General features: G+C 36.4%; 1 long non-coding RNA gene across 1 annotated transcript; it reads left to right on the top strand.

Annotated features, from left to right (window-relative positions):
• Positions 1-44,301: 44,301 nt before the first annotated feature.
• Positions 44,302-129,039, top strand: LOC144375190 (uncharacterized). Its single transcript, XR_013434676.1, has 5 exons — positions 44,302-44,379; positions 48,755-48,982; positions 87,999-88,134; positions 90,040-90,083; positions 127,768-129,039. It is a non-coding gene; the product is annotated as an uncharacterized LOC144375190 (long non-coding RNA).
• Positions 129,040-144,179: the final 15,140 nt, after the last annotated feature.

Here is a 144,179-nt window from a genome sequence, read left to right as displayed (position 1 = left end):
TTTCTGGAATAAGCTGCACATTATCATTCTCTATAGTCACCCTAAGGTGCACTTATTTCTCCTAACTGTAACTTAGTACTTTGATCAGCTTCCCCTATCTTTTCCTCTTTCTTACTCTCCCTGGCCCAAAAACTATTCTTAAAAGAACACTATTTCTTCAAAATGTTCTTCAGAATTAGTTTTTGGGTTCAAAGGAGTTTGGAGAATATTTAATGCTAAACTTTTAGAGTAACAAATTGATCTTTCTCTAAGGCCTGATAGATTTAAAAATATATATTATCATAAAATCAATATGGGCTCATTCTGGGAGTGGAGGTTCAAAAACACCAACAAACCAACTCCCAAAGGAGATCTGATCAAGCTGTTGTTAGAAGACCTCAGTGTTTTCCGGGTTGCCACATTTCACTGAAAATAGAAAACCGCTGGGAAGCTCCACACCAGGCTCTTTCTGTTGCCCACATAGACCCTGCTATGGTTTGGCTGCTGTGACACTAATCATTGATGTGTTGGGAGGCCGGCCCCCAGGAGGGTAGTCTTGGGAGGTGGTGTGGAACCTTTATGAGGTAGGGTTTAGTGAAATGTCTTTAGATAAACTGAGGGTGCTGTCCTCAAGGGGGCTTAAGATAGTTCTTGTGGGACTCCCTTGGTAGTTCTGGAGGGGGGTCTCAAACTGAGACCCCCTCAATCTGGTTTCCTGTTCAAAATGTGACTTTTCTGCCCCACATTTCTCCATTTTACCATCTGCTATGAGGCCTTCAGGGTACTATGCTGTTTGTTTGCTTCCACAGACCTGTTTGATAAATAAATCTTTTCTCTTTTTTGCTGTCTGAGGTATTTTGTTATAGCAGTAAATAAATAGACAAATATAAACCCAAATAGTTAGGTTAATAACTTGGACTTTGGAGTCAGTTATCCAGGAGAAAATCCTAGTTCTTCCACTTGCTATTAGACTTTAGGTAAGTTAAAAGATACTTAACCTCTGTGTAACTGAGTTTACTTATTTCCCAAATTGGGAAAATAGCAATGCCAACTTTATGCAGTGTACATTCAATGAAATAGTATGTGACTTTTTAAATTTAACATATTAATATCTCTCTTTGATAGTATATTTAGACTTTTTGATAGTTGTATAGAATTTACTTTTATAACATTACAGTTTAGTGATTATTGAAATATAATTTAAAGTAGAAATAGGTCTTGGAAAATTGAAAAGCACAAAAAAAGATTGCTAAATTGACTACATTCATATTAACATTTATGAGCAAAAATGAACCTCATGAACAATGTTAGAAGACACATAGAAAACTAAGTAGAAAATTGTTATTCACAGAAAAATACCCAACGTCTTTAAAGTATAAAGAATTTTTTTTTCTGATAAATGAACCTAATAGAAAAATGAATGAAGACTAAGTACTTCTGAAACACACACACACACACACACACATATTGTCAATTTGCAAATGAGAACCATGAGACAGACATTATATTTTTTCCCATAAAATTGGCAAATATTAAAAGAATATTAGTTAATATGAAGTTATTAAGAATGTATAAGAAAATGGGAATATTAATGTACTATTTGTAAGTGTAAGGTGGTATAATTTTTGTTGGATTGCAAAGTGTGGATTTGAATTAACCTTTTAAAAAGTATATGCCCTACTCACCAATTCCACTAAGACTCTCCTGATCTATTTTATGCTTGTGCATATGCACAAAGACGTACACATTAGCATCTTGCAGCAGATTTCTTCTTATCTGCAAAGAATACACAAGGCATTGAAAAGTTGAGACCCTGTCTCAAAATAAAAATTATAAAGGGCTGGGGATGTAGCTCCGTAGTTAAGCACTTCTGGGTTTAATTCCTGGTCCCTCCCGCCAAAAAAAAAAAAAAAGTAACATCCATTCAATATCCAGTTAGACACAGTAGAATGACTATTGTTTACCTATTAAAATGCCTATTATGTATTTTATGAAGAACTAGAAGAGAAGAGTTTGAAGTCCTCAAACATAAAGAAATAAAGGTATGGAAATGCTAATTATCCTAATTTGGCCGTTACACATTGTATCCATATATTGAATTATTAGTGTTTCCCATAAAAATAAGAGTAACACAGTATAACAATGCATAGGAAATAGAATTCTGTAAAACAAGCTGTAGAAAATGTTGCCTTGTAACAATTTTCAGCCATTACCTGTGAGGCTTTAAGAAATATAAATAGGAAAGTACTCAAAGACCAGAGGAGTCCTGTCTTGAGGCACAAAATTGTGGGTCTTTGGTTCTTATGGAAGTTCTGCTCCTGGAGGAAGAGAAGGGGAATTATTTCTTTCTTTTTTTAAACCTGGTAGAAGGAGGGTTAACTTAAAATTTACATGAAAAAACCATGGGAAGTTCTCCTTCCCTACAGGATGTAGAAACTGGCAAGACCACAGGCCTCCAACCCTAAAGGAAAAGAAAAGCCACATGCTTTCACAAGTTCTAGCTTTTTCTGAGTCCATCCATGAGCTGAGATCTCATAGCAACTAGGTAGACTGAATTCCTAGTTACAAAGTCCTTCCAAGGAAAGACAGACAAACAAATTGTTTCACTCTGGGCATTGCATGGTAGGAAGAGTCTACCACAAAACTATGTAGAGAGAAAATAGCTATAGAGAAATGCAAATCAAAACCACTCTAAGATTTCATCTCACTCCAGTCAGAATGGCAGTTATTATGAAGACAAACAACAATAAGTATTGGTGAGGATGTGGGGGAAAAGGTACACTCTTACATTGCTGGTGGGACTGCAAATTGGTGCAGCCAATATGGAAAGCAGTATGGAGATTTCTTGGAAAATTGGGAATGGAATCACCATTCGATCCAGCTCTCTCTCTTCTCAGTCTATAGCCACATCATTTTTTATAGCAGCACAATTCACAATAGCTAAACTGTGGAACCAACCTAGATGCCCTTCAATAGATGAATGAATTAAAAAAATGTGGCATATATACACAATGGAATATTACTCAGCAATAAAAGAGAATAAAATCATTTGCAGGTAAAGCGATGGAGTTAGAGAAGATAATGCTAAGTGAAGTCAGCCAATCCCCAAAAAACAAATGCCAAATGTTTTCTTTGATATAAGGAGGCTGATTCATAGTGGGATAGGGAGAGGGAGCATGGGAGGAATAGACAAACTCTAGATAGGGCAGAGGGGAAGGGAGGAGGAATAGGGTTAGAAATGATGGTGGAATGGACATTATTATCCAAAGTACATGTATGAAGACATGAATTGGTGTAAATATAGTTTGTATACAATCAGAGATATGAAAACTGTGCTCTATATGTGTAATAAGAATTGTAATGCATTCCACTGTCATATATAAATTTTAAAAAAATAAAAAAAATTAAACTAAGAATTAGAAAAAAAAGAAAGAAAATAGCTAAATCATACAGACCATGTGTGGACTGGTGTGGCAGTATAAAACTCCTGGGTGCCAGACACACAGGGCATCTGCTGTCACTCACCAGCTCTTTTCCACAGACTTTCTTGAAAGACGGGACAGGGCAGGTGGGAAGCCAGGTGCCCCTTGGTTGCGCAGGGGCAGCAATCTCGGTATTTACTATGTGGCTCATCCAGGAAGCTGCTGGTGGAGGGATGGAAGTTGTCTGTCCAGTTCACCAGGGCTGATATCCATTTCTTTTGTGGATAGGTAAGGTAGCCTCATTTTCTAGATCTGGGAGATGGGACTATGGGACATTCTCTCCTGTCTTTGGAGAGAAAGGTAAACACAGGAAATGGCCCACCTGCTGCACCTGGGGAATTACGCCCTTTTTTGACCCATCCTGAGCTCAGGTAACCAGCAGCAGCAGTGACAGAGATGAGAGATCTGTTCTGTGCTGCAGGCAGGAGGGACTGGTGAAGGCTGAGGGTGGGACAGGCACACTAAGAAAACCCCTTGCACCGGAAGGTCACACCAAGTCCAGGTTATTTAGGATTCATGTAGCACTGACAGTAACTCAGCATCCCAAATCCCCAATTCTCTTCAACTCATCCAGTAGACTGGTTCCATCCTAATATCCCACCCCCCTGTCTCACTCTAGTCAGAATGGCAGTTATTATGAAGACAAACAAAAATAAGTGTTGGCGAGGATGTGGGGAGAAAGGTACACTGGAAACAAGAGTAAAGGGGAAAAATAAGTGTGGTGGTGGGGAGGCAAGGGGATCTTCCTAGATATTGTCATGGGATCTAAGAATTTAAGATGAATTTTATTAAATTATATTCTTGGTTAATAATTCTTCATGTACTTTGGATAATAATGATCATCACATTCCACCATCATTTCTAACTCCATTCTCCCTCTCTTCCCCTCCACTCTATCTAGAGTTCCTCTATTCCTCCCATGCTCCCTCTCCCTATCCCACTATGAATCAGCCTCCTTATAACCTTAAATCCCACCCACCTCATCCTGTAGGGATGAGGCCAAGAAAGATGATTTCAACTGAAACCCAGTTGGAAACAAGAGTAAAGGGGGAAAATATGTGTGGTGGTGGGGAGGCAAGGGGCTCTTCCTGGGTATTGCCTTGGGATCTAAGAATTTAAGATGATTTTTATTAAATTATGTTCTTGGTTAATAATTCTATTTTGGTGTTATTTCTGGATTTCTTGAAGCTGTCAGTTTCTGGAGTTGTTAACACCTTAAAGGGTGGCATCAGATGATGACCCAGTGCATAGCATTCCTGATACGTGACGGGGAGGAGGTGCAAGTTTTCACGGTGTCAACAACTTTGGGGGTTCCTCAAGAAAACAGAACCCAGAAGAATGAGTTGCACATGGGAAGCATCTGCTAACTTTAACCTCTAATCTTTGCTGTGACTGAAGGCCACATGAATAAAGGCTGTTTTTTTTTTTTTTTTTGTATGTGTGCCAAATTTATATCATTTTTCCTTGGGATTTTTATTCTTCAAATAAGTCTGCTCTACACAGAGGATGTGCTTACAGCTTTTTGTTACAGTCATTTTTCTTTACTAAGACTGTTCCAGAACCTGTGACTATTTCTGCCATTGTTTCCCCTAAATGCGTGGCAGGCGGCAAGAAATCACTCATTTTATGAATGATGAAACAAAGGCTTGAAGGAGGTTGTGAATATTTCATGTTAAAGAGGGATAGGAGAAAACCAACTCTAATGCATTGTCTTTGACTAAACTATGAGGCTGCTCAATTTTTTATCTTAGTGACTTATCATTTTTTCCATGGGTCAATGACTACTTGCAGAAAAGAGTAAATCTATATTCGTTCAAGGAAAAGATCTGATCTGAATACCAGAATACCACGGGTACATGTTGAGATATGGGTCTCCTGTTTATAGTTGATATTTCCACATTAAGATGAAACAGCTGCCATTTCAAAACTGCAGCCCTCGAGCAAAGCCCCACGGCATTATAAAAAAGCAGATACTCCTGCCACTTTCCAGCTGTCAGCCTCGCCACTCACCTTTCTTCTGACATTTTATTATAGGTATTTTGACCAGAATTTCATATTGTGGAAGCAGGAGAGGGATCCATCTGTCCTTTGTCACAAAACCCCCCATGTTGATTAGGAAGCTGGAGAAAAATCAGAACAGAAGCTTGGTGTCTGGAGAATATGATTTTGCCTCAAAAGGATCAAAGTCTATGATCTCCACAGGCAGTGTGGGGTAGTGGTTAGGCTTAGTGAGCTGGACAGATCTAGCAATAATACTTTGACCACATTATGAGTAACAGGGATCCTCAGTTTCTCATATTCAAAACTGGAGCAATATATACATCTTACTGAATTTTGGGAAGGGTTACCTGTGATGTAATGGTTTATATATTTGGCATAATTCTTGGGTCAAGTGAAATAAAGAACTGAATTGGTCCTGGGCATCAAGGTTAGACATATCCACCAGGTAATTAATGGTATTTTGCAGCAGGGGATGGCAGGAAAGGGCCAACTGCAGTGGGAAGGATGAAAGCCAATGTTGTCTAGGAAGCCTGGTGGCAGGAGTTCCATCAGCCACAGAGACAACTAGAAGGAGAAGATGAGCCCAGACAGATGGTAGTCAGGAGCATTAGAGTTAGATATGGAGATGGTGGTAAGAAGAAGGCAGAGTGCTCCAATTTTGTGGGAAGGAGAACAGAGGGACTATTTAGCACCCATCCCCCTATTCCCATGGTACGTGAAAAAGAATCAGCTTCAATCACTGGGGACTGAGATAGAATCCAGGCTGAACTAGAAAACTTGAAGTCCCTCATTAGGTGAAGAGAGGTCAGGAGAGATAGCCTGAGGGATTCCAATGACTCCTACAGGTTGTAAGGATGAGATGAAGTTGTGCAGAGAAACCAGCAGGTATTGAGGACTTTGACCCAGCACTTCAGTTTCTGAATAATATTGTTTCCTCCCATGTCAGAAACTAGTAGTTTTCAGACTCTCTGTTTCATTTATATTGCTGAAATTAAATTTTCCTTTGGGTATAGACACTTTCCCCACATGGCCAATGGGTGGGTAGTAATTGGTGGGCTCTGCATAATTTTTTGAGTCCCCATTTCAAATGTATCTCTTCTTTTTCAGATCTTTTCTAAAAGTCCAGGAGATGCACTCTCTGCTCTCATTTTGCATATGCATGTGGCTGGCCATAATTTAGGCTCTTGTTTCTCACTTCAAATACAGTGATATGGTTTTTGCAGATTTTAAATATGGCGGTTATCCGGATAAGTATGTTTAAAATTTTCAAAACACATCCAAATATCTTAGTCAAGAGAATGTAGTTCTTTTTGAAAGATAAAAAGCTGATGAATCATGTATGTATCTTATGGTTGCCATAATAGGTATACTAATGTTTACATCAAATCTCAAAGGAGAACAAATAGCTTACCTAATGGCGTGTAACAAAGAATCTCCCAGTGTGAAATACAATAGGAATTGTTAGTTTGTACTGCAGGGTACCTGGGGAAAATGGTTTTTGAGTTATTTGGGTGAGCTGATCTGTTATTTTTTAAATAACAGGAGAATAGATTTAAATTTAACATGTTTTTACCAACCTACAAAATTTTATTTTGTAGATGTAAAGCCTCAGTAATGAAAATATGTTCTGACATATTTATAATCTTCAGTCACAATAGATCAATCGTGGTTATGTGTTATGTGTATGTGTGTATACACACACATACACACACACACACACACACACACACACACACACATATATATATATACACTATATGTTTGCATTATATGTGTTTTACACAGGCAATCAATGTATTTGGAAAAGGGAGTATTGTTCACCTGATTTAACAATTTTTAAAAACAGTTTTCTAGTTTTATTGAGATATAATTGAGTTATGAAAAATTATATATATTCAATTTGTACAAAATGATAATTTGCTATGTATATGCATTATGAAATGATGTCCACAATTATGTGAATTATCATATGCATCACTTACTGATTAGATCATTTAATTGACTTAGATGGTGAATATTTATTTCTAAACTCTACATCTATTAAAATCACCACTTCAGATTTGAAAACATAAAGTTTGAAAATTCTGTAAGACTTGTGGATTCATTTGACTCTGAATGCGGCTGATTTATCTCTTCACGCCACATGTTTTAAAAGGCCCAAATTAGGGAATATTAAAGAGAAAAAAATATTACTTTTACTTCCTTTCAAGTGAGGGTACATGATCCAAGGATTAGCCTCAGTGCTGTTTGGCTGGGCTTACACAACAGTGTCTCCACCCCTTTATTAATGGCTTCAGGAAAAGAAACTGTGGCATCCACTTGTCATTTGTTTCTGTTTTGGTATTCACTGATGAGCACATGGGTGTGAGCTGCTGGTCCTCATTTGAAATGGTACTTCACATGCATGTTCCTTAATTTTTTATTATAATTTGATTTAGTAAGAACTATAGCTGTGAGTGGAACCCAAAGTTTGGCTATTTGGTGAGTTCCGAAGAGACAATATAATAGGGTTCTGTCTCCCCAGAGCTCCCTCGCTGCTTTTCAGTCCTGGAATTTTGGGGTGAGAAAGCCCTCCCAGAGGCACTGCTGACTGATTGAGGAATGCTCTCAGTGCCTGATTGCAGACACAACCCAACTTCCCCTCCCAGGAAAGAATTCTAGTACTAACCTTATAACTTTTCATCAAGTTGGTAAAGGGCTTGGCATTTTGGAGGATAATCTTTGGCACAAGCCTATAATGTTCTCTGAGTTTTAAAAGGTTAAAATAATTTTTACTAAGGGATGTCCTGGGGTCATTCTTCTGGATCAGTTTGTCCAGTCATTACATGTTCTTTCAAAATGAAGCTCCAAATATTATTTCATTTCAGGAAAATATTTTTGAACGACAACACTTAAATATAAATTGGGAATCTCTCCTCTCCCCAACACACACATATTCCATCTGTCCTCCCTTCTTCCCTTCCTTTACTTTTTGAAGCCACTGGAAGAGGTCGGCTCTCTCATCGTACCCCAGGTATCCTGTGCAATAGATGTCCTCCATGGGTTTCTGAAGGCATAGACTCTTCTCACCCAATTTTGAATACTATTGATTTTCTTCATAAACTACTAGGGCAGCCTACATTCTAGAGATGGTATATTGATCTACCTTGGTATAATTATTCTGCCTACAATGATCTACACCAGTTCTAATTTTGCTTTATATTCATTGCACCTTCATGACAGGGGATACATAGGGCACCTGAGACTCAGCTATAAAGCTATTGATTAAAATTATTTAATATCATCTCTATAATCATTATTCTGTGACAGAGTCATCCTTCTTGAACATCTCTTCCTAAAAGACCTAAGATCTTGCAGAACTGGATCCAGCTGCTGCACTTTTCCACATCTCCCATGGTGCTCTAGGTGTTAGCACATCACTCCTAGCCAGTGGTGTTCTGGAAGATGTTTAACAACTGGCCCTCTGGGGGGAACATCAAACCAAAACATACCGGCAAAAATCCCTCATTTATAGCATTTTCCAATTTTTTGGTGTCAATGCTTTCACTATAGTCATTTCAAGTATCAGTGTGGTGTCTTGCAATATGGGGCAAAGAAAAGATCCTCACAAGTGGCTTTTGGGAGTAGGTGTGAATTGGCTCCAGCAGACCACTGCTCCTAGCCTAACATCTTCACTTTTAACCTCTACTTTCCTGCTTTAAATGCTGGGAAACTGTGAAGTGATTCTAACTCAGTTCCTCTAGGTCCAACTCTAGGAAAATGGCTGCTGGAGTGGATGAAACTGTCTTTTCCCATGGTCACTAGGTGGTGGCATATATATGTGCAATATTACAGAGCAGAAACTTAGCTAAATACTTTTCCCCAGTGATTGTCAGCAACATGAAGCTGACATGATTAACCAATCTTTGTGGCTAGTCTAATCCAGTGGTGCTCAGTGAAGTATACTTTTGCCACCCAGAGAACAATTGGAATGACTGGAGACATGATCATCACAACTGGAGAGATGAAGGTATGATATCTAGGGGGTAGAGGCCAGAGAATCTGCAGAAATCCTATGATGCATAAGGTAGTCCCCACGAAAAGAATTATCTGACTCCTTGTGCTAACAGTATTGAGATTGAAAAACCCTGGTCTAGTTAGATCCAGGCATGCCATAAATGGGATACACTGCAGTAGAAGATTTGGAATCTTCTACTATGTACCCCACTTTAGGGACATTTAAACCAGATATTTCCAGTTCTATTACATATTGCCATGGAATGCTGGCAAAATTTCACTCATGGAAATATTTCCAGTACCAATGTGTAGCACATCCTGATTCGGTTCTCTCACCATTGTTACTTGAACCTCTGCCTATTTTTGAACCCTCCAGAACCAGTGGTGGTGCCTGAAGAACCATATTAGGCTTTTCCACCCTTCACTGGACAGTCACCAGGGGCAGCCTGACCACCGAGTGGGTGATATACTGAGCAAGATAGCTCCCTGTGCAAGTGTTTGGGTTTTTTTTAATATTAAATGATTTAGGAATCTCACATTACAAAAATAAAATGACCTTAGCTAGTTTATGTTATTAGCATCGATCCTCTGGAAAACAGAACCTCAAGCAAAGATGAGCGTGCTCATGTTCTATTGGGAAATGACAGCTCAGGGCATTGGAATTGTGGAAAAGAGGGACATGAGGCTGGGAAAGGTGTAAAGAAAGCCATGAGATGCTGCTGTGAATCCCTTCACCAGGTGCTGCCTCAAAATCTACCACCAAAGACCCAGCTGACTGCTATGATGAGTGCTCACACTAATGGGGGACTTCTCTAGAATATTTCCACAGAAGGGATAAAATAAAAAGCAAAAAAAAAAAAAGAAATTTATCTGTCTAGTTCCTCTGTCTTCTGTTTCCTATTATTGTGGTTCACCCCTGAGAAAGCTAACTAGCCCTCAGCTAATCACCTTATGCCATGTCGGGATGCAGGCTTCCATCCTGTCACCCCTGTTTTCTTTGTTCTCCCTGATAAACTTTGTGGTGATAAAACAGTCGTACTATTAATTAATTAACTAGAAGAAGGTGGTGCTAGAGGCCTGTTCCAACTGTAGCTTGGTATTTTTCTGTGATCCCTAGATGTTTTAGTACCTACATTAAAGACAATCCATCAGAGTCAACTCTCAGGCAAATTGAAAATTAATTAATTTTAAATTTTTTCTATTAACAGGAAAACCACAGTCTGTGTACTTGTGTGAAAAATACTCTGTACTTTTTAAATGTGTTCTTGTGTCTACTGAGTCTTCTGAGAATTCCTTCTACTCACATGTGGTGGTGTCACCATTTGGCGGAGAACAATGGCAAAAAGGTGAAGTGATTAGTCCTTTGGATGATTATGGGTCTTGGCTTGTACCTGTTTTCCTGATGCTAGATTCCGGTTTCCTCTCTTCATACATGTCCACGTTTTGGCAATAAGTCAGTGGCCTTACCTCTCTGGGGCTGGATGCCAACCTCCTAACTTCCAGCTACATTCCAAGAAATGAGATGCGGGTGCTTTTTTGGGTGATGTCCTGAGTCTGCTTAGTATTCACTAGGGTGGAATTCCTTCACATAGTTTTGTTTTCCATGGGAGATTTTGCATTGTTTTTGCCCCGTTGCCCTGTAATAACAAATGCCTTGGTGGGCAATTTCATAAACACACTAAAACTGTGAGACTGGTAACCAAGAGATTCAGATCACATTGTTCAACATTGAATTCATTAAGTTAAAAATAGTGAACACATACATACAATTTAATTCGATGTGGAATTTGTTATAAAGAGTGAGAACTAGGCTTATTACTCTTGCTCATAGCTTTATCTCCAGTAACTAGCTCAGGGCCTGATCTAGTTTAGACTAGGCACTCAACAGACATTTGTTAAACGATTGAATGAGGAAATGAATGACTGCAATGATTTGCTAGAGATTTAATATACAATCATTTTTGGTATAGATTATTCACAATGAGATGCAAAAGAATTACTGAGTAAATTAAGGGACGAATGGAATAATTTGGTGAATTATTAGGAAGTCTGATAATTTGGTGGGAGTGACTGATAGTACAACACTTTACTCTTTGCTGAGTAAAGTCATAAATGTCATAATGACCTTGTAGTCGATTGCTTTTCCTTTCCTTATTATATCATATCTAGTTAAAATACAGCTGTAGTTTGATGTGTTATTAGGAATAAGTGCCCTTATGAGAGTTGCTGATGAGTGGTTTTAGAGCCATATCTCCATGCTAAAAATGTGCTTGAGATTGTGCAAAACAGATTTTCCAGAAGTTTTCCATAGCGCTTCCTCTACATGTCCCACTTGATACTTTTCCTTATTAAACTTATTTGCAAAACTTGGCTGCTATCTCTTTGGCAAAGCATATGACTGTTCGGATTCTGTGAATGCAGCCACACATTTTAATATAGATAACTTTGATGGAGAAGTGTATAGTTTCTGTAGAAATCTGTACTTAAGCTTTGTTAGACAACAACAACAAAAATGCTGGATGTGTGTTGGGGTAACACCAGTCAGTGCTTGGGAAGGTTTGTTGTTCCTGGCAGTGAGATAAGAAGGACTTCAAAGAATATGATAATTTAGGCAAGGAGAAGGAAAACCGACCATTTTCTTGTCTCCAATTTTTCGATGAGGATCCTTTGGTTTCATTGGAAGTGAAGGGATATGTTCATAAAACATCTGAAGAAGTCCATCTGCATAGTAGGAACACACCTACCCTGTATGTGTCCTCCCCACTTGGAGACATTGTATAGCCCTGCATATTGTTCCAAGCCTATTGTCATGGAGGATATGTGAGGAATAAAATGTCCAAACCCTCTCCATTGAGTCCTCCAAATTCTTCCTTTGAAATTGGTAAACAATATGCTGGGACTTTTACAGCCGGGACTGAACAATATTTCTAACATTTGCACTTCTCTTTACACTTTCTATTAAAAAAATAAAGTCAGAAACCTACCTATTATTTTATTTACCTATTTTATTATTCTTAAAATAAGCCTAGGAATGAATTATGTGTTCAATTCCATAGTGTATTAGTCATGGGCCATTGAATATCCTCCTAATTGGTCTGACTGCCTTTTATATCTGTCTCTTTTAATCTTTTTTTCATATTTTCACTAGAGGTAGTGGCTTTTACTGAAACACACAGCTTCATGAATAAATCAGAAATCCCTTAAAAAGGTATTTAAGTATCTATACTTTCTGGCCTGATACAATTTCCAGCTATCGTCATTATTAACCTCACTTATTCCTTCGCTAGGCTTATTCATACTTTATCACTTGTTCCACCCAAAACACACACGGTTCATTTCTTTCTGCATAAATTCATACTTCTAAGAATGCTTTCTGATTCATGTTTCCTTTGAATCTCAAAGCTCGTGGAGAGACCAAGTCTTGGCTTTCCATTGAAAAAAAGATACACTGTAGTAAGGGTAGGAGAGAAAGAAGATCCAGCGAAAGGGTCTTATAGGCTGCCAGGGTTCCACTAGCACTAGATACTGTTGGGTTGTGATTGAAAATGAAGAGACCAACCCCAAATGTATCTTGGCTGAATCTGCTGTTAGAAAGCGTGGACAGGGTCTATATGTAACCATGGTGGAAACTTAGTATAGTGGGCTAAAATGTGGCCCTAAAATATGTCCACTTTCCAAAGACAATGTGAAGATTGTGTCAAGGTTCTTTTTAGATAGAGGAGGCCACAAGCCAAGGAATATAGGTAGCCAGTGGAGGCTGGGGAATGCAAGGAAAAGCATATCTCTCAAGCTCAAAAAGCCACCTGCGTAGCTATACCTCAAGCCCTTTGAGAATATGTTGGTCTTCTTGCCTCCAGAAATGTAAGAGAGTACATTCATGTTGTTTAAAACTCCAATTTTATGATAATTTGTCCCAATGGGAACAGAAAACTAGCATATTTTGGTCAGGATGGTAATGGTGTCTATACCGTTCTCAAACAAAACATGTTTGAAACATAGCTAATGAAAAATGAAATGAAAAAATGTTTAATATCATTGGCCACAAGAGAAATGCACATGAAAACTTCAATAAGATACCATCTCACCTCAGTTAGAATGGTTTAATTTGTTAATCTGACTGGTAAACTTGATTCGATTAGGAATTTTCTAAGATTAACAGGCTTCTGAGTGTGTCAATGAAGGTAGGTCTAAGAATGATTGGCATGTGGGATAAAGAACTGAAGTGGAGCCCCTCCCTAAGTGTGGTCAGTAACATCCAATAGGTTGGATGGAATAAAAGTTGGAAGAAAAAGAAGCAGTAGCAGATGCAAGCTCAATTCTTCTTGGTTCTTTATTGCTGCTGCGATTGTTTGAGGACATTAGATTCTGGCTCCTTCATTCTTTCAAAGTAGACTCCACCAATGATTCTCTAGGGATTTTCCAGAAGCCTTTAGTCCAAGACTTGGGTAGCATCATTGATCCCTCTTATTTTAAGGCTTTAGCATCTTGAACTGGGCAGCCACTTGTTCCTCTAGCTCTCCAACCTGCAAATGGCCATTGTGGAGCTCTTCTCCAGCTTCTGGTCATGTAAGCCAATATAAAATATATATATATATATATATATATATATATATATATATATATATATATATATATATATATATCTCCTGTTGTTTCTGTTTCTTTAGGAAAGCCTGACTAATACACATGGCTGTTTAAAAAATTATACATTGGTAAGGATGTGCAGAAAAAAGAAGTTATTCAGTGTTAGTGGGAATATAAATTAAGAGATTCATTATGGGGAGCATTATAGGGTTTCCTCATGAAATAGAAAAGGAAGGAATCCTTCCAAACTCATTCTATGAAGTTAGTATTATCCCGATACCAAAACAAGACAGAGACACATCAAGGAAAGAAAATTTCAGAGCAATATCCCCAATGAACATTGATGCAAAAATCCTCAATAAAATTCTGGAAAATTGCATATAAAAATACTTAAAAAATAGTTCACCATGATCAAATGGGGTTCATTCCAGGAATGCAATGTTAGTTCAATATATGGGAATCAATAAAGATAATTCATCACATCAAAAGACTTAAAGAATCATATGATTACATCAATTGATGCAAAGAAAGCATTTGACAACATACAGCACCTTTTCATGTTCCACACACTAGGAAAACTAGGAATAGTAGGAAAATACCTCAACATTGTCAATCTATCTATGCTAAGCCCCAGGCCAACATCATTCTAAATGGAGAAAAATTGGAAGCATTTCCTCTAAAACTGGAGCAAGACAGGGATGCCCCCTTTCACCACTTCTATTGAACATAGTCCTCAAAACTGTAGCTAGTGCAGTTAGACAGATGAAATAAATTAAAGGGATATGGATAGGAAAAGAAGAACTCAAAATATTATTATTTGCTGGCAACATGATTCTATACTTAGAGGATCCAAAAACTCCACCAGAAAACTTCTAGAATTAATTAATGAATTCATAAAAGTAGCAGGTTATAAAATCAATACATAAATCAAAGGCATTTTGATATATCAGTGATGAATCCTCTGAAAGAGAAACTAGGAAAACTACCCCATTCACAATAGCCTCAAAACCAACAAAATACTTGGGAATCAACTTAATGAAAGAGGTGAAAGTCTTCTACAATGAAAACTACAGAATGCTAAAGAAAGAAATTGAAGAAGACCTTAGAAGATGGAAAGATCTCCCTTGTTCTTGGATAGGCAGAATTAATATTGTCAAAATGACCATACTACCAAAAGCACTATGCAGATTTAATGCAATTCCAATCAAAATCCCAATGACATTTCTCATAGAAATAGAAAAAGCAGTCATGAAATTTATCTGGAAAAATAAGAGAACCACAGTGGCTAAAGCAATCTTTAGCAAGAAGAGTGATTGAGGAGGAATCACAATACTAGACCTTAAACTATACTACAGAGCAATAGTAACAAAAACGGCATGGTATTGACGCCAAAATAGACAAGTAGACCAATGGTACAGAATAGAAGACACAGAGGCAAACTCACATAAATATAATTATCTTATATTAGACAAAGGCACTAAAAACATACATTGGAGAAAAGATAGTCTCATCAACAAATGGCGCTGGTAAACTGGAAATCCATATGCAAAAAATGAAATTGAACCCCTATCTCTCACCATGCACAAAATTCAACTCAAAGTGTATCAAGGACTTAGGAATTAGATCAGAGATCCTGCACCTAATAGAGGGAAAAGTAGGCCTAAATCTTCATCATGTCAGATTAGGCCCTGACTTCCTTAACAAGACTCTGAATATTCAAGAAATAAAATCAAGAATCAATAAATGGGATGGACTCAAACTAAAAAGCTTCTTCTCAGCAAAAGAAACAATGAATGAGGTGAATAGAGAGCCTGCATTCGGGAGCAAATTTTTGCCACAGGCATGTCAGATAGAGCACTAAACTCCAGGACATATAAAGAACTCAAAAAACTTAACACCAAAAAACTCAAACAACCCAATAAATAAATGGGCTAAGGAGCTGAACATATACTTCTCAGAAGAAGATATACTTTTGATCAACAAATACATGAAAAAATGTGCAATATCTCCAATAATTAAAGAAATGCAAATCAAAACTACTCTAATATTTCATCTCACATCAGTCAGAATGGAAGTTATTAAGACTACAGACAACAGTAAATGTTGGGGAGGATGTTGGGGGAAAGGCACACTCACATATTGCTGGTGGGATTGCAAATTGGTGCAGCCAATCTGGAAAGCAGTATGGAGGTTCCTTAGAAAACTTGGAATGGAACCACCATTTGACCCAGCTGTCCCACTCTTGGGTCAATACCTGAAGGACTTAAAATCAGCATATTACAGTAATGCAGTCACATCAATGTTTATAGCAGCTCAATTCACAATAGCTAAACTGTGGAAGCAACCCAGATGCCCTTCAATAAATGAACAGATAAAGAAACTGTGGTATATATACACAATGGAACATTACTCAGCATTACAAAAGAATAAACGTATGGCATCTGCAGGTAAATAGAGTTGGAGCATATCATGCTAAGCCAAATAAACTAATCCCTCCCAAACCAAAAGCCCAATGTTCTCTCTCTTATGAGTGGATACTGATCCATAATGGAAGAGGGGGTGCATGGGAAAAATAGAGAAATTTGATGGGGCTTAGGGGAGGGAAGGTTGGGGAGTGGGCATGGGGGCAGGAAAGATGGTAGAATGAGATGGATATTATTACCCTAGGTACATGTATGACTGCCCATATGGTGTGATGCTACATCATGTACAATCAGAGAAATGAAAAGTTGTGCTGCAATTGTGTACAATGAATCAAAATTCATTTTGCTGTCATATAGACCTAATTAAAATAAATAAATTAATTAAAAAAAGAATGAAGTGGAAATAGAGATATATATTCTGTTCTATGTTTATACTTAAAGAAACAGTAAAATCTTCCTCAGTGGGAAAAAACCCCAAAAAGTATAAATAGATGTACCATATGGTCCAACTCTCTCACTTCTGGGTATATATATAGCCAAAGTGTTCTCTCTCTCTCTCTCTCTTTCTCTCTCTCTCTCTCTCTCTCTCAATGTATATCTATCTATCGATGTATCTCTTTATATATGTTGAGGTCAGCACACCAAAGAGATACCTGCTCATGCATGGTTATTGTGGAAATGTTCACAATATCTAAGATGTGGAAGCAGCCTAAGTATTCATCAGTGGATGACTGGATAAAGAAAATGTGAGATATGTGCACAGTGGAGTATTATTCAGTCATAAAGAAGAATGAATTCAGTCTTTTGCAGCAAAGTGGATCGAACTGGAGGACATTGAGTGAAATCAGAATGATAAGTACCACATGATCTCTCTTCAATGTGGAAGCACGAAAGGTCAAGCTGAATTCAGAATAGCAATTAATAGACTGCAAAGGTGGTTTTTTTTTAAATTTTTTTTTCACATCCCCAGCCCTTTTTTATGTTTATTTTGAAGCAGGGTCTCACTGAGTTCTTAGGGCCTTGCTAAGTTGCTGAACTTGTTTTGTGGGCAGAGGGTGGAGAAAGGGAGGTTAGATTTGATCAATGCATGCTGTGAGCTTGTGTGTAAACATCGCACTGAACCCCATGAATACATACAATTAAGGCACGTCAGTCAAAAGCAAAGATGTAAAAACGAAATGGCATCTACAGTGAAGGCAATATCCTATACTAGCAAGATGTTGAAGAGAAAGTTCTTTTTTTTTTTTTGAATGATAAACTCCTCACCACTCAAAGGTTGACTATTGTTCTCTCTTTCCTTTGTCTTAGAATTAAGGGCCATAGATGACTTTGAGAAGACAGTCATCACAGCTGTCCTTGCAACAAACAGCAGCTTCTCATTGAGTTCCTAAAGTCCCACCACAGGCTGGCTCCTAAGATAATGTTGCCACTGTTTTAAAAAGAGGAAATGAGACTTGTGGAAGCAAAGTAACATGACAAGGTCTTAGCCAATAAAAAGCAATGCATGGGTCCTTACCATTTTTTACACATAAAATTCTTATGTCTTGGGCTGGGGATGTGGCTCAAGCAGTAGCGTGCTCGCCTGGCATGTGCGGGGCGCTGGGTTTGATCCTCAGCACCACGTAAAAAAACGAAAACTAAACAAAAATAAATATTAAAAAATTCTCTCTCTCCTCTCTATAAAAATAAATTCTTATGTCTTTACAACTGTGCTGGTTTTAAAATAATCTGTGAAGACAATTTGTTATATATATTTTTCTTCTGAAGACATGGAGAGGTCTATAAGAGATGAGTGTCCGATCTACTTACTCATCACCCTGTGTTCCCCTAGCACCCTGGCAGGTATCTGAGGCCAGGGATCTGGGTGGGTGAGCTCCACTTTCCCCCTTCACCAGTAAGTAGACTTGCTCCATGGCCTAGACACAGCACCTGCTGTTTCCCAGTGCTGGATGGGCCAGCTCAGCTGTGCCCTCCTTCCAATATGTTACCCTTGGACTTTCTCTCCAAGAATTCTAGATGGCAAAATGGTAGCAGATCCTTGTAACCACCTTGGGCCTGTGGTGATAAAAGAGTCTTCCTGCAGTATTGAGGCCCAAGGAGCTGGCGAATTAGGCCAGTTCTGCAGGGAACATTCAGAGAAGCCTATTTGGAACTCTAGATTCTGATTTCTAAACAGTATGAATGGGGAGCAGAACACTGATGTTGTGAGGAGAGTTGTTGCAGAAGTTCAATGGATGAGCTTATTTGAATTATTAAATAGAAGATGTTTAAAGCAGCAAGGGACCTTGAGGGTCCTTTTGCCCATGCAGGCACTGACCTGGGCAAGTTGCAAGTTCTATGGTGGCTTCAGGTACAAGTGGCCCTCAGCTTGGCATCCTGATCCCAGCCACTGCTATTCCCAAAGGGCCCTGATTCATGCTGAGACTTTGTCTTGGAGAAGCTGCACCTTTTCAGATTCATGAGGAGATTAGGAAGACATTCACAGAGAGCAGGTTAAACCCTCAGGTTCCTGAAGTACCTGTGAAATGGATCTCTCAAGAAGTCACAAGTTTGGACACTCAGGAAGGGACTCCTCTCTGGGGCAGCCTTGTACATTTATTTATCATCATCTGTGCATTTATGTGTCCCTAAGAAGGGCATGTTCATTATTTCATGTTCTACTTCTAAAAGAATATCATCTCTTACACCTATGTCATGCTTTGAAATTGAAGTGGATTTAAATATACAAAACTAATAATAATCACTATGATGTATAGGGGCTTCATTGAATATGGCAAGCATTGTACTCAGTGCTATCTGTATATTATCTAGTGCAACTCTCAAAACAGTGACATAGATACTGTTTTTTTTTTTAATAGAAGAGGAACATGAGATTCAGTTAAAGCCAGGCATGTGACAGATCATTTGCTTAGGATAATGTGACAAAGACTTGGCAAAGGTAGATGTGAACGTGAATTTCCAGTTACTAAGTGCTTTGCTTTTGTTTTCATTGCTAAATAAACTCAAATGTGTCCTAGGGAGAAAAATTGAAGGAAAAATATGGGTTCTGGTTTTGGAAAATTAAGATTGGATATCAGATCTGATGTTCCCTAGGTAGAGACCTGAGCAAGTTGATTTTTCTTTCTGAGTCCCAGTCTGTTAATCTGTTAAAATATGAATAAGTATAGCACCTCTTCAAAAGGTCATTGGAAGGATAAATCCCATATGGCATTTAAAGTGCTTGGAACACAGTAAGTGAATGCTTCCACTATACTATTCTCGTTTTTATTCTTATTTATATCTGAGGACAACTTTGAGTCTAACTCAAGGTGAAATAAATACATTTAGGGATTACTCAAAAGGGGCCTGGAAAAGTTGTTTCATATTTTCAAATCGCTTAAAATAATTTATTAGGTTTTGTTGTCTTTTTCAACAGCTGTGGGCTTGCTTACATGCTCTCTCAAAAACAGAACTAGATCACACTCAGGGATAAGGTAAACGTTTATACCTCTCTTCTCTTGTCCAATTCATTTAAGAATTGCAATTTTCAGTTGGAAAGTTTGGGAAAAGCTTCTAAGATGTGAATTATAAATAGTGGCAGCCCAAGATGCAGAATACTTATATTGGTTAGACTAAGACTTGCCAAGGAAGTTGTGAATAAAAATGTAGAAGTGATGTTTTAAGTAAAATGTCCAACTGCTTTTGAAGGATATTGAAATACATGGATGCTTGGGAATTTCCGAGACAACTAGTTAAGCTTTCAAAAATGAAGGTTTGTTGTCTTCTGAGAAAATGTAATGTGTTATCATTCTAAATCAACTGGAAAAATAAAAAAGGAGAGAAAAGTGTGTCTGCTGTGTGTGTGAGTACACCTGTACATGCATACATATTAGGATAACAAATTCAGTCTCATGAACAGGGATGTGTAAAGCAATTTAATATTTATTTCTTTGTAACTGTCCTAATTTTCTGCATGAGCTCTCTTCTACTCTCTCACACCAATGGCTGGGAAGGAAAGGTAAAGAGAAGGAATAACTATCCTTATTTCAACACCGTAGATTCTTTTATTTACAATAGTTTAACCTGTCATTTTTTTTAAAAGAAAATTATCCTCTGCTTAGATGGCTTAAGTATATGATCATTGTTGCATTTGTTCTTTTCTCCTAGTAGCGTGGAGAGGGGTCATTTAAACGTCATGACTTTGTGGTGATGGAAGAAGTGGGTTCCTTGGAGCTACCCAGTGTCTCCTGGATCATTTTATGTCACTGATTTGGAATGAATAACCAAGGTGGATCACTTTTCAGTGACTTGTGGCATGGTTGATCCCAGCTGGGTTTTTGAGGAACTTTGATGACATTATCCACTCTGGCCAATAGTCATAGTTTGCCTCTGGTTTCAAATTCCCCACCTTTTGTGGGGTATCTTTGTTTGAACCTAGCCTTCTTTTAGGCTACAAGTACTACCATGTAGGTCTTTGGTACCTCCACACCCCTTCAGAATCAGGGACACAGCTGGGTCTCAGGTTGTGGGAACCAGGAGTGCTACCTTGGTCCCCCTTGTCTGTCACACCCTGAGTTCTTACTGAATTTCCAATGGCTGCATGAAGGTCATATCTGGGAGACTCAGGGCCTCCTACAAACACGTCATATAAGCCCAGCTGCTGGTGTCACACTTTTTAGACTTCCCCATAAATTTGTCTGGATATATTTAAGTGACTACCACTGTCTTAGTGTTTCAGATTGCTATAATAAAATACCAAAGTCTGAAAGGCTTATAAACAATAAAAAATTGTTTCTCATGGTTCTATAGTATGAGATATTCAAGATCAAGGGGCCAGCAGATGCTGTATTTGTGAAGGCTCGCTTCCTGGTCCATAGAGGGCTGTATTTTCACTATGTCCTTCACATAGCAGAAGGGCAAGGGGCTCTCTGAGTTCTCTCTAATCAGGGTACTAATTACTATTCATAAAGACCCCATCCTCTTGGCCTAATCACTTCTCAAAGGTCCCACCTTCTAATACCCATCATATTGGAGATTAGGTTTTCACCTATGAATTTGGGGGAGCACAAACATTCAGTCTATAGTAGCCTCCCTCTTTTTTTATTTTGAGAGAGAGAGATAATTTTTTAATATTTATTTTTTAGTTTTCAGTGGATACAACATCTTTATTTTACTTTTATGTGATGCTGAGGATCGAACCCAGAGCCCCGCGTATGCCAGGCAAGCACGCTACCACTTGAGCCACATCCCCAGCCCCGCCTCCCTCTTTATACAATAGTAGAGGCAATGAGAAATGCCTCGGGGTACTTTTTCTCTCTACCTTATCTTCACAGAATCCAACTGGGGTCAGAAGAGATGATATGATTTTTTCCTTTTAGTTTCTCTTCTTGTCTAGTTTTATTTTCCCTCGAGTCACTAAATCCAGTCTATGAACTGAATTAATGATAGATAGGTTAAAGGATTAATTCATAAGGGAACAATAAGCTCTTACAAATATACTATCTGATTTCTCTCTTTTCCTCATCTCTTTCCTACAAACAAATCTTACAAGAAAGTATATGGAACTATATGGAACACAGAAACACTAATTTGCTTCATAAATAAATCTAGCCAGATCTCATGTTTCTGAATTCTGAAAATGCTGACATATTTGGATAAAATTATATTTGATGTAAGACAAGAAGTTCTCTATTGACTAATCAGTTCCATGTGAAACACAGTCGAATATATATATTTAAGACATTACCTGGTGATAGAGAAATTTCTAAGCCTTAAATTGGATGAAAAAATATATCATATGTTGTATATGAATTATTAACATATTTGATCATGTAAAAAGCTCTATAGCCTAAACCACAATTAACCTTTAAGATAAATTACAAACTAGCAAAATAACTATTGTAAAATAGTTGATAGGGGACTAATTTTTAAGTCTTATAAAGTGTCTTTATCAATCAGTAAAAGGCCAAAAACAACGGGAAATTAGTAATAGACACAATTGGGTAATTTAAAAAATATGAGATGAAAATACTCAATGAATTTGTGAAATCCTATTTAATCTAAGGTTCAAATAAAATTCTATTAATTCCAAGATGCTCTACATTCCAATACATCAAAGTTTTCTAATCCAGTGTCACCATCCTCTCTGCAGAATGTGACCTTTTCCAGCCGGCATCATGACAATGTGCTAACAATTGTTTAAATATGCTCATGTGCTTCCCATAGATAATTCTATTTTTTCAAGTTTTATCTAAGAAAATTATGTGAAATGTGTACAAATGTTTCCTCACATTTTTATTTCTCAAATCATTTAAAAATAACCACAAGTAAATGGCAGAAAGATCAACAGAGGGATGGGAACAGGATGTGTGAGGGAAGGGGAAGGGAAAATATGGGGATCTGAATTAGAACAAGATATATTCCATGGCTTTATAATTATTTCAAAATGGATTCTACTGTCATGTACAACTAAAAAGAATGGATAAAAAAATAAAAAATAAAAATTTAAAATAACCCCAAACTGGAAATATCCAAATTATCACATATTGAGATTGGTTAAATCCAGAGATATACCCACATGATTAAATATCATGTAGACAGTCAAAATGCTGTTATGGCAAGGCCAATGTACTAAAAACACATTGTATATGTGAAAAAAATAGGTTTATGAAAAGATATCCTATATTTGAGGGGTGTGTGTGTGTGTGTGTGTGTGTGTGTGTGTGAGCAATCTTTCAAACTAAATTATGTTTGAGGTCCTTTATATTTAGTGAGAAATAAAAGAGTACTGTGACCAAAATATTTTTTTTATTTCAAATGAAATTAAAATTACAGGTCTATTGTATTAAAATACCAAAGTTGAATTATTCTGCATTTACTATTAGAAATGTACTTGAGAATTCTGACATGTGATATCTTCACATTCTGTAGTCAATACCTTTCCTCCAACTCTGGCTTCAGAGATGTATGGGAGTGGAACACATCATGAAAAGTTATAGGACTCCTCCCTTACAGGAGTTTTGTGTCTGCCTTCTCTGTTGTTGTTTTAAAATCATAGATTAGTTGGTAATTCTAAGAGATACTATTGAACAGAAAAGGTTAGCCAGGAGAGTGTAAAGGGGTGTGTGTGTGTGTGTGTGTGTGTGTGTGTGTGTGTGTGTGTGTGTGTGTATCATCTCTGATAAAATAGCAGCCTACTACTCCCCTCCTGACTGTGTCCTGAGACTTTTGACAATTCAATTTTTTTACTTATTAGAAGGGGTGTTTCTGATGAACGATACATTTGTAGCAAGGGCATATTGGTGTGTTTAATTTTTCTAGGTTTTTGAGAAAATCTTTTGATTTCATCCTGCTGTTATTACAAATTGTCAGTACTTAAGGTAATATAAAACACATTTGCATTGATGCTTCTATTTCCTTCTTATTACTGTTGCCCAGAGACAGGGCAATAACATTCTATTTGTTAAACTAAAAAAATAAAATAAAATAAAATAAATAAAAAATAAAGGAAACCAAGTCATGAATTTGAATCTATATTACAGAACTTCATAATTTTGGACTATTCAATAAGACCTCCATTCCCTCAATATTTTCTTATTTGCTAACTGACAGACTGGAAGATGAATTAATGAGAACTTTTATTTGAAGTGTTCCATAAAGTCTGCATTAAATTAGATGCCACTGAAATTTGGGCTATGTTTTCCCGTTATTGTTTTTATTATTATTGACTGTGAAGATGATGAAACATAGCATCCTTGAATTATAGGAATGTGAATAGTTCATTTCAGCATTTTAATAAAAAATGCTTGAGCATCTGCTGGATGTGCTCCTCATAGAGAATGCTTTATATAGAGTGATGTATGATGTGTGGATTCTCTTCCAGGGAGGCTTATGATCTAGGGAATGGGACCTTAGAGATTTTTGTATTTCATGGAATAGATAAGGAAATGGCTTGATTCTCTGACTGAAATAGAATTCAACAAAAGTCCCCCACTCTCCATTTTGCCTACCAATGGCACAGGGGGGAGTGACTGTTTTGCCTGGCCATAGAAGAAGTGACCAATTTAAGATTAGAGGACAACAAATTCCATTTATTTTTATGTAATATTCCAGCAAAACTTCAGGAAAGAATAGACAATGAAGCAAGCAGGCTGGATTAAGGAATGAGAAAGTCATCATTTCAAATCCATGCTCTATACATGCATTTTGAGTTCAGGGGCAGATGAATCTCAGTTTTTCCATCTATGAAACAGAGATAGCCCAAAGAGGCTCAAAAAAGATCACAAAGAGCAACCTCTCAATATCTTACTCCTGGTCTGTATTCAAAGGATAATGTTTTTTATTTATCATGACTGGATCTGGGAAAGTGCTGAGTTGTCAATAGGGGAGATATGAGAGCTGTGTCCCTGAGTGTAGGCAGAGAATCCAAAGGCCCTCAGGTAATCTACACATAAGATCATGTTATCAAAGACCATAGAGGAGAGGAGGGAACTCCATCACAGTATGGGTGTGGACTTCCAGAATCCTTGCCATTTTCCTGGGTTGGTTTTCATTACTTTCTCTTCATTTTCTTCTTCGTTCTTCTCAGGGTGAACAGCAGTGAGTGTTTCTGAATGATACCATTCCATGGAGTTTTATTTTGTAACAAGGTGGGGATGGGTTGGTGGAGGGGATGACTGAAAGAGGATAGGTTCAGAGGAGAAATGATTCAGTTGTGGGAGTCTTAACCCAATCAGTGAATTAATCCCCTGATATGCATTAACTGAGTGGTAGAGTATGGTTGGAGGAGGTGGAAATTGGGGTGTGTCTTTGGGGTATATATTTGCATCTGGCAAATGGAGACCCTCTCTCTCTGTTTTCTGATCACCATGCAAGCTGCTTCCCTCTGCCACACACTTTCTCCCCATGATGTTCTGCCTCACGTTAAGCCCTAAAGAATGGAGCTGGCCTTCTATGGATGAAGATCTCTAAAACCATGTGCCGTCAAATAAACTTTTCCTCCTCTAAAATTGTTTTGGTCAAATCTTTTAGTCACAGCAGTGAAAATGCTGACTAAAACAGAAATTAGTACTGAGAAGTGAGGTCATTGTTGTGACTAATTTGACCACGTGCTTCAGAAGCTTTTTGAGTTTTTTGGACTTGGTGAGAGGAATTTTGAGATGCTTAACAGTGCAAGCTGGAAATGCTTTAGAATGTTTTAAGCAGAGCTTAATTGCTGATTCTGTTGGGAGCTCAGAAGACTAGAATGCCAATAGGGCTGTGGACAGTGAAGACAGGACTCATGAGGGTTCAGAAAAGGAGGACTCTGTTAGAATTTGGAGTAGAGACCATTCATGTTAAGTTCTGGCTTTGCCCCTATCCTGAGACTTTCTGTGAGGCTGATATTAAAAGTTATGGACTTCTTTATCTGGCAGAAGAAATGTCTAGGCAGCATAGCATTCAGGTAGTGAAATGGATATTGATAGTGGCTTTTAACCACATTTATTATGATAATCAGGAGCAGAAAGCAGAGCATAAATATTTGAAAAACTTGGACTTGAGAGGCAGGAGTAAAACTGGGGCTAAGGAAGTTGCAATTGTGAAAGACATTACTGCCACTAAATAATTGGTAAAGACTGTGCCTAGAGACAATAAGAAAGATAGCTTGAGGGCATCTCAGGAGCTGGCAAGACCACACCATCTCTAGCTCAAGGGAGTAAAAGTGAAAATTCTCTTGAGAAAAGACCAATGGAGAAATCCTTCTTGCTCCAGAGGGCAGAGGAAATTTTTTCAATGTTCTCAGCCACACAGGCACTCAGAGGCTAATGCAGACAGGATCCCTGTAGGCTTGGCTACTGCTGGAGATGGCAACCACATGGTGTCAACCACATGGTGCTGCTTCTGCAGAAATGCAAGATGCTGCAGTCAGGGGGTCATGGAGGCTTCCATTAAGATTTCAAAGGAAGGCCTTGGAAACCAGGCAAAGTACAGCAGAGTTGGAGTCCCTGTAGGCACTCCTAAGAAGGCAAGGTATGCAGATGTGAAGAGGAAGCCGAAGCTGCAGTGGAGACCCCTGAGATTAAGAAATGCCAGTAATGTGGGACTTCATCCTAAGGAAGCTACAGAGACAAGCCAAGAGAAAGGCCACTTGAGCTGCAAACAACAAGGCCACAGGGGCAGAGCTACATAAGCCCTTTGGAGAGGACATCATGCCATGTGCTCCAGATGCTGACACAGAACTACAGAACTTGTTTGTCCAGGTGAATTTCAGTCCTGATGTAGTTCCATCCATTTTATCTATGCCCCTATTTTTGTGAATGGAAATGTTTATTCTGTACCATTATATATCAGATACTTATAAATTGCTTTTAATTTTATAGGATCTTCTAATGCAAAATGGCCTTGAGCCTCAGAAAAGACTTTGGATTTGAACCTTGAGCAATCTCAGCACTGTTGAGACTATGGGGATTCTTGGAAATGGTCAAAATGTATTTTGCATTGTGAGATGGTTGTGAGCTTTTTGGAGCCAGGGGCAGACCAGTATGGTTTTGATATGAGGTGTACCCCAAAAGCTCACGTATAAGATGATGCAAGAAGGTTTGGAGGAGAAATGATTGGGTTATAGCCTTAACCTAACCGATAAATTAATCCCTGGTGGGATTAACTCAGTGGTAACTGGAAGCAGGTGGGGTGTGGCTGGAGGAAGTGTTTCACTAAGGATATGGCTTTGGGGTATATATTTTATATTTGGCAAATGGAGACCTCTCTCTTTGCTTCCTGATGATGATCTGGGAGCTCTTTTCCTCTGCCACACTCTTTTGCCATGATGTCCTGCCTCACCTTGAGCCTGGAGGAATGGAGTCTCCTGTCCATGAATAGAGACCTCTGAAACTGTGAGCCCCTAAATAAAACTTTCCTCCTCTATAGTTGTTCTGGTTGTATATTTCAGTCACAGTAATGAAAAAGCTGACTAATACACTGTTACTTGTTAAGCACTCATAAATATTTGATCTCATTATGAGTAATATTGATAATTATAAAAGTACTAAAAGGTTATTGGTAAATTTAAATGATAAGAAAGCAAACAAGCTAATTGAAAAATGTGCAAACAATCTGAGAAAACACCTTAGTAAAGAAGATATACAGATGACAAATAAGGTTATGGAAAGATGCTCAACATCATACGTCATTAGGGAATGCAAATTAAAACAATGAGGTACCACTATATACCTATTGGAATGACTAAAATTTAAACACTGGCAACATCAAATACTGGTGGAAATATGGAGGAGTGAGACTCTTATTCATTACAAGTGGGGATTTGAAATGATACATTCTCTATGGGAGACAGTATGGACAGTTTTACAAAGCTAAACATATGCCTACCACATGATACGGCAATGGCACTCCCTGGTATTTAATCCAAGAGCTGAACATGTAAGTACATGCAAATTTTTAGAAAGCTTTATTCATAATTGCCCCAAATTGGAAGCAACCAAGTTATCCTTCAACCAGTGAATGGTTAAAAATATATCCCTGCGGTATATCCAGACAGTGAAATGTTCCGTGATTTAAAAAAAAAATTAGCCATGAATCCAGAGAGACACAAAGGAACCTTACATGTACATCACTAAATGAAGGATATGGCAAGAGATATAACTCCAACTGTGGAGGCCATTTTGGAAAAGGAAGAACTAAGGAGAGAGTAGAGATCAGTGGTTGCCAGGAGTCAGGAGAGGGAGGGACACATAAGTGGAACACAGAGGATTTTCAGGACAGAGAAATTACTTTGTGTATTATTGTAAAGGTGATAAATGTCATTAAACCTATGTTAAAACCCATAGAATGTATAACACCAAAAGTGAACCATAAACTATAGACTTTGGTTAATAATCATGTGTTAATATTGATTTGTCAGTTGTAACAAATGATTGCCTCACTAATGCAGGAGAAACCAATGGAGGCATGTGTGGTGGGAGAGTTAAACAAGGTATGAGAACTCTCTGTGCTTTCTGCTCAATTAGACTTTTCTATAAACCTAAAAATAATCTATAGAACAAAGCTATTAATTACAAAACCACTAAGGATAAAAAGATCTTGGATTATAAAATGCAGTATGAAGAATCAGACTGGTATCACACATCTAAAAACAATGGCAAAGTGCTTTCAACATCAAGATAATATGATTTCCAATGTAGAAATGTGTATCTGACCAAACTGCCATTTGAGTATAGATAGACTAAACTATTTTTAACAAGAGATGTAATTGTTAGTACTGTGTTAAAAATCTGTACAGTGAGGCGGAAAGAAGTCAGCGTAATTATGGAAGAAAGCTTTAGGAAGTTCTTCACAGAACAGGTAGCCCTTGAATCTTATAAAATGAATAGGTGACTGAAAAATGTCTAAGGAGGAAAGATACATATTGGATAGAAAGGGTAGGAACACTGGAGTCAAGGTAAAGACTCTCGATACATTCTGTAAACTACTGGTTGTTTCATCTGTCTGTGATTTCGAGGAGTGATGGGGAATGTGGTATAGGGTATAACTGAGATGAACTGTGACCACCTCATGGGGGGCCTGTGGGTTATCCAAGTTTGTGAATTTTACCGTTACACCAGGGGTTGACAGACTTTATGTAAATGGCCAGATAGTAAATATGTGTGACCATATGAAAACATATGGTCTTGTTTGTAGCTATTTTATTCCCAACTCAGGTATTGGGAATAAAAAACAGCTGTTCACTTTTTGTTGCTATGACAAAATACATAGGAAAATCAATTTACAGGAGGGAAGGTTTGTTTTGGTTAAAGTTTCAGTGCTCTCAGTCCCTGGTGAGATGACTCCATTGTTTCTAACCTGTTGTAAGACAATACATCATAGCAGAAGGGTGTGGCCAAGCAAAGCTGCTCACTCCATGGCAGCCAGAGAGAGTGGGGGAGGGAGTCTGGGAACAAGATACAGTCACCAAGATCATGCCCCAGGGACCTATTCCCTTCAACTAGGTTCCCACCACCTCCATTCAAATTATGAATCCCTCGATATCTCAATCCATTGATAAAGTCAGAACTCTAATTATGCAATCACTTCCCCAAATCCCTACCTCTGGACATAGTTGCATTGGGGACCATGCCTTCAACTCATGTCTTTGGGGGCCACTCTTATCTAAACCATAACAATAGCCATAGACAATACGAGAACTGATGAAAAGTGTTCACATTCCAAAAGCTTTTTATTTACAAAACCAGCAGACGACCTGGTCTGTCCTGAAGGTCCCCATTATATGCCAAGGAGAGTTACAAAAAGAGTGTTAATCAAGCAAAGAGCATCATCATATTTGAGTTTTAGGAAGATTGTTTAAGGGTAGCAAACAATAGCAGGACTAAGAAGAAGAGGATGAGTTAAGAGATTTTGACAATAATCTAGTCAAGATATAGAGAAGTCATGATCTAAGGTACTGAAAATGGAAAAAAATAGTGCATAAGAAATGGAGTGAAAGATGTACACAGAGCATGATTAATAACTAATCCACAGTCATGGATTAATCAGAGTGCCTGTAAGTCAGGAAGGAGCAGCATGTTAGCTTCAACCACACAATCTGAGTAAAAGAAAGAGAAACTATATTTAGTAGAAAGATATCAGGTTTAGTTTTGAGGCTCCTGAGGTTCAAACAGAAATCTGAGCTGCAATGACACAAGTGAACCCAAAATGTCCTTTGCTTTTTGGCCTTTAGTTTGCTTATTTCTTCACAGCAGGCTGACATTCATGAGCTCAACAGCCTGCTTGTGCCAAACTCGTATTTTTACACATCCAATTGTTTTAAATATAGTCCAAACAAGCAGATATTTAGCCAATCATAGACTGCTGTTTTTGCATACACCGAGAAACTTCATCAACATCTGCTGGATAAGAAAAAAATGCTGGGTTGTTAAGACCCCAAGTTGCTGCTAGCTTTTGGAGTCTCTACTACCTAGAGTCTCCCTTTGCTGAGCTGCTGAGAGACATCACCTAGACACAAAGCCCCCCTCAGACTCCCCACTTTCCTAAGAGTTCCCTTACCCTCCTCCAAAATGGTCCCATGCTGTGTGGACTTGCCTGCACATGCAAACCTTTCAAAACTGGCATGCAGATAAAGCTTGTGTATACCACTGTCCCCTGGTGGTCAGATGCTTTCCCTTGATCAGTTCCCAAATCCTTTGAATTCTCTCCAGGTTAGGTGATTTGTGGGATGTTCCATGTGAAAAGAGTGGGTGATTTTTCTGAGAGAAACTATGCAGACTAAGAAGAAGTGACCTTATCTCTAAGGACCAAACCTTAGCGATTCCTCAGAAAACACCATTACACTATGGACAGGAAGAAGGTGAGAAACCTTAAAAAAATGACTAAGGAGGAAATAAGATGACCTGTGGAGGAGAGTATAAAGGACAAGAGGAACAATTTCAAGTGAAAGGGAAGGGTCTAGCATCCAATTCCACAGAGATGTCAAATAAGGCCAGAACTGGGACCAGGTCACTGGATTTAGATATTAGGGACTCCTTGCACAGGTGGGTTCAGTGAAGCAATTAGGACAGAAGTCTGAGGACGGTGTGTTGAAAAGTGGGGAGGAAGTGAGAGGGGTCTTTCAGTGTTAGGCACAGGCAGAGAGTGAAGCATGAACTCTGAAGTGGATGCAGAGTGGCAGTTCTGTGATGAGGATGGAGACTGGAAGTAGCAATTTTAGCATGGTTAGTTTTCTAGTCTGCAGCCATCCCAAAAGATTACTAGGATAGGAAAGACAGTGTTGATGCAAGGAGGAAAGCTTTAATGGCAGGAATGTGTAAGAGATAGAAGCTTTGTCGATGTTAGTGAGAGTATGTTTGGGTGTGTTGAGTCACAATATTTATACTAGATAGGGAAAAGTATGATCATGGCCCTAAAATACAGATAATTTAAAAGATGTGGGTTTCCAAAGGGTGTCAATCGTAGGAGTGTTGGGAATGAGGGATGAGAAAAAAACTGTATGGGCAGAACAGTATCAAAGATAGTATCTGATGCTGTGGAAAGAGAACTGGGCTTGGTATCAAAGTAAGATCTGACTTGTGATTCTCGCACTTAGCTGGTTGATCTTGGATGAATCATTCATTGCTTCAAAGCTCAGCTGAATGGCAAAATGGAAACCTTTATTTCTGTGTGGCATCCGTGGGCATCAGACTCACAGGGGATGCAAGTGTGATATGTTTGTGTCACTCTTGAGCCTTTTTATTTAATAATGTAGACATGATCAGATCCAATGGCTATCCATCCTGACTACCCATCACAACTTCATACAGAGCATTTTAAGATTACATATAATTGCTGATAGTTCTACAAATTCAGAAGAACTCCCTTCCCAAAATTATTCTGAGTAGATGAGAGAGAGATAAATATGAGAGATGGCAGAGGGGACTAAATAATAGTATTTCATAATTATTAAGTCAATACATGTTTAATACAGTATATGAGTCAAGAAATAGATGCTGGGATCCTACCATAGAGCTGTAGTGATAAAAACAGCAGGGCAATGGCACAAATATAGAAATGAAGACCAATGGAATAGAATAGAAGACCCAGAGATAAATCCACATAAAAATGCCATCGGATCCTTAACAAAGGTGACAAAAGCATATGTTGGAGAAAAAGCAAAGAGTGTTGGGAAAACTGAATATTTGTATAGAAAAGAATTAAAGTAGATCACCATCTCTCTTCCTGAACAAAATTCAACTCTAAATGGATCAAAGACCTAGGAATTAGACCAGAAACCATGGAACCATTAGAAGAAAACAGAATTCAACATATTGGTGCAGACACCAACTTCCTTAATGAGACTCCTAAAGTTCAAGAAATAAAACCAAGAACTGAACAGACACTTCGTAGAAGAAGAAATAAAAATAGGCATCAAATATATTTAAAAAATGTTCAACATCACTAGCAATTAGAGAAGTGCAAATTAAAACTACACTGAAATTTTATCTAACCTGAGTCTCAATGGTAATTATCAAGAATACAAGTAACAATAAATGTTGATGAGGATGTGAGGATAAAGGTACACTCATACATTGCTGGTAGGACTGCAAATTGGTGCAGCCACTCTGGAAAGAAATATTGAGATTCCTTGGAAAACTCGGAATGGAACCACCATTTGACACAGTTATCCTACTTCTCATATATACCCAAAGGACTTAAAATGAGAATAGTGTAGTGATGCAGCCACATCAATGTTCATAGCAGATCATTTCACAATAGCTAAGCTATGGAACCAATCTAGGTGCCCTTCATTAGATGAATGGATAAAGAAACTGTGGTACATATACACAATGGAATATTACTCAGCCATAAAGAAGAATAAAATTATGGCACTTACTGGTAAATGGATGGAACTGAAGTCTATCATGCTAAAAAAAATAAGCCAATCCCAGAAAACCAAATACCGAATTTTCTCTCTGATATGTGGTGCTGATTCACAATAGGCAGGTGGTGGATGAGTGGAGAAGAAAGGAGGGGACGTTCACTGGATTGGAAAGAGGAAAATGGGGGAAGGGGAGGGGAATGATAATAGGAAAGACAGTTGAATTAATTGGACATAACTTTCCTATCATACGTGACCACGGAAATGGGAAGTTATACTCCATGTATGTGTGATATGTTCAAATACATTCCACTGTAATGTCTAACTAAAAAGAATGACAACAAAAATTTTTTGAAAGAAATAAAACCAAGAATTATTAGGTGGGATAACATTAAGTTAAAAAGCATCTGAACAACAATAGAAACAATTAGGCATGAAGAGGGAGCCTATAGAATGGGAGAATATTTTTGCTGGCTACTCTTTTGAACGCAGATTAATAATCAGAATATATAAAAAGCTCAAAAAACTTAATACGAACACCCCCTAATAACACATGCAATAAATGGGCAACAGATCTAAAGAGACATTTCTCAAAATAAGAAATACAAATAAACAAAAAAATACATGAAAAGATGTTTAATGTTCTTAGCAATCAGGGAGATGCAAATCAAAACTACACTGAGATTTCCTCTCTCTTCAGTTAGAATTACACTCATCAAGAATCCGCTTGAATCAAATGTATGAAATATGATATGTCAAGAACTTTGTAATGTTTTTAACAACTGATAAAAAAATTTAAAAAAAAAGAATACAAAGAATAAGCCGGGCATGTGGTACACTCTTGTAATCCCAATGGCTTGGGAGGTTGAGGCAGGAGGATTGCAAGTTCATGGCCAGACTCAGCAACTTAGCAAGTCCTTAAGCAACTTAATGAGGCCCTGTCTCAAAATAATACACTGATACATTGCTGGTAGGACTGCAAATTGGAGCAGTCAATATGGAAAGCAGTATGGAGATTCCTTGGAAATCTGGGAATGGAACCACAATTTGACCAAGCTATCCCTCTCCTTGGTCTATACCCCAAAGACTTAAAAACAGGATGGAATGTGATAGCCGTCATTATCCAAAGTACATGTATGAAGACATGAATTGGTGTCAACATACTTTATATACAGCCAGAGATAGAAAAAATTGTGCTGTATATGTGTAATAAAAATTGTAATGCATTCCACTGTCATTTATTTATTTTTTAAAAACAGCATACTACAGGAACACAGTTACATCAATGTTTATAGCGGCACTATTCACGATAGCTAAACTGTGGAGCCAATGTAGATGCCTTTCAGTGGATGAATGGATAAAGAAAATGTGGCATACATACACAATAGAACATTACTCAGCAATAAAAGAGAACAAAATCATGGCATTTTCAGGTAAATGGATGGCATTGGAGAAGACAATGCTAAGTGAAGTTAGCCAGTCCCTAAAACCAAATGCTGAATGTTTTCTTTGATATAAGGAGACTGACTCATAGTGGGGTAGGGAGGGGGCGCATGGGAAGAATGGATGAATTCTAGATAGGGCAGAGGAATAGGAGAGAAAGGGAGGGGGCAGGGAATTAGCAAGGATGGTGGAATGTGATGGATATCATTATCCAAAGCACATTTATGTAGACACAAATTGGTGTCAACCTACTTTATATACAATCTGAGATATGAAAAATTGTGTTGTATATGTGAAATAAGAATTATAATGCATTCCACTGTCATTTATTTTTTAAAAATCAATAAAAAACAATAAAAATTAAATAATAGATATGCAAACATATCACTAAGCAAAATGGGAGTATTTGTATTTAACAACAGAAGTTAAAAGTACTTGTCCCTGGGGACCCCGTGTGTGTGTGTGTGTGTGTGTGTGTGTATGTGTGTGTGTGTGTGTGTATGTGTGTGTGAATACCCCTTATGTATATGAACAGCTGAGAATATATTGCTGTCAATTCGATGGTCTTTTTGAATTTTCTGTTTTTCATATTTTTTGCCATTATATCCTTCATTTCAAATAATAAACTAACAGCTATATTTTTCAAATTTTCTTCTCCTTTTCCTTCTCTTTGTTCTTCTCTCCTTCTTTCTCTTTCTTAATTAATGCTGCAATAGAACCATGTACAAGATACACACATGAGGCAAAAATGCACGTGATGATCTAAAACAGTGTATTAGGGGCTGTGGTGTTCCCTCTGGGTCCTTCCTTCAGGACTGAAGCATGTCCCCCCTCCTGCCCTGGGAGAGTGGACTTGGGTGGATTATGGTATATTGCCCTCTGGGAACTGCTCCTGGCTTGGGCACTGCCTGAGGTCCACCGGCCTTGGGGGAGCCCACATTGAATGACTGTTGAGCGAGGGTATAAAGAAACCCATCTCCTTTGTGTTGATTTGCAAGGACTCTGAAGCAGGGGTCAGCTGCAGAACTGCCTATGGAAACACCTAAGACCTGTCATAACTGAATCACATTTATCTTCTCATCCTGCTCAGTCCTGTTTTCTTCAATGTCTTACAGGAGTTGATCCTGTTGGGGCTTGGAAAATGATACTTCAAAATATGCCGAGCACTTTTACATTGAAGAATTGAAAAATGTAGGAAGCTGCCTCCAAATTAAGGCACTCGGACTTTCCCTTCTCTCCTCTTATCCTGCTCCCAAGTCCAGGGTTGGCCTTTCTCTGAAGTTCTAAAGACCAGATCCACCAAAAAGGAACGCAGTTTGCTTACATCCTTTGACTGAGATTTCATTGCTCAAGGAAGATTAAATTTGCATCACTAAGGAAGAAACTGAAAACCAAACACTACACCTAGAAACCAAACTTTGTGCCAGACCATTGTCCTTTCTTTGAGCCAATTCTCTCCCTAAAAATCATTTACGACACCCCTAAATTGTGTTGAATGTGTTTCTGATTCTCATTGGGTTACTAAGTGCTCACCTTCCTATGATGGCCCCATGCACACTGGGGGATTTTCATTTTTTTTCCCTATAAATTTGTTTCTGCAGATTTAAAAGATGAGAATATTCAGAGGGGGAAAAAATTCCTTTTGCCTCTATAATCCAAAGAATATACCCCGACAAACTTATATGGACTCTCTGTCTCAGAGTCTGTTTCTTGGGAAACCCAGCACCCCAGATTAGAAATCATTAAAGTAAGCATTGAAAGAACCAAACACAAAAAAGTCATAAAAGTAATAGTCTCTGCATTAAAGGTAAAGAGGAGTTTGGAATATTTTATATTACAAACCACTTTTATTATATTTGCTTTTCACTGTTAAACAGCAAATAAAATTCAAGACTGTTGAAACAAGAAAAACTAACTGTAGGGAGGATTAATGGTTCAATATGGCAATTTTAGAACAGCATTCGTCATCCAGCTTGTAACAATTCCCCTTGAAATTATACAAAATGCTAGCATTGGAAGCCATGCCAGCAATTAATTTTGTAGAATGTCTTTCCAGCAGACATACCAGGAAAGCATATTTAGGAAAGAAGTAATGGGCCAAGATTAATTTTATTTGGAGGAAAACATTTATTTAACCACTATTTATTTTTCAGCACCTACTATGTGTCAAAAAACTCTGGTGTGTGTGTGGGTGGATGGGGGACAGGCAGTAAACAAATGAACCTGTGAATATATAATGAGTCAGATGGTCATCTATGGTTATGGAGACGAGATAGGAGGGTGGACTGTGGAAGACATTTTTGGAGGAAATGAATTCAACGTTTTTGGTGAGTGCATTGAGGACTGGCATGCTAAAGTAAAGGGAAACTTTCATAGTTGCCTTCTTACCCAGAGGTTGTTAGTTAAGAGAAAAGAAATGCTGCACCAACTAACCTCATGCATTCATGGAAAGCTCAATAAAACAATCAGTTGGCAAAGTAACAAAATACCTATTCTCAACTCCCCACTGCAAATTAGAATTCTAATAAGGGAAAGTAAAATTCCAAACCAACTTGCTATTGTTTCATAAGATTCAAAAGTGGTGGAGAGACACAATCTCTAAAAGAAATTATTTCTGAATCTTTGAAAGATCAACCAATCACCTGGTTGATGGTTTCAGCCAGTCGTGGGCTTCCCCTACCTTAACATGGAGCATATATGGGTGGGCTCTTTGTCTTGTGAATTTGAGAAATAAAATCCACAGAAAAAAGGGTAAGAGAGAGCAAAGTAACAGATTTTTTTTTTTTTTTGAGTAATAGCTGAGTTCCTGAAGAGGGAAGGGTCCCAAGAAAGGGATGCCAATGGGTGGCCATTGTCGAGGGGTTTTTATGCTCAGTGATGCAGAACTGAATTTCATTGGAGAATCCTTCTTGATTGTCGTCTTTTTCTGACTCATTGGAAAGAGTAGAATTTTAAATTCTCATTCCCATGATGGGATGGTTTAATGTCTTTGTTAACCTGAGTTTGTCTTGTACTTGTTCCTTAAAACAAACAAACAAACAAAAATCTGCTTGAGTTATTAAAGACACACCCTGAGGTTGACTAATGTTAGTGTGGTCAAGGAAGCCTGGGGCACCAATAGGGTATGTGGGCATCTGAGCATGAGTGGGGCTTTCCAGACAGGCAGCCAAAACCACAGACAAGCTTTTGCCTAAGGTTTCTAATTGGAGTGGTAGGACCCCCTTCTGCAAGGTTCCCATTTCTTTCTGTCTATAGGTAATCTATTTCCTGCCTCACTACCTTCCCCTTTGTCAAAATAGGCAAATAGAGGGGGAAAAGTTACCACAGAGAAAAACAGTCCAATGTTTGTAAAGGCTGACTAAATTCAAGGAAGCAAGTTGAGGAACACATTTGAGGCAGATACTACCAGTAAAAGAAGAAATAGGGAAAATCTAATTCAAAAGGGTGAAAGAGATTGAGAAAAAAGATTGCAAAGAATGAAAAAGTGAAATCAACGGTCCTCCAGGAAGTTTGTCTAGAAATGCAAAACACTGATTTCCAAAAATTGAAGGTAAATAGAAGACAATGAAAGGTAGACTGTACAGGAAAGTGAATCATAAAATGTGATGGCAAACTAGTACATTCTCAGACTCAGAGGACAAGAATGAAGTAAATAACCCAGAAAAAAGATGTCAAAAGAGATGGAAGCCATATCTGGAACTTTAAATTTACATGTCATTGGAATCAGCACAAATGAGAAAGGAAAACGAGTAAGAATAATAAAAACAGGCATTTGTTGGGTGATTACTATGGGGCCAGAGCCCATCCAAACTACTCAACATGTGTTTACACTCTTAATTCTCATTTGCAGGGTAAATGCTATTATAATCTTCATGTTACAGTCCAGGAGAGTCAGCCATGAAATGGTTATGGAATGGAATTTATCTAAGGACACATGGTTGGCATCGAAATCCAGGATTTTAATCATAATGCTATATTGCCTTTGAAACAAAAAGAAATAGAAAACAAAAATGACTCAGTTTTATCTTCACCATCAGATTGAAAGGACTTTGTAAGTAACTTGATTACTTCTTACTTTGATATCATGCTTTGGAAAGGAATAATGTACCATGAGATTATTTAAATGTCATGCTTATTTTCTTCTGGTGCTTTGTGGTCTTATACTGGATGGTTTCTCTCTCTCTCTCTCTTTTTTTTTAAAATCCCTTTGGACTAAATATTAGCACAGGGTATAAGGTAAAGGGGTATATAAATAAATTTCCAAATAATTAACTTATTATCACAGCCCATTTTACAACTTCTCTAGTGATTTCATATACCATCTATAGGGACTAAAATTGGTAAACTCACATTTCTATTTAATCTTAAGTGCATATTTTAAAAATTTCTGCACAATTATCTACCTTAGTAGAATTTTATGTCTTACTAATATAGGATCACAAACACCACATTCTTTTTTTTGTTGTTTGTTTTGTTTTTATACCTAATTATTTCCTTAGCATCTGTGGTCATAAACACATTATTTATAGTTAAGTTTGTTTATTTAAGACTAAAGATTAAGCCAGAAGGATCATGAGGGATTTTCTACTTGCATCATTGAAGTTGAAATACATCCAAGAGCAGAAGAACTTCTTTCTCAAACTTTGAGTGAGATAGTGACTAGTTCTGCTATGGTTTGAATGTGGCTTCCAAAAATTTGTGTGCACAGGCTTGGTTCCCAATATAGTGGTTTAGGGAGGTGAGGGGACCTTCAAGAGGTGGGGGCTAGTTGGAGGTGACTGCATCATGGGGGCACTTCTTTTGGAAGGGATTAATGTATTTCTAAGAGATGGGGTTAGGTGTCCTGGGAGTGAGTCAGATCTTGAGGCACTGGATTAGTTAGCATGAGTGGGAGTCTTTATAAAGCAGGTCCGTCTACTCACTGTCCCTGTCGTGCACATATGCTCCTTCTGCAAGTGTGCTTTCCCTTTCTGCTTCTCCATCATTATATGACACAGTACATGACTCTCACCAGAAGCTGACCAGATGTGGCTGCCTGATTTTGGATAGAACATTGAGCAAAAATAAATCTCTTTTCTTTATAAATGACCCAGATTCATGTATGTTGTTTTAGCAGCACAAACTAAGGCAAGTCCTTGGCTGAACTGACACACCCTGTCACCCAAGGCATGTGTATGGACCTACATTGCAGAACGTCTGCAGCCTGAAGCTGGGGAGAGAGTGGGTCCATGGGGCCATTGTACTTTTGTTTGGTATGTTCTGCCGTTCTATGATGTAGATATTGTAACTATGGCATCCTGGTCAAGAATGTAAAACTACAACTTAACTCTGTATGTTCAGACACAAGAGACTATAGAAAAAGACATTTTTCTCTGGATTTTTGTCACAGAAGTATTCAGGGTGTGTTCTCCAAGGAGAAGGGGAGCTCTTAGAACATGATTGGAGTATTTATTAATGGCAATAGACAGCACAGTGCCGCATTCAGCCTTCCTACCAGTTATTTGCAGGTGTGAAAGATCCCTATGAACTGAATGCCTATGAATATTTAATATATATCATGCTTCTTGGAAACACAACCAGCAACAGCTCCTCTGCAAAATTCCCAGGCCAAGGCCCTTTGCTCAAGCTTCATAGAAGTATGTTTTTGTTCAAATGTTAATTATAAACAAAAACACAAAGAATCTTAATGAATAACAGTAGGAAATTAAATAGAACAAGCTATTTGACATATTCCATATAGGCTAATAAGCAGAATTTAGGTCCCTGAAATCTCTGTCACCTTGGGTGTTACTCCTATGAGTGAAATAACAGATTGCAGATGTAATTATGATTTTTAATCAGTTTATCTTAAAATAGGAAGATTATCTTGGATATTTGTGTGAGCCCTATGTAATCTCATAAACCCCTAAAAGCAGAAGAAGAAGGCAGAGAAAGGCTATTGAAAGAGAATCCAGAGAGATACAAAGCACAAAAAGATTTGCTACCCCTGTTGGCTTGAAGGTGAAGGTGACCCTATGTAAAGGAAACAGGGTGTTAATCATGCACTTGAAAGGAACTGAATTCTGCCAATGACCAGTGAGCTTGCAAAATAGACCCCAAGCTCAAGTTGAGAGCTGTAGCTTCCTACCTGTACCTTGATTTTAATCTTGTGAAATCCTCAGAAACTGATATAATAAATGTGTTGTTTCAGCTGTTCATTTGTGGGCAATTTTTATGGCAGCCTCAGATAGCTAACACATTGTATGAAATATCATACAAATATATCATACAACATATCATACAAAATCATACAAAATATCATACAACATGTTAAATTATGTTAAAGATAACTGTATAGTAGAATTGCAAAACTAAACTCAAACCATGTCTTTAACATGTAAAGGAAATGTACTTAGATTTTTCTTTTTTTTTTCATCTATAAACTTCTTCAGCTTTCTCTCTCAAGTCTCCATCCAAAGCTTAATGGGAAGATTGATCCATGTTTAGTCTAGTTCTAAGCCTAGTTCAAGACTGATAATTTAAGGCGTTCCTTTTCCTTTTAGGTAATAGTCACTCTTTTCATTTAAAAAAATGCTGTTTTTCTTAATTTCTTCCTCTTCTCCTGCTTCCCTTTCTAAGATGCCCTATGTTCGACAGCGTATTGGAATGCATGACTAAGGAGAGCTCATGGCGTTAGAGGGAAAAGAGCCATGTAGCCTTAGTGGTGACTTAATTTATATTTGATCTATTCATTTTGGGGACAATGTTCCTTATGCCTGGATTCTTAGACCCAGGAGGCACCCAGGCCAGAAACTGGTAGTGTGACTCCTATTCTTCCCTTTCTGAGTCATGTTGGTCTTCTGTCTGGCTGGCTGATTTTGCTGTTCCCCTCCCCAGTCTCTGCCTGGCAGAAAAAGACTCCAGGAAGTCTGGCTGAGTCTCAGCTGCAGTTCAGTTCAGAGAAACTGCTTTGTGGACACAGCCATAGTCCCTTGGCTCCCTGCCTTTTCAGGCTCAATAGCAAGGTTCAAAAATTTTAACCTGCCTGGATCACATGGAAACTAAAGTTGGCTCAAGAAAACCCGGATTTCACTGTTTTCAGGTCATGGCCTGAGATGAAACAGGAGCATGGATCTGCTTGTCTCAGTGCTGTCCTTTTGTCTTGCCTTTCTCCTGTCCCAGAACATCTTCTATGTCATAGCTTCCTCCTGTCAAGAGGAGGCTTTATAAATTTATTGTCATATGTGGAAGGCACATCTCTGCCAAACTAAGTGCATCCTTCAAGCATGGCTATTGCAATTTTAAACAGGGGAGATAAAGGAGTTTTGTAAACCCTGCTGTAGCAGTGCTTGCCTCTCAAGCTAATTTTCTGTGGCAAAATCCTAGTTTTCTTATCAGAAGCTGATTATTGCTTTGTTCTTTCCTCTTTCATTTCTTCTGAAACATATGTTCGGCTCCCTGCAGGAAGATGGATAAGGTAAGGGAGAGAGAGCATATTAATAATGTTCAAAATAGCAACACATTGAAATTACTTACTGACATAGTAAATGATCATATCTTATTACAGCATAAAGTTGCAAAACAGTAAGTAAATTATAATAATATAGAAAAATATTGAAAACCTGAACAAAAGTTAATTCCAATTGCACAGTAGTAAGCCTGTAGATATTTTGGAATTTTTGTGTGTGTGTGTGTGTGAGAGAGTCTTTCTTTTCTAGTTTTTATCCTTTTATCCTATGAATTTAAATTATTTTTATAATTTTATAAAACAGCAAATACTATATTTTAAACATAGAATGAGTACCTAAGGTATACAGTCTTCCTTCTTCTTGGCCCTTTGTGCTGTAATTTATTCCTGCAGTTACTTTCCTCATCTCTGGTTCTATAGTGTCTGGTTGGTTAGACTTTTGCTGAGTTCAGATTTGTTGTGCAATTTGGATTTACTATTTCATGTAAATTCAGAGATTTTCAACATGGTTCCATGACCTTATCAGAGTGTCAGGATTTCCAACTTTTCACATTTCTTGAAACTCATCATTATTTAAGGAGATTATTATATCATTTTAATATTTGAACAGCTAAATTCTTAGCTCAAATATATTTTTTAAATAAAAATTTAATTTATTGTTTCAAATATCCAATATTAGGTCTGTTCTGGGTACCAGAGGAGATGGAAAACAAACTAGTTGTTTGAACAGAAAAAAACTTAATATAAAAATTGTTAACTAGATTTTGTTAAAAAAACATATCTGGATAGAAATTAAATTGGCAAAGATAGATTTTATTAAAAACAAATAAACAGAGGCTGGGGATGTGGCTTAAGCGGTAGCGCACTCGCCTGGCATTCGTGCGGCCCGGGTTCGACCCTTAGCACCACATACAAACAAAGATGTTGTGTCCGCTGAGAACTAAAAAATAAATATTAAAAAATTCTCTCTATATCTATCTATCATCTATCTATCTATCTTAAAAGAAAAACAAATAAACAAACAAAACCTAATAGAAGAGAGACTCCAGTATAGAACTGGGTTCCATTTCAGATACAAGTGGAACAAATGGGTATTTATAGCCAAGGAATGAGCTGGAGGATGGACATTGATGTATGGAATATCACCAAGAGGAAACCTGGGGTCTGGGGGATTCCAGTTGAACTAACCTAACAGAATTCTAGCTGAAGATTGGCAGAGGTAATCACATATCTTTTTCAGGGGAGATTGGGGGAGGAGTGTGATCAGACATCTGATATATAGGGTGACAATTTTTTGCTAAATTTAACAGAGTTCTTGTTAAAACTGCATTCTGTGAGGAAGTACATGGTTGGGATTAAGAGGATTCAGGAGTATGACTGAAGTCAGGTCAGGCAAAGAATCTTTGCCAATACAAAGGCCATTTAGGAAAATGAAAGGGTAAAAAAGGCAATTTTAAGATATGTGGGTGGTAGCAATTGTCACAAACAATTTCCATTCTTAGGGGGCAGGGGAGTGAAGGATAAAAATCTGAATTATTAAAACATGGTGACTTGGAAGAGGAGTCCGACAGAGCTAAAACCCAGACCTCTAAGGGCTGTGCTAGTCTATAAGCTTGGGGCCACCAGGAGGCTGGTTTTCTAAATGATGAAAAAGTTGCAAATGAGTTGCTGCACTGCCACTGTGCTGCTGCCAGGATATAAGGAACCCTGAGCCATAGCTGGTTTTAAAGCTAAGAAGTCAAGAAGCAAATGGGAAGAAGCAAATTCCCCTCACTTCCTACAGCCTTCCCACAATCTGATGCAGTCTCCCTCTACTGCCCTCTACTGGCAGAGCCTCACAGGCACACTTGGCAAAAGAAGAAGGTGGCAGTGGTTCAGCCCCAGCATTTCTGTATTTCACAACATAATGGGAGTCACTACATTAACTAATATATATTCACAAGTATTCCTTGCATCCTAATCTTGGACCAAAGACAGTTTAATAATAAATTATTTCCAAGTAATACTAGTGAAACTTTTTTGAAAAAGCTTCACATAATGGTCATATCCCACTATTTTTGTTGTTGTTTTGCAAAAAAAAAAAAAGTCATTAAATCAGCAAAGATTATATGGAGAAACACAGTATAGAACAGAGATGGTGAAGAATTGAGTAAGTTATTTGATAATTGGCACAAATATGAAATAATGGAAATTTTTATGTTTAAATAAAATGAGAGAATTATCTAAAATTTCAAATAACTTTGAAGAAATTTTTGCTGAGAATTGAACCCAGGGCCTTGTGCATGCTAGGCAAGTACTGTGCTGAGAATCTCATATAAATTTCTTTGAATGCATGGGGACATTACAGAAAGGTAACCACACAATAACCCCACAGAATCAGAAACGTGTATTTCCTTCTCCACAGAGGAGAGAAAAATAGGAGGTTAGATAACTTAAAAGGGTAATAAATAAATTTTATGGAAGATGAATGTGGCCACATAACACACAATTACCTGGGACAGAGTCCTCTGGACTCTAAGAGTGGCATTTGACTTTCAGTCTCTTCAAATTCATTCAAATATATGAATTTCATTTCCCTTGAGTAAATTTCAACATGAGGACTGAAGGTAATTTTGTTCCTTTTTTGGCAGATCCCATATTTATTGCAGAAGAAGAAACTTCCGAGAAAATATCCCCCCTGCACTCAAGTGGGGGAGACGAGAGAAGGTCAGAGGGAACTTGGGTCTGTGGTAGCTTGGATCAGTTTTTTACCTCCATGTGCCACGAATGTCTAGAGGCCATGCTTTGGGGTATCACTTTTTGAGCCCTAGCATTACTACAGAATCTGATACTGAAACCAGTGACAGCCTGGACATACTTGGGCATAAATGCCTTAAATAATGAAGTGCTAAAGTTGTCTTTCAGGAAAAGTCTCTAGAAGCTGGGTGGTTCAAAACCAGCTTTTCAAGAATGAACATGAACAAAAGCAGCTAGCTCCTCTGGCACTGACCTTGATGTCATAAGATTAAAATCACTTCAAATCACAATAACCATCCTCAAAAGTGAACATGTGACTGTGAAGAGGCATGAACTGCCTATCCCTGCACCAAAGAACTTCTTTTCACCCATCTAAATGGTAGTAACTTTCCCCTTCTACATTCCTATACATTCTTCGGTTACCAAATGATAGGGAGGCAGATCTGACTTCCTTGCTGGTTGGCTACATAATGAAACTTTTTCTTTTTGCAGAAACCTAGTGCTGTAGTATTGGCTTCTATATACCAAAAGCAGCAAGCTTTTATAGTAGTACCAGGGACCAAAACTTAATTATGTCTATAAGAGGGGCCTGAATTGGAAGAGGAAGATCCATTGTCTACATCAAATATTCAACTTCATGAAATTTTACCTTGTGACTTTCTTTTTTTTTTAATTTTTCTTTTTCTTTTTCTTTTTTTTATTGTTGGTTGTTCAAAACATTACATAGTTCTTGATATAGCATATTTCACACTTGGATTCAAGTGGGTTATGAACTCCCATTTTTACCCCATATACAGATTGCAGAATCACATCAGTTACACTTCCATTGATTTACATATTGACCTACTCATGTCTGTTGCATTCTGCTGCCTACCTTGAGACTTTCACAAGAAGGTGACTATAAGAGAATTCTCAAAATTTAAGCAAAGTTACTTCCAAACTCAGATCTTCTGTGATTCCATGTGATGTTCCCTGAAAGCCTTTGCCATGGTTACTTTTGGAGTGAAATGCAATGGTACTAAATTTTTTTTCTGAATTCTAACTGTAGAGGGAATATAACTATCCCAATAACTTATGTTCAAGACAATTTCACAAATGTTTATGGTGCATTTTTTCAAAATTTCAGGAACTATTTGTGGAGTTTTGGAGTATTAAAAGACTTTTTAATAATCTACTTTTGTAGACCTATAAGAGGAATTTATTACTTTATATTGAAAATAATATTTTTGTGTTACAAAGGAAATGCATATATATTGTAGAAAAGGTAGAAAGTATGGATAATCCAAAAGAAGAAATAAAAATCACTGATAATTCCATCACCCAGAAATAAATGGTTTATAATTTGATATATAGATTTCAACTTGAAGCTATGAAATTTCTATGCATACATACATTATTATATATAATAGCAGTTATTATATATGTTCTATATAATTGGTGATTATAAAGGATGGAACATATTTCTTCTTGCATAAACAATGCTATTAAATACAAGCATTTGAAACTACAGTTTTTCATGGGCCAATTCATGTGATTTTCACTTTTATGTATTTACTTACCACTGAGTTTTAACTTGTACCTACATTTGTGAACCATCTATTTTTTTTCTTTTAAGTGCATTTGAATCTTTAACCTCTTTGTATAATTTGAATTCATGTGGAAAATCTAATTATTATTCTATTTTTCAAAGACAGTGACCCATGATTTTGAAATCACTTTTCTCTGAGTATTAGCTTTCAGGTTGTAAGTTTTACCTCTTTCTTCAGAGATTTGATCTTGGAGAACACAAGTCATAAAAAAAATAACATAAGGTGATTTATTCTATTTAAATAAATGAGTAGAAAAATGAGGGATGGAGAATGGCAACTGGAGGTCTCTTTCTGCAGGTTTTCCCTCATTGGTCTCAGCAGCTCATATTCAGAGAGTTTGTATGGAGAACTTGTCTTGGTAGGAGTCACATCATTCTGATTCACAACTGCTTTGATCACCATCGTTAGTTTTTAATTCTGGGTTGTTGTCATGGAACAGAAGAGATACACCATTAAGGGTATTGTAGACATGTCCATTTGGCTAGGATTGAGGACATGTCACCCCAAAATATGGTTGTAGGAGACCAGAATATGCAATCCCAAAATATGCCCCCTTGGCATAAAGATGTCTTTGAGCTGTTCTTTTGAGTGACTGTAGACACAGGAGAAGCCCTGAGAAGTTTCCATTTTGCCAACAAGAGAAATATTCATCCCTCTAAGAAATTCCCATTTGGTAGTGCAACTCCCTCCCTTCAAATGCAGGGAGTGTCCCTTCAATCAGCAGAGAGACTTAGTCAGCGGAGAGGACATCAGACTTATAAAAGCAAGTTAGACCTTACTTTTGTTTTATCATTGAATGAGGCTTTCTCTACACCCTTTTTTCTTTGTTTCAGAGAAGATGGATGGTGCTGTAGTTGGGATCTTAAATGTCACTCAAAGGTCCATGCATATAAGGGTTGGTTCTTAGCCTGTTCCTAGTGGGAAGCTGTGGAAACTTCAAGAAGTAAGGGGAAGTGGGAAGCCCTAGATTACAGAAGTGTGCCCTTAAAGGGGACAGTGAGATCCCACCCCTTCTTCTCCCTTGCCTTTGGCCATGAGCTGAGTGGTCTTCTATACTACATGCTTCCACCATGATATATTTTGTCACAACAGATCCAGAACCAAGAGACCAGTTGATTACAAACTAAAACCTCCTAAACTGTGAATCAAAATAAGCCTTTTCTCTTTATAAGTTGATTATCTGAAGACTTTGTTAGGGTAATGGTCAACTGACTCTCAGGGATATAGTTAAGCCTAAAGTCTAAGAAACTCTTTTTTGAGTTCTAGGCTAGAGATTGACTCTTTGCTATATCATCTCCAATGTATACAGGGGGTATAGATTCTCCTTAATTATAATGTGATTACATTCTGATAAGCTTATCATAAGTTGAAAATACTGTAGGTTGAAGATACATTTAATATACCTAACATATCAAACACTGAGGCAAAAGCACAGTCAGTATAGAGAACAGAACGGATGATCAGGTTGAACTGGGAAGAGGGGGCTGATTCAGAAAGGAAAGAAAATAAAATGTTAATCCTTTCAGGACACTTCCCCTCCTCCAATCTGTTGCTAAGGTTACCAGCCTCTGGGAGATTGTTCCTCTTTGCAAGGAGTTGTTAATGAGTAGCCCTGGGTGACTCCCTTCCGGCCTTTGGGGGCTTTATTCCAGCCCTTGGGTCACTGGCGTTTTGGATCCTGTAGGCAGGATGCCAGGAAAGGGCATTAGAACAAAGGAAATCTAAAATATATAAAAGGGGCAGGACACTCGCACACCCTTGGGCCCCCTCCTCTGCAGAGTAGTCTCTGTCTCTCTCTCACTGTTCCATCCTTTCAATAAAGCTTCTTAAGCTTGCCTTGGTGTTTCTAAGGTATTCTACCTTCAAAAAGGTGGGGAGGGAATTGGCCCTGATTCTCACCACTGGTGTCAACACCATAGCTTAGTCACTTTGTGTCAACTGTTTACCCTTGTGATCCTGTGGCTGATTGGAAGCTGCAGCTCTTTGCCACTGCCTAGCATCATGCATATTGATAGCCTGGGATAAAATCAAAATTTAAAATCCAATGTACACTTTCTACTAAATTTGTATTGCTTTCAAACCATTGTAAAGTTGAAGAATTGTAAGTTGAACCATCTTAAGTCAGGACCATTTGTGCACATGTGACACTTCTGTTTGTTTTTCTCTTGCTGTTCTGTCTTTTGTTATAGGGAGTCCCAGCTATGAATTCATGAAGCGTGGAGGGAAAAATTAGCTTTTCTTCCCCGCAGTTCCTTTCTTGCAGAACCACAGGAAGATACTTTGGGTCCGGTGATAACATAGACACGATGGATTTGGTTACAAAATTTAAATAAAATGAACGAAGGAGGAAAATAGATGAATAATATTTATTTTGGAGTAAACAAAGATTTGTTACTCTCATAGCTTATTTCACAGTGAGATCTCAGGTTATTTGATATGGTTAAGAATGAATTCTATGGCGGTGGAGAAAGCAAGAAAAATGTACTCATTGAAAACAAAATTGTAAACTTCCTTTTTGAGCTCTAGCTAAATCAGCTCTCTACTTATTTCCAGAAAACACATGCAAAGCCTCAGGACAAACTGAGAAAGGACTTCTTTTTGCATTTACCCATTAAAAGATAAGATTTGATTTCCCTTATGATTTTTTTTAGCCTATCAAATCAAGTAAGAAAATTAAGCATATTAAATATCACATTGACTTTTTTAACATAAAAAAATCCTTGCCTGAATTTTTTATTATTTCTTTCTCTTTATAGCTCAAGCTAAGAAATCCTTTACTGTTTCTAAGAAGAAATATTCACAAATTCTGAAAGTTCCACTAGATTTTTAGAGTTCTAACTTGTGAGTGAAAAACAACTCAAAATCAATGAATTCCTACCACACAACAAAGAAAACAACTCTCGAAAGTCAACAAAAGCAAGTATGAGGAGTACCTGGAACTTGCCTTCCGTCAACGAAGGCTTTCCTTGGATTGCAGAATCTCAGTAAGTTAGTGCTTTTCACAAAGTAAACAAAAAGAACACTGATAAATAACAATAAGGATGAAAACCTAAGCCTTTCCTTGGTAATTCAGCTGATCTATGTGTAGTAAATTTTATATAAATTTGAAACTCAGGAGTGAGGATTTAGATCCTATTAGTCCTGATAGAGGAAACAAGTCACCTTTCAAAGGAGGCGATACTATTCTTTTTAACCATATAACTAATACGGAAATAGTTGTGTTAACATGATTTCAGATCTTCATGTCATTGCTCACAAAGTTCTTCATCCTATGATACTGGTTTCTAGTCTTTAATAAAAATGATAGTAGTAAATAGCATACACTGAAGGTCTTAGGAAGAATGAAGTCCTATACTGCCTTGCATCTATTATCTCATTTAATGTTCACTCATCCTCACTAGTTTATTTAATAAATGCTCATAGGATGTCTACAATAAGGCCCATATTTTTCTCAGGTCCTGGTAAAACACTGTTATGAAAACAGAAAAAAAAAAAATCCAATGCTAACCTTCAAAGAGTTTCCAACTCCACAGGCAGGCAGTATGATAATCCCAAAGGTCCAGAAGACAATGTGCCTTGCTCATAGATTCCAGAGGAAGGTGTTGGAGCTAAGGCTCAACACAGGGCTTGCCAAAGGCCTCCCTATTGCTGAACTGCCTCACTCTTACCTTTCCTCCTCTAAGCTCCATCCACTTTCCTCCTACCTCTTCTCCCATCTCCTGCACTCGGTAGTTCCTGGGATGCAGCCTTGATCCAATGCTTTGCCTTGATTTGTACAAAGGGCACAGTTGTCTCTCCCCTGGATTCTAACTGCCTAAAGAAAGGTGTCATTTTAATATGTAATCTTCACTTCTCACTCCCTACTACCAATTGGATGCTACTAACACTGTCTAATGAGGAGCAGAGTTTCATTCAATGTGGAATAATGGAAAGGATGCTAAATTTGAAATTGGAGTAAGAATGTAGACAGACTACGGTGTCAGATGGGCTGATAGTGAAGTCATTCTCAGTTCCTCCCCATATACAGACTTTAGGGAGACCAGATCGACAATGTATTAGTCTTTAAGCTCATCATTATGTGATAGAATGAAATAAAATCAGTATATATGTTAAAATGATTTTTAACTCTGGCTCATGAAGCACACAACCTAGGCCAACTGGGATGGGACACTGACCCACCCTGATTGCCACAGGAATATGGAGTAGTATTGTGCAGCACAGTAGAAAAATCACTGCAATGTGGGCTGTGTACCAACAGCATTGGCATCAGCTGGGAACTTGTCAGAAGTGCAAAAATTAGCTGGGCATGGTGGTGTACCCCTGTCATCCAAGCGGCTGGGGAGGCTGAGGCAAAAGGATCACAACTTTGAGGCTAGCCTCAGCAACTTGATGAGACTGTAAGCAATTTAGTGAAAACCTATCTCAAAATTAAAAAGGGCTGGGTATATTGCTCAGTGGTTAGGCCCCTTCTGGGTTCAGTCTCTGGTTTAAAAAAAAAAAAAGAGAGAGAGAGAGAAAAGAAAAAAGAAACACAAATATTGCTGGATCTGACTTAGACCTACTCAATCAGAAACGCTGGAAGTGATGCCCAGAAATCAGTGATAAAGAAGCCCTGAGAGTCACTCTTTGACCGCAGGAAGCCCCTGCTGCACTGAAAATCTAAGTCTGTGGGTTTGAACCAATTACTTGTTACTCTCTGGTAATTGGTTTATAAGCTGATAAAATGCTGGGCTAGATAAGTGATTGTTAAGGCTTCTCCCACATTTGACTACATGTAATTCTGCTCTTAAGAACTGCTGGTAAGCTTATTAATAACTTATATGTCTGACACTTTGTTAGCTGCGTGATGGATAGTATTTTGAATAATTATAGAAAATTTATAAATTATAAAACAAGTTTAGGCAACTTATGCAACTTGTTCAGGACTCTAAAATAGGTTTTTATGAAGCTAGGACCAGAATCCAAGATGTTCCTCTCCAAAACTATGTGCTTAACCACTTAGCATAAACCCATTGGAATGCTGTTTGCATTGCTAACTGCAGAGATCAGAGTCAGGAACAATGTATTCTGGTTTTTCCTTGGTGGTCTTGTAACAGATTTTCCATGGATTGAATTAAGTACTCACAGAAGAGGATTCTAGTGGAGAAAGATGCAAACCAAAATCCAAATACTGCTGTGTTGTGGTGACCAAACTTCTCTTTTATATAGAATTTTGTCCCCCCCCCAAAAAAAATAACATCCCCTCATCTGATTTTGAGCCAGGGGAAGTAATGCAAACATTTAAATGTGGCCTTGAGCGTGCTACTGCTTGAGCCACATCTCCAGCCCTAAATGTGGCCTTTTAAATTGTTATTTAAATGTATATCGCTTAAAAAACTAAGAAGTCAATTGGGGGGGTCCCAAGTTTAATATGAATTTAATTTAATGTATATATTGTTTTGAGCATCTTCAGGGGAAGGAAACATCTAGAGGTGTAGTTTGGGGAATTTTAGTTTTGGCTAAGACTCAGATTCTTATTTAAAATGAAACAAGTAGTTTTCTCTGTCCATTATCTTATATTGATAGGTTTAGCTGGATTAAGTCATTTTTTTGACAATCTATTTTATATACTTCATAACACAATGTAGATAACTTCAAATGAAAACCAAGGAAACCCACATTTGAGTTTCATCTCCTCTAAGTCTTTATTTCTTATCTGTAAAATAATGATAGTTTTAATATCCCTATTTATTTCCCAAGGGGTTAGTAAAAAAAAAACCAAGTAATATAATATAGGAGATACTGTTATTTATAAGGTACTTGATTTTGTTTTTAGCCTTAGTACTTTATGTGTGAGGAATCTACAAAGTTGTTATAATAAAATACATTTTACGGGGATCTATAGCACAGTTTCCAGCATTAACAAAGAACCAAGTACACATTTTATTTAAGTAGTAAGATGAAATAAATAGGCTCTTTTTATGTTCATCTGTATTTTCAGCCTTTGGAAATATTTTATCATTTAGTAGAATTTTATCTCCTATGAATTTTTATTTACGATCAAGTTTCCGGATTTGAAAGTTTAAGTGATTTAAACATGTTTATGTAATGCTTTCTATACTCCAGACTGGATTAGATTCTGGGAACACAATAGTAAGCAACACAACTCTGAGGAACGTGTTGTTCAGTGGTTCAAGTGAACTCACATCTAAACATCCAATTACCATGAAGCTTAACAAGTCCCACGATGATAAGATGATAAGGGGTGCTGGGAAAGGAATAGATCTGACCGATACATAGATGACATAATGGGTGGAATTTAGCGAGAGTTTGCTTGTGGGAGGTGAGAGAGGGAGAAACCAAGAATAACTTTGCTTGGGAGGACGGGTGGATAGTGGTAATGTTATGTGGGGTAGAGATTTGAAGAGTAGCAGGTCTTGCGTGGGAAGGTGATGTGTTTGCTATTGAATGCAATTATTTTCAGGTGTTTTCAAGATACTCCGATAGAAATGGCCAGTTGACAATTGATTTACGTGGGTTGTACTACAGAGATAGATGTTTTAACTTGGGGATTAGTATTTAGGAATCATCAGCATATAGATAATAACTTTTCCATCTCCACCGTGTGACGGCAATATAAATCTCTTCAAAGAAGACCTATGGTTGCAATATAGGAATTTGTCAAAATTTTTAGTTCCCATCCAGGTGTTCCTATTTAAATAGACCCGGGTAAGCTCACTATTCCATAATGAAATCTGAACAGTTAACCCATTTACCTTCATCATTAGGATATGAATTTATGTGAGGGTGGAGATGTATTCTCACACTCAAAAGAGTTGTGAATGCCAGAAGAGAAATCTCGGCCTCCTTCAGTGAAAGGCTTCCCTTTACCAGTGCTCAGCAATCTAAGAAGAGACTTTAACAAGGGACGCCTTGCTCAGGTGCTGTGGGAGCAAAGCTGGGTCGATATTTTAATTTGAGTCCTACAATTATGGATGCAGATAGCATTTCTTGACTTTGTGTTGGCTCTTAATAGGATGCTCAGCACGTATTTCATTTTAGAACAGTTGCTCCTGAAGACCCATTTAATACATAAACCCCAAATTGCTCTTGTGAACATCTGATTTTCAGATGCTAGAGGCTCTGACTGCTGCTGTTTTTTTTGTTCCTTCACCTGCACTTGGTCCAAGCACTCTCTCTATCCCTTAAGCCTTGCCTCACACAATTAAGACATTTGAAAATTTTATTGTGTCTTAAGAGGTAAAGATTATGTCTTTTAACTTATATTTTTTTCAAACTTTATCACGAAATAAAATAACAAAAATAGCAAGATAAAATTAAAAATGAAAATAAAATTAAGAATTCCTAGTTCAGGCTTTACCCAAAATAATCAAATTATCAAATTAACCTCCTTTTCAAATGTAGCTTTCTTGCCCCCAAATAAACATGACAACAGTGCATATCTTTGGGTAAAGCCTAGGTTTACTCTTTGGAATTGTTTTGTGTGGCAAATTAGGAGTGTAATTGTTGGACCAAACCAGTTGTCACCTGATCCCCACCCCCACATTACTTTCCAAACTTTTCAACCATTTTTCAGCACCACTTATTCATTATTTTGTACCTTTCCAATCCATTTCCTCACAAATTCCATTTCTTGGTCTCGTGTTGATTATCAGTTTTCTAGGCTTAGTCACAAACTTTACCTTAAGGTCATTTTATCACACTGCTATAAAAATGTTTTTATGGAAGAAAGAGGGAAAGAATGAGAAGACTTCTGTTTAATTTTAAGTGTTAGAAACAAAGGTGATATTAAAAATAATCAAGGGGCTGAAATTGTAGCTCAGTAGTAGAGCGTTTGCCTAGCATTTGGAGGCACTAGGTTCAATCCTCAGCACCACATAAAAATAAATAAATAAAATAAAGATATTATGTTCATCTACAACAAACAAACAGACAAATAAATAAATCAAGAGCTTGTTTGCTTTAGATATGGCCCAATCAGAAGTAGTTTCTGAGCAATCAGACTGCCCAGCAGGGTAAACAAACCATACTGGACTATGGATTTGGTTTTACAACAGCCCTAGCTAGGAAGACAGACAGATAATGAATTGAAAGTGAACATATAGTTGAGAAATCATAACTGAATTTAGAAGCTTACCCTGAGATTGGGCTTTGGCAACAATTCATTTCAAGTCATCAGTCTCTCCATCAACTGCCAAGCACTGCAATGATTAGACTATGAAAAAGATATAAAACTTAAATAGTTAACGAAAATTGAAGAGATGCTCAATCTTAGTTATAATCAGAGAAATGCAATTTAAAAGAAATAAATCTAATTTTTTTGCTCAATATTGCAAAGACTGTTATGTTAGATAATTCCTGGTGTTGGTCAAGATGGAGAAAAGAAAATGTTAACTGCTATTGAAAATGGAAAATGATGTCTTCTTTTTGTAGAGCCATCTGGCAACACTTTGAGAAATGGAGATTGAGTATTTTATGGGAGCCAGGGATCCCATTCACTCAGGATAGTAGGCTGACAAGGGTGAGAATATTTACTGCCATTTGTTGGAAAGGGGCCAGGGATGCCTACATCCATGGTAATGGATAATTGAAATGTGATATATGGGCATAAAACCATATGATCAGATTTTAAGACACAGTGCTGTGTGATGCTATTAATAAATAGAAATATCTATGTGCAACATCATCTATATAAATTAAAATATTTTATTTAAAATAACAAATTGCATGGTAAATGTAAGTCTGTATATGTAAACAGAGATGGCAATGAGAATGATTGATTGGTAGATCATCTGAAAGGGTTGTTGGTCATTTCCCTCCAAATGAGACTTTACCAGGAACATACATCAGGCATCTTTGAGAAGATTGCTATAGAGGAGGGAAGGTAGTAGGGATTGAATGAGAGTAGATGCAATAAAATTTTAAAAATGGGAGGCCTAACATGCAAACTTGATGATTGTGTGCCTTATTTTGAAGAGCATGATTAACACAATTATCTGAATGGAGGGCAATAGAATGAAATACAAGAAAGAAAAAACAAAACAAACAAAACACCCCACCTACCCCATTATCAACAAAGAAAGGAAGGAGGCAGGGAGGGAAGGAGGGAAGAACAGAAAAAGAGACACATGGAGAAGAACACATGAATCCAGTAGACATGAAAACAGACATAAAGTATAAAAGCTAAATAATAAGTTTTTTTATGATAAAAAATGTATATTTAGAATTCACTAGTCAGGTTCAGTTTAGATGATCCCAGTTTTGTTGGCAACACCCAAAGCATCCTAATCAAGAGCCAGTGGGAAGTGTGTCTTCTTCTCTCCATCAGGCCTGACCTGATTGTCAAGGATGTTGACCTTGGCCCCATCAGTGTCACAGAACTTTCTCTGGTGCTTGTTGGCCTTGACATTTACAGTGAGCACAAGTGTGTGGTCTTCTGTCTTCCTCTGGCACTCAGTGTTCAGGGGGAGCTTGCTGATTGCAGAGTAGGTGAGCTTGTTTCTCCTGGGGGCACTCTTTGGAGGATATTTGGGTTCCTTCTGCAGCTGCAGTGCCTTGTGCCTCTGAAAGGTGGTTGATCTAATTTGTTGTTGTAGTTGTTGCTGTTTGTGACAGGACATTTTTTGGCACTTCCTTTTTGGACTTTGAAGACTTTATTTTGGCTTCACTTTGGCTTCACTTTGGGAAGAGCAGGTGCTTCCTTTTTTGCTTCTGACCCCCCTTGGTGAAAAAGTAATATGTAGTATTTCTACAAAAGTAATATGTAGTATTTCATGAAAAGGGTACATAAATAATAAGTTAAATGTTATATTGTGTGCATGTATAAATATGTAACAACAAATCCCATCAATATGTACAACTCTAATGTATCAATGAAAAACATAGAAAAAATTTAAAAAATAAATTAAATGCCTCAAAAATACAGTTGCAAAAATTTTGTAAACAATATTAAAAAGCAAAGCTCGGAAAGCATATTTGCAAAATATATGACAGTCAAAATCATGTTTCATAGCATATTAAGCAACCTTATAAGCATAAAACATTTATAGTATAGTCAGTACATAGAAAAATAATTACAAATTGCTAATACTTTTGTGAAAAGTTGCCTGAAATTATTCATAATAAAGTAACATAAACAAGAATAATTTGATTTTTTCACCTATTAAACTGTCACAAAGTTTCACAATTTCCAACACTGTTGAGTAGTGGATTTGGGAGTATATAATTGGTAAAACCACATTTAAAAGACAATTTGGCCATTTTAATCAAAATTTTAAAAGTATATTTTATTTGACTTAAATGTTTTAGAAATGATTCTTGTAGTTATCAGCAAGTGTATTTTATCTTCAGTAATTTAAGTTACTTATTTAATTTCCAAATCCTTTATTTTCCTTATATGTAAAAGTTAGGTAATATAATGATTACTTTATAAAGTTGATGTGAATATACGTGAATCACTTAAAATAATGCCTGTTATGTAGCAACAATGACAATACTACTATCAACAGCAGTATTATGATGATTACTATGGCTACTATTCGTTATGTTTATTGAAAGAATATTTTTGATATCCAAATAAAACCACTAAAAAATTAATTTTATCATAATAACAGTTGAGGTAATTGTGATATATCATCTAATGGCACATCCTATGTGTATAATAAAATGAAAGGTTTCAATAACACTTGGTTAAGTGAAAAAAAGAATCTTCATAACAGTGCATATTTTGCATGTTGATTTATATGAAAAGAAAAGTATATGTTATATATGAGAATATATAACTGTTGATGAAGATTATTGATGGAGATAGAGTAGCAGGGAAGTTTTTTAAACTGCTTGAATTCTTAAGTTCTTTGTTATTTTTATAATGATAAAAGCACCATCATAATAAATACAAACAGGAAATATTTATTGATGTGGAAAACCACTCTCAATATATACTTAAATGAAAATAGCAAGTTCCAACAGGAAACACTTATTCATCCTGCAATTCTTGTGGACATATCTTAGGAGAGAAAAGATTTCTCATTCATTGCAAAGTTCATGGCTGAGGCACCTATAATAAAAGGTTAAAAAAAGAAAAAAACATACAGATTTATTTAACGGGAGCCTTCAGAAATGAAGACCCAGAGAAAAATAGAGAACTATTTTTGTGGACACTCGTTCAGAAGTATGATCAAAAGACAAAAGGGTGAAATCCAGGGGTCATAAACTGGGAACTAGCAAGACTTGTTTGTTCAGCTCCTTTCCTGTGTCCCCGAGTGACTTTCCTTTCCTCCAGGAGTAGGGAGGACCCTCTGAGGTAAGGGTCATCTTCTAACTTACTTTGGGAGAAGGGCTCAGAATTATTTTATGGTCTGATTCAGGAGAAAAGATGGAAAGATCAGATAGCCCTCCTGCCTCTGCTATTTCTTCAAATGCCAAGGTGCCATATTTTGTGTAGTGTATTCTCAACCCATCAATAAATGCAAACCTTTTTGGAAAGCTACACACCAACATGTACACACACAGTGACACACTAGGAAGGTTTTGTTTTTCAGGTCTCTCTTATTTCTACAAAGTTTAAAAAAATAATGCAAATATTATTTTGATACAAGATAAATAATTATAGATATTTACATCTATTTGTAGGTAGGAAAATATTAATATTCTCTATCTCTAAATAAAATTAGCTGTTGAAGTCTTTTGTGATTTTCTGTATCTTCTATTATAAACTCCTATTAATATTTAAATTAGATAATATTTAAATGTAAATGGCATCATGTGGGTTTAATTTCAGCTTTGAAAATTCTTAGCCATATTGAAACCGTCTATTTAATTATTTTTTCCTGAGGCTTTGTTTGCTTATCTACAAAACCTGAAGATCAAATTAAAAACAAATATGCAGACCCTTTGGCAATTTTGTCAACTCTTTTCAAATGTTAGTTGCTAATGTGATAAAGTTGTAGGAGAACATCCAGAGCATCGTGTTCAATGATGGTTGAAAATATTCCATAAAATCAAAAAATAAAACAAAGATCCTGCTGTAATTAATTATTTATTGCACAACTAGTTGAGTTCAGAAGGCTCCTCTTCTCCACCAATTTCCTTTGTCAGCCTTGTGGCAACACTTAAATGGTTTTAATCACATCTTGGGAAAATGACATTTTCTTTTGTGTCTAAAATAGGATGTTTGATGTTACAGAGGGTCAATTAATTTTTAGCTTTATTAAGTGGAATAAGACTTATTAATCATTGTTTTATCTAAAACAAATAGTTTTGTGGCTATCATATTTTTTTTTCTTGCATTTGTGAAATGAAACTTTAATTTGGTTCTCTGATCTGAGAGTGCAATGGGGATTAAAATGGCTCTAGAATGATCTCCTTCAAAATCTCTCCCAATAAGATTGCCTGGCTGTCTGCTCTTCTTTCCTTTTCCTTCCTCTTTGATAGTGTGTCTGTGAAACTGAATTTTCTTTTATCTGGAGACAGTTGACTAGATCCTTTTGTGATTTGGATATAGTTAGATAATCAGAGTTGAGATTTTGGAATTCATGTCTTCCTGTAGTTTGTTTCCTTTAGAGGATGCTTAAGGTTCTGAAAACCAACCCTGGGTTCAAGAAGCTCTGGGTGCCTTAACAGAGATGGTGACTTTCAAGTGCTAATTGACATGTTTTGAATTTCACAGGATGCTGGGATCACCAGATGAGACACCCAGAGAGAAATATCAAAAGCTCTCTCCTTCAAAGGAGTTCCATAGACAGTTTGTTGGGAGTGCAAATTGGTGCAAATCTTCTGGAGAACAATATGTTAGTAATTTATCAATATTTTAAATATATCTGTGTTTTGAACCAGCAATCCTACTACTTAGAATACATTGTGAATATATAAGCATAAGTTAGCCAAACTATAACTATAGGACTGTATTCCCCTCTTAGTTACAGTTTTTCTTTCTGTGGTTTTAGATAACTTTGGTGGAGAAAATCCTCAATGGAAAATTCCAGAAATAACTCATGCATTTTAAAATGCTGTTTTAAGTAGTGTGATGAAATCTTACACTGTTTTGTTCTGTCCTGACCAGGATGTGAATCATCTTTTTGTTCAGCAGATCCCTGCTGCATGTACTACCTGCTGCATGACAGTTAGAATGGGGAGGTGGGTAGGCAGAAAGTATCCACCTACACATAACTTGTTATAGTATGTTCTTATATTGTATAATATTGTTATTAGATGTTCTTGTTATTAGATATTCTTGTTCATCTCTGACAAGAACAGTTTAGAAGAAGACAAGGTTATTCGGGGCTCACAGTTTCAGAAGTTTAGTCCGTGGTTCGCCAACTGCATTGCTGTGGTCCAGAGTAGAGGAAAGCTGCTCTGTTCATGGCAGCCAAGAAGCAAAGTGAAAGAGGAAGAAGCCAAGAAGACAAGATATAATCCCCAAGGTTATACCCCCAGTGACCCATTTCCCTGTCACACCCTACCTGCCTACAGTTTTCTCCTAGTTAATCCTCCAAATAAGGATGTACTGATTAGGTTGCAGGTCCCATAACCTAATCATTCCATCTCTGAACATTCCTGCACTAACACAAGTGCTTCTGGGGAGAAACCTCATATCCTATTCATAACAGGGCTGTAGAGATAGGAGAAGATGTAGTATCCTCAGAATTCCATACTGCCCATGATTTCAGGCATTACAGGATGTCCTGGAAAATGTCCCCCTCAGATAAATAAGAACTACTGTGTATTGATATTGTTATGATTTAGATATGTGGTGTCCCCTCTAAGCTTACATGCAAGAAAGTTTAGAGGTAAAATGATTTGGCTATGAAACCTTAACCTAATCAATGCATTAATTCCCTGATAGGAATTAACTGGGTGGCAACTATAGGTAGGTAGGGTGTGGCTGGATGAGATGGGTCCCTAGGGGCATGCTTTTGGGGTTTATATTTTGTCCAGGTGAGAAGAGGTCTCTCTCTCTCTTAACTTCCTGTTGTAATGTTCTGAAATACTTCTATCCATCACACTTTTCTGAAAGTATGTTCTGCCTCACCTCAGGTCCTGAGCAATGGAGTTGACTGTCTATGGACTAAGACCTTTGAAACTGTGTGTCCCAAAGAAGCTTTTCCTTCTTTAAAATTGCTTGTCAGGTGTTTGGGTCACAGAAAACAAACAAACAAACAAACAAACAAACAAACAAAAATAACCTGACTAAAACAGATTTTCTCTAATACTAGACAAAACTGTCCAACATGTTAGGATGGTAAAGAAGAAAAGAAGAAATATCCTTATTAATGAAATATGCATGCTGAAGAATTTAGGGAGTGTGATAAAGCCCTCCCACGGTTGAATCTAGGGGGTGAGTATATGGATATTCATTGTGTTATTTGTATTTTTATTCATGTTGAAAATGTTAATAATAAAAACTTTCAAAAGACCATCCATTGAGAAGACACTGAAAAAATAAATTATGGTCCTACTTACATAATAGCAACTATATAGTTGTCAAATATAACAAAATAAATATTAGGTATATTTTTGGTGAAAATGACAAATGGCAGAAAATTATTCATTCCCAGAGTATTTGAAGAGGTTTTAAAAATAAGACTCTGGAGATATGATAGAATTAAAAGCTCTCCAGAAAGCAGAGAAAAGTTTTTGAAGGCATCTGATAGCTATTGAACCAATCAGGCTTTAAATGCCCAAGATCCTGGAGAGAAGAAAACCTTGGGGTTGTAGACAACTGTAACTCCTTTTTTCCTCAGGGCATTGCCTATTCTTGGTACGAAGCAGTGTTGATTCTGCAAGAAAAGAACCAGGGAGAAGATTGTAGTTAAATGGGAAAGAAGCCAGCAGAAACTTTGGCAATCTCACAGAACCAGAGGGGCAAAAGTTAAAGTTTGGAGATGCAAAGTAACCAGAGTATGGAGTTGGGACAGGATGGCATAGAAAATTTAGATCCACATGGAACCATTTTTGTCCATGAGGCATTTGCCAAATTCTTAAATTATAGGCAGGAATATTAGATGGTGAGCAGAAAGCTCATGAAAATCATAGTTTTCTACCATTGCATGATGCTGATAAAAATCACCCTTCAGAATGCACAAAAAAGCAAGCCTTAATAAGACCCCTCAGGAAAGTACAGGGTAAGGGCAAAGGAGAACCACAAAAAGTAAAACTTCACGAAAACTGTAACTCAAATTAAGTCAGGCCAGACCCTGGTTAGGTGAAATTTGCCTGACTGTACTGTGTCCACCAAAGGTAGAGTGAAGCATGTCTACGGGAAGATAATACCTTCTGAAGACTCTCTAGTTCATCATGTAAAATGTCCAGCAATCCATCAAAAATTACCAGACATTCCAATAATAATGACCAAAAGAGGGGAAAAAAAAAAGACCCACAGAGGATCAAGGTATTAGAGTTGTGAAAGACAGACTTAAAAGTAGCGGTGACAAATAGTTTTGAGAAAATAGATAATAATGGCTTTTATTAAAGTGCAAATGTAATTATTGAAAGATGAAATAATAGTAAAAATTTAATAGATGAGTTTAACATTATATTACATCTAGCAGAAAAGAGGATCAGTATACTGGTCAGTGAAAACGTCCCTGACTGAGTATCAATGTCTGGCTGAAGCACAGAAGAAAAAGGACAGAAAATATGTGAGTGGAAAAGACAAATGGATGTGGTGAGAAAATCTAACATATGTGCAACTCAAATTCCTGAGACCAGGGCAAATAAGGCTGGGTATTTTCTATAAGTGTAAAAAAAAAAAAAACCCTTGTTACAGATTCAAGAATCATGAAAATACCAAGAAAAAGATACATAAAAACATTATAATAAAATTGGCAAAAGCCAAAAAGGATATTCTTAGAAGTATATAGAGAAGAATACATTAGATAGGAAGTTCCTTAGACCAATAGACTGATGCTGTCTCCTCAAAAGAAATGAATGAAACCAGGATATGACTGAAATACATCTTTAAAACAACAATAACAAAATAAACTCAGCTTCTGATAAAGAATTCTCAATGTATCAAGAACAATTTTTTAAAAGTTTTGGCATTTTGAAGATATTTGCATACACAGAAAAATTAACTTAATTACTAACATTGACCCACTAAAAGAAACACCAATAGAGCAGGAAAATAGTCATAGAAATAAATGAAGGAAATGAAGGAAAAACAATGAAGAGAGTCAATCTCTGGATAAACATAATGTGTGTGTGTGTATATATATACACACACACACATGAAATCAGGAGGGGAACTCAAGTGTTCTGAGTATTAATTCATAATAAAGTGGTATGAGTAAAGATCCTAATATAATCAAAAGTAAACCTTTAAAAGGAGCAATAAAGAATACTTAATTAAAATCTCTATAAAGGGAAAATAAAATAATACAAATGATGATTAATCAAAAAAATACAAGAAATGCGAAAGAAATGTAAAAGAGGAGAGAATAAGGCTCCTATAACACAAGAATTAAAACCAAGAATCAATAAATGGGGTGGAATCAAACTAAAAAGTTTCTTCTTGGCAAAAGAAACAATCTGTGAAGTGAACAAAGAGCCCACATCCTGGGAGCAATTTTTTACCCCTCACACATCAGATAGAGCACTAATCTCAAGGGTATATAAAGAACTCAAAAAGCAAAGCACCAAAAAAAAAAATAATAATAACCCAATCAACAAATGGGCCAAGGACCCGAACAGACACTTCTCAGGATATACAATCAATCAACAAATATATGAAAAAAAACGTTCATCTTCTCTAGTAATTATAGAAATGCAAATCAAAACTACTCTAAGATATCATGTCATTCCAGTAAGAATGGCAGCTATTAAGAAGACAAACAACAATAAGTATTGTCGAGGATGTGGGGAAAAAGGTACATTCATACATTGCTGGTGGGACTGGAAATTGGTGCAGTCAATATGGAAAGCAGCATGGAGATTCCTTGAAAATCTGGGAATGGAACCGCCATTTGACCCAGGTGTCCCCTCTCCTCGATCTATATCCAAAGGACTCAAAAATAGCCTACTACAGGGACACAGACATATCAATGTTTATAGCAGCACAATTCACAATAGCTAAATTGTGGAGCCAACCTAGATGCCCTTCAGTGGATGAATGGATAAAAAATTGTGGCATATATACACAATGGAATTTTACTCAGCATCAAGAAAGAACAAAACCTTGGTATTTGCAGGTAAATGGATGGCATTGGAGGAGATAATACTAAGTGAAGTTAGCCAATCCCCAAAAAACAAATGCCAAATGTTTTCTCTGATATAAGGGGGCTGACTCATAGTGGGGTAGGGAGGTAGGGAGGTAGGGAGGGGGACCATGGGAGGAATAGATGAATTCTAGATAGGGCAGAGAGGAAGGAGGGAAAGGGAGTGGGCAGGGGATTAGCAAGGATAGTGGAATGTGATAGACATCATTATCTAAAGTACAAGTATGAAGACACGAATTGGTGTCAACATGCTTTGTATACAACCAGAAAAACTGTGCTGTATATGTGTAATAAGAATTGTAATGCATTCTGCTGCCATTTATCTTTTTGAAAAATTCACAAAAAATAGAATGATGACAGTTATAAATAAAAATATATCAGAAATTATAGAAAATTCATTTAATAGACTAAAATTGATGGACTCTATGGAAATCAAAACCCACCAAAATTCTTCATTCGAGAGACATCCTTATGCATAAAGACACTGAGAAGTTAGAATTAGAAGGATGAAAAAGGTATGCAAATGCTCTCTAAAAAGATAGCTGCAGTCCAATAGACAAAATGTAATCTTTGAAATAAAGACAAATATTTTACAAAGTATGTCAGAAATATATGAAAGTTTCCAAATTTTGTTCATGTGTGAAATATTAATCAGACATAGAAAGAATGAAATCCTGTATTGTGGCAACATGGATAAGTCTGTGGGGTATTATGTTAAATGAAATAGGCCAGACACAGAATAACAGATACTGATATTCTCACTCGTATGTAGAAGGTAAATAAGTTGATCTCATAGAAGTGGAGAGTAGAATAGTGTTTACCAAAGACTGGGAAGAGGAGAGAAAGATAGAAAGAGGTTGGTTATGGGATACAAAATTTTAGTTGGATAGAAGAAATAAGTTTTATGTTATATAGTATATAGGATGACTATAGTTAAAATAACATTGTGAATTTCAAAATCGCTATAACAAAGGATTTTGAATGTTCACAATAAAAGAAATGATAACTGAGGTGGTAGATGTACTAATTACCCTGATTGGCTAATTACAAATTGTTTACAGTTATCAAAATATGATTCTGTATACCATGAATACATTCAATATTTTATATGAATTAAAAATAAATAATTTTTCTCACATAGTAACATAGCTTCAAAAGTGTAAAACAAAAATTGGGAGACTAGAAAGAAGAACTAGATAAATTTATAATCTATAATCACAGTGAAAGAATATGGAATATTTGAAAGATATAACTAAAGTTTTTGAACTAATAAACTAATAAAATTTAGAAACTTTTACCGAGGAGTAAGATAATGGATATTGTTTTCAAGTGTCCATGGAACATTTATCAAATTTGACTCTATGTGGAGCTATGTAGCAAGAATCACTAAGGGTAACCATGAAGGGAACAATCATATTTCTATTCTTTGATTTCAGGATCCATGAATTTTAGCTATGTACTGGATGTTGTTTAGGGAAGTTCATGGAAGTTCATGGAAGGCATTGCTTCATACCTGGATGGCACAGCCACATAACCTTAGTTCTGTAACTGTATCCTCAAAGGGACATCAAGCATCAGGCTTGATGCTTCCGCACAATGGAAAACTAGCAAGACCATTGAATTCTGTAAGCATCAGCTCATTACTGCACATCACTTTCAGAATACAGTGTCAGTGGATAAGGTGTTGTTAAGTCCATGGATGATTGTTTTGGCAGAAGCATTGTGTGCAGGCAAATCCACAGCTAGAGTGCTTTTTCTAAAGAGAACAGTTACACCCCTTTCATGATGATAGTGGTCCATTATATAATCATCTTACCACCAAGTAAGTGGTTGATCATCCCAGGGATGGATGCCCTATCAAAGGTTCAGTGTAGGTCTCTGCTCCTGTAGAGTGGGCACATAACATGACTATCACCAGTTGGTTTTGATGAGTGGAAATCCATTTTGATAACCTCATTTACTGCCACTGTGACCATGAGCCTACTGGGTAATGACATGGTGGGGCAGAGGCTGGCTGGTGTGCATCCAAGTAAGTCATCTTACTGATTTTATTTTGAAAATCAAAATCCTCTTTTACGGAGGATGACTATATTTGGTAATAATTTAGATATGACCCAAGTGTCTTCACATTTTTTACCAATTCAGAGGGATCTATGTACATACCTCTTATTCAGAATTGGTCAACAATTTTCCAATCATGTTCTTTCCAAACATCTGACTATTCAGATAAGCCATTGTCTCTAGCTCCTCAACTCACTTTTTTTTTCTACTTTTGAGAAAAATAAACATCAATGCATTACTCAACATTGCTTAACATTCCTGATCACTGGAGGATGCCTGTTGACTATTGTCTTCCAAGAATGTCCAGAAAGAGATGTGGTGTCACAGGCATCCACTTTTGGGTATGTTGCATATGATGCACAGTTATTTGTAAGCCTTAAACAGAAGTTTTATTTTTCTTAGCCAATTAGTCAAAAGAAACTGCAGGTGAAGCCACTGTTGTGGGCCAGGAGAGAGAGGATTTATAGCAGTAGTAGGGTCCATGAGAATTTGAGCCATGTCCCCTTGCAATGTACTTGTGCCTGCAAGTCCTGCTTGATCTCAATATCATATATACTATTTTCAACTGAGAACAGAGTACTACTGTGCATGCCCAACTTTATGATTGTTTAGCCAGACAACACTCTGTTTATGATTTGCAGCTTAGGTTGTGTTAGAGCTTGGAGGGTCATTTTAAATGTTCATTTTCTATCAAGTCAAAAGCTAATTCTCAAAAGGAAAGTATTTTTCTTTTTTTTTAACTTTTATTATTATTTTTTAAATATATGACAGTTGAATGCATTAAAATTCATATTATACATATAGAGCACAATTTTTCATATCTCTGGTTGTATACAAAGTAAGTTCACACCATTTAGTGTCTTCATACATGTACTTTGGATAATAATGTCCATCACATTCGACCATAATTTCTATCCCCATCCTCCTTCCCCTCCCCTCCTACCCCTCTTCCCTATCTAGAGTTTGTCTATTCCTCCCATGCTCCCCCTCCCTACCCCACTATGAATCAGCCTCCTTATATCAGAGAAAACATTTGGCATTTGTTTTTTGGGGATTGTCTAACTTCACTTAGCATTATCTTCTCCAAAGTATTTTTCTACAGAGCAGCAGAGCAGGGTTGGATTTTTTTCTGAAGATTTTAGGGGAGAATCCATTTCCTTGCTATTTTTAGCTTCTGTATGCCACATGCATTTCTTAGCTGCTTTCTGGCTCTCTCTTCCACCGTCAAATGCAGCAACATCATCACGCTTTTCTCTGAGCTGTGACATTGTCACAGAGAAAGAGCTGAGATGAAGTTCACAGCTGAGAAACCAATCTTAACTTTTAAAAACACATTTAATTAAATTGGGTTCACCTGGATCATCTAGGATAATCTCTAAATCTCAAGATTTGTACCCTTAAGAGCATCCACAAAATTTCTTTTGCTGTGAAAATAACATATTCAGAAATTCTGGGATCTAGAGTATGGGTGTCTCTGGAAGTCATTTATTTGTCTGCCACAGATACTTGCTATTAATTAATTCTATTCATCATTACACTGGAGATCTTAGCCAGAGAAATAAGGCAAGAAACAGAAATAAAATCATGAGATCTGAAAAAGAAGGAAAATATAGTCATTATTTGTAGAGGATTTTATTGTACCTAAAACACACCCCAAATTTTTAGAAATAACAGCCTATCAGAAATAGTTAATGAATTAGTAAAGTTACTTGATATAAAATAGGTATTAAAAATCAATTTTGTTTATATAGCAACAAAGAAGAAAAAATAAAAATTTTAAAAATACTGCATTTACTGTAATAAGTACCTAAAACAAACAAACAAACAAAAAGCTGGGATTAGATTGAATAAAAGATATGAAAATCTTTTCTGGTGAAAACTACAAAAGTTTATATAGAGAAGACTTGAATAAATGCGCATGCATGATATGTAAGGAATAGAGTTTGTAGGACTAACACATTAATGTTTCTAACTTTTAGATTCAATGTATTGCAAATAAAAATACTATTTTTTCAGGAATTAATAGGTAATTAAAAATTCATGTAGTAATTAAAAAGGTAAAAAAAACAATTTTGGAGAAAAAATCTGGAAGCTCTCAAACTATCATATTACAACATGATAGAATTAAGAAGGTGTGTTATTGGTACCAGGTTAGATAAATTATTCATAAAACAGAATGAAGGACTTAGAAATAGACCTACTGGAATGGTATGGTGGAGAGGAGACTAGTGGTCTTTTCAATAAATATTTTCAAGTCAATGAACTATACATCTGAAGAAATGTATTTTAATCTCTACCTCTCACATAAAAAATCAATTACAGGAGGTAGCTTGCACAACTAAACACAAAAGAACAAGGAGCTAAAATTTTGAAAGTAAACACAAGAGAGTTTTAAATACTGAGGTTTCAAAGAGTTCTTTAATGAGACATAAAAGCACTAATCATAAATATAAAATCGTTGGACTCCATTAAAATGAAGAAATTCTGTTTGCCAGAACACATCATTGGGTGAGCAAAAAAGCAACTAACAGAGTGAGAGAAGATATTCATGAATATATAAAGAAATCCTAGCTACCAGTAAAAAGCTAGTAGATAATATTTTAAAAACATAGGCAAACGATTTCAACAGACACTTCACTAAGCAACTAGTCAAATGGCTAATAAACAAATGAAACGTTCAACTTCATTAGTCACAGGGAAATGTATATTAAAATCATAAAATAATTCCAGTACATACTCATCTTAATGGCTAAAATGGCAAGCACTAAAAATGTTGTTGGACGTGATGTGCAAAATCTAGAACTTTTATCATCACTAGTGGCAGAATATTTATTTTGATAAATGAGCAACATTATCTAAAGCCTAAGAGCCAACAATTCCATTTTTGAATACATACTCAAGAGAACTTTGTATGTATATGGGTCTGAAATGTATGTAGTCAATTCTGCTATAATGTTAACATACATGTTCATAAAAGTCACAGCATTATTCAAAAGCACATAATAAAACTGTAGAGATTCCGGGACAAGTAAAATTAGAAGCAAAATCTTCATCAGTGACATATAAAGAAGATAGGAACGTAATAATGGTAGTGTAATTTTAAGCACATTAAATAGTGTAAAATACATAAATACTATAATAAACATGATACATTAAGTTGAAAAAGATCTAAAATTTCCTTTTGAAGTGAATGTCAAGGATTGCAGCTTGTGAATTATTATGAAATGGTAGAAGGAGTGTATTTAGTTTCTATGGTTGCCATATAACAAATTATCACAAATTTAGTGGCTTAAAATAATATTTATTGTCTCACAATTCTAGAAAGCAGAAGTCCAAAATCGAGGCATATGCAGGACTTCACTTCCTCTGAAGGCTGCTGGGTGAATTATTTTTTTTTTTCTTTTCTCAGTCCTAGATCTGTGGCTACTTCCCTCTAACCTGTGTCTCTATCTCCATATAACTGTTTCTTCTCTCTATGTCCTCTCTTCTTCCATCTAGGGAATTAATGGATTTAGGACTCAACTGGATAATCCAGAATGATTTCATCTTGAGATTCTTAACTTTTCTATCTGCATAGATAGAATTTATTTTCCAAATAAGTTCACAGTGACAGGGTCTGGGATTTAGGTCACAAAGGCGCATTTTTGGACCATTCAACCCACTACAGGGGGTTATCAAAATCTGCAATCTTGGACTGTGTTTTTCTGTCTTTGAAATAAAAGTCCTTTAAGGCATGTGTGCATAATAGATACCCGTTTCATGAAAAACAAACAACACATACAAAACTTCTAGCACATAGCCTTCTTCTTCATTTAACTTTTTCTGTATCACTGCTGAGAATTCTACTGTGGCTTTCTGGTTTGCAGTCTCAGCTTTGTGTGAGAGTTGAAGTTTTGGAAAATTGCTGCATGTTTAAAACCACAAAATAGTTGCTACTATCACCAAAAGTAGTCAATTTAACAGGATCTGAAAATTTCTGTTTAAAGTCTTTGTGCATAGATGGTGCTTTTTCTTTGATTGCAAGAAAGGTTGACCTTGTAATTTTTTTTTTTTTTTTTACTGTTTGGTCTTCAATCCATATTCTCTTACTATTTTTAAAAAACATTTCTTTCAGCTTGTTCTTATTGACTTCATAGCATTTGAAGTGGTTCCAGCCTTTCTGGGAAATAAAAAACCCTTTGTATTATTTTTATAGCCTTGTCTTACATGGTTCAAATGTGCATTCATTTATGACTATTGCTCATAAGTTACCGTATGTTCTTTCATTTATTTTAAAATGTCAAATTTCTAGGTTCTCCTAAATATTTAGAACTTAAATGTTGTGTATTCTTTTTGATGTTTTTCAGCTAAGCATAGGATACTTAGAAATGTTTGGGGTGTGGATGTGTGTTTAATAGACAGAAGTTTACAAATAATAATAAAATATAACTTTGTAGAACATACTTAATGAACTGATATGACAGATAACTGTCTGAAGTGTTTGCATGTGTGTGTCTTATATGTATGTATTGTATGGATTAGTTTGGCCAGGTGAAATATTAAATGTTCAACTACTGTTTTGCACAAACAAAAGTGGAGCAAAAAACTTACATTTATGCTCAACTTGTGCTCTAATATACCATTTATAATGAAACAAATTAGCGATTTTTAAATTTTTTTAATTCTAATTTGTTGTATTTGACAGCAGAATGCATTACCGTTAGTGTTTTCAAAGTGAGCCTTACAGCATAACCAACTATACTAGAATGTACTAGAACTCTCATGGCAATGCTATTTCCAAGATTCCCAAGTTGGAAATTACTCAGGCACCTGTCAACAGCAAAATGGGAAAATAAATTTTGGTAGGCACACAAGGGAATACTGTATAGCACTGAGAATGAGTGTCCCACTGCACACAAAAATATTGATGTACCTCACAAACATAAAATTGAGCAAAAGAAGACAAACATGAAAGTCTATACACTGAATGATTTTAATTACGTAAGTGACAAAAATAGACAAAACTAACTTAAAAGTCAGGAGAGTGTCTCCTCCTAAGTGTGATGAGGTTTCAGTGGTGCTGGTTAAACAGGAGAGTTCACTGTGCCAAATCACTGAACTATGCATTCAAAATAAGTGCACCCTTTGTATGTATTATATATCTCAAAAAGAAAATATTTACAATATCTATTGGGAAAAGAAGGCCCCAAATGACATCAGCTGGTTCTGGAATCCAATGAGTGAGTTCAAACCCTAGTCACATCACTTACTAATTGTTTGGCCTTGAACAGGTGACTTAATTCCCCCTGTGCCTCGTTCTCATTACCCTTACCAGAAGACAAATAACAACAGTAATATCTACTTTGTGGGGTTGTTGTGAAGAGTCAGCAAATTAAAAGTGTAAAACTCCAAAAGTAATACCTGGCACAACCTGAGAGCTGATGGAGTATTTGTAATTATTTTTATCCTTTTTTTGGTAGAATATATTTTTACTAAAATTATACATGGGGGCCACCTTTCTGTGTCTGGTTATTACTTGAAGCTTTAGGATTTAAGGAGGGCCCTATAGTTTCTAAAAGTTTCCCCATTACAAAGTTGGAAAACTTCAATTGGTTGAGGAAGTAGATCAAATGCTGGGCTTATAACCTCATTTTTACCTTAGATATCTTTCTTTCTTCATTTCTATTCACTATGTATTTTTTACTCTTTCCTTCTTTTTTTTGTACTTTTGACCCATTGATTTACATGAGTTACTCTTTTTTATTCTACTCTCTCAAAACTTGTCTTCTTCTCAGTGATTATGGGATTTTAGACCCAGTTTATTATTGTTAAATTTATATGCATTGTGTAATGCTCCATTTTTGTTTCTTCTATTCACAAATTATTTTGGCAAAGACATTCATACCCATATTTATAGCTACGTTTACTCTTCAATTTATGTTTTCCCTGCTCTCTGCACGTACTCTGGTTTCTTTTATGCCAACAATTCTTACCTACTTGTATGTTTATTTTGATTTATATTTCAGCTAGTGTAACTTTTAAAAGGGAAGAACACTAGTAGAATATTTATGTCTCCTTTTACTTCTAAAAATGTATTCTTGCTGTCTTAAAAGTAACCCAAATGTAGGCACATATATAATTGACTACTGAATTCTTGGGTCATAGTTTTTCCTTCCAACCTCTGTAAGTTTTTGTTTCATTTTTCTTCTGACATCTTTTTTTCCTTGTCTTCCTCCACGGACCAGGAAGCCCCTATCAATTTACTACTGAATGGATGGGAGGCAAATCTTTGGTTGTTCTTATAGCAGCTGCTCAGAAAGGTCCACTCTTTTACAATTGGTGGGAGGCAGAAAATTCTTTGCAGCTTTCAGAATATACAATAATGTTTATATTTATAGTACCATGCAATAATGCATGCATTTCCTGCATTTATATTCCTGTGATCTTTTGATTTGTTTCTAGTTCAAGGTTTTAAAAAATCACCCATGGCCTGTCTCCAGTCCCCATCCTCTCCCTGCCCTCATCAATATATTCTTTTGAGCAATAAAACAGAAATCCAGATTTCCTTCCAGATACTTTCCTGGAAGAATAAATTACTAAATTTTGCATAATAAAGAAACTTTCTAAATAAAAAGAAAGTCCTCCTCTCAGAAGCAAATATTGCAATGACTCTATTTATCAAAGCAGGCAGTGAGAATTAAAGAGAATAATTCCTAGGACTTTGGAATTGGCAGAACCAGTACATGAATGTGGGAGTCAGCGAAGTCCCTCAGGGAAAGGGAGTCAGGAGTCCAATAGGAGAGAACCTGAGGGGTCCAGAGCCTTCATCCAAGTATTCAGACCCGAGTCTTAGTACAAAAGCCAGTGAAAATAAAGATCGAGGGTACCCTTTGTGGGTGGGGCGTCCTGTCACAAAGAATGCTCTATGGAATGGAGGTCTGCATCTTCTGGGGACACTGTCTACATTGACCACGATCGCACTCAAGGATGTCTCTGAAGTACTGAAGCTCATCCTGGACAAGGAGTTGCCCATCTTCTTGAAGAAAATCAAGCTGCATGTTGGATTTTTAACAAAACACCAAGAGAAGACTTAGGGGTCCAAGGTCAACAGTTGCCCATCACATTGCTTGTCTACCCACCACTGGACCTTCACAGAGTAACTAGAGCCAGATGGGGGATATAGGAGAATACTGGAGTAAAAGGGCCAGGGGGTGACCATCACAGCTCTGTTGTAAAGTGACAGATGTTTCTATGGAGAATTAAAACAGAATAAAAAAAGTGTTGGGAATCAAGGCCCAAAGAAGGCAAAGTTGTACTGGTGAGCACCCACCACATGTCCCCTCATCCAGCCATCACCACATCCCTTTGACAGAGGAAGAAGCAGAAAGTCAGGGGAGGCAAGAAACTCTCAGTGTCCCCAGCTTGGCTGGAGTCTACCTGCCCAGATCTGCCTCAGTTCAAATTTATTCCCACTAATGCTTTCTGACTCAACTCTGCCCACCCTCAAGGCAAGGGCAAAGTTGCCCAATGGCCCCTGAGGCTTTGACTTCTGATTCTGTGTCTTGAGTCAGTGTTGGAATTTTAGTCTTAGCTATAGTGCTCCTCACCTTCCCCAACACAGCATCCACCAGAGAAATCTGCAGGAAAAATCTCAAAAGATGACAATGGGAGAGGATGCAGTACCTAAAATGAAAGACAACCGTGATCCCACACAAAGTCCTAGATTCGGATACTTGAGAACATCCTTAGATCCTCCCACATGCAGATTCTCACAACTGAAGCCCTCAGTTTTGTCCCCGTGTTCTTTGAGTGTGCATGGCAAGGATCCAAAGGCAATAAGAAGATAAGATCTTTGGCAGCAAGGGGCTGATGTTCTGGATTTGGTTTGCTAGTGTCTTACTAAGTATTCTTGTGTCCATATTCATAATAGTTATTTGTTTATCCTGAGATTTTCTTTGTAGCTTTTATTTTTATTACTATTTCAATCTCTTCTTACTAAATGTTTGTTCAGATTCTCTCCTTTTTTCCCCTATGACAGGTTTTGGTGCTTTGTACATCCTAAATTATTTAATGTATTGGCATACAAGTGTTCATAGTATTCCCTTATAATCCTCTTTATTTCTGTAAGGTAGGTAGTAATGCCTCCTCTTCCATTTCCAATTTTAATAATCTGAGGCATCTTTGTTTTATTGGTCAGTCTAGTTAAAGATTATTACTTTTTAAATATTTTTTAAAAACCAACTTTAAAAAATGTCTCTATTGTTTCCCTATTCTGTTATGCTCTGTTGGAATGTTTCTTTTGTTTGCTGTAAATGTAATTTGCTCTTCTCTTTTCAATGTCTTAAATTGGGGAGTTAGGATATTAATTTGAAATACTCTTTTTTTTTAGCCTAGGAATTTTTAGTTATAAATTTCTTTCTAAGTTCCACTTTAGCACCAACCGATCATTTTAATTCAGTTCAAAATTATTTGTAATTTTTCTTATGAATTCTTCCTTGACCAATTGGTTTTCAGGGAGCATTATGTAATATACCATATTTACTATTTTCTAATTTCATTCACTTCATGTAGAGAAAGATACCTTGTATCTTTTTTTAATCTTTTAAAATTGAGACCTGTTTCTGTTATTGGTTGGGTATTATATATGTATTAAGTGTAGCTGATTTAGAGTTTTTCCAGGTTCTATTTCCTTGTTAGTTTTTTTGCCCATTTGTTCTATTGATTATTGAAAGTGGGATATTGGATTGTCTGACTCTTTCTTAGTTTTGTCAGGTTTTGCTTCATGTATTTTGAGGCTTTGTTGTTAAGTATTCTATGTGTTTCTCATCCAGCCATAGCACAGACTTTGCTCTTTACTGAAATGTAAACCTAAACCTTATTTTCTTACCTAAGCATCACCTGTAACATAGAGATATTCATGGAAAGTCCAAAAGGAGGAAAAATTTTGCCCTCTTAGACTGACCTGCATAGATCAATACTTGGAGCCTGGGCTTTTGAACGAGGTTAGCTATTCTAAGTCCTAGAGTCAATCTTTGTGTCTTCCTGAAAACATCATAGAGGCAACACCCTCAACCCTGGGCAAGTGAGGCCAGTCTCGTTTCTGATTAGTGTTAGAAAATTTACCAAATAAAAATGCAAAAATGTCAGTTTAATGTGATTATTTATAGCAACTTGTGCATATGTATATTGAGATAAAGGAAAACTACTACATGAGTCTATTAAATGAAAAATTATTCATTGATTTTCTTAAATAAATTGTAAGCATCCAAATCAAACAGAAATTTCTGTAATTTTATTTCCTTGATATTCTTGTTGTCTTGGCTCCTTGTTGCATAGACTCTGCTAAAAATTCCTTATAGTTAAAATCCATATTCTATTTACATTTTATCATAGTTTCTATGGTATCATAGAACTTATTTTATGTTTTTTAGTTCAACAATTATTAATGAGAAAAAATGACCTAGCACAGTGGACATCTACTATCACTAAAGTTTACCACTTGGTAAGCTTCTCAATTTAGATATGTTAACATATATCTTTCATGACATAACTTGCTTTCCCATTGTTCATGATTATATTGAATCTCTTCATTTCATTGACTTAAAACTTTTTTTCACTGACAAACAGGGCATTATTGTTAAATTTTATTCCCTTCTTCAGCAGTACACATCATGAGTTTATTTGTTCCCATGCTGAAGGAGCATTAGTACTAACATCCATGTATAAAATTGAATTCTTTGAGATGAAATCCATTTCAAAAGATAATCATGGTAAATACTGAAATAATTATACTCTTCAAATCAAAATTTCTTCTCCTGTTCATAAATGATGCTGTGCCCAGTATGAACAACCTTGACACTTACAATTCTTCCTTGAATCCATTCAATAAGTTGTGTAAAACCAAGGAGTACTTCAAGAACACTGTTTACTTTTCTTTAAATTTGCATAATTTTTTTTGCTAAAGAGATTTTGAAAACTATGAAAAAGAAATAAGTAGGCTTCCCTCGATGAGTTATTTCAAAGTCAACAAGAACTTTTTAGGCCACCAGAATTAAGTACAGCTTCAGTGCTTCAAAATAAACAGGATGCTCTCAACGGCATTTGTTGAAGAAGCCCTACTGGTTTTTGAATTTGAAAAAATTGAAGAATTTTGAATGGAAGCACAATTACAAAGGCTCCAGTCATTCACTTTGGACAGTGTTAAAGTCAGAGAACAATTTCGTGAATATTACTTCAATGTCAACAGAAAGGAGACAAATGTTGTCCAACCAGCATTAAGCAGAGTGTGGACAGAATGGCTGACCCTTTATTCCAACTTTGTATCAACATGTACATTTGTATTATCTCTGTCAAAAGCAGTTCCATTATTTTATTAATTCCTTACTAAACAGGAGGGTTTTCTATAAAAAATTGCTTTTGTTTCTGAAGTCTTATGGAAGGAATTTTACTTATATCAGCTTTATAAATCAGTTCTTTTCATGAAAAAAACACTGCACAAGTAACGGGAATTTTTTTTTTCATTGTGATTACTTGCAATCATGCAATCATAATAAAAGGTGAAGCATTTAGATCTTTGATAATCTCTGTAATAGTAAGTGGGACTATTAAGCTTTTTTGTTATTGCAGTAGATTTCATCCTGGCACTTGAAAATTTGCTTGCAATTTTGGAATCTGAAAATACTTTTAGTAGTAGTATGTTCAAACACTCATTTGAACTGAAAGACTGATGATGATATACAGCGTGGGAAGCCATTACAACTTCTGCTGTGATTATTTTGTCTTCTTCCTCTGAGTTTATTTTAATCAAAAAATTTGTTATTTTATCACTTCCTTTGCAAGTAGTGGAGGAAATCATACATCTCTAAAGCTTTGCTGTCAGTATATGGTGGCTTACATCTGACTTCCAATTTTCAATTCTGAATAACAATTGCATATGATTTAGAGAGCGATAGACTTTCAATATGGTGTACTGAATAACAACTGCATACTGTTTAGACTTACAAAGGACATTTTTCTCATTTGATAAATGTCATAAAGTTCATCCAAATTTACACATATGTTTTGGCACTTGAGAGTTCATATATACACAAATAAAGAATAGGTAATAGAACTGTCCAACTTGAGAAGATTGCCAGTCTTTTCTCCGCTGTGCTTGTCACTCTCAAGTCCAAGCTTGTAGCATAACAGTAATCTGGGGTCCAATTGTTGAAAGGGTTGAGAATTTGTAAACAAACAATAAATTAAAAATCAAATGCAAAGCAAGGTGAATGTCCCAAATGCTAGTAAGGGAGAATTGCCCTTCTTAAGCACAATCTTCCTAAACAAACTAAAGTTGATCTTACTGAAGGTTTTGGGAATCTTGGCATTCAGAATTGGTGGATTTTCAGAAGTGGGAATGTTTAAGCATTGAAGATTTCCATCTGTGTTAATGTAGTCAGGATTAAGACTGCTGTTAACAGGTACCCAGGAGCATGGTCCCTGGAGTGAGACCATCAGTGTCTGGCTGTTTTCTGGCGTGATGGCCTGTCTTGATTGGTTAACTTCCAGAAGCGAACAAGTGGCCTGAGGTCATCACTGATTGGCTGATTTCAGAGCATGCATACTGTTTTGAAGTGGTTACTAATTCCTGTCTTGGAGCTTTGGCAAAAGAATAGTCTTTTCCTTTCTTAGATAAAGAAAATAGACATTTTTAATGCTTAGCATCCTACTTCACTGCCTTGCCTTCCAGACTTTGGTCTTCCCTTTAGCCTGCATGAGTGTCCTTGAGGGATTGTCCTGAGCTTTCTCTGAAGAGGTGTAATTTTCAGCTTGTGTTGTTATTTAAGTGATTTAAGGGCCAGATTCTGTGGCAGAATGGTTTGCTTAGCTACTGAATTCTTGTACTTAATTGAAAATAAAATCTGTGATTACAAAATATTTTGGCTGTCCTGAGAAAGTTGAAATAGGATGCAAGGCAATATCCCTTAGAGCAATGTCCAATTCACGCAAAATGCTCATCAACTCTTTGCAAAGAGCAGAAGTGAGTTTTTCCAAAGCTTCTTCACCCCAAACTTTTACCTTCACATCGGTACGCTATGACCTGTTCTCCTTAGTCAGGTCATGGTGACCTGACCCAAAGGTGAGGAACAAAGTACTCTATCTGAAAGGCTGCTATTCCTAATGGGCTTCCAAGAGGCAAACATGAAATTTAAATTTCAACCCAAATTACGGAAAACTGCCTCTAACATGCTCTCTCGACTTGTCAACTGATAGAGTCTACTGTGCCAACCTCACCATTATCTCAATGGATATTTTAATTCTTTTATTTAATTTTAAATTCTTCATATTCTTTCCTTATTATATTCAGTTTCCTACCTTCTGTTTGCCTTTTTGTCAAGTCCCTTCTTTTGAATCTGCTCATTTATCGGATAATTTTCCTTTTGTTGAGTTTATCTGTTTTTCTTTTTAACATGAATACAAAATAGATATTAACTAGAACTTTCAGTTTACAGCTATTTAGAAATCCCTTCCACTTTCATGCCATATTTTCCTCCTTTTATGTTTATTCCTCTTTTGAATAGTCTTTCATAAGCTCCTGTTGAACTTCTCTCTTCTTGAGATATGTTCTGTTTTTTTTTTTTTTCCAGTTCTGCTTTATCTCTGCCATTATCACCTAGATCTCTACTTATTCCTCCCTTTGTGATTGATGCAGGCTTCTCAGTGGAGGGAGGAATTGGGGCTAAGTGCAGGCTCTGTGTTCAATTATGACTTCGAGTCTCTATGTGTATTGAAGTTCTACAACAGCTCCAATTTTGTATACCCAGGTTTTATTTTTCCCTGTCTCTGTTCCAGACACATTATATGTTCCTGGCACCATTGTTCTTTTTGATTGTACAGAACCACTTCCTTTTCCCTTTCTTCACTTCAAAGAACTCAAGTTAAACCACATCTTCAGTATAGGTGCCAGATTCATTTGAGGAATGCTCACAGTCTTCAACTCTCATGTTACATGCTCTTGATTTTGATAATATAAGAATATTTAGGGCTGGGGTCCTGGCTCAGTGGTACAGCACTCTCCTAGCACGTGCGGGGCCCTGGGTTTGATCCTCAGAACCACACTAAAAAAAAAAAAAGATGAATAAAGGTATTGTGTCCAACTACAACTGAGGAAAAAAAGAAAAGAACAGAACATTTCAAGGTATTTCAAGGAAGTGTGCCTTATTTTCTGTGGTATCCGACCTCATCAAATATAGTACTTCCTCACTAGATGGTATCTGTTTATTCTCTGTAACATAGCCTCATTGTTTTAGTCAGCTTTTTAATTGCTGTGGCCAGAAGACCTGACAAGAGCAACGTAGAGAAGTAAAAGTTCATTTTGGCTGATGGTTTCTGAGGTTCAGTCCATAGTTGGCTGAGTCCAGAGCTCTTGACCTGAGCTGAGAAAGAGTATCATGGTGGAGGAACTTGGCAGAGGAAAGCAGTTCACTATGTGGCAACCAGAAAACACACACACACACACACACACACACACACAGAGAGAGAGAGAGAGAGAGAGAGAGAGAGAGAGAGCGCTCTGATCACCAGGGACCAAATATAAACCATAAAGCCATGCCCCCATTGATATACCATCTCTAGCCATACCCACCTACCTATAGTTACCACCCAATTAATCCATATCAGTAGCTTAATCTGCTGATTAGGTTACAGTTCTCAGAATCTAACTACTCCACCTCTGAACATTCCTGCATTGTATCACACATTTTCAAACCATAGCATTTACGTTTATGTTTCCAAGGAATTGTTTGTATAATTTTGCCTGTACTTATGGTTCTACCTGTCTTTTATCTAAGAAAATTGTCTCCAAAAATTTCTCACCTGTGAGTAGACTCCTCTCAATTTAGGCCATTAGCCATTTCTTTCCTATTTTTTTTCTATTTATAGAATATTATGGAATATTGAGATCAGAGGTAGTTCAGATTCTGAATTTCAGAACAATCCAATCCACAAAGCTCTACTTGGATTTTTGTATTACTGCAAACTTAAATTCATATTACTTGAAGAAGATTTAAGGTGGCTTAAACTTGCAAATTTTATTCCTTTTACTCTTGTTGTTTTTTTGTATTGACTCTAAAGTTTTTTAAAAATAACTAGTTTTCCAGAAATGGATATAATCATGTCTCACTCACTCTATGTACTAAGGTTTAGAGGAAAGGGATGCTCCTACTTCCTTTCCAAGAGCTAAGGTAGGAAGTAAGTTATTCCGCAGCAGAGTAAAATACTGGGCAAGAGGTGAAGGAAATGAGGTTGTCCTAAGTCTGAGGTGTGCTGTCAGATTTAACTGTAGACATACCTGTTCAACTTCTTGATAGTGATTTGAACAAAGCATAGGCAAACATTTTATGTAAAGAGAGAAAAAAAATATTTGTTAGACTCAGTAGGCCACATGTTCTCAATTACAACTATTCAATTCTGCTGTTGTTTTATAAAAATAGCCACAAACTGTATATAAACAATTGAGCTTGCTATGTCCCCATGAATCTTTCATTATAAATATAGTTGATGAAACAGAAGAGACCCTGGACCACAGGTTGCTGACCCCTGATTTAAAATAATTTTTGACTAATGACTATTTAATAATTATCAAAAAGTAAAAGTGCTTGAATATTAACAGAGCTTAGAAAGAAAATATTAAATTCACTACTTATTTTTGGGTAGATTTGATTGGTACTGTGAAAGCAGGAATTATATGTACATGTGATATTATATATATATATATGTATATATATACATACACATACATACATATATGTGTGTGTACATGCCTAACATATGCCAAGCAAAGTACATATTATACATGCATGCATATTATAACATGAATATATTAGAAACTTAATAAGTGTTGGTTTCATAAATAAATAAGTAAACACTACTAATTCACCCTTCTCTGTTCTTCATATTACTTGAAATTATTATCAATATGTCTTTTCTTGATTCTTTCCCCTTATTTTCTTTATTTATCTTTATTCTTTCCCCTAGTATTTGCAGGTCCCCTTGACATTCAAAAACTCTATTTAAAGATACCTCTACTCATAGCAAATTTTATCTCTTTCCCACCCTGTACATTTGCTATTACTTAAAGTTGTTATCTAGTTTGCTTCAGCCCTTCTCTTGTATCCCATTACCCACTCCCCAGTGTCTCCATCACTATGGAACTCCTAAAGCTCTCTGTGTATTTGGCTGAAGGACATTCCTTCAACAAATATCATACTGATGGATTACATTTGTTCTTTGATTTTTTAAAACTTCTTTAAATTTTTTAGACCTTCTACATTCTCTTGTATACATATTGGGTATATCTCTCCTGCATGGAATGTCATCCATTCTACTCCTATGCATGAAATGACAATATTGTACTTTTGAGGCCCAGAAAACGTCTTTTATGGGTGGACCTTGGGATTCACAGATATTTTTCACTTTTATTGTCTATCATTTCCTTCTTTTATGGCATTCAGTTCTCTCTCCATGGGCCACTTAAGTCCAATGAAATTATGTAATCATCTAGTCTTCCCTTCAGTCTTCTTTGATAGGAGAGGAAACTCTGCATGGCTCCTTTCTGACATGCCTGTCCCTTTGAGGAGGAGAATTTTACTATATTATTTATACCATCTCACCCCTACCACCAGCAGCTAAGGTTTTTAGCTCCAGGCTTGCAGGTGGTACCCTGGCAGCAAGTTCTTAGTCACTCACTCCATATACCAAACCTTCTGCTTGCAGAATCCATGAACCCCCAGGACAGCAGGTCTTTGCAGGATAGACCTCAATGTTCTTAGGTCTTAGGATTCACAATCATCACCAAGTCCAGAGAATGCCAGCATACTCTATTGCAAGGTGTCACCATTAGCTTCTTCCTGGAGAGTGCCTCAGGGATGGAATATGTAAGGTCAGTACAAGATCTACCAGACTTTCTCTAGAAAATCTGAGGGATCGCAGGTTCCCTGAAATCATCCCAAAGACTCTCCATCTGATGAACTCTTTGAAGACTTTTGGATTTTCTGAATCGGAACATAGGACAAACTTGCACCCTCAGTACAAGTTTATGTGACTGGACGTGTCAAGTGGTAAATAGAAATCAAGGCTGATCCTTTAATGGGATGCACATACTCCTTCAAGGACACAGGGTGGCTTCATAAAGTGTCCACTCATGGGAGTGCTCTGATTGCATTTGAGTCCTCTTCTCAGGCTCTGTGAGTCTCTTCCCTTATTGTATAGAAACCCATGGGCCATCGAAGTCTAAGGAAATTATTTAATCATATAGGCTTATGCTCAGTAAAGTTTGGATCTATCTCTCAGCATATGTCTCCATTGCAGTCCAGGAAGCCCCCAGTAGTAAAATTTTAGTGTGTTTCTCAGAATAATATGGAAGACATACTCTTTTCTGTGAGACTATAAGAGACCCAGGCATGAATAATTGTACCTTAGTCTATGATTGGTAGTAGCACTCAGTGACAATATTATGCTGCATGACATTTGGTTGTGGGTCCATCTGGATTGCCTAAGAGTGGTTCTAACCATTTAGTGTGCATTTGAATCTCCTGGAAAGCTTGTTACAAATGCAGATGTGTGATGCCCAGTCTTAAAATGTGTGGACCATTCTGTGGGCTTGGAACTCTGCATTGTAGAATTCCCTCAGTGGACTCTGAAGCAGAAGGTCCAGAGATCATATATCTGAAAATACTGGGCAGTAGAAAATATGGATTTGCAGGCCCCAAAGCATAACAGACTTGGCCTCTGGGGACACAGAGGCAAGTATAGAAGTGTTTTGGATCATTACTCTCTGGAAATCCCATTTATCATCCTCTTGACATCTTTTGAAGCAGAGGACAGTAGGACATCATCAGAATGATTTCTTCTTTCTTTATTCCAGGTCTGAAAGCATAACTGCACTTAGTCCCAATGGGTCAAGGAGACTAGTTCAGGTTCATAGACTCTGCACAAGAAGATATTTTGGGAAGTAGAGATGAGTTGAGTTTATTCCTGTTCAACATATGGGTTTTGGAGGTAACTGGGACTTCAAAGGTAGAATGGGATACACTGAAGAGAAGGGGTACAGGCTGGGCTGGGCTCCATGTGAGCAAAGAGAAGACCGTCTTAGAATACTGCAAGGATAATTTCTTTGTGTTTAGAAAAGCAGAATATATATTTTACCAGTACCAACAACCCAGTTTGTTTTGCCTAACTTCTGTATTGATTGATAAGATTCTTGTGCTTTTAGGTCATAGACTTGGTGAACTCAACAAAATATACTTAACTGTGGCCTAACACAAGCAGTGTATCTGAAGATTATCCATAATGCTTGTAGTAATGGGTAAATGGGCAATCTGATCCAGGCCTGGGCCAGAATTAGCACCAGCTATATTTCCAGATTGCTGAGTAAATTGCACTGGTAGAGAGGAGCGGGGGGGGGCAGGGGGGAATGAAAATACAGAACTGGAACCACTTAAGGGAAGTTGGATGAGGAAAAAAGAATAGACTCAGTGAATGTGCTTAGAGAAAGGCTTGTTGGCAAGCAAAGTCTGCCATCTGAAAATAGCTCATGGAGAGTAATGAGAAGTCACATTTCAGGAGAATGGAGTGTCCTGAGAAAAAAGGTGACATAGAAATAATAGTCAGGGAATTGGCTTCTGTGATGTCATTACCCTGCTATTATGCACCAGCCAATGTTAGTGTTCAGAGGGCTGATGTGGGTCATGTGTGCAAGGCAGGGCATGGCGCAGGAATCATGGGCCCATCTAGGCCATGGGAGATGCCTCAGTGCAGTAGACAGAGTCTTGATCTTGAGTCAAGCTTCCTTGCATAGACTGGGCAGAAGGGTAGGAAAGGGTGTCTGCAAACCTGGGAATTGCACAAAGCACTCTCTCAAGTCTTGCCTCTGGGATTTGTAACTGGATCCATTTCTCTAATCCACATTGCCACTTAACTTTCTCCTTCCTCTCCCCACTCACTCTTCCCTCATGTAATCTGTTCCAACTCTGCTTGTTCACAACTTTGTCTGCCCTAGAGTATTCTGAAGAGCTGCTGGCATCTATACTTTGTGTCTTGTTAATCATCTTAAAGTTCATAGCTGCTGAAAACAAAATCTTCATTGATGTACAGCCTCATTTAATTTCACTTTCAGCCTCTGTCATGTTGTAGTTCACTAGCTTACTGTAAATCTCAGGAAAATTGCTTGTGATCTTTTACCAGCTGCTGCCCTTCATTCATTCGATACTGACTTGTGGGAGTTCACTTTTTCAGTCACAGATTTTAGATGACAGCACATTAAACAGAGTCAATTTAGAGTTCACCTTCTTCTTCCCTTTCTCCCCTAAAGATTACAAAAGTCCTATTTATATGTCTAGGGGGATACCCGGGATTTGGAATTCTGATCTCATGAGCTGAGAGCTGAAATATTAACAAATCTATGTGTAAATTTGCAGATGTTATGGATCTTTTAGGACAATTTCTCTCCTGAGAGGTTTGAAGGTTCTCCTTCAAGGAGCCAACTGAAGGAAATTCTGTTTGGATGGTAGTAATTCATTTTACTTCCCCCATTGGAGCTCAGGAGCCCATTACTGCAATTTTTCATTGAGAAGTCATACCTGTTGTTTGACAAGGCCTGTTCATAATCTGTGTGGGTTGAAGAGAGTGTCTGTTGGTGTGTGATCAATTATTTTCTTCAGTGCAGTAGTCTCACTGAATGTGGGCTGTATGCAAGGATTTGATCATGTTTAGAGAACTCAAGAGAAAAATGAGTTTTGGGTGTTTTCTATTTATTATGGGCCTTTAAACACCAACTACTCTGCTACCTGCCAACTGCAAACATATTTTTTATGACAAACTTGTGAGTTACTGCCTTTCTACAGGAAAATTTTCATGAAGGATAAAAAATTTAGTGTATGGCCCAGTATTTCAAATATAGAGCAATTAATGTACTTTTGTACCAGGCTATATATCTATCTACCTATCTACCTACCTACCTACCCACCTATCTATTCATCCATCCATCCATCATCAAGCTTTTTAAAAATAAATGCAAAGCACAACACGAATAGATTCGTCAACATTAAAAAAGTATATATATACATATATGTAAATTGTGTTCTCTTTATTAAATTATATCTTTATACCTGTGAAAATGAATGAGCCAAAGTGACACGTATTGATATGGATGAATCTCAAAAACAAATTATATAATAAAAATACCCTCTTTTATGTAAGATACTTAGGATGGTTTTATTTATATGAAGATTTAAAATAAGAAAAAGTAAACAATATTATTTAGAGATACTTTCATAAGAGATAAAGTTACATAAATGTTGAGACTCATTAATTGTCAGAAGTTCAGGGAAGTAGCTATCTAGGTCAGAGAGAGTAGAGATGCATGTGGAAAGAGACGAAATAGTGGGCTTCAAAGGGATTAACATGATCTATTAAAATTGGTCCAAGGTGGTTATGATATTATTTGTTATTTTAATTCAATACAACTTTTTGTAGAAATGACATTTTCATAACAAAAAATAAATAAAAGGAATAGACTCAGGGAATGTGTTTGGAAGAAGGATTTCTCTTACTTCCAGCTTCCACCTTTATTCACTGGCTACACCATCCAAAAAGATGTAATTCTAACAATACTGTGTAAGTGTCTTTGAACCTTGGCCTCCCCACCTCCATTGAAATTTCTCAACGCATTTCAGCCAGTTTTTTCAACAGCCTCTTTCTAGGGATTATATTCCTATTTGTTAATCTCATTTGCTCAAATCCCCTTCTCTTCTGCCTCAATGAAACCTTGAGGAGTGATTCCACTGCTTTCTCACAATCTGTTATAATCCAGTATCTGTATTTTGCTGCTTCTTCACCTATATTCCATGGTCAATTATTATAATAAGCCCTGGGAAATACCTCTACTCCATTACCTTTGCACCATTCCATATGTCTGGAAGAAGTTACCGGTATTCATTCTCATAGGTGGCAGTGTTTCAAATGAACAGAAAAGTTTATATATTGTCCCTAAGTGGTATGTCCAAACCAAGCAGGCCTCAGACTGCACATTGGAACCCTCAGTCTGGCACATCCTCCACTCACATGAAATACTCACCAGTTTCTATTCTTTGTTCTCTCAAGTCACTTTTGGACCAGTTGGGAGACCTGCCCTCCTTTCCCAGAGAGCTGCTTTAAATAAGTAAGAAACATTTTCATACCATTTAGGAGGGTGTGGTATCATCAGTCTTAACATCCAAATCAAATTTTGAGTGGGGCCCCTTCCATGTCTGAAAAGCGACCACAAGAAACCATATCCAGCTCAAATTAGCACCTCAGCCATGGGGCACATAGAAAGGTATGGTATTGGATTTTTTTCTACGTTAGAATTTTTAAACCTTTTACTTTGATTATTTAAAGAATGTGAAAGAGTGAAATCAGTAAGCAGAGTTATGAAGAAATTGCACTAGTTCAGTTCAGAGTGTATATAGTCTGTCTTCAAATGGGAGCAGTGTAGGGAAGCGAATGCTTTGAAAGCCGGAGCCAAGAGGATAACCTGAACACTGTTATAGCAGGAAACACTGGGGATAGAGCAGTTCTGAGGTTAGGGTGAGGATAATCAAGGCTTTTTCTTTTGACAATTGAATTTGAGATATTTACTGGCTATCCAAGCAGAGTTGCAGAATATGCAGCTGGATACAGAAGTCTGGAGTTCAGAGTTGGGTGGGAGGAGTATGGGTACAGGCTGAAATGGATTGAAAGTCTTTTATAAAGGTCATAACATCTCTCTGAAAGTAATTTACAAAGAAAATTGAAACCGAACATAAGTTAATAACATGCATCCAATTCTTTTTTTTTTCATGTTTGTTGAGGCATAATTGACAAATCCGTATAATTTTGGGGAGTAAAATGTGATGTTTTATATACATATGACATATACACTTATTCTTTGCTTTGGGGATATGTTCTAAGAAATACTTTGTTAGGCAATTTCATTGTATGCTCTATGACATCATCGGGTAAATTAATCTTATGGTTCCATTATTGTGTATATATATATGTCCCTTCTATCATTGACCAAAATGTTGACTGAAACATCAAAGAATCATAATTCAGTGCACGACTGCAAATTGGGAAATGATTACCATGCTTGAGCTAACAAACATCCATCACCTCACTTAGTTCCCTTTTTATTTTTATGTTGATAATACTTAAAATTTATTCTCTTGCCAAGTTTCAAGTATAATATAGTATTGTTAATTTTGTTGTTAATAATTACCAATCTCTTCTCCAGAATGTATTCATCCTGTATAACTGAAACTTTTTATTCTTTGACCAACAATTAAATTATTTTATGACTGGATTCTTGTGAACAACTGACATTATTGCAAAAATGTATACTCACAAAACACTGAGGGTTTTTAACATCTCAGAGACTTATTTCTTTTCTTTACTTTATTTCTTTTTAGTTGTAGGTGGACACAATATCTTTGTTTTATTTATTTATTTTCTAGTGTGGTGCTGCGGATCGAATCCAGTACCTTATGCATGCGAGGCAAGTGCTCAACCACTGAGCTACAACCACAGTCCCCTCAGAGACTTATTTCTTGATACTTACTTGACTACCTTGATTGATATCTTTAATTATTTTTATAAGTTAGGCTTTTATAAATATTTATATTTAAAGGGCTTTAAATTTGGCTCAAACCTACCTATATTAAAAAATAAATAATTACTTTTGCCCATGACAATTAAAATAAAATTATAAAGGAGTTTGATATAAAAAGACTCAAAAGGCATGATTTGTTACTGCTTTTTCTTCCATTGCTATTGTCAATTTGTTGTATGAAGTTCTAACTAAATTATTATCTCTTCGGTGTTTATGGTCCTTAATAAGTATCCTCTTGAGGAAGTTAAAATGTTTTCTTCTTTTTAAAAATTATTAATATTGTATTTTTTCTATGAATAGAAAGTATCATTTGTTTCTATATAATGACAACATAGTTTAGAGGAATTTGGATCAAAAGTAAAAGAAAATCATACTAACTTTGTATAAAGTTCATTGGCTGATTCAGAAGATCAGGCAACATGGTTCCTTCCTCCTTCCCTCTCTCCTTTCCTTCTTTCCTTCCCTCTCTCCCTTCCTTTTCTCCTTCCCTCCCTTTCTTCCTTCCTTCCTTCCTTCCTTCCTTCCTTCCTCCCTCCCTCCCTCCCTCCCTCCCTCCCTCCCTCCCTCCCTCCCTCCCTCCCTTCCTTCCTTCCTTCCTTCCTTCCTTCCTTCCTTCCTTCCCTCCCTCTTTCCTTCCTTTCTTTCTTCTCTCTCTCTTTTTCTTTCCATACCTCATTTTGCTTTCCCCTACATTCCTGGCATGGCAAATGTACATGATCAATGTCCATCATGAGACCACATATTGCTAGAACTTTATATCCAGGCAATATTTGATGAGCACTTGTTTTTAGACTGGGAGCCCTTCTTCCTGTTCTTATTCACAGGCTCTCTATCAGGTAAATGAAGGAAGGGTGATCATTCATCTTTTGCTTCAAATTTTTTGTTAATTTATCAGTTAACTGTCCATTAACTCTCTTTTCCCCTTATTTGTCAAAATCTCAACACAGAAAAACATTTTGCAGCTATTTAAATGTGACCAGTCTTGAGTACTCTGTTAACTCACCAAAAAATTCCATTAATATTACAAGGCACGTGGAAATGAATGTAATTTAGTAATTGAGTGATTGTATGCTTATTTTCTAGATTTTTGGAAGTGTTGATTATGTTGCATTAACAAAGAAAATTAACAAATTTAAAGTGATTTAACTCCTTATTGGAAACACTTGCATCCATTACAAGAGAAAAACTGTCATAGAGGTCGGGGAAGCAATGCAAACCCGTAAGTTTTAATGTGAATTAATTACAGAGGTGTTCTTATTACCTTCAACAGTACAAAGCAGTTGAGAAAAGAAATAGGATGTTAAAGAATAAAAGGACTAATATCTGTGACCAAATAGATTAATATTGTCCCACAGTCTTTATCTTTTGTCATAGAAGAAAACTTCCATTCTAACTAATTGGATTTACTCCAGAAGTATAATTATGTTTGATCAAAACCCTGAATATGAAACTCTGTCAAACAAATAAATGATACTAATTCAGAAAAGCCATTAAATTATAACCTTGTATAGTTCTGGAGACTCAAATGTCGCATTAGAGGTATAAAACTCATAGTTTTTTGTAGGCCACATTCATAATTCCTTGACAATACCTCAAAATTCAGACAACTTCTTGAATATTTATTTCTAGTCAATTGCCCATTTAAATAACCAGAGCTAAACATCTCATCTGGACATGATTCCTAAGCCTGAAGACTCATTTAAAATATGATTATTGTCCTCCTTGGGTTCCCCCATTTCCCTTCTCTCATTTCATGATGAAGATCCATGGAATAAATTAGGTTAGAAGAACATTCTATTAATCTCATCTGTACCACTAGATTGGCTCCAACTTCAGACAGAAGAATATAAATGAGTAATTGCAGGAAAGGGATTGATGTCACATTTTTGTTTTCTTCTAAGGTTGTACCTTCCCAGTTAGTGGCCATACATATCTTACATACTAATATGGACTAGGTATTGCCTGTTAAGGCCTCTTGCCTCAGTGAATGCTTCCTAGTGTTTCTTTCACTCACAATTATAACCTGGTTTGGGTGATAAATTTTATGGTCACCCCAATTCTAAGTTGCTTTTATATTTGGTTCAATTTGAGAGAGAATTTGCCTGTTTCTTTCTTGTGAGAGTTTTCCTAAAGTTGCAGGGAATCTCCATATTCATTAACATTGTTAGTTTTGCCACCTAAGTCCTCTGGGGCTCATAGCCACAGCTGAGACGGTAATGCTGTTGGCCTTTCTCTCTATGCAGTGCTATACCAAGGATTAAGGGATTTCTACTACAATCTCTATGTCTGTCCACTAAGCCAATGCTAAGCAATTTATGCACTATTTGAGAAGTATCCAACTATGGTCTAAATTCCTGTGTTATTAAGGATAGGCTTATTTAATAAATAGTTCTAAATACAATATATCCTTGAACAGCAAAAGTAAACAGTGAGGGTCCACTTACACACAGGTTTATTTTTCAAAGTTTGCAAAATTTGAAACGCACAGATGAACTGTGTAGCCTAAAAAATTTTTACAATGAAAAAAAATAGATACATCATGAATGCATAAAGTATATAAAATGTCTAGTTTATCATTTACTACAATAACATATATGTAAATCTATCATAAAAAGTTAAAATTTATCAAAAGTTATACACATAAACACAGACCATACATGATGCCTTTTGCAATTGAAAAAACATGTAAACAAACATACAGATACAGTATTAAATTACAAGCGTAAATTAATGGTAATACAGAATATACCTCTGTGATAATTTCATAACCACCTCCTGGCTATTCCAGTGAACACAAGTGTTTTGAGTATATGTTTAAAAATGCCCTCTGGAGTTGATCATCTCCACTTGAACAGTTCATCTCGCCAGTAAATTATACATCACAATAGAAAGTAATCTCTTGTGGTTCTTGCAATTTTTTTTGCCATGCATAATACATATAGCATACAAAATATGTGCTAATTGGCTGTTTGTGTTATTGGTTAGGCTTCCAGTCAACAGCAGTCTATTAGTAGTTAAGTCGACTGCCTGAGTGCATTTGAGGATGGATAAAAACGGGAAGGTTCTGTGGGGAGTGAACACTTGAAAAGAAAGATTTAACACGGTGATTTCTTCTTTCTTCTAGCTTTGGACCCCAAAGCCATCCACAGTTGGTGCATCATGGAGTAGGTAAGACTGCAACAGTCTTTGCAGTGGAAGGACATGAGATCAGTGTAGCAGGAGGAAAGTAAAGAGGGAGGACAAGAAGAGAGAGACTAAGGATAGAGCTAGATAGAGATGGGGATGGAGCTGGAGAGAAAGAGAATATGAACGTGCATATGCCTGAATTGTATATTTTTCTCTGCCTTAATCTCTGATGGGTTCTGAACCATGGTTGGTAAGCCAGGTTGCAAGCAGCTGGATTAAGGATAAAAGAACTGAAATGAGATTTGAGCTGCTGCTGGAGATGTTTTGCAGTTTAAGTCTATACAAATTTTAATTGCCTGACAAAATGAACAAATAGACTAAAACAACATTTTTGAGTCATTTACCAGAATCCAGAGTCTCTATAACATAACATATACAATGTCTAAGATGTGACCCATAATAGCAGAGAAGCAGTAAATTGTAAAACATGCTCAAGATATGGAGAGGATAAAGGTAACAGAGTCCAGCTGTGAAATGACCCAGGTGGAAGCAGCCAGAAAAGAGTATTATGGAGGCTGTTAAGTGGTGCTCAGTGATGTAAAGGAGCATATACATAGAATCAAAGAAAACACAATTATCTATAAAGAACAATGTGCAATTTCTTTTTTTGAGGGGGTACCGGGGATTGAACTCAGTTACTGAGCCACATCCCCAGCCCTATTTTATATATTATTTAGAGACAGGGTCTCACTGAGTTCCTGGCTTTGAACTCGTGATCCTCCTGTCTCAGCCTCCCGAGCCTCTGGGATTACAGGCATGCATGCCCTTACACCTGACTACAATATGTGGTTTCTAAAACTGAAATATGTAACTCCTGAATTAAATAATTCACTGAATGGGCTTAACAGCAGAATGGGGGGACAGAAAAACAAATCTTTGAATATGAAGACAGGTCATTAAAAATGATCTTATGTGAAAAATGGATAACTGAAGTGGTGGAACAAAAATGATAGACTTGGGGACTGGGAGCCAGTATCAAAAATTTCAACACACAGGTATATTTGTTTCAAGAAGGAGAGAAGAAAGAGAAGGGGATGGAAAAAGCATTTGAATGGAGAGTTGGTATTTAGTCAGAACTCATGGTCAATTGAAACTGAGAATGAGTCCTGTCACTAATGAGACTTCACGTGCTTGTGCTGTCACCTTCCTACAACTATACCCTAGAGGAGACAATGCTCACCTTCCAGAGAGCAGGGACACAGAACAGGCATAGCTGTGTCACCTCATAGAAGTCCTCTTGGTCAATTTGTCAGGCTGCTGGTATGAACCATGCCATGAGGAGGCCAAGCCTCCTGGGAGGACCCCTTCACTGTGGGTTGGTACTCAAAGATGGCACTGTGAAAATGCAAAAGCAAAGTCTTAGCAAGTCCAGCTGGAGTAGTTTAATATAATCTATGAAGAGGTGTAGAGGGATTCAAGAAGAGTCACTTAGTCCACCATTCAGAGAAGTCCAAATGCCCTGGGCTTTATAAAAAGTTTATATATACATGGATCAGAGAGGGAAATAAACTTCCAAGGACTTCTTTTCCTAATGAATTTCCATCTGCGGGTCTGCCTTCCTTAGCAATGCCATCAACATCACATGGATTATAAAACATCATCAAGACCAAATGAAAATCATCTTGAGTAAAGATAAGTGGAACTTATTTTATAGAGGTCATTAGTATTCATTAAGACATGTGAATATAATTTCTTTTTATTTACTCTGCTGTCCTTTTTTTCTTTTTATGACTATAATAGAATTATAAAGATAAATATTTTCATACATTTAATTTCAGTCTTTCTCTCTGCACCCTATCTTAATTGAAGTCCTTAAGCTCTCTTATCATTTATGAAAACTTGAAATTTCAGAAACCTCATCCTAGAGGTTGGGGATTGACTGCAATATTCTCGGACTTCATTTGGAAGTATAATGCTTCTTAAAAATAAAACCATGGAGGATAGAGGGAAGAAACAGACCTTAATTTGTTGGAATGCTTAACCACGTCACCAGGGCTCCTACCACCTTGTTGTGACACATATGGGTAGCAGATCATCAGTAACTGCACACATGGGAGCTTGTCAAAACTGCAAAATCCTGCACCCAACTATAGAATATGTATTTGAATACATTCCTTGGGTGATTATTATGAACATTAAACTTTTAAGGATGCTGCCCTAATGCAAGTTTACCCTTCTCCTTTTGTTTAAAGTATACTCTTTAGAGTAATTTTAGTTTTACATCCTCTTCAGTGTTAAGTGATTCTCTTACATACAAGTCGTTTTGTTGTGTGGTCCTAGCATATCAGTAATCAACAATATGGAGAATCAGCAAACAGACAGTATAAGCAACACAATTTAGGAAATCTGAGGGACATAGGAAATGTACTCTCATGTCTTGTGTGAGTTGATATCTAAAAGGGTGGACGCTTCTCCATGTCTGCTTTTGAGGTATTAACTAGGAATATCCTATTAACTGATATAAAAGATAAGGTCAAGGCAGAAATGGATGAGGTAGTGATTATATAGGTAGGGGAGCTGGCCAAGAAGGACCCCTTCAAACATTTCTATTCCAAGAAACTTGTTATATAAGTTGAAGACTATTTTTCTTTTAAATGGTTGAATTAAAAAAAATAGTCTGACAGCAATCTGAGCTTCTCTTGATCTTACTATTGTTGGTGCTTTCCACTAATGAAGTCTTCTCATGTTCACTCACATAAAATTCTTTTCAAAAGAGAAATCAAACAAACTTTAACATGCACACAGCACTGATTAAAATGGATCTGGTTACTGACTTTGGATACAGAAGTACTACTAATGCATAACTAGGTCAATAATCATAACCCAGACTTCCAAAATGCGAGGCAGAACTTGTATTTTGGTGCTGCAGACAATCAATGCCCTGCTTTGATTCTTGCACTCTCTTTCATTAATTCTGGGCCAACACATGGCCCACTCTAATTAGTCTGTCTTTAATGGAGGCAGTAACTGAATGTCAACACCAGGGTAGGTCACTAAATGCCACTTGTGCTGTTAAAAACCAAGGAAACAGCGGGGAGAGAGCACACCAAAGGTGGTAGGAAACACGGAGCAGTAAGAACATGGGGTGGGGAAGTGCTGCTAATGAATGATAATGAAACGAAAGAGACCAAAGTCTATTCCAGCTCTGAAGTTAACAATAATCTTATTTTCCATTTAATGAGGTTAGGGTGGTCTTCAGGGGAAAGGTAAGACTGTGATGTTACAAGCAAAATGATGCAGGTTATAGGGAGACTAAGTGAGGGCTTCCTTGTAATAGAGTAAATTATGAGTAAATATAATAGAAAACAAAAACTATGTTCAAGATTTTGTTTAGCTTGGTATTTTAGCCTTTTTTAACCACAGGATGTTTTCAGAACAGTGTTTCAGCTATGATTGGACAAATGCTTGTTGCATGCTCTTTGAGTACCTTGAGTAGTATTTGGGAGATACAATGTATTCTTCCATATTTGATTAATTTTTGTCTCTCACAATGTCCCAGTCTATGCCTAATGTCATTTTTTTTCACATTTTATAGGCAAAAGAGCTGAAGTAAGTAATCGGGAGAACATGTTTACAAAGTGAACTACACCTTGTAGACAATGTCTTGTGTATTTGTAGTGGTTTCTGATTACTACTGAAGTTTTATAGTTATGTGCATTCTCTTACTCTCAATAAGATACTTTCAAATAGAAAAAAAAGATGCAGAGCATCCCATCCAGCCTATGTCTAGCAATGTTCTATATAGTAGGTTTTCAGTTGTACAGGGAAAACCAATTGTTTTTCTCTATACATACACTCAATGTTTCTGTGCCCAGATGTGTGTATATGTGCATGTGTGTGTGCATGTGTGTGTGTGTGTGTGTATGTGTGTGTGTGTTTTGTATGTTTCCTCACACCAACCAATTTTCCAAAACCAGATGTGTCCTGGAATTGAACTCAATAATAATAGCTGGATTTAAAGCAAGCCCCACAATTTAAAGGCTCAATTCCACAAGAATACCCCCAACTTCAGACACCAATCTTAGGGAGTAAGTCCCAGGTTACCCACGACTTTCATCCAACTTGTCTACAAATCAGATACGCACACTTCCTTACCCAGTTTGAGTACTTTCTGGTAGGACTAGGATGGTTCAAAGAATACAGAGAAACACTCAGATTTACTAGTTTATTACAAAGGATACAGATGAAAGCCACACAAAGAGGTACAAAGCAGGGAGGGTGGGTAGGTTCCCAAGCACAGAGGTTCTGTCCTGATAGAGTTAGGGTGCACCACCTTTTTGGAATGTGGATGTGTTCACCAACTCAGAAGGTTCCAAAATCCATTTTTAGAGATATTATGGAGACTTCATCACATTGGTATGCTTGATTAATAACTCAATCTCCAGCCCCTTTCCCCTGCCTGGAAGATAAAGGCAGGTTGAAAGTTCCAAGCTTCTAATCATGACTTTGTATTTTTGGTTACTAGAACCTTTCCAAAATTTTACCAAGAGTAAACTCATTAGAATAAAAAATGCCCTATCACCCTGAAGATTCTAAGGAATTTAGGAGCTCTGTGTCAGGAACAAGAGACAAAGACTATATATATATATATATATATATATATATATTACAGCTCAAAATCATATCAGTAAATGTGTTTGAAAATTTTTATACTTTTCAGTGTTCATTTTAATTATGTAAGTATTATTTTAGGATTTTTTTTGCAACAATAATTTTCTTTAAGTACTAAATCTTTGAATTCCAACATTAGCTCTACAGATTATGTAGGATTTCTTATACAATATACTTATAGACTAATATTATTGTATTAATTTGGAGGCTTTCCAATATAGATTAGATGGTTTTAGATAAGAGATCATAACAAAATATAATAAATAGTAAATCTTTTCATGATTTTTCCTGCATATTTTCAGGACTGATGCTTAATGTAGTGAAATAAAGCTTCCTTGAATGTCTTAGAATTAAATAGCTACACTGTGAGGATTTTAATAATACCCAATTTTTTTATTTACTTAAAACAGATAAACAGACTCAATGTTTAGAAATGTACCTTCAAGCAGATGAACAAACTCTAAGATTAGAATTGTTTTTGAGCCTTTTAATAAATACCATCATAATTTTGCATACAATTGAAAGAGTAGTCTTTAAAAAATTTTGCCTAGCACATAGAAAAAGTTCAATAAAAGTTAGTCAAATGAATAAAACTCTAAATATCTCCTTTATTTAGCTTTGTAAATTGGACAAAAGTTGGATTATAGTCCTCTTTTGCACATAAAAAGTTGAAACACTAAATAAACAAGAAATTATGCACAAAGATCCTATAATGTGGTTATTTGTTCCTGAAGTGATCTCAATCTAATATGCAAAGAAGAAAAGACCATCAAGAATTATAGAAATAGCATGATTCAGGCTGTAGTGGGTAACTAGCATCGATGGACTTAATTCATGTCTCTGCGTCCACCCTCTTTTTTAGAATTGCCTAATCCTGTCCCATTCTGACCCTAGGTTGGCCTTGTGATTTCTCCAGCTGAGAGAATGTGGTGGAAGTAAGAAGGAAGTGGTTCTAAGTCTATGTCTCAGGAATCTTCCTCCTTTCTCCTGGGTTCTGTTTTTCTTGTTCATTTCAATGCTCTGGCCATACTGTATGAACATACCTATACACCTGGAGGAGGAGATACATGGAGAATAGCTAATGTGGCTCAAATGAAAGCTAGTCAATGCCCAGAAGTAGATCTGCCTAGACAAGCTGAAGTTTGCTCCAGACTTATAAAATCACCTCAAATCAGAAGAGTTTACCAGCTAAGATTTTTTCAGCTAGTAGAATCATAAATTCAAAGACTGATTGCTGTTTAAGCCTCTAAATGTGTGTTCTGCTCCAAGAATGGGATCCTAGTTAGAATAAGTTTTACTCCATATATTTATAATATGTCAAAATATGCTCTACTGCCATGTATATCTAAAAATAAAAAACAAAAAAATAGAAGTGTGTTGTGTTACACAGTAGGAGCTAACTGTTACATGAAGGTAGAATCTATAGATATTGGATATGCTTGTTGATGTTTCTAAAAGCTAATTTTCTAATACATAAACACACTATCCTTAACAGATTGTTATGAGCCTTAAATTTGTGCACTAAAAGTTGCTTTAGATATACTTAGTAGAGACTACAGTTACTACTACTATTATTATATTACTACTACTATGGCTACTTCTATTACTATGAACCAAGAATTAAAATAATGATATTTAGCCTGCTTTGGAAACACAGAGAAGGTATCCTGTCTTTTGAATGTTACAGAAGGTTGAAGAGAGGTGGTCTTATATGAGCTGAACCTTTGGGCATGAAAAAGGGTTGAAAAATTCTTGCAAAAGAATGGACTCTGTTGATAATGGAGACAAAAATAATGGGATGAGGATAATGTTTCAGGTGAAGAAGCATTTCAGAAACAATAGTTTATTTGATATTCACAGCTGCCTTTCTCAGCAAAAAAATTTATTCTAAATTTTATTATTTAGAAATGAATAATAGTTTCTATTAGTCATTCAGTTTGAAAATTATGAAGCTGCCCTTGAATCTCAGCATTCTGACTCCAACAAAGGATGGTTTCCCACATATTGCAAAGCTTCTTATATCATATTGTTTTCCTAAATCTATTATAAGTATTGAAAGTTTATAAAGGAAGCATTTATGTGATTGTCAGCATGCTTATGAAAATGTATCCTTTAGCTTAGAATGCTTCTTCAGGCTTTTCTAAATATTTGATAGTTAAGCCGAAAAGTTGTCACTGTAATTAGGTTAATATTGAGAATTTATATATCTCTCACTTCATATAGTGAATGTGTGGGAGGGGACGAGGTAGGAGTAGGAGAGAGTGAATACATCCCATAATAACAGCAGTCTTCTGTTCCAGCGTGTTAAAATTTTCCAATTCTAAGAACAAATTGCTTAAAGTAGTGTGAGTGTAGAATGGTTGGAGTTTCTTTATTTTCTTTAATTGAAAATATGAAGGAATTTGAATTATTTTCTTACGATTCAAGGAAAGACTTGATTTCATTTTTGATACCTAGGAAAAGCTTTCTGCTGTGTGGTAAAGATCTGTTAATGATTTGGGATGCATTCTGTGACTAAAAACCAAGTAAAAGGGTATATTTGCAGCATATCAATATCTTTTTTTAAATGTAAACTTCTTGTTTTTATTATACCTTTATTCCATTCATTTATTTTTGTGTGGTGCTGAGGATCGAACGCAGGACCCCGTGCATGCTAGGCGAGCACCTACCACTGAGCCACAATCCCAGCCCCTATCAACATCTTTTTAAAGGTTTAAACCACATGGAAGCATAAAGTCCAGGTTTTGATGTCATTAGTTTTACTGTAAATCACATTTAATGTGGTTTTCTAGCTAAAAAGAAAAAAGAGTCCATTTTACTGTTACTTTAAATTGTACTGGTAATTGTTCCAGGCTTATAGAGATCACTACGTCACTATGTTTAAAAGAGTCTCCAGCTTAACCCACTTTCATTAGTCCATTTTCTGTTACTATAACAGAATGTCCAAGATTGGGCCATTTATAAAGAAAAGGGGCTTATTTTGGCTCCTGGTTCTAGAGGCAGTGAAGTCCAAGTTTGGATGGTTTCATCTGATGAGGGATTCAAGCCGCATCAATTTATGGAAGAAAGTGCAAGGATAAGCTGGTACATGAGGAGGAAAAGAGAACATGCCTGTGCCCAGCACCTTGCCCTAGGCCCCACCTCCCTAATCTCCCTTATTAAGACACCCATCATATAGGATTAGGGCTTACCCTAGAAGCCTCATTTTAAGTTATTATTTTTTTTAAAAAAAGATCTACTTCAAATAATGCCACACTTTGAGGAACTGGGTGGGGCTTCAACATCCAAATTTCAAGGGGGCACAAATCAACTCATAACAACTTTAAATTTAGCTCATGAGGTGATTGTTTGTAGCTTGTTCAATGTTTGGGGGCCTACAAGTATAACTGGGAGTCTTCTAGATAATCTTTATGAAGAACAGACTTTATTAAAGACTATAAGGCAGTATGATAATTTTATATACACATACATATATAAATATTGTCTATTTATCTATTGTCTTTATTTAAAACTCATTAGTAAGCACGCAGTTGCCTAGAATTTAGATTAACACATGTTTTTTTTTTCCAGTAAAGACTATTTTATCACTGACATTGTTCAGAAATGCTGGCCCAGAGTGATAATTAAAAGCAGACCAATTTTACTCAGTTTTTATTATTTTTAAGTTTTCTACAATGGAAAAATCAGTACAGACTGCTCCAACAGGGATCTCTTTGGTTGTGCCTCTGTCACAGAATTTTATATTTATGCTTTATGAATATTCTATTTTTGTGTTACACTTTCAATATTAAGAAATAAAGTAGCAACTTTGCAGCTCAATATATCAGGATCAGAATCCTTCATATCTACTAACAGTGCCATTCTGGGCTCATCTTTATGCTTCAGCTTCTCATCTATAAAATGAGTATTATACAATGTACTTCAGAAATCCACTCTAGAGATTAAATATAATCATATATGTAAAACCCTTAGCCAAGTACCAGGCATATAATAAAATGCCCACCCGTGTGTGAATCACATGCAGAATTTCAGTTATTGTCATTGCCACCTGTTTTCCTCCATTCCCAAATCTTCAGCTGTCTGTGAGGAGTGACAATCTTAGATGAAAGAATTAACTTTCTAGCTATGATGTGACAAACACTGTTGGTGATAGATGACTTGTGTTCATGGAATTGTGGGAGTAGCCAAGTAGGAAAAAGCATAGCATTGTGCTTTATCAGGTATCCTACTTTATTAGGTAGGAAATTGTGGGAAGTCGGCTCTGGATTCTGCTAAATGAACAATGAAAAGACAGGACCAACACACAGGGCAGTGGTTCTCCCTTGAGGTTGCCTTTCCCTGTGTAGAAGACATTGAGCTATGTATAGAGACACTTTTGTCTTTCAAAACTGTGAGCATGCTACAAGTAGAGAGCAACAATATTGCCAAGCATCCTGTAATACTCAACAGAGAATCATCCTGGCCAACACATCTATAGTACTGAAACTGAGAAAGCCTGCCATTAGATATAAAATATGGAGATAATAAAATATTCTTGGGTAAATGTTTATATTGTATTTTATTATTATTATTTTAAAAGCTGCCATCATAAGTTGTTTGACCAAATTCAGACAGATCCTATATTCACAAACTATGAGTCAAAAACCAATAGTTTTAAATTCACATCTCTACCTGGATGCCCACGACAGGACTGCTCAAGCAGATGACGCCTACAGTGAGATGATAGCACAGTCATATTGGTGGGAAGACTAAGGCTGTGTTCTACAAGATGCTGTCATGGGAAGTAGGCATCATGCAATCCCAAAGCAGACCAGGAGAGAGAACCCTATCATAGCAAAAGTAGTGGTACTTAGTTTCAAAAATGAGAAGTCCTAGGCTCTGATGGACTAGAACATGGCTAAGATGGCATAGCCAGGAAGTTGTAGAGCTAGGATCCCAACTTAGGTCAGTCTGATTGGAATGGAGCCTCAACAAGGTGATGCCTTATGGTAATGGGAGACATGACCAGGTGCAAGAGGGGGAGAGTAGAGCTGAGTGGGGAGAGTAGGTAGGGTGGATGTCTGCTAAGAGGCAGCAATGAATGTGCCCATAGCCGTACCTGTGGGGTATAGGTGCCAGAAAATCATAACCCTTGGGAGAGTTTTGGGAGTGTTTTAACTACCTGTGAAGAGTTCAGCTCTGTGATTATGAAGACTTACTCAACCATCACTCAGCATTTTAGTTATTTAAATACCCATGTGCAATGATATGACGGTGAGCTGACAAACCCACTTTCCCATGATTATTCCAGAAGAAAGTGACATCAGATGCAGTGACCAGCTCTCAGGAGTTGTGAACTGAGGACAGGGAGGTGGGGGACTGGTCTAAAAAAATCTAAGCAAGAGTCAGTAGCAGACGGGGTTGTGGTGAATGAGAAGAGATTCTGGGATGCAGCCTCAGTGGCTGGTGAGGTTGGAAGGATGGAGTAAGATCTTTAGAAGGAATTTTCAACTTGAAAATTTCTCCATAGGAGGTGTGACACATGACCCGTGTGGAAAGCAGTGTGACAGACACTGGATTGTGAGCTCTCCATCCTTATTACCATGGCATCTTCTGAAATCTGGTGCACTACAACACAGCCTCCTGAGAGGCTCGGGGAAAAGTAAAAGGGGGTGACTTTCCTGCTCTGGTTTGTGTCAGCCCCAGATGGAAGAAAATGTGGGTGGATGAATAATTCAAGGAGAAGCAGAAATCAACTAGAGGGAAAAAGAGAGTTTATGGCCTTAGGAATATGAATCAGTGGTGGCCTTCGATGTCCCCTAGATTATGAGAGGTGGCATCAGATCCATTTTCTGTGACTCACAGGACAGGGTAAAACTCAGAAACCATAAGGGAAATAACTTGCCAAATCTGATTATATAAAATGTGATTCTTGTGCATTAGGGGAAAACCACCAAAAAATGTTAAAATTACTGAGCAGAAAATATTTACAATGCCTAATTCAATGAACTACATACAGCAAAAAAAACCCCAGTAGAAAATGGACAAAATATAAAGAATGTTAAGAAATACAAAGAATAAACAAATGCAATGGGATAAAAAGCCATGTGATAGAAGACATTGTTTCACCTGTATTTCAGGAGTAAATTTTAAAACATCATATACTGGCAGAGGAAGAGGTAAAATGAGGTTTAAAATTTAGGGCTGGCAAAGTGAGAGGAAATGGGCCCTCCTGAACACAGTCTGTAGGTCTTTGGTAGTTATGTGTAAAAATGAAAATGTCATGATTATATGGCTGGATAGAGAGCAGGTGCTTTGCTACCAGGCCTGTGGGTTAGGCTGGTAGGAGCCCTCAAAGTTGCAGTCTAAGAGAATAGGAATTTAGGACTATAAATGACAGAGGAGAAAACTGAGGCTCAGGCAAGAGAAGTCACTTCTGAGGACCACCTACTCAGCAGCAGACTCTGTCCTGTGGTTGGATGGACACCAAGGAGACTGTAGCGTATCTTCTACTTCAATGGAATCTTTTACCTCTGCCACTGGCCATGTCACTGTTCTCTGGAGGGACTGTTCCAGGGATGGGCAATCCTGAGATCCAGCTTAGCCTATAGTTCTGAACCCAGTTCTGAGGAGGGACAGCCCTGAACTGCCAGTTCTGCTCCAGCTTCCTGAAGGTCCACCTAGGGAGACTGGGGGCCACCACCCCAACCCCTCCCTCATGTCAGCGACTGGCCCTGCCTTCACCTTCAGGTCTCTGTGCTCCTTCTTGTCCACTGTCCTCTTGACAGGAGAAGAGAGGTGGGCATGCAGGAGCTTTCTTGACCTGGTAGGTGATCTAAGGTCATTTTATCTTTATTCCTGGGCTGAGAGAATCCCCACACCTACCCCAGCCTCAGGAGCAACCCTCCCCTCCCAGAGTTTGGACTGTTCTCTCACCTTGCACCCAGCTCCAAAAGCAGCTCTCAACATTCTATGTCTTCCTCCTTGTCTTTGTTTTTCTGCTTTTCCTTTTCTTCAATTGTAGATTTCTGCGTCTCTTTCTCTTTTACAAATCTCATTTGTAAAAAAAAAAAAATGATCATTGCTTTGTAATATATTGAGATGTTAGATTTTGGCATTAAGAACTTCAGATTTTCTGAATTCTAAGGTATTTTAATTTTTTTTTCCATTTCACTTGTTTCCTTGACTTGACCAATGATCAATTTCCCCCAAGAAACCAAGGAGGACAGAGGATAGGCCAGCGTATATTTCAAGTGATGAATGAAAAGAACTGTCAATCTAGACTCCTGCATTCCATGGAAACATTCTTCAAGAATGAAAGGGAAATCAAGATGTTCTCAGTGGAGACAAATACAGAAAAGAATTTGCCACTAGAAAACTTTTCTTCAAAGAACAGGTAGAGGAGCTCTATAATTGGAAGAGAAATGATTCAATAAGGACCTGGGACACAAGGGAGGAAGAAAGAACAAGGGGAAGAGAACAAATATAAGTAAAGACATCAAATTCCTTTGCCTCTTGAATTTCCTACATTTGACATTTAAGCAAAAATTATAATACTTTCTGATGTAGTCCTGAATGCACATACAGGAAATATTTTGGACAATTTTAATATGAATTTAGAGGGTAAGGATCATAAAGTGAGGTTAGTTTTCTATACTGGACTTGAATTGGTAAAAATGCCAGACTCACTAAACTGAAAAAGTTACATAATGTAATACTTGAATAGTTGCTGAGAAAACTACAGAGGGATGCACAAAAGATTATAGGAAATAAAAATGGAATTAAAAAAATTCAAGTAGCCAATCAGAAGTCATAAAAACAAAATAGAAAAAAGAAAATCAGAGCAAATACACAGAAAAACAAAAAACAAAAACAAAAACAAAAAATAAAGTGGTAAGTCCTAAATAAACAAAACACTCATACCAACAACAATGACAAGGAGAGGCCAAAGGGAGGCAAGAACCAGTGGGAAAGTGTTTTCAGCACCCAAAGTTAGATGAGTATGAGAAAGGAAAAAAAAAAAAGAAAAAGAAAAAAAAAAGAAAGAAAATGAAACACACACATAAATTAAAGGAAAATTATAATCCATAGTCTAAAATAAGTATACATGAGTTCATGCAGATATAGTGATCAGATAAATAAATGAGTGGAAGGAAAGAGACAAACCTTAGATGTAGAAGAATTCCAAATAATTTATATAGATATTCCATTCTCAGGAAAATGCAGCACAACTCCTCACTATATCTGGCGTTCCACATACAGTGCTCAAACTTCCTTCCAAGGAGTGCAGGATGATTGGGTGGAGGTGGGAGAGAGCAACTTGACACCTTGGAAACCTGTCAATCACTTCCTAGGAAATGGAGGCTTACATTAATAGTGATGCGTGATGCTGACTGCACATTTAGTTGATAAGATGTGATGAGAAAGGTACTTATTTCTGTCGTTTCCTTCCTCAAAGTCACAACTCCAGTCTAATCTTACAAAAAACATCAAACAAATCCAAACTGAGGAATGTTCTGTCAAATACATGACTGGTGTTCCTCGAATTGTCAAAAAACATCAAATACGATGAATGAGATCATTCATTTGAGATCATTCATTCTCATTCAGATGAGAAGCTGATAGAGTCAAGAGGAGCTGAAGGAGGGGTAAGGATAAAACATAGTGGGCTTCTGCGCGGCATCCTGAAATAGGAGAAGGATAAGGAGTGAAAACTAAGGAAATCTGAACAAGGTGTGGACTTAGCTTAATGAGAGTATGTGTCAACATTTATTCATTAATTGTAACAAAAGTATCATACTAATAAAGCAAGATATTGTTAATAGGGGGAAATAGATGTGACGCAAATACATTATCTTCACATTTATAAATATAAAATATATTCTAAAATAAATGTTTTATCAAAAATAAATGGGCAGATGTCATAGTAGATAAACAAATACATTAAATCTACTTATTATAAAACACAGATCAAAATAATGCATAAAATATAACCAAACTATGTATTATTTAAAGGAAGTTCACTTCAAATGTCACAATATAGGTAGATTGAAGTAAATAGATCTAAAAAGATATATCATGCAAACGATCAAAATAAAGTGTGCGTGACTCTACTAATAACAGATGTACATCAAAGCAAAGAATTATCTAAGAGAGGGGATATTATCTGATGATAGAAGAGTCTATTAAGAAAATGTAGCAGTCTTAATGTACAGTCACCTAGTATCAGGGATACAAACTATGTGGAGCAAAAAGTGATACAACTCAAAGAATAAACAGACAAATTCAAAATTATAGTTGGAGATTTTAACAGTACATCTCAACAACCGGTTAAACAAATAGTTGGAAAAGCAACAAAGACAAAGTTGGAAAAATTCATCACTACCAGTCAACAGGGTCTAATTGACATTTGTGGAACACTCCACCCAACCACAGCAGAACACAGATTTTTCAAATTCCCACACACATACCAATGTAGATTATGTCCTAGGTTCGAAACAAGCAACAGTATATTTAAAATAATTGGAATCATAGTATGTTGGTTGATCATAACGAAATCAAAATAGAAGTCAAATACTGGACAATAAGAAGAAAATACCCAAATACTTGAAAACAATACTACATAACAACATAGAATCTCGAGCAAATAAAAAAATATACATTAGACAAAAGCAAATGAGAATGCAGCATGTCAAACATTGTGGGGTGTAGCTAAAAGAAAACCCAGAGAAATCACATGCTTTCACTGGAAAGGAATAAAATTCTAAAATCAATAATCAAAATCTTATCTTAATAAACCAGAAAAAAGATCAAAGTAAGCTCAAATCAAGCAGAAGGAGGGAAATAATGAAGATAAAAGCACAAATTAGTAAAATTAAAAGCAAAACATAGAGAAAAATCAATAAAACTAAAAGCCACTTCTTTGAAAAGATCAGTAAAATTGACAAACCTCTAGGAAGACTGAAATGCCAGTAGCAGCAATGAAATAGCAGATATCACCACAGATGCTAAAAGCATGAAGAGGTAGTAAGAAAAGTACTAAGGACACCTGAGAACATCTCTACACAGATCGATTTTTACTATCTCAACAAGATGTTCCAATTCCTTGAAAATCACAAACTACCACAACTCATCCAGTAAGAAATAGATAATTTGAGTAGCGCTAGAATTATTGTGGAAAATAAATTCATAATATAAAAAAAGAAATCCAAAAAGTAATCCCTGGGTTCAAATAGATTCACTAGAGAAAGGATGACAAATTCATTCTTCACCAAATATTTAGAAGAGAACTAACAGAAAAAAAAATAATAATAAAGTGAATACTTTGATCTCATGTTTTTGAGAAAAGCAGAACATGGTACCAAACTAGATAAAGCAATACAAAAATAAATAAAGAAATAAATAAAGAAGCACTGCAGACCAATATCCATCATAAAATAAATCGGCAAAATTACTAAGGAAATGTTAGTAAATATAATATCATAAGACATACTATGATCAAGTGCGCTTTATTCTGTGGTTGCTAAGTTATTTTGATATTTTAAAATTAATTAATGAAATCATATTAATAAGCCAAAGATGAAAAGAAAGTAAATGGTATATCTACTAGAAAGAAAAAAAATTGCCAGTGTTTGCAGATAGCAAGATAGAAAATTGAGTTAATCATACTGTCCTATAACTAATAGATTAGTTCCATAAAGTCTCAGGATACCAGATCAATATACAAAAATCAACCCCTTTCTAGCAGTGACTCTTTCAGAAACTGAAATTAAAACATTATTTCATCACCAGCCTGCCAATCAATCAAACAACCAAACAAAATACCCACAACTTAGTTGAAAACCCAAGTATAGAACTCTTATGTAATAAACTACAAATTGCCAATTCAAGAAATAAAAAAAGAACTAAATAAATGAAGAGATATACCAATGTTCATAAGTTGGAAGGCTCAACATAATAGTTATGTTAATTGTCCTCAAATTGATAGGCTTACTAAAGCAGTCATTTCTTCCTGCACTGACTATATTTCTAAGGTACTAAAGAACCTGACAGCAACTTCCTGCCTGACTCTCACAAACCTATGTTTTAGAATCTTCTGGTACAAATGATTATGAAGAAGAGGGCAAAGTGATGGCTCCATGTCACAACTTGTAAAATGTTCCCAAAGCAAAATAGCCAGAGAGATAAGGTGTTCCTGCTCAATAAATTTATTTAAGCTGAGCCAGGAAGCCATTTTATAGAGGTGGCTGTGACTGAGTTTATGCAGGACCTGCCAAGATTTCTACAATCCCTGAGAGTGAGTGGTAGCCTGAAATATCATCACCATCATTATCATCATCACTATCTCTGTTGGTATTTGTTGTGGCCTCCTCACCTATGATAACCACTAAAACCACAATGCTAAGAGAGCTTACATAAATTGCTCACATTCACACAGATTGTTAAGGAGCCTCATTAGAATTCAAACTCATGTTTCCATGACTACAAAGCCAGTGACCCAACACCAACAGAATTTATAGAAACATATTTGCATTTATTTTTATCTTGTATATTTCTCCTTTTAATTTCTATTATCTAACTTAATTTATAGGATATTAACATGCTAATACGTAAAAGTAATTAATAATTAGGCATAGGAAGTGAGAGTTTCATAGTTTTGCTTCTTTGGTATATAAAATTGGGGAAATGTCTCTAAACTCTCTTCTGCCATTTCCGTATACTTATACAGCTCAGCTGTGTGAGTGATCCATCAACACTCCAGTGATGTCATAACTCCAGTGTGCAAGTCTGCAAATGAGAAATCTAGACATTATGATTAAATGGTTCTTAATTTCATTTTTTTTCAAAATGTGTGTGTTAACATGAAATAGAACAAATTTCTGCACCTACTTGTGAGTTCCTGCTGTAAAGACTTCTCCTATCTGAGTTGTTCCTTTCAATATTTGGTGTGATTAATCGTGGGGGCAGAGCCCATACAAAAAACAACACACTGTTTTGGCATCTCTCCTATGAATTCCTAAAGCAATGAAAGTCAGAAAAACATTGTCAGGATAGGGTCATAATAAAAGGCCCTATTGAATGCTGTTCTCCTGAGCCTGTAAATTCAGTGAAGTTTATTGTTCTGATCTTGAGTCCACAGATTATGCTGCTTGATTTAAGGCACTAAAGAAGCAGTCAGTTTGAGCAGCAGTAAAATTTCTGCAGAATAAACAAACTCATAAACTGGCACTCTGCACCTCCTCATGCTGCATTATTTCCCCCTGGTTGTTTGACTCCAAGATGATAGCGGTAAAATGACGCAAGGCACAGACTGACTTCCAGAACTTAAAAAAGACAGGATTCACATTTAGACAGTATCTCGCCTTGTGATTTGAAATTTTCACGAAATAGTTTGATGAGTGAGCACTTCCTGTGATGATAAACACTAGGGTCCCAGAGTGTATTTACTGGTTGGGGCAGTTGTGCATGCCATCTGTGAGAAAGTACCTTTCAAGTGCAGTTATTACCACTGGAATACGCTTTTCTTGGCTATTGCTGCAACAAAATGAAAATTATCCAGGTAATTCCTGGCTGTAAGAAAAAATTCTTGTGTGGACGTGGCACAATAATGTGTTGTTGTTCTGTATCTTCCCTTTATCTCCCCAGCACCCCTTTACTTTTAAGCAGTGCCTATTTAGAATTTAGTATCTCTGTAAAGCTTAGAATTTTCTCATCTTCTGTAAAAGCCAAAATGATTTGGAGAGAGATTGTAGATATCCCAGAAGAGGTGGGGTTACCAAAAAAAAAAAAAAAAAGGGAGAAAAATAAGTAAGAGAATGTTCTAATAGAATTGCATCCAGCATTTTGGCTGTGAAGAAGATCAAGTTTACTAGACTCAGAGCCCAAGTATATCCACAGTCCATCTTAAGATTCTGTGTCAAAGGAGCACCAGAGCCACTGTACCTGAAGGGACTTTATGTGTCCAGGGCAAAAGGCTATGTTGGTGTTATACAAACTGAGTTGGAGGCTGGTGACATAAATGACATTCTTAGTGCCTTTAAGCCACATAAGACTGTGCCTTAAGCACAGGTCCAGTACATTCAGGTTGTGTGTTCAGAAATGGTTGGAATTGATTTCTCCAAGTCACTATGGAAACCTGTATGCCAGAATTTGAGCTGGGAGAACTGGTAGCTGCAGGGTTTGAGAGCCATCAAAGGTGCTACCCTAGTCTGAGATCTAAGCCTTCTGGAGAATCACCGGCAAAATCTGTTTTGGAAGAATGAAGAAGGGAGATTAGGATATCCTCAGATGATTGCAGCAGCAATCAAGAATCCGTTCAAGAAGATTTAAGCTTCCATCTGCTGCTGATTCCTTGTTCTTGGAACTTTTATTACATCCAAGCCATCATCCTCTTGGTGGGTGCAGCACACACTTAAGAAGAGTCTCCATTTCAGTTGGCTATCTGACATGCCAATCATTCCTAGACACACCCTCACTGACACAACCCATATACCTCTTAATCCTTGGCATCTCTTAATCCAATCAAATTGACAATTCAAATTCATCATTATACCAGCTATTAGGTGTCGCGACCCCCCTTGCCCGCAAGGAAGACGTGACTCAGGAATCTTCTTTCAGCAGTTTATTCAGGCCCTTGATATTCTTCTAATAATTCTTCTACTCTCTCCCGGATGCCCCTCCCAGCCTTAATAAAGCACCGCGAACCCCAATGCAAAGCTGCCACGTGTACCCTTCTCACAGGGTGCTAGAAAATGACACGCCAACTTTCTCTGATAAGGAGCTGGGAACACGCCAACTCTCTTTGATATGGAGTTGTCCTTCACAGACCACAACAGAGCCAGCACCATCATGTAATGGCGACCACAGTCCACAGGAACGGCTCACCACAATTAGGTAGTCACATCTTTTACACTCTATCACAACAGTTACTCTCCTGGAGACATTTGCTTCGTTGATATTAGTTTCCAAATCTTCTGTAACATATGGATTCTGTTCACCTGAGATTTTACTTAAAATGTGATTTATCATCATTTTGAAAAGACCTTGGGGTGTTATTTTTGATATTGTTTGCATTATGTGAATTTGCATAATGCCTGATTCTAATATTACTGAGCATCTTCTCCTATGCTTATTGTTCATGTCTATTTCTTGCAGAAATGTTTACTTATCTCCTTTGACCATTTTTTATTTGTTTTTTTGTTGTTGAGTTTTAGGAGTTTTCTGTATGATCTGGACATGAGTCTTTTTATCTTGTTCATTTTATTTTCTAATACTACTTCCCCACCCCCTGCAAAAGACACAGCGGGCAGCATGAAGAACTTACACTCAAACAAACAAACAAACAAACAAATTTTAAAAAGCAGAAGAAAGACAAAATATTAAAAACCAAATGCTATGATTGTTTTTTTAATAGCCTATAGTATATGAGTTATAGTAGGGGCATATTTCACTGAATCTAAAGTGTGTGAGATTGCACAGTCATTATTTTAGCTACTACTAAGAAAGAAAAAATTCTGCCAATTAAACTTATATAGTATCTTTTATCATTTGCAATTTCTATTATATACATATTGAAGGGATTCATATAGTTAGTTAAGTCTAGACTTTTATTAGATAGCAATTTTATACATGTATAAAAGAAAATGCATTAGAATGCTATTTGTCACTATGACAAAATACCTGAGAGAATCAACTTAACAAGGAGAATAAGTTTATTTTGGCTCATTGTTTCAGAAATTTCAGTCCATGGTTGCTTGGCCCTGTTACTTTGGGCCTGTGGCAGCCTAGTCCATCGTGGTGGGTATATCTGGTATAAGAGATCTGTTCTTCTCCTGGTGTCTGGAGAGCAAAGAAAAGAGACAGGAAGAGGCTAAAGTCCCAATATCTCCTTTTAGGGCACACACCTATGACCTTTCTCCTAATAGACTCCATCTTCTAAGGGTTCCATCACCATCTGAGGATCACACCTTTAACACTTGGACCATTGAAAACATTCCGGATACAAATCATAGCAGAAAGTGTAAATGAGATGAATGGGTTGGTCTGATTCTGACACTTCTTTCTCCACCTCTAGAATCTGACTTTTGTGAATTGCCTTCTAACTCAGGTTCTTCAAATTCATGTTTATTCAACCATAAATTAAACTGAGTCTTTCACAGAATTGGAGGAAATATTTTTCTTTTCCTTTTCTTTTTTTTTCTCCAGGTTTTGGGGATTGAACCTAGGGCCTTGTGCATGGTGGGTAAATGCTCTACCACTGAACTACATCCTCAGCCCAGGAAACTCTTCTTTAGTGCTCTACAATCATCTCTAAATTTTCTCTCCAGGTACTGATATCCATTCTGCACCTGATGATGTTGCCACTTGTCATGTGTGCTTGTATCAAAGAAATGAGAATTACATCATAATTGCTACCTGCCTACAACATCATAGATGCCATATTATAACAGCCAATTCAATTTCAATTATATTAAATATTTAAAAAGAATATGCACCTTAGAAATAGTGAAACATGGAATTAATAGTCTCTGTAATTTCTTATAAAAAGGATTCGTGACAGGAAAAGTATTTTGTAGGGTCACAAAGGAAGACCTTTTACCTTGCTTTCTTTTTACATTTTTATTTTCAAGGCAAAATACAAAAGGCTTTTCTTTAATGCTTTCAGAAAGATTATAACCCACAACTACAGTGAAATGATTTGCTACTGTGATTGGTTTAATCATTCAGATTTCTGTTTACATTAGACAATAACTATTTAATATGCTCCCATAGTTCATCTGTTGAAGAAAACATCACAACAATCATTTAGGAAACAGAAGACATCAAACAAAGTTAGACAGTGAATGCAGAATATTTTCTCTTAAGTAATATCACTATTTTCAATATATAGAATGGGAAAATTTTGATGTAGCTATTTGAATGCATTGCCTCCTGTATAAAATTGCTCCTTCTAAGCTGTTTTTTTTTTTTTAATAGAAGTCTTGGAGTGGTATTCAAACATTTTCATCATGATCCCACATCAGAATAATGTTTTCAAATATACACAGCAAATACATTGATAAATATATGCATGTGGTGCTGTGCTAATTAATCTATTATCTGCATTTAAATTATAAACAAAATATAAGAGACGTGATGATAAGTAAATGCAAATAAAAATTATAATATGGTCCTCTTAGATCCCCCAAGGGTAATCTTTCACACCAGTTTTGAGGAACACATTCCTGAACTGTTGAATTGTGTTCAATCTGATGAGGTCTTTGCTTCTTCCAAGGAAAGTACAACTCATCATTTTCTCTGCTTTTTACTAGTATCTTAATGCTAGAGGGTTAATTTGTCTCTGCAAGTGAGCCTTTGATTACCAGAGTGTAACTTTCTCATGTGGCAATAGTTAGTCTTTAAAAAAGTTCTCTGTGAAGTTAATTTTATAAATTGAGTCTGGCTCCCTGCTGATTTTATAAAATGGAAAATTTGTTTCTCTTGGGGCAGAGGAGAAACATGGCCCTTAGATGTAATAAAATCACACTAAAGTACAGAGAACATCTTTGAGAAGTCTATGTTTAAAAGAAAATCATTACTTTTATGCTCTAAACAATGTTTCTCAAAATGAGATCAAGTCTTGATTGCAAACAGTAATGCTTCCTATTCCTGATAAATACTAAAAGATCTAAAGGAGATAAGAAAATAATAAACATATCACCTACCTTAACTAAATGAAAAATTTTTTTTTCCTTCCCACCCACTCTCGATTTTCAAAGCTCAGTCCAAACTTTAATGATTTAATATTCTAACTGTAAGATTTCGCTAAAAGGATCACTGTTGCAAATAATATAATCAACCTTTGTGTATAATGTTGAGTATATTCATGAAGTTAACTATTATATAAATATAAAATTTTTTTCTAATTAGTAAAATCAGTTATTTGAAATGAGTAAGCCTCTTTGAAAGTGCAAAGAAGGCTGAGTAGCATGGATCCTATTTTCCAATACTCATTTTGTTTCAGAGCATGGGCTGTAAAAGTGTATTAGTATCTGCAGCTCAGGAGGCTGAGGCAGAATGATTGTGAGTTCAAAGCCAGCCTCAGCAATTTAGCGAGATACTAAGCAACTCAGTGAGACTCTGTTTGTAAATAAAATACAAAATGGGGTTGGGGATGTGTTTGAGTGCCCCTTAGTTCAATCTCCAGTTTACGCTCCCCCACCAGAAAAAAAAAAAAAAGTGTATCAGTGTCTGGTTACATCTTTAGAAGAGAATTTTGTAAGTTGAATTATCAGCTCAAAGTGATACATTTTTAAAGTTTTCAAAATATTCAATCAGTATATGAGTGTCTGCCTCAGAAAATATCCACCAATATTCACAACAACCAATTTTATTAACTTGTGTTAATATGAATTGAAAACCAAGAGTTTTCAATTGTATCTTGAAAATCTACTTAACTATATATTTATTTCCCTTTGTTCTTAGCTACCATGACTTTCTGTGCATAAATTCTTATATGTTGGCCAAATTCTTTCTTAGAGAATCATTATTATATTTTCTAGTTGATTTAAAGCATTTGTGCATATTGTTATTAGCACATTATATTAATTTTACAAGTCAAATGAAACTTTTAGAAACTTTTTTATACATTTATTTTCTTCTGACAACATGCTGGGAGGGCAAGCAAAGCAATTTTAATTACAAATTGAAGAAATGGAATATTCAAGTAAAACACATAACTAATACAAGGAAAAAATGGAAAGTTCTATTTGCCAAAATCAAAGAAGGACTGGAAACCAGAGTTTTAATCTGATAAATTAAAACTGTGTTGGCTGTGTGGATGATTGTCAGACCCCAAATGAGACCCCAAGCATAGAGAATAAGGCCTTAGTTTGCCCATAGAAAAAGAAGAGTGGACCTTGACTTATGAGAAAGAGGGACTAGGATCATGGTGTGTAGGCAGGATACCTGAAGTATGCACTTTCAGGGAAAGGAGAAAAAAAATCTCTACAAAATAACCCTTGAGAGGCACAAAAGCCCTTTCTGTACTAGAAAGAAAAGTGAAATTTTCCAGAGGAAATAAAATTCCTAAGCTTGTGCTGAATTTATGCTACTGTACCTGGGCTGTAGGATCTCTCAAACTATAACTTAAATTGGACTCAGTCTGATAACTATCTTAGAGCTAGAGAGAAGTTAATGTTCTCAAAGACAGAACTTTAAAATAGAGAAGTTGACTCATCCAAGAGAAGTTAGGAAAGGGAGGGGGTGTTAAAAAGAAAGGAGCAAAGAAAATATATGGTAAATAGCACACATCAAGACAGTAGAAATAAATGCACTGTGTAAGTAATTGACATAAATATTAACATATCATACTTGGTAGTAAGAAGACAAAGATTCTCAGAATAGAATAAAACAATAGTAGAATTCAGTGGCAGGCTCCATCATAACTAAAATACTATGATACAAATGCTTTTACCCTAAACACCTTAGATCCTGGTAAAGTTAAAATTCTTTGATAGCCCTCAAAATTTGATATTCCTCAAAAAGGGCTCAAAATTTCACTGTTTTAGTGGTTATTAGAGAGGAGTTAATGGTGTGCTTATAATAATTTAGAGGACCTGGGTATAATGCCCAATAGGATGAGATGATCACATTTAGACTATAAAGAAACAGGCTGTTCAGATACTATTCTGGTAAGCTAGAAAAATCAAGGAAAAGACAAAGAAGGGTTCAAAGAAAGAAGGGTTCAAATACACACACTAGCACAAGGAACTTCTCTGTTATGACAATGACTCTTGGGAAAGTCAAACTCTGCCTGTTTTATTTTTTTCTCAGCATACAAGACTGTAATGAAAACTTATGCTATTTACAAGGGTCCAGAGTTTTAAACAACAACAACCAAAATTAACTCCAGTATAGTACTGGTAGAATAAAATGAATATCAATTTAGAAGAGACATTAAAAGTGGGGTCCACTAAAGATTAGTTGACATTTAAAACAAATTTAGAAAACCTGAGTAAATAATCAGGAATGCCAGTAGACAAAAAGAGCAGATGTAGATCACCATTAATTTCTGATAATAAATATGAAATAAAGATTAGAAAAGTATTTTAAGGTGATTAAAAAATAAAATAAATTTAAAATATGAGAAAAGACATGTACTTTGAAAGAGTAGCAGCTTTGGAAAAAAATGGAGTTTCTAAGAGTAGATTAAAAAGTATAGTTGGAATTAAACAGTGAAACAAACAATAAATTAAAATTGATTGAAGGGAGTATTAGATAAATGGAAACTAGACTAGAGAAAATCACACAGAATACAGTACTGAAAGAGAAAGTGTTGTAAAATAATTAATGCAAATACTGGAGATATGGAACTGAATAGAATACATGAACTCCCTGCTCTTATGAAGCTTAAATTCTGGAAGAGACAAAATAAACAAGTAAAGGTCTTTTTTTATGATTGCATTTCTTAATGTTCTTCAGAGAATCATTAGGACAGATGTACATATATATTTGCATGTGTGTGTATGTGCGCACTTGTGTGTGTATATTGATTCATGTGATTACAGAGGCTGGAAGGTCTAAATTATGCAGACTAAGCTGGCAGACTGAAAACCCAGGTAAAAGCTGATATGGCAGTTCAAATCTAGACATTGTTTGCTGGCAGAATTTCTTCTTGTTTGGAGGTGCTCAGTATTTGTTTTATTAAATCCTTCAGCTGATTGGATGAGACTCACTCACATTATGCAAAGCAATCTGGTTTATGAAAAGGCTTGTGATTTAAATATTAATGGATGAAAACCATCCTTATGGAAAATCCTAGAATAATGTTTGACTAAACCAAACAATGGTCATTGTGGCTCAGTCCAGTTGGCATATAAAATGGATCATCACAATGTTGACAAATGAACAATCAACTTGTAAGGAGAAGTCTCATTACTATTTTATATCAGGAAATAAAGAAAAGTTTCTTTAAAATGGTAACATGGAAGTGGAGAACTGAGGAGGTGAGAAAGCAAACCCATTGTCCATTTGGGCCCTGGATTCTACAAGGAATGGTGCGGACAAATGGATCCACCAAGACCCTGAAGTAGGAGTGTGTAGGGCATGTTCAAGAATCAGTGAGAAGTCCAGTGGGGCTGAAGCAGAGTGGCCAAGAGGAAGAGTGGCAGGAATGAAATCAGAGAGGAAGAAGGAAGATACATGTGCTGTGGCCAAGTTGATGGACTTTTGTTTTTACTTTGCAGAATAAGACAGGAATAAAGTGTAGGATATTGAGTAGGAGTGTAACTTGATAGAACTTTTGTTTACATTGAGGATAGGCTATGAAGGACAATAAAGAACCAGGAAAAGAGCTAAGAAAGTATTGAAGTTATAATTCAGGCAAGACATGAAAGTGTTTTGATAGTGTTGGAAGTCATCAGGATTAATATGATTCCAGATATATTTGAAATGATAGATGATCATATTTGCTTTTGAATTGGTTGAGAAGATAGGAGAATCGAGAGTGGGTCTAAGGGGTTTTGACTTGGGCACATACAAGGGCAGATTTGTTTCTTTTCATTAAGATTGAAATTATTGGAGAAAAAGCATAGTGGCAGGGGGAGTGGGAAAATCATGTTTAATCTATGTATTTACAATTTGAGATGCTCATTAAATATTTCAATTGAATATTTAAATTTCCATTTGGAAAAATACTCAAATGCCATATGTGGGAGACTTCTGGGCTGGAAACATATTAATTCTGAGTCATTAGCACATAAGAAAGTTAAAAGGGAAAATATATCTAACAAGAATTGTGAAAGGAGAAAATGAAAGAGCAGTGTTAAACTTGCAGTGAAGTTTTCAAAACCTACAAAAGAAACAAAACCTGAGGCTAAGGAAGTAAAGGAATTCCTAATGACTCTACTCCCTGTGTGCTGTAGAGAAGGAACCCAACACCCAAGTCAGAGGGAGTAGTGTGGGAGCCACCAGAGACAGAACTCAGATGATAAAGACTCCACATCACAAATAGAGGCTCAGGAGGCTGGAGGTATAGCTCAGTGGTAGAGCACTTGCCTGACATATGCAAGGCACTGGATTCAATCCTCAGGACCACCACACACATAAAAAAAGAATAGATGCTGAGCGATGCCCACGAATGCATCTAATCAAAATGACTTGGAAGCCTCTTGGATCTCATGTTCAAGGCTAGCCTTGGTGATTTAAGGAGACCTTATATCAAAAGAAATAAATAAATAGGCCTGAAGGTGTAGCTCAGTGGTACAGCACCCCTGGATTTAAGTAACACATACACACACACACACACACACACACACACACACACACACAGGCTGAGGGGTATCTACAGATCTACAGTTGGGTTTCATACCTGTGTGCATTTGTCAGAATTCATTTGTATATGTCCTTGTATTGAATTTTGCATCAGACAAAATAGTGGAAAACAAATATTGAATTCTAGATAATAATATCCAAACTTAAATAGGAGGAACTGTAGTAAGGTGTGTAATATAATTTGAAATGTGTCAAAAATAAAATGGGGGCTGGAGTTGTAGCTCATTGGTAGAGCACTTGACTAGCATGTGTGAGGCACCACACAAAATAAATAAATAAAACAAAGGTATTGTGACCATCTATAACTAAAAAAAAAAAAAAGAGATGGACTAATGGATGAATAGAGGGATGAATGGATAGACACGTGATATATGGAATCTAGGTGGTAGATGTGAAGGAATTCATTGTACAAATTTGCCCTGTGTTAGTACTGTGTTTTGAATATATTCCCAAACTTCATAAGTTGGAAACAATTCCCAAATTCATATGCTATGATATGGGGTACTGGGGCTTTGGAGAGGTAATTAGTGTGAGATGAGGTCAAGAGGGTGGGGCTCCATGGTGGGATCAGTGGCTTTATAAGAAGGAAGGAAACCTGAGTTTCTATTCTTCCTCATCCTTGCCATGTGATGTACTCATGTTGTGATACACCAAAAGGCCTTCAGCACATGCTGGCCCCTTGATATTGTATGCCCAATCTTCTAGAAAATACTTTTTGTTTAAAATAAATTGCTTAGTTCATGGCATTCTGTGATACCAACAGAAAACAGGCTAAGGCAGTTTCTAAAGTATAATAAAATGTTAAAAAACAAAAAGATGCCAGAGATTTTAGTTATCAAAGTACTAAAGAAAATTATCTTCCAACTTAGATCATGTACCTAAATATTTTAGTTTAGCATTGAAGTTTTAAAATGAAATAAAAATATTTTCAAACAAAAGCTAAGTTTATTACAAAGATAAGTTTGCAGAATGAATGCACCAGGAGGCACACAGGAAGAAAAAAAAAATAAGCAAAAAAAGAAAATGCTAGAAGTAATTATGAGAAAAGGAATATTTTAAACTTGTGTTTAATAAACACAATAAATAAACTTGTGTTTAATAAATAAAATAAATCTATGCTACCTATTAACACAGTTATTTATAGTTTCTCAGGGGGCCTGATTCCCTCTACCTTTCTTAGCATTCAGTCATGTCAAAGTTGAGGTTTGAATTCTGCAGGATTTGAGATTTGAATTCTTCAGGATCATGTGCTTGGACATAGAAAAGTTTGAGCACTGAAAGCTTTTGATTTTAGGCAAATTTCATTCTCCTTTCTGTCAACTGTCTAGCTTTAACCTAATTATTTTTCTGTTAAGTTATTTGTTTTAAATTTTTAATTGCTTTATGAATTATTGGGTAAATTATTTAGCTCGTGGAACTGCATAGATCTTATTGATATGTTTTCTTAGTTTGCCATTTACCTTTTTATTCTGTTTATGGTATTATGTCAATTTTCATGTATTTAAACTTCTAAAAATATCCCCAAAAAATTTCATCATCATTTTAACATGGTTCTTAAAAATCTCTGATCCCTCCAAGAGTATAAATAAATCCCATTAAATTTAAATGAAAACTTTTATTTCAGCTTTTGGGCCTGTAATTTGGATCCATTTGGATTTTATTTTGTTTTATAAAGTATGGTAAGGGTCAATGTTAATTTTCTTCTTCATTGTGATTGCATTTATTCATATGGCATACTGGAAATCCACAGTTGAATTAGAATTCAACTTACAAAAATTTTTTCAAGTGTTGAACTGGTTGCAATGTTCAGAACTTTGATAATGCATGCCAGCATTTCTATTTTTATACAGACTATATTAAAATAAAAAAGTCTTTTAAGCAATTGTCAGAGCACAGATTCAAGATCACCCATGCAGTTATAAGACTAATGAATTAAATTATGATAACATCTTTGACATCATGATAATGACAATGAGTCTTTACAAGGCAAGGCTAGCACAAAATATAATGTCCTTAAATTGGTTTTACATTGCTGCAGATTTATATTCAAACATGCATAATTTTATTAATTTTAAAGAATTTTAGAATGGGAAGAGTAAGCACAGGCTATTGAAATCATTTTGCACTTAGTTATTAAATATATCATTGGTGTTAGATTCACTGCATGAGTTATGCATTCATAAAAAAATTCCTTGGAGAGCTAGATTCATCAAAGGTTAATGAGCAGTTAATTTTCATGGTGGGAAGTGTGACAACAAATGTTTTTCTTGTCACTGCTTCATTTGTATTTTTAGATGAGTCGAGGAATGTTTTCCAAATTTATATACTTTCCCTTTGCATTCTACTTTCTAAGTCTTATTAAATCACAAACCTAAAGTTGTGCTTTTATTCTTAACACATATTTTTATTTTAATATTTTCATTTGAATGTCACCACAAGTTGTCATTTTTGTGCATCCATAAAAGTATCAGAACGGGCATATGACTTTATATATCAATCTGAGACATGTTTAACTTCCCCATTTTCAAAAACTAGTCAGTGGCATTCACTGAATACAAAAGAAGGAATTTCTACAGATCTCTGGAGTTTTCTTCCTAGAAACTCTTTCACTATTACTTAGTCCTATAAAGTCTAGTTGTCTTGGCCTTCCAAGTTCCCAGCCTCTATTTCCTCATCTCAGGGAGTGGGCTGGAATTCTTCTGGTGGCCCTCCCATTTTATACTTGGAAACATTTTCCAGGAAATATTTTTGGGTAATAAAAAGGCTCAAATCATTCATTTCTCACATCCAGAGGATGTCCAACATATTGACTGCTGTTGTTATGTATATCTATTCTGATTATTTAGTCAGAGGGTCAATATGACCTTGGATATACTGGAAGTAGAAATCTGTCTAATGATTAAAACATTAGAAAGTTTATTGTAATATTTAACAAGTTAAAAATCATAAAATTTATTTGAAAATTCAAAGAACCTAGAATCAACAAAACAGTTTTGAAAAAGAAGAAGAAAACTGGAGGACTCAAAGCACTTGAAAATATACTCTGGAATCAAAGTAATCAAAAGAGTATGGTACTAGTACAAGGATGGATGTGGAATCAATGAAATAAAGAATCCAGAAATGAATTCTTATATGTATGGCTTTTGATTTTTAACAAAAATGCTAAGACAATTTAGTAAGGAAAGGTTAGTCTGTGATAGTAGGAGCAATTGTGACTTCATTTTGTTTTATGACTTCATCCTGTAAAACAACCATGCCAAGTAGGAGAGTCATGACTGGGGCAAAATGCTCTTCTCCTTTTGCTATATAAACCTTTAAGAACACAAAAGTACCTAATGGGGTATTGTTTTTGTAATTAGGGTAACAGGGCTCTGTTTCTGTAACTGGGGTGACTGGGCTAACTGTGATTGGTTAGGCTTTCCTCCACTTGACTGCACTGTCCAGCTTCTGTAACCTGGCTTGCTTGCATTGGCTAGACCCCCCCCGCCCCCCCCGCCCCCCCCCCCCCCCCCCCGCAACATCCCTTTTGCGGTTTTCAAGCTTATAAGGAGTGCCCTTGCAATTGTTTGGGGCTGATCAGGAGAACAGCCTTATGTTCTGGTTAGCCGCCACTGGTGTACTTCAATAAAGACTTGATTCGATTATACGTGAGTGGTCTGGAAGTCAGTTTATGAAACCCTGGGACAAAGCTTTAACTATAACAGTAATTTTAACTAATAATACTGGAACAAATGGATCCACTTGACAATTACGTAGGTTCTTTACATCATACACAAAAATTAACTCAAAATAAATCATAGAGTAAAATATAAGCGATAGGACACCTAAAGTCATAGGAAAAAATATAATGTCCTTGCTCTAGGTAAAGAGTATTTCAGACACAAAAACACGACTTATAAAATAACTATTTGGTAAATTTAATTTAATCAAAATTCAAAAATGCATCTCTTTAAAAAACTTTAAGGAATAAAAAGATAAAGCACAAAATGGGAGAAGACATCTACAAATCATTCCTCTGATAAATGACTTGTACCCAGATTATGTAAAAATTCTCATGATTCAATATTAAGACAAGAAATTCCACTTAACATTTTAGTAAAGAAGATATGGAAATATCTAATAAGGATGTGAAAAAAAATGCTCACCATTATAAGTCATTAGGGAAATACCAATTAAAGCCACAAGGAGATACCACTATTTATTCTCTACAAAGGCTACAATAAAAAGGACAGGAAACACCAAGTGGTGGTAAGGTTGTGGAGGAAACAGAACCTTCACATGGTGTTAATTGAAAAGTACAATGGTATAGAAACTGAGCAACAACCTTGTTTTGTATTTCATCAAAAGTTAAAACTTCCCAGAGTCCAGCAATTTCACTTCTAGTTCCCCCAAAGGCAGGAAAAAGATCCACATAAACACTTGTACACAAATGTTCAGAGCAATATTTTTAATAATAGCCTCAAACTAGACATAATCTAAACGTACAACTGATGTATGGGTGAATATCTGTGGTCCGTCCATACAATGAGACAAGCTTCAACAATAAAAAGAGAACAAAATACTAGTACCTGTGGTAAATGGATGCACTTCAAAAACATTTCTCTAAGTGAAGAAAACAAGAAGAATGTATATGGTATTGTTTTACTTACATAAGAATCTTCAGAAAATGTAAATCCATAATGGCTTAGGCTGAGGTGGGGAGTCAGGAAGAAGAGGACTTTACTACAAACAGGCACAAGGGTACTTTTGGGGAGTGTTTTGGATGTTCTAAAACTTTATAGTGATGATGGTCATATCATTCTACAAGCTTACTAATTTTCATTGAATTATACATTCATAATGGAGGAATTTTGTGGTCTATAAATTTTATCTTAAATTATTTATAAAAAGAATTAAAAGCTAGAAAACATGACCCAAGGAAAAAAGTGGAATATCTGCTAAAATGACATCTGTCCTGTCTGCATGATATGTTTAGCCAGTTGAGAGCCTATCTCTTTTGCTATTGGCTCCTAATAAAAGAAAACCAGAAATACTGAGTCTACTTGGCAGGTGTGTTGTTTAGGATATAGTGGGGGATGTTGAGAGGGCATAGGGAAGGATGGGGAGATTGGACAAAAAAGATAAGAATCTCATCAAGTGGAATTACAGTTCTTACAAGAAAGGCAAATATATGGTCCAAATTCTTGGAATGTGGTAAGGGTTTCAGGATGATGTAGTCACCCTGAGAGATTAGGGAATGAAGAAAGGGAACTATGCAATATATTTTAGAACAATTTCTATTATAAATAATTATAGAACAATTTATTTTTAAATGGAAATGGGCAAAATGAAATGAGAACAATGTTACTCTCAATAGCTACAGATAGATAGAATGTGTTTCTACTATTTACTACTAAGTAGAAAAGTTTCAAGAAATGCTTTGGTGCTATTAAAAACCATCAATCACAGATGTTGTCTCAGTAGAATTTGAAGTCAGGTTCTGACTCAGATGAAGCTCTAGATCTTCTGTCTCATCTTTTTCTCACTATAATTTTTATGAAAGGGGTAAATATGTCATTGTATTTAAATACTGTTTTCTTTGAGGAAGCACACTTTAAATAAGTTGTAATTAAATTGGAAAAGGGATTTTTTATTACTCAGGTTATTTAATTGTATTAAATAATATAATAGTTTTTTTAACAATGTAATGAGGATTTAATTAATAAATTTGGCATTTTAAAAATCAGTATAGGTATATTATCTGATTAATTCTATATGGAGTTTGAAATCAAATTATGACAAAATGACACCAAAGGTAAATAAATCTCCGCTTAAATATCCTGCTCCATTACCTCATTTGATATTTGAAGAACATTAAAGCAAGAGATTGACTCACTGAAAATTTAATATACTTTTAATATAATAAAAGCTACATCAAAATCCTTCTTCTTTTGAAAATCGCTTTATTTTAAGAAGAGCAAGAAGACACTAATCTGACAACCATATATGAATGGTGATAACACAACTGTCAACGCTGAGTGGTTTTGCATTTCACTGTTATGTGGCTTCCTTGTAGTCTACTACCATTTAATTAAGCCCATGATTTCCTAAGGATAATTAGCTGTTGGTAGCAAGAAAAAGTTTGTGGGCAAACAGACTTTATCTGAATGTTTTCAGATATTACAAACTCATTCACATTTTATGATTTTAAACAATTTTATTTGGAGGAGGATGACATGAAAAACCTTTCCTATATGAAAATAATATTGAGTTACTTCTGTTAATGACATTTTAAACTGGTGTTAATAAACTATAAGAACATTTTTTGAGGCTCTAATTTAGTGGAAATGGGAGATCTCTTTCAAGTTTGACAAACATGCAGTGATATATTAACTGTGTAACATGAACAGGGTATTAGTACTAGGAAGAGTATATGAAGCAAGAAAATATTCTTACCATTGATAATAATATCTTTTTTTTTTTTTACAAAGTAGCTCATATCTTAAGTAAGTTTTGGGAAAATTAACTACAAAATAGATGCATAATTTCATTAATTAAGTACATGTAGTCCAAGTAAAAATAACTAGACATGGTCTTATCAAATGGTAGCATATATATTTAATAGTTGAGAAAATTTCAGATTAATAAAATATGTCAAAATAGCTAAAGATTAGCATTCTGCACAACTTAATATTTATTGAATATAATTTTCTTGCCAGGTTCTATATGTGAAGATTAATTATTTGTACATCAAAGAAGGTATAATAAAAGTAAAAAGGAATAATAATTTAGGTATTAAAAAAACTGAGTTGTCAGTGATTGTGATTAGAATATTTTTAGGAAACATCAAATCATTTGTGTGAATTAGGCCATGATATCTAGCAGTCTATGCTCTGATTCTCAATTATAGATACTTTAAGTAACAATAATTCTAATACTTGCTTAAAAAATTAACTAGAAGTATAAGTGAACATTGCAGAAAAGAATAATTATAAAGGCCAACACACACTGGGATGTTCAGCTGAGAGTATAATGTTGGGGGACCATGAGCTAGTAGTTACCAGGAAGTGGTACTGGGAGATACTACCTTAAAAGAGACAAAGTATTCAGTATTTAGAAGTAAAAGAGTGGCAACATAATCCACAACAATAAACTAGATTTTTGTTTTTGTTGTTTGTGGTGCTGGGATTGGCTCCAGCTGCAACATAAGTACCTCTTTCTTGCATGCTAAGCATGTGCTCTAACACTAAGTTACATCCCAGCCCCAAATAAGGTCAGATTTAAACAACACAATATTACTAAGAAAAACTGTGGGGAGGTCATAAAATAGAAGATCAATAATGGGCTTCACAAAAGTTAGTTATGAGCTATAATGAGCATTATTGTTTAATGTTTTTAAAATCATGAATAAAACTAGATGTTACTAGAGGTCTTATTATATGCATCTATATACTTCTAAGATATATCTTTAAGTATTTTCTTGAAAAATGATATTAATATTCTAATATTGGACCATCCTTGCAGAGGGTCCTTGCAACTGGGCCTTGGAATTGATCCTATTTGTTCATGGAGTATTTTGTAGTTTCCTTTAGGATATATTGCTAGTGTTTATTGTGACATTTTAGGACTACAACAATTAACTTGTAATAGATTTATTTTTCTTTTGTAATGTTTGGCACTCACCCGTTTATAATTTTTTTTTGCCTACAAAACATGGAAGGCTAAGCGAAGCCTAGTATGTCTTACTCCTAATATGTTTCTGTCAATTCATTTCTTGTATTCATAATTTCTGAATATCTATGTTCTTTTCATTTTTTTGTTGAAAATCTATTTTGATACAATAACTTTCAGTGAATAAAGATCTGTGACACTATCTCTTTACTCTGGAATTTCATTGTATCCAGCATACTTTTGCTTCTTATCAAAATTAAAATTTTATAAAGCCCATTAGCCTTTTATCTCACATGCTGCAACATAAACATATCCTTTTTAATTAATTCCTGCACATTTTGTGAAATCAAATATAAGATGTCATGTGCTTCCTGTGGTTTCTTTTTGTACTGGACCCTTCAGGGTGAGGGGGGATTTTTATTCCTCTCATGAATTTATCTGTATCTTCTTCCTCCTTTGCCTAAAATAGAGAGATAAGGACTTCAGATCATGCAGGATGAAAAGATAAGAGGTTCTGTAAATAAAATAATTAAGCATGAATATTCACAAAGAAAATGACAGCTATATAGATCTTCACACAAGCATTTTTAGAAGCAAAATATATAAGTATAAACAACTTGAACTTCAATCTGAAAATTCTTCCTTGGAAAGATGTTATTGCTGCAAGGTAAGTTTATGCATTTAAAGTTGAAGAAAACTCTTCACTTTATGTTTAGAGTACAGTTTTATTTTATGCCATAGAAGTAGATTCTGCCTAGCTGAGCTCAGTCAAATGTGAACTGTTCATTTGCGAAGGACAGGAAGACACTCTTTACACAACCACAGGAAACACGTCTGTGTTGTAGATTGTGAGTGGGTTGCCTTAGTATTCAGACATCTCCACTTAAAATTCTTAATTTAGACTTAGGAGTTTCCTGATCAACTTCTTTAAGAGCCAGTTGAGGCAGGTGCACCAGGGTCACCTGAAATAGATACAACAACTCCATGCTTTCTGGCAATTTTTCTCAGGGAAAAAAAATAGAATAAACAAGTGTGTTTGAGGGGTTAATGCCACTCAAGTTGGGAGAGCACTGTTTTCACAGAAGATTGGAAGAACACAATATGCATATTTTGACACTTAACTAAATCCATATTTTAGTATAAAATCTTGCATATATTTATCCTATTTATTTAGAAACATGCCACAGCATTGAGCATATTATTATTGGTAGTATTAGTAGTAGTATTAGTATTTTGGTCAGGTTCTGACCAAGAGTTAACATCAGATTTTTCCTAACATCACTTCCTCCTGCTGTTAACAGAAGCACTGGGTATGTGGTTTTTACTGTTTCACAGATGCTCTCTTCTTTCTCTTGTTCTTCTTTGTGGAGCAAGATATTTGCTTAGTATACTAAGTACATTCTTCTGTAAAAAAAAAAAGAAACAAAAAATTATGCATCATCATTCAATATTGCAAACTTTATGCATTTCTCAAAGAAAAGCAGAAAAATGCAGACCATAATACATAAGAGGGTTTATTATTTTTGTCCATTTACTATGAATATTTTCAAATAGACAAGTTGAAAGAATTATAGTGAACACCCATACATTCATTGTCTGGACTCTACAAATCAGTAGTTTGTTCTATCATTAGTTAAATATCTATTTTTCTAATCATCTGTCAGTCCACCTTGTAGTTAAAATCATTTCAAGAAAGCTGCAGGTACTATATCTCAAGTCCTAAAAATTCCAACATATATATCATTTGACAGGTTTCCATATTTGTTGATAATATTCTTGAAACACAAAATTTATATGCAAAGAATTGGAAATAAGTATACATTTGGTAAGTTTTGAGAAACGTATGCTCCAGTGGAATCTAATACTGTATCAAAATATTAAACTTTCCTGTCATATTATTGTCCTATGGCTGCCTTTTTCCTGCAGTGTTGGTGGCTTAAAACAACAGAAATGTATCCTTTCAAACTTCAAGAGACAACAAGTCTGAAATCAAGGAGCCAGCAGGGCCTTGCTCCCTCTGAGGGCTGGAGGGAAGAAGCCTTCTTTGCTTTTTCCTGGCTTCTGGCAGCTCCTTAGCTTGCAGCTCTATCACTTCCCTCTGCCTCTGTCTTTATGTGTTCTTATCTGTGTGTTCCTCTCTTCTTATAAAACACACACAAACTGTTGGATTTAATATCTCCTCTAATCCAGAATGACCACATTTTTACTTGATTACATCTGCAATGATTATTTTTCCAAATAAGGTCACATTACAGGTACCAGGTAAAGATTCCAATCCATCTTTTTGGGTAACACAATTCAACCTACAACAGGCATCACAGAAAGTTCCCTTATTCCAATTTCAGGTCAATGACCAGCCCTTCCACCCTGAGGCAAATACTGTACTGATTTTTTTTCCTACTGTAGATAAATTCATTCTGGTCTACAACCTTAGTTAAATCAAATCAAATAGGGTGTATACTTTTGTTCTAATAGCAGATGCCTATCAAGTACTATTGTAAAGTTTTTTAGTTATCATTCTTTTTAAAATATTTTTTTAGTTGTTGATGGACCTTTATTTTATTTATTTGTGTGTGGTGCTGAGAATTGAACCCAGTGCCTCACACATGCTAGACAAGTGCTCTTCCATGGAGCTGCAATCCCAGCCCTCAGTTAGCATTCTAATAACACAACAAACTCTGACAAAATTAATTAAAAGAGGAATTTATTAAAATAAGAAATAGGTATGTAATAGAATGAATGCGTTGGAACAGTGGATTCAGAAAATGCATTGGGGTCAGGGCAGTTTAGGAGTTTAAGTAGAAGGAAACCAGATGATAAGAACAAAGCCATGGGAATAAACTAGCTTCAAGGTTTTTTGTTTTTTTTTTCTTGTTTTTCTTTTTCACCCTTTTTTCAACATTAAACTTCAGATTTGGAATCACAGGAATGAGAAGGTCTGGTTGGTATAATGTGAGTTATGTTATTGTCCCTTGATAAGAGCGAGTGTCTTAACCAATGTTCTTCCTTACAAAACCAAACCACCCTTGTTAACTCACAGAGAAAAGGAATTTCATAGGGGACATTAATATCTCACAGAATCCCTAGTATGATCAGACACTCAGATTTGGAAGGTTAAGAATCAAGCATGTGCTCCAACTATATGAACACTATTCCAGGCAAGAAGCCAATGCTGGTGTGGCTTAGAGAAATCATGGCACTGCTGCACTGAACTCTGGGTAACACACCACCAGCACTTGCTGCCCCTGAGAGCTGGGAACCTCTTCTTTCCTTTAGCCCAAAAGTCGATTTATGTTCGTTATGAACTGGATATAAAGTGTTCCCCAAAACTTACGTGTGGAAGTTTTCCTTTCTAATGCAGCAATGTTCAGAGCTTTGGGGGAAGTAATTAAATCACAAGGGCCTCATCACTGTATTAATCCATTCAGGATTGATTTAATAGCTGAATGGATTATTAGGAGGTGGCAGAAACTGTAGGAGATGGGAAATGTGTTCTTGGAGTTGTGCCCTTGTGCCGAAGTCTGGCTGGGCACAAAATCACGAGCCACCACACACCTTGTAGATTCAAACAGCAACTCTTTATTCCCGAACTCATACCGGCACTCTACACAGGTTCTGGGAAAATCCACGTTCTGGGCCAAATCCTCAAATAGAAGAACAAGGAGATTATTAGTAATTTTTTTCAAAAAAACCCATCAACTTTAATTTCTGCTGGTGCAGAAATTAGAAGTCTCAGATGAGGGTGTTAAAATTTATAGACAAGAGCCAATTTAGAAAACATTATAAACTAGAAGGAAATTGGTTTAAAACCACATCAAAAAATTAAAAGGACTAAAGTAATTCTAAAAACCAAGGCAGAATGCTTTTGAAAGACTTAAATTTAAAAGGATCTTTAAGGGTTATTTATCCCCCAAAGATAAACTTAAAATAACCCTTTATAACTCTAAACTTTTAAAATTTGGATTCATCAGGGATCAGTGCTGCGGAAAGGCATATGTGTCCAAAATATGTACCTAAGCCTAAGGTACTTTGGAAAGATATTCTAACAGGACAATGGAAAGGTCCTGACCCAGTGATTGTCTGGAGTCAGGGTTCTGTTTGTGTTTTTCCACAGGGAGAACAGCAGCCGATTGGATTCCAGAGAGACCAACTAAAGCAATTTCTACAGACCAAAAAGAAGATGATTTGACTCAAATCCATAACAGCTGATATCCAGAGCTCCAGCTTGGCTATTCTTACATCTGTGACAGTGATTAACCAGGGATAATGTCTCTTTATCATCATTGCCAGAATTCCCATCTCCATCCCAGTGCTGGTGAAAACAAAGATAAAACCAAACTACAGCTTCTATGATAGCTGTCACAGTAAACTGTATAAACTGATACATCAATGTATATAACTCAACAAGTAATGCTCAATCAAGGACTCGATTTACTTTGGGAGGAAATGGACATATTGATAGACTCCTCTGCTTTGAACTGCCTGCAGAACTTGCCTGGACTATATATCACTTGTATGCATTGTGAACTATCTTTTGGTGCATCGAATTGTGGTAGTGCTGGCATATCTTTGCTGATGGTGTCACCAGTGATGCAATTTTTCCAAAGGAGCCGTCAATTGGCTTGGTGTCATGGCATTTCTGTATCCTCCTCCCTTCTGCTAGTGATGGTCTAAAATTTGGGGGCCAACAGAGGTGAGGCAAAGAACCTCGCCCCCCTACTGGTGCATAGGCCTATCCACAAGTATGGCTGTAGGCTGGACTGGTAGTCAGTGACGAGTATGATCCAATTGCAGTGGTATCAATCTAAGACAGGAAGCTGACACCTAGAGGTCAGTTTTTCCCATGACAGGTAAGAACCATATGTTGAATTGGACAACCTACCAGGCACATTGCTTGTTGTTTAATTAATCATAAGGGGGGAGATGCTGAGAGCCATTGCCAAGTAGGAATGACGCATCGAAATTTTCTTGTCAGCCTACCCCATGTTGCTTAGAGGAAGGACTCTCCATTGTGTAAATGGGCTTGCCTTTGGACCAGGTCATTTGCAGTGACATTGCATGTATGCTTGAGTAAGGTGACCCTGCTCAAGGACCAGGGTGGATCCGGGTTTAGGGCGGATCAGGTTTTAGGGAGTATCCTGCTCCTTGGGTTTAGGGCGGTTCCAGGTTTAAGGTGTACCCTGCTGGGAATAGGGCGTATCCTGCTGCCTCAGGCACGCTGCTCCTTGAGTTCCCGTTGAGTTCTCATGGATTCAGAGAGTATTTGGGATTCAGAATGTGGATTTGGCCCAGAACATGGATTTGGCCCAGAACATGGATTTCCCCAGAACCTGTGTAGAGTGCCGGTATGAGTTCGGGAATAAAGAGTTGCTGTTTGAATCTACAAGGTGTGTGGTGGCTTGTGATTTTGTGCCCAGCCAGACTGTGGCACCCTTGGAGAACCTATCTTGGCCCTGGTCCTCCAGACTCTGGCCCTTATCAGGTGAACAGATTTGTTCTGTTCTGCCACATCTTTCCTCCATGATTACTACCTCAAAACAGGCCCAGAATCAAATGAGCAAAGCTGACCATGGACTGAAGCCTGTGAAACTTTCAACCAAAATAAATCTTTTTCCTTTAAGATGTTTCATTCAGGTATTTTGCTACAGCAATAGAAATCTGACTAATATAATGAACCACTGCTTTATCATGTTGTTCTTGCTCAAATCATGGAAAGTAAATCAACCTATTATTCCCACATGACATATTTATACCTTAGCAGCAAGGAGACATGGGGAAGTTGAGTTCTGACTGCTCTACCAGGAAGGCATAATTTGAATCTAGGAAACTACCACCCAAAATTGGGTTATTTGAAAGATGTTAGGTGACCAATACATGACACAGACTCTCTAATCATAGAAGAGTTGGGATCTTGTCAAATCATCCAATGAACAGTGGACTTGAGTTATTATCAGAAGGAAGCTAGGGTACTGTTATAAGAAGGAGAAAAGATGTCAGCCAATACCAACAAATGTATGCTACATTGGATATAACAGTTTGTTACAGTGTTAGGGTTCATCTAGGCCAACTTCATTCCATGTGAAATTTTTTTCTAGTTATTAATCTTTTGAGATTCAGGAGTCCTTGAGGACCACACAATTTTAGACTCTCAAGAAAAAATCAACTTACAGGATATCTTAAAGGGGGAGTTGTTTATTGGTTAAGTTGAAAACCCTATTTTTCCCACTTACTCTGAATTTAAACATCATCAATTTAAATGACTAGCACTTTCCTACTGAGTTTCTGATTTTCTTAAAACTCTACATGGACTGAACTCACCATTATCATTGATACATATTTTAGTCTAATTTACCTCATTTTGTTAGGCAGTTTTAGAAATTGAAATTAAATACAAGGCTGAAAACAATGTCTCCTTTACTTTGATGTATTTTTTCTTTCAATTTTAGAGTAAAACTTTTATAGCTAATGTCCTCTGACTAGATGTAGGGCAGGGTGAAGGGGGTAAGGGGAAAGGAGGAGGAGGAGGAGGAGAAGGAGGAGGAGGAGGAGGAGGAGGAGGAGGAGGAGGAGGAGGAGGAGGAGGAGGAGGAAGAGAAGGCAGCCTCGGCAGTGGCGAGGCATCTGGAAAATGAGCCTCTAAACTTTCATTTCCAAGTGTAGTTTTAAGAGGCAAGTGTTCTCAAGGTGATGCTGTTACAGGCAGAGGTGGTTTCACTGAGGGGAGGAAGGGAATCTCCAGACAAGGAGACATTGAAAATGATGGAGAGGGTGGTTCTGGAAGAGGCTAGGACTGTGCACACCTCTGATGAGGTTGATGAGTCTCTCCTGCAGAGAAGAGAAACTAAGAACTGATGTCTGAGATCTCTACACCCCTCTTACCAGAAAGAGAACAGAACCACCAACCTGGGCCAGGACCTTGCATTGACTTTGTGAGGTGGAAGCATTTTAGACTTCCTTCTTCTGTTTTCTGGCAACTTTTCAGTCTGTAAATTTTGTAGCATGTCAGAATATGTCAAGGTGACGAGTTCTATGCTAGTCAGCCACACTAACCTCTGAGTACATGCCCCAAAGAACTGAAAGCAACATCCTTGGGTAAAGGCAATGTGTTCTTGGGGTTGTGCCTTTGGAGATTAGATCTTGCTAAATTTTCAGAAATTTTGTTAACTAGTTGTTAAACAGAGTCATTATTAAAAATTGAGTCATATGTGCTGCAAGCAGTGGCACACACATGGAATCCCCGGTGGCTCCAGAGGCTGAGACAGGAGGATCTCAAGTTCAAAGTCAGCCTCAGCAACAGTGAGGCACTTAGCAACTCAGTGAGACCCTATCTCTAAATACAATACAAAATAGGGCTGGGGATGCGACTCAGTGTTAGAGTGCCCCTGAGTTCAGTCCTCAGTTCAGTCCCGAAAATTGACTCATATGTGCTTATGATTACATAAATGGTATTAACTACAAAAGTAGTAAATATTCAAAACTCATCACTGCCTAATTTATCTAAGTTTTACTGTTATCTAAGCTTTGGGTGTTATTTGCTATATCTGAATGATGGAAATACTAAAATGGTGATGTACTACATATCTTTGGCAACAAAATATACAGTGATGTCACACTGATAGCTTGATATCAGCTTTGTTGAGGGTATTTGTGCCAAAAAATAGGCAAAACTTATAAATCAGTACATGATTTATTATTCTAGACAAGAAGCTTCCAAGAACCAAATCTAGCTCAATGAATATCTTTAAATTTCTTTCCAATTTTTAAAGGTATGGTATAAATTTATTTTTAAGAAATTTTAGTGTACAAATTCAGTGATCTTTTAAGTACATTCATATTGTTGAATAACCATTGCAACCATCCATCTCCAGATCTCTTTTCATCTTGCAAAATTGAAACTTTATATTCATAAATCATTTCCTCTACCTATCCTAGGGAAACCACCATTCTGTTTTCTGGCTCTATGATCCTGAATACTCTGATTACTTCATGTAAGTAAGTCAGTCATACACTATTTGTACCATTGTGACCAGTTTAATTCACTTAGCATAATGTCATGAAAATTCATGCATCTTGCAGCTTTGATTAGAATTTTTAAATAGGAATAACATTGCATTAACATATCATGTGTATAAATATATATTATATACATATATGCATATATACATGTGTATATGCATATACCACATTTTGCTTATCCACTCAGTCACTGATGAATATGGGTTGCTTCCATATTTTAGATACCATAAATAATGTTACTATGAACACAGAAGTGTAAATATCTCTTCAAGATGTTGCTTTCTGTTCTTTTGGGTATATGCTAAGAGGTGAAATTGCTTGATCATGTTGTAATTTTATGTTTAACTATTTTAGAAAATGTCATATTACTTTACACAATAGCTATATTACTTCATATTCTTACTAACTAAGAACAACGGTTCCAATTTCTCCACATTCAATTGCACACTTGTTATTTTCAGTTTATTTTGTAATAGCCATCCTAATAGTTGTGAGGTGATCTTCATTGTAGTCTTGAGTTGCATTTGTCTTACAGAGATGTTGAACATCTATCTCCTTGTGTGCTTAATAGCCATTTTTTTTTGAGGAGAGAATACAAGAGATTTAACTCAGGGACACTTGACCACTGAGCAACATTCATAGCCCTAATTTGTATTTTATTTAGAGACAGGGTCTCAATGAGTTGCTTAGGTCTTCACTTTTGCTGAGTCTGGCTTTGAACTTGTGATCACCCTGCCTCAGCCTCTCAACCTTCTGGGATTAGAGGTGTGTGTCACTGCACCTGGCTTAATGACCATTTTTTATTTACTCTTTGTAGAAATTTCTATTTAACTTCTTTGTCCATTTTCAACTATTTTTGCTGTAATTTTTTAGTTTTAGGAGTTTTCTACATAGTTTGAATATTAATCTCTTACTAGGTATATGTTAGCAAATATTTGTTCCATTCCTGAGTTTCATTCTTGTTCTATTCAGAGTTTTGTTTTTGTTTTGTGGTGCTGGGATACAAAATGACAGTTAATATACATTTTAATAATGGCTAATTTCAATCAAATCATCCTTATTCTAAAGCACACTGGGCTTTCTGAGTGTTGCACATAATGATTGTTTTTGTAGGCTAAAAGATGGCCTCCAATGGCATCAAGTCCTGATATCTGAGACCTGTGACTATTATCTTATATAGGAAAGGGCTCTTTTAGGATGTGATGAGGTTGAGCTCTTGAGTTAGAGCCATTCTCCTACATTATTTTAGTTTCTAAGTGTGGTCACAAGTATCTTTAGAAGAGGATGGAAGAGAGAATTAACACACATGAAGGAGGAGAATGGAGTGTTACCATGGAGATGGAAATTGGAGGGATGCACCCACAGGCCAAGGAATGCCAGTAGTGCCAGAAGTTGGTAGAGGTAAGGGACACATTTTCCCCTAAGTCCTTGAAATAGTCAAATGAAATAGATTTCAAACTCTGTCCTCCAGAGCTGCAAGAGAATAGATTTTTATTGTTTAAAGATATCAAGATTATGGAACGTTGTTATAGCAGCCATAGAAAATAATACAGAGCTCAAGATATGCTTTCTTATTGGGCTCAATTTCTTTTATTCTAAGAAATAAGAAAGCATATTTCTTATGCTCTACAAAATACTCATCATGAACTTGGAGTTGATTTAAGTAAAATAAAGTTAGGAGGAACCAGCAGCCCCTCTTCACCAAGTAGACATAAATAATGTATTGAAGGCAGAGAAGGCTGATGAGAGAATGTCTATACTGTTGAGCCATGCTGTTTGTTTCTGAGTCTGTTGAGAATCACTGAAATAGCTGAGGAAGAAGACTGATCAACATTCAGATAGCACACTACTGCATTGGGACTGTCATAGGAGCAGGTGGTTTTGCTCTGTAGAACAGTTCTAAGAGATTCTGCTTCATCTCTCTTTTGTAATCATTCATGTCTTGCTCTTTCCATGAATTTTACAATCTGAACACACCACCACTGCTTATGAATTAATGTGGATTCTTGTCTCAAGTCATCTCTCCGTCTAAGGGGAAGAAGAAAAAACAATGTACCATCAGATTTAACTCACTGAACATCCATAATGTCCTCACAACTCTTCAATAAATGAAGCGCTAATGACAGCAATCACTTCTGATAGATCTAGCATGTTATGTTGAACATCATGAATTGAAAAATAGCAGCCATTGAAAACTTTGACCTGTGGATTATTTTGTATCACCTATAAACTAGGAATGATTTTTAAATTTAAAAGGTGATATAAATGACAAATCATAGCGAAACAAAGAATGTGTGACAGATTATAAATGGCCTGCAATACTCAAAATATTTATCCCAGCCCTTTGCAGAAAATGTTTGCTGACTCTAGTGTAGAGCTGTTGGCAAAGTGGGCTCAATTTTTTTATTCTAAGAAAACTGATCAGAAGCATATTTTCTTGGGACCTTCACTGTGGCTAGAGTGAGGAAAGGCAGTGCAGCGGAAACTTCAAGAATGTAAATAAGCTTGTCAACTTAATTATGCCTTCTGGCCTTATCGGTTCACAGTCTTCAATACATTATTTATGTCTACTATGTGAAGAGGGCTGATGGTTCCTCCTAACTTTATTTCTACTTGAATCAACTTCAAGTTCATGATGAGTAGTTTGTAGTGCATGCTCAAATCTTGTGTTTGTTCTGTCTGATTGACAAACCCAATAGAAAACCCAGTCTAAATTTCAGAACTACTGAACAAAAGGAGAATTGTTAATTATGAGAGATGACATAACTTTGTCCCACAGTCTTGGTTAGGCACACTCTGTGACTCCTATTGATGTTATTGAGATTGGCTGCAAGTCACATGCACCATCTTGATCTGACTCAGGTTCTCTGAGCCTATTAATAGAGTAGGTCTTATGAATTGAGAGATGAAATTTCTTGTCAAGTAGGCTGGACTAACCAGAGGCTTTCTTTTGCTTAGCACCAAAGTGATAGTAAACCTCTAAAGTAGCTTCTAATAAACTCTGACTCCTAGTTTTTACTCACTTCCATATGGAATTCTCTAAATATTCACTTTGAAGCTAAGGGGGTAAAAGACAAACAAAAGTAATGAGTTGTCACTTCCAGGGTTAAGGTCAAAGGAGCCATAATACACACACACACACACACACACATATACATATATATACACACATACACACACACACATATATATACATACACACACACACACACACATATATTTATGTGTGTGTGTGTGTGTGTTTTCTCTCTCTCCCTCTTTTTCTCTCCCTGTCCCTTCTGGGGGAAGCTTGCTTCCATATGTGAGCAGATTCCTGGAGAAGCCCACATTGTCAATAGACAGTGAACTTGGAATAGAATCTTCTGAGGCCTGCAAATAGCCTCATAATGAGCTTTTTTTTTTTTTTTTTCAGTAAATTCTCCCCAACCTGACCTTTGTGGTCCCAGCAAAAACCTTGATTGTCCCCTTATGAGAGATCCTGAACCAAAGGACTTAAGAAAGGTGCTCCCAGATTCCTGATCCACACAAACAAGGATAAATTTTTATTGTTTTAGGCTCCTCACTTTCGAGCTAATTTGTTATGCAGAAGTAGAAAATTAATACATCAAATAGAAAGTGGAAGCTCTGGAGGTCACCTGATCAATTAATTAGAAGATGAACTCACATTGGTTGTGTGTTGCCTTTTCTGCACTATGTGGAGATATCTATTGAGATACCCAAACTACTGGGTTGAGTGAAATTTTATTGACATGATAATCCTTTTCATTTTTTAAAACTAATTTTTTATGCTGCAACCATGTGCATCTTACCAAAACATCTACAGAATTTATTACTACTACTCTGTAGGTCCTAGCAACTTGTCATTAATATGGTAGATAAATACATTATGCACACTTGAGACACAGTTGAAATGTGAAAAGCTTGCAACCTAAACAGTGGCACCTAGCCAAGGAATTCATATTATCTTCTGGCAAGAGAATGAAGTCCTGTTGACTTTGCCAGGTGAATGCAAATAAATTCTATTCTAATGCTTATTAAGATAGGGGAAAGAATATCATCAGCTAGACCAGTTGCTGCTTTTTGGGTACTAGGCGTCATACTAGCTTATTCCAATAAATATTTAACAGTCAAAATGTGGTGGCAATTTTTCTCTCAAATGATTAAGTTTACAGTAAACTGTTGTCTTTTTCTCAAATTCATCTTTATTTTGGCTTAAAATTAAATCATCATAAAATATATATACACTATTATAACCACTATGTTTCAGTAGCTTGTTAAAAAGAAATGCCCAGTCAATGCACAAATATTTTTAGATTTAGCCTATAGAAGTAGGAATTTAAAATATTTTTATAAACATATACCATGAAAAAATAGCCACAAATACAGATATGTTATTCATATGTAAAGATCCTCAATATAACCTTATTTATAAAATAATTTGTCACTAACAATTGATAATTAATTATGGAATAGTCATGTGAAGGAATAATCAAGTGAAGGAATAACATGCCACCTCTGAAATTAATGTTTTTCCTGAAGACTCCATTGTAGCCCAAATGATGTGCTAAAAATTACTATATACAACTCTGAAGTGTTATTTAAAGATGTTTTTGTGCATATTCCATATGAAATACATTAATTTTTAATTAAAATATTTAACATTATTAATTAGAAATTAAATAAATATATGAAGGGGAGCATCTCCTATTTCTGATGGACTCTTGGGCTTTCTAGTGTGGATAGAATTAAGGGCTGTAATTGAAATAGTGGAAGAGATGCATGAGCTGATGGTGGGGCCAGGTGTTTGTTAAGAGAAAAATCCACCAGATCACCATGGATTCTAGTCTTTAACAGCACTGTTTCTTTTCATATTTATCTTTACTTATTTTTCTTCAATTTTAGTGGTACTTACAAAATAATGTAGTTAATTTGATTTTTTTTTTGGTACCAGGAATTGAACCCAGGGTCACTTAACCACTGAGCCAGCTCCCCAGTGCTTTTTATTTCTTATTTTGAGACAGTCTCCTGAGTTGCTTAGGGCCTCAGTCAGTTGCTGAGGCTGGGTTTGAACTCACCATCCTCCTGACTCAGCCTTCTGAGTTGCTGTGATTACGGGCATACACCACTGCACTTGGTTTAGCTAATTTAATTTATTTGCATATAACATTGGGAGCATTTCTATATATTTGGCTTAAATAATATTCCAAGATTGAGACTATTTATGTCTCTAAAAAATGTTCTGTGAAGGGCTTCTAAATGTAAAATCTTCCTCCTTCACTGTCCATAGAAGAGTTGAATACTTCTGGATTTGTGTCTGAATTTATGTCCTGATTTTGCTTATTGTCAGCTGCATAAAATATAAAAAATTTAATATCTCACAACATCAGTTTTTAAAACGTATGGACAGATTTATAAATATCTGTTCACATTTTTTAAACATGCCAAATGGGATCCTATATGGGAAGTGTTTTAGAACTCAGTGTTGCGTATATTACATATTATGAAATATAAAGTAACAGGTTACAGAGAAAGATATCTTTTCTTTTAAATGCAGTTTATTACCTATATTTGAGTGTTCAGAAACTGTACAATGTCTACCTGATTGTGAAACCTATTTTTAATTTTCTCTTTTCATAAATATTTTCATTCATCATCTGGTCATTTATCAATTAATAATTTAATGTCTCATTTATTCATGAAAATGACTTGCGTGGTGCCTACAGAGGATAATAGACAACTGTTCCACTTAAAGATGTATTACAATGGATTTCTGGAAGATCAAGTGAGAGAGACGCGACTTGGATACTAAGCAGATCAGCTGTGAAGTTGCTTTTTGATCTTGAAGTTTTTAAATTGCTTCCTAAAGCTATTTGCTCTGCTTAAAACAAGGCACCGTGTTAGCATAAATGATCTCTATGGTGCCTCTCACCACGGATGACCCACCAGAGCAGTAGTCACCTGATTTCAGAGGTGTCTTTTCCCAAGACATTGGGTGGTGACTGCCACTCCACACTTCATCCAGAGTCCAGATCTGCTCTGAGAAGCTGAGAGGGACAAGAGAGCAAGACAGCTCAGAGCTCTGCGGAGATTCAGAGCCTGTTGTGGTGGAAAGCAATGCTTAGGAAAGGTCAAAGAACAGGAGGGGAGTGAAAAGGAAGTGAGAAATGAAGACACAGACAGCTGAGAGTCTTGCTTCCTTAACCTGAAGGAGAACATAAGGTCCTCATTGAAACAAGGACCCACTTTAATCACCCACACCCTGTTGAATCCTGCACCCACCATGCAGCCAGCCTTCTGTGCTTCCCCACGCACAATTTCCAACTTCCCACTCACAGCTGTTCCTCCATCTTGCTTCTCATTCTTCAACACGAGCCTGTTTGCCCAAGCAGGGCGCCTTAGACCACGGATTCTTGGAATACAGCATCCAACAGAATCATCTGTCAAGCTCATTAAACATCCTGATTTGCAGACTCAGCCCCCACATATGCTGGTGTGGTGGGTTTGAGATGGTGTCCTGGAGACTGCATGCTTGACATACACAGAAGGACTCTGGTACGACTGGCCCTTGGGTGACACTTTGAGAAAGGCAACCTTAAATCAACTGCCCTGGAGTCCTTTGACGACACAGGAAAACCCTCAGCTTGTCACAGTATGTTTGTGAAACCACTATTTGTGAGTCTTTTCCCTCAGTGGAAAGATGCTATTTCTATTTTTAAAATATTCCATTTTTATGGTGCAACTCGTTATATCCTAAAGTTTTTACAATCTGCTATATATATGCAGTATTATATGCACATCTATATATAGTTATATAGAAATAATACACACCCTCCCTGAACATTATATTTATAGGTTAGAAATGTAACATGTATCTAACTATTTATATAAAAGTGTCTGCCTATGCTCACATGTGCTGTACATGAGAACTTTAAAGAATAATATACTTTTATTGAAAATGTATTATATAGATGCATAAAGCCCCTTAGCTGTTTGTAGTGTACATAGGCACATATTTATATAAATTTAATAGTTACTGTGTATTCAGTGGAGAATATCCATCACTTTCTAATCGATTGATGATATTAATTTAAAAATCTGTTGTATTTATTATGAGTACAAGAAGGAAGAAAGGAATTAGGTAAAGAAGTAAAATAAAGTGCATGAAGGTAGTATGTCAGGGACTTCCAGGGATCCTGTCTCATTGATCAGGCAAACCATTGAAGGAACCCTTGCAAAACTCCTCCAGTAGTGGAAAACCTAAGTGTAATCACACAAGAATTGCCTTTATAGAAAGATGACCACAGAGAATAATAGATAAGGATGAGATTGACTTTGCCTGGGAGATTGTAGGTGGCTGTGCTGACGTGGAGGTAGGCACTTGCCAGGTTCTGGGAGTCTAGAGATAGACAAGACAAGATCTGTGGCCATATGGAGTCATGCCCCAGCGAGGACATTAAGACAGGCAGGATGCAGCCTGGCAAATGTTTCAATTTGTTGTAAGTTGAGGAGGAGAAAAAGGATACTGCTTTTGAGGGTCAGAAGTTGTTCAGCTTGATGGGAATACAGTAGTAAGGAGATAGGTTATGATGTGTCTAACAGGTCAAGATAAAGGTTGTGTTTATTTTTAAGTTTACCCTTATAGTAATGGGAAGTCATTGAAAGGGTTCCTGCTTTGGTTTGGATGTGAGGTGTCCCCCAAAACCTCATGTGTAAGACAATGCAAGAAGGTCCAGAGGGGAAATGATTGGGTTGTAAGAGTCTTAATCCAATCAGTGAATTAATCCCCTGATAGGGATTAACTGAGTGGTACCTGAAATGGTAGGGTGTGGCTGGAGGCAGTGGGAATTAGGGCGTGGCTTTGGGGTATATGTTTGTATCTGGAAAGTGGAGTCTCTCTCTCTCTGCTTCCTGATCTCAGGTGAGCTGCTTCCCTCTGCCACGCACTCCACCATGATGTTCAGCCTCACCTGGAGTCCCAAGGAATGGAGTCTCTCGTCTAAGGACTAAGACCTCTGAAACTATGAGCCCTCAAATAAACTTTTCCTCCTCTACAGTTGTGCTGGTTGGGTCTGATAGTCACAGCAGTGAAAATACTGACTAAAACAGTCCCTGTGAGACAGGCATGTGATCATTAAAGCAGGGACACAGGCATGTTCAAGGACATCAGCTGCCACGGGGACTGGATTGGAGAAAACAACAATAAAAACCACATTCATGAAGATAACTGAAGTGGACAAAGCTGTAGTTTAAAAAAGAAGGAGGGGGGTAGTGCTGGGACAGAGGAGAACAGAGGAGTTCAGACAGAATGTGGTGGAAGGAGAAGAAAGGCAGACAGGAAGCTGGGGCCATTGATAAATGCCTGAGAAAAAAGGTAATAAAAATAGCATTAGGAAGAGTTTATGAAATTTTGGATTTTTTTAGATATTTATTTTTTCATTGTAGTTGGACACAATACCTTTACTATTTATTTATTTTTATGTGGTGTTGAGAATGAAACCCAGGGTCTCGCATGTGCAAAGCAAGCACTCTACCACTGAGCCACAACTCCAGCCCCAAATTTTGGATTTTTTTAAAAGTTGAGATCCTTGTGAAATATCCAAGTGAAATAAAAATGATTACAAATCATATTTCTGAAATAACAAAGGACATATAGCTAGAATATTTAGTGAACTATTAAAATTCAATAAGAAAACAACTCATTTTAAAAGATGGGGGAAAATATTTGAACAAACACATCATCGATGAAGATAGATGGGTGGCAAATAGACATATAAAGAGGTATTCAATATTATTAATTGATAAAGAAATTCAAATGAAAAAATGGGATACTACTACTACTACTCTGACCAATTATAATGGCTTATGTATTCTTTTCTGAATAAAAAAATCAACCCTGACTAATCTCTTTTAAGACTGATCTGATTGTTGGGAGAATATATAGAAATTTGAATTCTTGGACATTGGAGGTTGAACTATAAAACATTTGGAAAACATTTTGGAAAATGTGGAAAATAGTTTGGCAGTATCTTACGCATTTAAATGTAGACTTGTCATAAGATCTAGCCATTCTATTTTCTGATATTTACCTTCAATCATTTAAACCTATGGACTTACATAAGTATTTATACATAAATACTCACAGATGCTTTATTTGTAATAGCCAAAAATTCAAGATAACCTGCATTTCATCAAGAGGTGAATGGATAGACAAAGTGCAGCACATCTATCCAAAAGAATGCTACTCAATAATAACAAGAAGCATTGTGATTAAACCTCAAAAGAGCTACAGTGAGTGAAAGCAGCTATACATGGAAGGATACATCCTATATGACTTGATTCATATAAAATTCTGGAAAACAAAAACGAAAAGGACAAAGATCCAAAGGATATTTTCAGTTGCCTACAGCCACTGTGGAGTGTGGGGAAGTGGTGGTTGAGGAAGGTTTTAGAGTGGTCGACATGTTGACCATCTTTAAAGTGTTAATGATTTCACAGATGCACTTTCAAAACAGGTGTAATTTTACTCTAGATGAATTATACCTCAGTAAATCTGTTTTTAAAAATTAGAAATGGATAAAAATATCATAGAGAAATGAACTCTCTGACAACAAAAGAGAAGATGGATTCAGAGCAACTGTGGAGGGACTGGATTTAGATAAGAGGAGAAAATTTCCTATTGCTTTTGCAGAATATGCGTTTCTAGATTTGCTTCTGGGAGATTGAAGGGTTTCCTTCAGATGAAGTAGTTATTCTTATGAAGTTGGAGGAATGGTTTACTATCCATTTGGATTAAATTTTAACATGTATAATAATGGAGAATTTTTAAGTCATTTAATCTAGAAAGGTATTTTGGTTCCAGACTCATAACATTCTTTTTCATACAGTTCTAAGGATCTGAGGCATCACTGAAAAGGCTGATTTAGGAAGTGTGATTTAGGAATAAAATATGAGTTGATGTTTTGTGTTAAAATCCCCAACATTTATAAATTTTGAAAAAGTTTGTACTCATTGTTACTTCATGTCCTCTATACAGGTATTTAGAAGTGGTATGATGCAGTGAATAAGGCATATTGTTTAGTCATTCATTTCCTCACTCATTTATACACTCAATAAATATTGATAAGCACTGACAGTCTGCCAGGTATTTCACCAGGCACAGCTAAGTGAATAAATAAATAGTCACTTAACCTGGTGAAAAACATAATAGAAAACAAAGTAAATTGTAATCTGAGAATTGAGTGATGCTAAAGAGCAAGACAGGTTAAAAATCTGTGGGAGGAGCACTTTAGACAAAGAAACATCATGCTCGACAGCTCCAAGTTCAAGTGCACTGAGGCAGGGGATGTCCTGAGAGGCTGGATTCCAGAGACCAAGGAGCTTGTTTATGAGATGAGGCTGGGTCAAAGTCATGGTACAGGATTCCCAGTTTTATCCTCACTATGATAATAGGGCATTGGAGAACTTTGAGTGAAAGAGGTTTCACATATGATTTGCATTTTAAAGAATATCTGGTTTCTTTAAATGCATTGTTGGACATCAACAGAAAACCTGTGCCTAAGAAGCGATTTCAGTTATCCACACAAGATGATTATCTCCTGGACAAAAATAATAGTGGTGGAAATGGAAGGAAGTTTGTGTTCATTAGTTATTCATCACTGTGACTAAAATACCTGATCAGAACAACTGAGAGGAGAAAACGTTTATTTTGGGCTCACACTTTCAGAGATTCTGTCCACAGTCATCTGACTCCATTGCTCTGGGACCTAGGTGCGCAGAACATCATGGCAGAGGGTGTGGTGGGGAAAAGCTATCAGCTCAGGGCAGCTGGTTAACCTCTAGAGAGAGATAGCACAAGGTGTTAGGGATGAGAAATGTAATCCCCAAGGGCACACACCTAGTGACTTACTTCTTACAGCCACACCCTACCTGCCTACAGTACTACCCAGAACAGTAGCCCTTTCGAATTATTAACATCAAACAGATCAAGTCACTGATTAGGTCGTAGTTAGCTTGATCTGATCATTTCAGCTTTGAACATTCCTGCATTAAATGAAGGAACTTTTGGAAAGATTCATCATATCTAAACCATAACAAATTGAGTTACTTAATAATATATTTCAAAGAACAGCTGAAGAAAACTGAAATGAGTAAGAAAAGATATTTGGTGTGAATAATCAATTTGTGATACAATTTTACATTTGTGATCATGTGACAAATATTTCCCAAACTTCTTGGCTACTCAGTAAATTTCATCCACCTCTCCTATACTTGGTAATCACAGGTTCAGTCTCAAAAATTTCAGTTCTCCTCACCCGAGAGAAAGGTAGGATTGCACCATTCTATCCTCTGTCATATTACGCATGCTTATATGATTTGCTTCCGCAAATGAATTGCAAGCAAAGGTAATACACATTACTTCTAAGTGGGAACATTGAAAGCTCTATCAAAATTTATTATGCCCCCTTTTAGTTTGGCGTGGTGATCACATCTTTTTTTTATTAATTTTTAAAATTCATAAATGACAGTGGAATGCATTACAATTCATAGTACACATATAGAGCACAAATTTTTCATATCTCTGGTTGTATACAAAGTATATTCACATCAATTCTTGTCTTCATACGTGTGCTTTGGATAATGATGTTCATCACATTCCATCATCATTTTTAACCCCACGCCCCATCCATTCCCCTCCCATCCCTCTGCCCTATCTAGAGTTCATCTATTCCTCCCATGCTCCTTCTCCCTACCTCAATCAGATGACTGTGGACAGAATCTCTGAAAGTGTGAGCCCAAAATAAACTTTTTCTCCTCTCAGTTGTTCTGGTCAGGTATTCTAGTCACAGTGATGAATAACTAATGAACACAAACTTCCTTCCATTTCCACCACTATTATTTTTGTCCAGGAGATAATCATCTTGTGTGGATAACTGAAATCGCTTCTTAGGCACAGGTTTTCTGTTGATGCCCAACAATGCATTTAAAGAAAACAGATATTCTTTAAAATGCAAATCATATGTGAAACCTCTTTCACTCAAAGCTCTCCAATGGCCTCTTATATCAGAGAAAATACTTGGCATTTTTTTGGGGGGGATTGGCTAACTTCACTTAGCATTGTCTTCTCTAACTCCATCCATTTACCTGCACATGCCATGATTTTTATTCTCTTTTATTGCTGAGTAATATTCTATTGTGTATATATGCCACATTTTTTAATCCATTTATTCACTGAAGGACATCTAGGTTGGTTCCACAGTTTAGCTATTGTGCATTGAGCTGCTATAAACATTTATGTGGCTGTGTCCCTGTAGTATGCTCTTTTTATGTCCATTGGGTATAGACTGAGGAGGGGGATAGCTGGGTCAAATGGTGGTTCCATTCCCAATATTCCAAGGAATCTCCGTACTGATTTCCATATTTGCTGCACCAATTTGCAGTCCCACCAACAGTGTATGAGTGTGCCTTTTCTCCCACATCCTCCCCAACACTTATTATTGTTTGTATTCATAA

This window comes from Ictidomys tridecemlineatus, chromosome 1, assembly GCF_052094955.1.
Source record: "Ictidomys tridecemlineatus isolate mIctTri1 chromosome 1, mIctTri1.hap1, whole genome shotgun sequence".
Taxonomy (NCBI): domain Eukaryota; kingdom Metazoa; phylum Chordata; class Mammalia; order Rodentia; family Sciuridae; genus Ictidomys; species Ictidomys tridecemlineatus.
Note: the sequence above shows the minus strand (reverse complement) of the source record. Positions and strands in the feature narration are given on the sequence as shown.